The sequence below is a fragment of the Pocillopora verrucosa genome, chromosome 13, assembly GCF_036669915.1.
Source record: "Pocillopora verrucosa isolate sample1 chromosome 13, ASM3666991v2, whole genome shotgun sequence".
In the NCBI taxonomy this organism is placed as follows: Eukaryota; Metazoa; Cnidaria; class Anthozoa; order Scleractinia; family Pocilloporidae; genus Pocillopora; species Pocillopora verrucosa.
Genome location: NC_089324.1, coordinates 897,079 through 1,038,885, shown reverse-complemented (window position 1 = coordinate 1,038,885; position 141,807 = coordinate 897,079). Strand labels below are relative to the sequence as shown.

The 141,807-nt window shown below is 38.2% G+C and overlaps 13 protein-coding genes and 2 long non-coding RNA genes across 19 annotated transcripts in view; 5 read left to right on the top strand and 10 right to left on the bottom strand.

Annotated features, from left to right (window-relative positions):
• The window catches only part of LOC131770900 (uncharacterized), a 1,872-nt gene extending 1,478 nt beyond the window's left edge, over positions 1-394 (bottom strand). Inside the window, exon 1 of the long non-coding RNA XR_010716000.1 lies at positions 110-394. This is a non-coding gene — a long non-coding RNA (uncharacterized lncRNA). The remainder of the gene's footprint in view (positions 1-109) is intronic.
• Positions 1-19,287, bottom strand: part of LOC131789561 (uncharacterized) — a 31,977-nt gene extending 12,690 nt beyond the window's left edge. The window contains exons 1-8 of the mRNA XM_066160273.1: positions 19,087-19,287; positions 9,538-9,706; positions 8,209-8,430; positions 6,881-7,102; positions 5,568-5,774; positions 4,776-4,997; positions 3,944-4,210; positions 2,909-2,960 (exon numbers count right to left, since the gene is read on the bottom strand). Of these exons, the coding sequence (XP_066016370.1) occupies positions 2,909-2,960; positions 3,944-4,210; positions 4,776-4,997; positions 5,568-5,774; positions 6,881-7,102; positions 8,209-8,430; positions 9,538-9,706 (1,361 nt within the window). The 5' untranslated portion in view covers positions 19,087-19,287. The remainder of the gene's footprint in view (positions 1-2,908; positions 2,961-3,943; positions 4,211-4,775; positions 4,998-5,567; positions 5,775-6,880; positions 7,103-8,208; positions 8,431-9,537; positions 9,707-19,086) is intronic.
• Positions 19,288-23,409: 4,122 nt separating this feature from the next.
• LOC131789492 (uncharacterized) lies at positions 23,410-31,025 on the bottom strand. Its single transcript, XM_059106623.2, has 5 exons — positions 30,872-31,025; positions 27,373-27,766; positions 26,134-26,412; positions 25,023-25,074; positions 23,410-24,667 (listed from the first exon to the last, which is right to left on the bottom strand). The coding sequence occupies exons 1-5, from the start codon at positions 30,881-30,883 to the stop codon at positions 24,649-24,651; spliced, it is 756 nt and encodes a 251-aa protein (XP_058962606.2). The 5' UTR covers positions 30,884-31,025; the 3' UTR covers positions 23,410-24,648.
• Positions 31,026-35,285: 4,260 nt separating this feature from the next.
• On the top strand, positions 35,286-43,797 carry LOC131789489 (ectonucleoside triphosphate diphosphohydrolase 5-like). The gene is made up of 13 exons (XM_059106619.2): positions 35,286-35,675; positions 36,173-36,252; positions 36,761-36,904; positions 37,593-37,707; positions 38,661-38,749; positions 39,497-39,576; positions 39,991-40,052; positions 40,147-40,234; positions 40,668-40,747; positions 41,326-41,397; positions 42,357-42,413; positions 42,769-42,875; positions 43,377-43,797. The coding sequence occupies exons 1-13, from the start codon at positions 35,393-35,395 to the stop codon at positions 43,452-43,454; spliced, it is 1,335 nt and encodes a 444-aa protein (XP_058962602.2). The 5' UTR covers positions 35,286-35,392; the 3' UTR covers positions 43,455-43,797.
• A 7,522-nt stretch (positions 43,798-51,319) lies between these two features.
• LOC136277810 (fibrinogen C domain-containing protein 1-like) lies at positions 51,320-53,376 on the bottom strand. Its single transcript, XM_066160514.1, has 3 exons — positions 53,346-53,376; positions 52,346-52,726; positions 51,320-51,579 (listed from the first exon to the last, which is right to left on the bottom strand). The coding sequence occupies exons 1-3, from the start codon at positions 53,374-53,376 to the stop codon at positions 51,320-51,322; spliced, it is 672 nt and encodes a 223-aa protein (XP_066016611.1).
• Positions 53,377-62,638: 9,262 nt separating this feature from the next.
• LOC136277893 (uncharacterized) lies at positions 62,639-65,334 on the top strand. The gene is made up of 3 exons (XR_010716069.1): positions 62,639-62,763; positions 63,284-63,347; positions 64,647-65,334. It is a non-coding gene; the product is annotated as an uncharacterized lncRNA (long non-coding RNA).
• Positions 65,335-70,705: 5,371 nt separating this feature from the next.
• Positions 70,706-74,416, top strand: LOC131789557 (kelch-like protein diablo). Its single transcript, XM_059106712.2, has 5 exons — positions 70,706-71,124; positions 71,474-71,763; positions 72,484-72,896; positions 73,232-73,384; positions 73,804-74,416. The coding sequence occupies exons 1-5, from the start codon at positions 70,735-70,737 to the stop codon at positions 74,244-74,246; spliced, it is 1,689 nt and encodes a 562-aa protein (XP_058962695.2). The 5' UTR covers positions 70,706-70,734; the 3' UTR covers positions 74,247-74,416.
• Positions 74,417-74,711: 295 nt separating this feature from the next.
• Positions 74,712-78,995, bottom strand: LOC131789520 (galanin receptor type 1-like). 2 transcript variants are annotated; one of them, XM_059106668.2, is made up of 2 exons: positions 78,950-78,995; positions 74,712-75,793 (listed from the first exon to the last, which is right to left on the bottom strand). In XM_059106668.2, the coding sequence occupies exon 2, from the start codon at positions 75,751-75,753 to the stop codon at positions 74,752-74,754; it is 1,002 nt and encodes a 333-aa protein (XP_058962651.2). In that variant the 5' UTR covers positions 75,754-75,793; positions 78,950-78,995; the 3' UTR covers positions 74,712-74,751. The 2 variants fall into 2 exon arrangements, with proteins under 2 accessions (XP_058962651.2, XP_058962650.2); XM_059106667.2 differs by lacking the exon at positions 78,950-78,995 and adding an exon at positions 77,015-77,142.
• Positions 78,996-80,519: 1,524 nt separating this feature from the next.
• LOC131789519 (beta-4C adrenergic receptor-like) lies at positions 80,520-81,975 on the bottom strand. Its single transcript, XM_059106666.2, has one exon. The coding sequence runs from the start codon at positions 81,845-81,847 to the stop codon at positions 80,831-80,833; it is 1,017 nt and encodes a 338-aa protein (XP_058962649.1). The 5' UTR covers positions 81,848-81,975; the 3' UTR covers positions 80,520-80,830.
• Positions 81,976-83,027: 1,052 nt separating this feature from the next.
• LOC131789516 (golgin subfamily A member 6-like protein 24) lies at positions 83,028-90,615 on the bottom strand. The gene is made up of 3 exons (XM_066160586.1): positions 90,336-90,615; positions 87,993-88,049; positions 83,028-86,913 (listed from the first exon to the last, which is right to left on the bottom strand). Exon 3 carries the CDS (start codon positions 86,882-86,884, stop codon positions 85,025-85,027), a length of 1,860 nt encoding a protein of 619 aa, XP_066016683.1. The 5' UTR covers positions 86,885-86,913; positions 87,993-88,049; positions 90,336-90,615; the 3' UTR covers positions 83,028-85,024.
• A 595-nt stretch (positions 90,616-91,210) lies between these two features.
• Positions 91,211-98,130, top strand: LOC131789517 (uncharacterized). The gene is made up of 7 exons (XM_059106663.2): positions 91,211-91,371; positions 94,129-94,439; positions 94,747-94,848; positions 95,475-95,603; positions 96,038-96,277; positions 96,629-97,015; positions 97,279-98,130. Exons 1-7 carry the CDS (start codon positions 91,250-91,252, stop codon positions 97,545-97,547), a joined length of 1,560 nt encoding a protein of 519 aa, XP_058962646.2. The 5' UTR covers positions 91,211-91,249; the 3' UTR covers positions 97,548-98,130.
• A 1,692-nt stretch (positions 98,131-99,822) lies between these two features.
• LOC131789556 (gastrula zinc finger protein XlCGF17.1-like) lies at positions 99,823-109,039 on the top strand. The gene is made up of 3 exons (XM_066160513.1): positions 99,823-99,911; positions 100,984-101,524; positions 108,950-109,039. Exons 1-3 carry the CDS (start codon positions 99,823-99,825, stop codon positions 109,037-109,039), a joined length of 720 nt encoding a protein of 239 aa, XP_066016610.1.
• A 1,038-nt stretch (positions 109,040-110,077) lies between these two features.
• On the bottom strand, positions 110,078-126,596 carry LOC131789514 (uncharacterized). Of its 3 annotated transcripts, none has more exons than XM_059106660.2 (11): positions 126,328-126,596; positions 124,032-124,215; positions 122,527-122,647; positions 122,028-122,156; positions 120,200-120,398; positions 116,208-118,352; positions 114,289-114,410; positions 113,372-113,519; positions 112,349-112,525; positions 111,724-111,798; positions 110,078-111,599 (listed from the first exon to the last, which is right to left on the bottom strand). In XM_059106660.2, the coding sequence occupies exons 2-11, from the start codon at positions 124,144-124,146 to the stop codon at positions 111,513-111,515; spliced, it is 3,318 nt and encodes a 1,105-aa protein (XP_058962643.2). In that variant the 5' UTR covers positions 124,147-124,215; positions 126,328-126,596; the 3' UTR covers positions 110,078-111,512. The 3 variants fall into 3 exon arrangements, 2 of the variants coding, with proteins under 2 accessions (XP_058962643.2, XP_058962644.2); XM_059106661.2 differs by having other exon boundaries at positions 122,028-122,135; XR_009340616.2 differs by lacking the exons at positions 110,078-111,599; positions 111,724-111,798; positions 112,349-112,525; positions 113,372-113,519 and having other exon boundaries at positions 114,288-114,410; positions 114,860-118,352.
• Positions 126,597-127,347: 751 nt separating this feature from the next.
• On the bottom strand, positions 127,348-133,647 carry LOC131789518 (uncharacterized). Its single transcript, XM_059106664.2, has 7 exons — positions 133,427-133,647; positions 130,937-131,176; positions 130,129-130,275; positions 129,134-129,364; positions 128,866-129,015; positions 128,158-128,388; positions 127,348-127,514 (listed from the first exon to the last, which is right to left on the bottom strand). Exons 1-7 carry the CDS (start codon positions 133,494-133,496, stop codon positions 127,357-127,359), a joined length of 1,227 nt encoding a protein of 408 aa, XP_058962647.2. The 5' UTR covers positions 133,497-133,647; the 3' UTR covers positions 127,348-127,356.
• Positions 133,648-138,647: 5,000 nt separating this feature from the next.
• Positions 138,648-141,807, bottom strand: part of LOC131789546 (uncharacterized) — a 6,811-nt gene continuing 3,651 nt past the window's right edge. The window contains exon 3 of one of the 2 annotated variants that reach the window (XM_066160643.1): positions 138,648-141,174. In XM_066160643.1, the coding sequence (XP_066016740.1) occupies positions 139,991-141,174 (1,184 nt within the window). In that variant the 3' untranslated portion in view covers positions 138,648-139,990. The remainder of the gene's footprint in view (positions 141,175-141,807) is intronic. The other variant, XM_059106700.2, reaches the window with a different exon arrangement.

Here is a 141,807-nt window from a genome sequence, read left to right as displayed (position 1 = left end):
CCCATTTTAAAAGAGTATTTTTTCTTGTCGGTTTAATTATACCGTAGCATCTCCCAATTGTAAAATGAATGATTTGAAACAATTTTTGTTGGAGTTAAACCAGACTAACCTGAGCCGGAAGTTGGACAAACGTCACCACATTGTTTTACAGATTTCAAGTATTTTTCCTCATAGTACGTGAAATTCTTTTTCACGTCAGCACTTTATCGACCATAGTAACGTAACCACAGCTGGTTTTATTGAACTCGTCCTTGTCACATTTCTTATCGTCGTTAGGTGGCATCTTGATGCTACATGACTTGGTCACTGTGATGGTCCCTCTATTGCTGCAAGATACGCAATCTGATGACGAGTACCCGGTGCTTATGCTGAAAGTCACTGAAAATATATAACTGCCGAGTGAATATACGGAGTATTGTTAATCACGGCGGCTACTTCACAGTTCCAAGTTTGCAATTCGTGTTAATCTTCTCCATAGCTGTTAATTCCTTTCTTTTCCTTTTTGTTTCAGACTTACCTCTTTGGTTTTATTTCTATTTTCGTTTTATTCCTAAAATTTAAATTCGTCCATGTCGACAAATACGACTTAAGAATTCCTCATATTTTACCCTTGGTAACCTGTCATTGCTGTCAGCAAAAATCCCGTGAGAGACTGGGGCCGTCTATTCTCCAAACTGAGCCTGCTCATGCGGTTAATATTTAATTAATTTATGAACAGCTATGGAAGAGTGATTCAGTGAAACGCACGATCACGGTTTTTATTAAAAAGGTACTGATCCCGACAATTTCACACAGAAAAAAAATGAAATCATATAAAATAGAAAACGAGAAAAAAGAAGAAAGCAAGAGAGAGAGAAAAATTGAAAATTAAACAAAGTTTCTTGAGGGACATGTCCCTAGAAACCCAAATTCCAACCTTTCCCCATACTGTTAAATTTTCATTCTGTTGTTCTTAGTTTTTAAGAATACAAAACTGTCTCTTACCATTACTCATGGTAGACACATTGGCACTTGGGGATTTTGCTGAGTTCGAAGTAAGTGCATGTTGCATATAACATATCAAAAATAATACAAACTTGAGGCGGTGAAGGAAAGCCATTTGTCAAAGCGAAAGCAAATAGTATTGTAATTAACTCATGATAACAAACACAGCGAGAGAAATTCAATATGGCAAACAAGAGGCGAATGTTTTCGAACAGATGTGAATAAGATGTTGTGAGTTGTCTCTGGATCAATCCACTCTTTCACTTTAACACCTTAGTTTGACTGAGACCCGACAAGGTTTTGCTTTGCTGGCTTTAGAATACCTCTTTGGCAAAATTTACATGGGAAGGGAAGCAGTAAATTTATTCCCGCTTGGCGGTATCTGTCCATCGCCTCGAGCTACAGACTCAGCGACTCGGTCCTTTGTTTATGAGAAAGAGCAGGAGTATAATTACCCGATAATGGAGCTCGTTATCAAGTAAACAGAGTATTGGGTCTGAACTTACATCAGACAGCCAACTTGAAAGACGTCTTTTATCTTCCAGAATCACAATGCGTGCTAAGAGTGCAATTAATTGCCCTCATCAGTCGCTATTAAAATAGAGTTCGAAAGCGAACGTCTTTATTGAAAATGCGCTCTGTAGAAGGCTGGCTGGCTCTCAACATCAGTTTCGCTGTAATTACTTGACAGAAATTAGAAAATTTCAGTGGAAAAGCATTTTCGTAGATCTTCGCGTTAACCGAAACGAGGCGTTTGACAGTTTCACCGGCAGAGAGTTTCCAAAGCGAGGAAATTTACGTGAGAAATTTAACAAGTTTCTTAGCAAGTTCTGATGTTAGCACCTTGGGGCTGATTATTTTTGGAAAAGGAAAGTATTCAGGGCACATGCAGATACGAGTTTAAACAGTGAGAAAAAAAGGTTAGAGTCCAGAATTTAGCCATCTGAGCCGGGCTTATGTAATTATCTCGTTTTGCAAATGCAAAGTTTGTTAGACTGAATGAAACAGATACAGAGAATTTAGAAAGAAATCGAGAAAAAATTTAAGTAGCGCGCGTAGTTTACACCTGGCTACCGCTTTAGCGCTTCTTGTCATCACCTCCTCAGAATGAAAGCTCCCTGGAGAAGAGGATTGTTGTGTCAGCGGTAGAACCCGCATTAACTTTGTTCGGAGAGGGAGAGCAGTAACATTGAACGCTCAAATGGCGCGAGTTACGGAGCATGGGCACTCATTTTGCCGCTGAATACTTAACTTTCCGTATTAGTATTTCTTACAAAAAAAAAAACTTTGCTTTTATCTACTAAGCCTCGATCGAATACAAGTATACTTTTCCTTCGGCTTTACTCCTGAAAAACTGAAATTGAGTTGGTTTATCGTGTTGGCAACTACAGCTTTTTTCAAGGTCGGTGGATCACAGAATCTGCGATAATCTGCAAAAAAAATTAAAAATTTAGCGCTTATTTGAAATTACATGCCATATTCCAGTCCTACTTAGCTCTGGGACTGGCCACGCTGGGTAACCTGTGGTACGGTGCGGGGAAGGACTAATCTATTATGGGATAGGAGACGAGACGTCATCTAACATGGCCGTTAAGATGTACGGCGTGTTTCAATCTCGTTCCAAGGGTCCTCTCTCTTCCTCTCTCGCACGAATTCTTATGGAAAATTGGATTTTCTTCGAGGTGCTTGAGCTTCATGCACCTCAAAGTTTTAAAATATTAATTGTGACGAATAAAGTTCGTTGATCTTTAACAGAAATGTCTGTTGGAGACAAAAGAGCAGCTGAAGGAATTGAGAGGTCCTGTGGGAGAATTCCTGTTACGAGATCACATTGACTTAATAATGTCGGGTAGTTGCATTGTTACGTTGATTGAATAATTTATGCTGGGTTTAATAAAAGTTTGCGCAAATGATAAGTACTTACAGGCCGACAGCGAGACCAGATGAGAAAATGAACACGAGGTGAGCGGACAACACTAAAGAAGAGAACAAGACAAATTGGATTTAAACTCAAGGATCTCTGTGGTGGAGAGTAACTTTAGATACAGAGTGTATGGAAATTTCTCGAACTAATTCGTCCTTAAGAGATTATCAGTTGATATTCGCTTGTTCGTCCTCAGTGCAATGTGGTTTCTGTCTCATGTTTATGTAACTCTCGCGAACTTTCTAGAACATTCTATCAAACAATACAATCATAACTAACCGGAAACTTCAAAATTACTTTTCTTTTATCGGATACAAGAAAAGGAATTTTGAAGTCACCGGTACCTTTTAGAATGCCTTATAAATGTTAAATAGACCGGTCACCTAGTAAAGAAGTTGTTTTTTTCGGCAAAGAAGGACTTTTTGAAGAAACTATCAGGAGCTATTGTGGTTTGCAGTGGAGGTATGCCTATAGTCGAGAGTTTCAGAAGAGATTTTACGATAGCAGTCGGTTTGATGTGAGTTTGTATCCGTGGTGATTGAAGGTTAATTTAGTAGTGGACTTTAGTTCAGTTAATGGAAGATTGTGTTGTGTAGGAGTTGTTCCCTTGAAATAGCAAAATTGAATAAGTTAGTCCGTTTCATAAGATTGAGCAATTTTCAATTCAATGGCGAAAGTGATCCGAGATAACTTTGGGTTTGCTTTATTTTGTTCTGTGATTGGTCTCTCGCGGCCACTCTTTCAATCAATCACATCCATGTAAAACTAAGCCAATCACGACTTCGTCGCATGCGTTGTCCCGTGCTTTAGGAAGTTTGCTCATTTTTACTTTTAATCTTATTGGCTCTGAAAGGTATTTCTCCTGTCTTCTGATTGGCCTTTGTAATAACTTTGGTTTTGATTTTACAACACTCAATCCAAAATCACCCAATTTTAAAAGGGTATTTTTCCTCTCGGTTTTGTTGTACCGTAACATCTCTCAGTTGTAAAATTAATGTTTTAAAACAATTTTTGTTAGAGTTAAACTAGACCAACCTGAGCCGGAAGCTGGACAAACGTCACCACATTCTTTTACAGGTTTCAAGTGTTTTTCCTCATAGTACGTGAAATTCTTTTTCACGTCAGCACAGCTGTACATTTTATCGACCATAGTAACGTAACCACAGATGATTTTATCGAAATCCTCCTTGACACATTTCTTATCGTTGTTGATGCTACATGACAAGGTCACTGTGATAGTTCCTCCATTTCTGCAAGATGCGCAATCTGGTGACGAGTACTCGGTGCCTATGCTGAAAGACGCTAAAAATATATAACTGCCAAGTGAATATACAGAGTATTGTTAATCACAGCAGCTACTTCACAGTTCCAAGTTTGCAATTCGTGTTAATCTTCTCCATTGCTATTAATCCTCTTCTTTTTTCTTTTTGTTTCAGACTTACCTCTAGTTTTATTTCTATTTTCGTTTTATACCTAAAATTCTAATCCGTCCGCGTCGACAAATACGATTTAAGAATTCATTATCTTTTACCCTTGGTAACCTGTCATTGCTGTCGGCATTAATCCCGTTAGAGACTGGGGCCGTCTATTCTCCAAACTGGGCCTCCTGGTGCAGTTCATTCTTTAATTAATGTATAAACAGCTATGAAATAATGATTCAGTTAAACGCGCGATTACGGTTTTATAAAAAAAAGAGGTAATTATGCCAACAATTTCACACAGAAATAAAAAATTAAATTATATAGAATAGAAAACGTGGAAAAAAGAATGAAAGCAAGAGAGAGAAAAACTGAAAATTAAAACAAAGTTTCTTGAGAAACATGTCCCCAGAAACCCAAATTCTTTAAGACTACAAAATGTCTCTTACCATTACGAATGGTGGACATGGAAGATGATGTAATGACCGAGGGACTTGTAATCTTCACATCAGCACTTGATGACTTGGTTGTATCGTGGGTTGTTGAGTTTGGTTCTACTGTGGCTGTAGCGGACGCTTTTTTTGTCGCCGTCATTGGAGTTCCTGTGGTGGAAGTCCCATCTTTAGACGATGTATTGTTAACTACAGCCTTTGCAGATGTTGTGGCAACATCTAAAAAATATTAAAATTGAATAAATTAGTTTGTATCATAAGATTGAGCAATTTCTAACGCAATGGCGAAAGTAATCCGAGATCGGCTATGGGTTGCTTTACTTCGTTCTATGATTGGTCCTAAACACTCGCAGCTTCTCCCTCAACCAATCACATCGATCGGAAACTAAAGTCAATCACAACTTTGTCGCACGCGATGGCTTGCGCTTTAGGCAGTTTGCTTGTTTTTACTTTGAATCTTATCAGCTCTGACCAGTATTTCTCCTTTCTCCTGATTGGCCCTCTGTGATAACTTTGGTTTTGGGTTTAAAACACTCAATCCAAATGCACTCCATTTGTGTAAGGTATTTTTCCTGTCGGTTTTATTATACTGTAATACCTCCTAGTTGTAGAAATAAATTATATAAAATAGAAAAAAAATAGAAAGAAAGCAAGAGAGAGAAAAATTGAAAATTAAAACAAAGTTTCTTGAGGGGTATGTCCCCAGAAACCCAAATTTTAACCTTTCCCCACACTGTTAAATTTTCATTCTGTTGACTTTAGCTTTTAAGAATACAAAATTTCTCTTACCATTACGAATGATGGACATGGGAGATGATGTTGTAATCTTCACAGAAGCACTTGATGACTTGGTTGTATCGTGAGTTGTCGAGGTTGGTTCTACTGTAGCTGTAGCGGACGCTTTTGTTGTCGCCGTCACTGGTGTTTCTGTGGTGTACGTCTCACCTTTAGACGCCTTATTACTATTTGAAGCCATCGCAGATGTTGTAGCAACAGCTTCGAAATAGTAAAATTGAATAAAATAGTTTTTTATATACGATAGAGCAATTTTTAATTCAATGGTGAAAGTAATCCGAGATAGCATTGGGTTGCTTTTCTTCGTTCTGTGATTGGTCTAAAACACTCGCGGCTACCCTCTGAACCAATCACATCTATCGAAAACTAAAGCCAATCACGACTTTGTCGCACGCGCTGGCCCACGCTTGGGGCAGTTTGCTTGTTTTTACTTCGAATCTTATCAGCTCTGAAGGGTATTTCTTCTTTCATCTGATTAACCCTCTCTGGTAACTTTGGTTTTGGGTTCAAAACACTCAATCCAAAAGCACTCCATTTGTGTAAGGTATTTTTCCTGTCGGTTTTATTATACTGTAATACCTCCTAGTTGTAAAATGAATGATTTGTAACAATTTTTTTAGAATTGAACAAGAACAACCCGAGACGGACGCTGGGAAACGTTATCACATAGATTTACAGGTTTCCAGTTTTTTTTTTTTTCATTGTACGTGAAATTCTGTTTCACTTTAGCAAAGCCATACGTCTTATCGGGCAATTTGACGTTCCAATTATTTAATTCGTGTTAATCTTCTACATTACCATCAATCCTCTTCTTTTCCTTTTTGTTTCAGATTAACCTCTTCGGTTTCATTTTTATTTTCGTTATTTTCCTAAAATTTTTAATTTTTCCGCGTCGACAAATACGATTTAAAAATTCATAATATTTTACTCTTGGTAACCTGTCATTGCCGTCGGCACAAATCCCGTGAGAGACTGGGGCCGTTCATTCTCCAAAATGGGCCTGTTCGTACAGTTAATTCTTAGATTAATGCATGAACAGCTATGAAATAATGATTACGTACAGCGCCCGATTATGGTTTTTATAAAAAAGGTACTGATGCCGAAAAATTTCACGCAGAAATATAAATGAAATTATCTAAAATCGAAAACGAGAAAAAAAATAGAAAGAAAGAAAGAGAGAGAAAAATTGGAAATTAAAACAAAGTTTCTTGGGGGACATGTCCCTAGAAACCCATATTTTTAACCTTTCGCCATATTGTTATTCATTCTGTTGTCCTAAGCTTTTAAGAATACAAAATGTCTCTTACCCTTACTTATGGTGGACACGGACGATGATTTTGTGACAGAGGGACTTGTAATCTTCACAGAAGCACTTGATGACTTGGTTGTATCGTGGGTTGTTGAGGTTGGTTCTACTGTGGCTGTAGCGGACGCTTTTGTTGTCGCCGTCACTGGTGTTTCTGTGGTGTACGTCTCACCTTTAGACGCTTTATTACTATTTGAAGCCATCGCAGATGTTGTAGCAACAGCTTCGAAATAGTAAAATTGAATAAAATAGTTTTTTTTATATACGATAGAGCAATTTTTAATTCAATGGTGAAAGTAATCCGAGATAGCATTGGGTTGCTTTTCTTCGTTCTGTGATTGGTCTAAAACACTCGCGGCTACCCTCTGAACCAATCACATCTATCGAAAACTAAAGCCAATCACGACTTTGTCGCACGCGCTGGCCCACGCTTGGGGCAGTTTGCTTGTTTTTACTTCGAATCTTATCAGCTCTGAAGGGTATTTCTTCTTTCATCTGATTGACCCTCTCTGGTAACTTTGGTTTTGGGTTCAAAACACTCAATCCAAAAGCACTCCATTTGTGTAAGGTATTTTTCCTGTCGGTTTTATTATACTGTAATACCTCCTAGTTGTAAAATGAATGATTTGTAACAATTTTTTTAGAGTTGAACAAGAACAACCCGAGACAGACGCTGGGAAACGTTATCACAAAGATTTTCAGGTTTCCAGTTTTTTTTTTCCATGGTACGTGAAATTCTGTTTCACTTTAGCAAAGCCATACGTCTTATCGGGCAATTTGACGTTCCAATTATTTAATTCGTGTTAATCTTCTACATTGCCATCAATCCTCTTCTTTTCCTTTTTGTTTCAGATTAACCTCTTCGGTTTCATTTTTATTTTCGTTATTTTCCTAAAATTTTTAATTTTTCCGCGTCGGCAAATACGATTTAAAAATTCATAATATTTTACTCTTGGTAACCTGTCATTGCCGTCGGCACAAATCCCGTGAGAGACTGGGGCCGTTCATTCTCCAAAATAGGCCTGTTCGTACAGTTAATTCTTAGATTAATGCATGAACAGCTATGAAATAATGATTAAGCACAGCGCCCGATTATGGTTTTTATAAAAAAGGTACTGATGCCGAAAAATTTCACGCAGAAATATAAATGAAATTATCTAAAATAGAAAACGAGAAAAAAAATAGAAAGAAAGAAAGAGAGAGAAAAATTGGAAATTAAAACAAAGTTTCTTGGGGGACATGTCCCTAGAAACCCATATTTTTAACCTTTCGCCATATTGTTATTCATTCTGTTGTCCTAAGCTTTTAAGAATACAAAATGTCTCTTACCCTTACTTATGGTGGACACGGACGATGATTTTGTGACAGAGGGTCTTGTAATCTTCACAGAAGCACTTGATGACTTGGTTGTATCGTGGGTTGTTGAGGTTGGTTCTACTGTGGCTGTAGCGGACGCTTTTGTTGTCGCCGTCACTGGTGTTTCTGTGGTGTACGTCTCACCTTTAGACGCCTTATTACTATTTGAAGCCATCGCAGATGTTGTAGCAACAGCTTCGAAATAGTGAAATTGAATAAAATAGTTTTTTTTATATACGATAGAGCAATTTTTAATTCAATGGTGAAAGTAATCCGAGATAGCATTGGGTTGCTTTTCTTCGTTCTGTGATTGGTCTAAAACACTCGCGGCTACCCTCTGAACCAATCACATCTATCGAAAACTAAAGCCAATCACGACTTTGTCGCACGCGCTGGCCCACGCTTGGGGCAGTTTGCTTGTTTTTACTTCGAATCTTATCAGCTCTGAAGGGTATTTCTTCTTTCATCTGATTGACCCTCTCTGGTAACTTTGGTTTTGGGTTCAAAACACTCAATCCAAAAGCACTCCATTTGTGTAAGGTATTTTTCCTGTCGGTTTTATTATACTGTAATACCTCCTAGTTGTAAAATGAATGATTTGTAACAATTTTTTTAGAGTTGAACAAGAACAACCCGAGACGGACGCTGGGAAACGTTATCACATAGATTTACAGGTTTCCAGTTTTTTTTTTTTTCATTGTACGTGAAATTCTGTTTCACTTTAGCAAAGCCATACGTCTTATCGGGCAATTTGACGTTCCAATTATTTAATTCGTGTTAATCTTCTACATTGCCATCAATCCTCTTCTTTTCTTTTTTGTTTCAGATTTACTTCTTCGGTTTGGTCTCTATTGTCGTTTCATTCGTAAAATTTTTAATTCGTCCGTGTCGACAATTACGATTTAAAAATTCATAATATTTTATCCTCAGTAATCTGTCATTGCCGTCAGCACAAATCCCGTCAGAGACTGGGGCCGTATATTTGCCATACTGGGCTTCCTCATGTAGTTCATTCTTTTATTAATCACGAGCAGCCATTAAATAGTGATTCAGTACAACGTGCGATCACGGTTTTTATAAAAACGGTGCTGATCCCGACAATTTCACACAGAAATAAAAAATAAACTTACATAAAATAGAAAACGTGGAAAAAAGAAAGAAAGCAAGAGAGAGAAAAATTAAAAATTAAACAAAGTTTCTTGAGGGACATGTCCCTAGAAACCGAACTTCCAACCTTTCCCCATACTGTTAAATTTTCATTCTGTTGTCCTTAGTTTTTAAGAATACAAAAATGTCTCTTACCATAAGCTACGGTGAACACAGATGATGATGGTGTGATAGTGATACTTGTAATCTTTACATAAGTACTTGATGAGTTGGTTGTATCATTAATTGATGACGTTGAAGCAAGTACATCTTGCATACAACATATCAAAAGTAATACAAACTTTAGGCGGTGAGGGAAAGTCATCTGTCAAAGCGAAAGCAAATGGCATTGCAATTAACTCATGATAACAAACATAGAGAGAGAAATTCAATATAGCGAACAAGAGGCGAATGTTTTCTAATAGATTTGAGTAAGAAGTTGTAAGCTATGTCTTTGGATCAATCCACTCTTTCACATTAACAACTTAGTTTGACTGACACCCACCAAGTTTTGTTTTGCTGGCGTAATTTAATAACATGGGAAGGGAAGCGGTAAATTTATTCCCGCGTGGCGGTATCTGTCCACCACCTCGAGCTACAGACATAGCGACTCGGTCTGTTTATGAGAAAGAGCAGACCCTGGTTGTTCGAAGGTTGAACAACGCTATCCACCGGATAAAATTCTATCAGGTGGATAACGCTATACGTTTTGCTATCACTTATCCACCGGATAGCGATTTATCCGTCGGATAGCGATTTATCCGCCGGATAGCCATGTATCCGCCGGATAGCGATTTATCCGTCGGATAGCGTTATCTGCTTTTATACAACTGGGCCCAGGACTATAATTACTCGGAAATAGAGCTCGTTTTCGAGTAAACAGAGTATTGGGTCTAAACTTGCATCAGACAGCCAACTTGAAAGATGTCTTTCATCTTCCAGAATCACAATGCGTGCCAATAGTGCGATGAATTGCCCTTATCAGTCGCCATTAAAATTGAGTTCAAAAGCGAACGTCTTCATTGAAATACGCTCTGTAGGTGGCTGGCTGAGGAACAAATACACTCTCAGTCTACGGTATTTACAAGATTAGAGAGTTTAAGTTATTAATACAGCGACCTGTGGAAAAACGTAACTTATTTCCCTGTAAGATTTTCGCCAATAGCTCGATGCGTTAACCGTTTCTGACGGTACGACATCTTCACTTCTGCATAACATGTGAATGTAGTGTTGAATTCAATGTAAAACTTGAATTAATTGCTATCGAGGTTTCTAGCTAAGAGAGCGTAAAAGTTGGGGATTTCACGTTTTTGCTCCGTATGGGACGGCTAAGAAATGTACAAAGTTTTAAAACGCACGTGTTTTGCTTTTGTTATGCTCATTAGATCATTTGCTTCGCTACGTTCTTGTTGCCATCGCCGTTGTTGCTCTCTTTCATTCCCTATTTACTCTATCTGTTGAATCGTAACAATATGATTCAGAATAGATCTTGATATCTAGTCTGCAACTGATATCGGTATTCGGGGATGAAAATAGGCTTAGGTAAACCTAAAAACAATGATTAATTTTTTCAAATTTACTCTAAAGGAAATTAATCAAATTTCTTAGATTCACGCTTAAGATGTTTCGCTGAAAGTATTTACTTTTGTTAAGAATGTATGATTCAAGATTGGAAAGTTCCTCGTTTTAGCGCGAGAAAATGAGCACCGAATAGGTATTAAAAATTACGAAACCGCAAAATCAAATAAAGAAAACTGGTGAGTCGTTGAGAAATTATTAAAACGGATGGTGATTCATTCTTACTGCTTTCGAAGCGACGAAATTTGACCTTCTGAATGCGAACATCCTTTCACAATAAACACTAAATGAACAATCGAAACAAAGAGTTAAAATGGTGATCCATACCTTGCATCTGATCTCCACTGAAAAACGGTTTTGCGATCAACTAGCTATAGTGAATGTCGCCGAGATCAAGAAAGCCTTCCCTGTTGGGTAAAATAACCTTAAACTGAAACTCGGTCTTATAACTGTTAGCCTTTTTGTCGCTAAGGAAACGGAAAACAGAGATTTCAAACCAATCCAATCCTAGCCCCAGGGCTTGAATATTTACAGAACGATTTCCAGAGAGGAATTACTTGTTCCAGTGAGTTCGTGGGCGAACGATATCCAGGCCTTTTTTTTCGAACTTTTCTGTTTTAGCCGGTGTAGAGAGGATTTCAGATCTTCGTAAACGCATTCTTTGTGGAAGAGAGGGGGTTGGGGCGACCTTCGTTGTATCCCACCTGACCGGCTTGCCACTTCACCTCCAGAACATTTCAATCGATAAAATACCAGGCTTCTGTTTTCATGGGGAGAAAGGCGGAAAAAGCGATAGTACTCTAACTTATTTTTAAGTTGCAGCTTATGAACATTTTTGTGATTTTTCATTGTCTCTATTTTCTTCTGGGTTCTCTGCCAATGTATTCTCTACCAACGTTCTTCTTAAATTCGGAGAAGATGAGTGCTCATAGCACTTGGTAGCTAAAGCAAGGATTCCCAAAACTCTTCCTCTTCACATTAGCTCTTTAAATGATAAATTGACACACTCCGGGTTTTTACAGTCGTGTTTCTTTAGTAAGCAGAACCGTTCTACAAAATTTCTGAGCAACCTTAGTAGAACAAAGGCAGCTGAACAACGCATAAAAGACCCATGATACTCACTCAAGACAGAGCGGCAAAATGAGTGCGCATGCTTGTAACATACGAGAAATTTCATATGCGTAAAAGAATGGCAACGTCAATATTTCCATAGCAACACCGTCGTGGTTCAACAGGGGCAATTTTGAAATTCTCATTGTTTAGTTTCATTTCGCGGGGATAGGCCCAAACCAAAACAGATAAAGTTGCCGCTTTCAGGAAAGTTTCTTTCTGTCACATATCTCACTCAACAAAAGAAATATTGCGGTAACAGCTGCAAATTTAGCAACTGCAGTAGTGCATCTGTAACATGGCGATGAAGTTCGTAGCACCTTTTACTCCTTTAGCGCTTCTTGTCATCGACTCCTCAGAATGAAAACTCGCTGGAGAAAAGGATTGTTGTCTCAGCGGGAGAACCCGCATCAGCTTTGTCTCTGTCCTCACTTTGTAGTCGTAGTTGCCAAGAAGATAACGCGAATCGTAAGTCACGTATCTTAACATCGTCGTTTTCAAGTGAATAAACATCAATAAAATGATTTTATTACACAATCTCTATCAACACGCTGTTTCTATTCATGTCAGTACTGTTTTCTATTCCCTCTACTGAAATACTTAACTTTCTGCATCAGCATTTCTTACAACAAACACTTGGCTTGTATCTACTAAGCCTCTATTGAATACAAGTGTACTTTTTCTACGGCTTTACTCCTGAAAAACTGAAATGGAGTTGATTTATCGTGTTGGCAACTACAGCCTTTTCAAGGTTGGTGGATCACAGAGGCTGCGATAATCTGCGAAAAAAATTAAAAAATTAGCGTTTATTTGAAATTACATGCCATATTCCAGTCTTACTTAGCTCTGGGACTCGACAAGCTGGGCTACCTGTGGTACAGTGCGGGGGGGAATAATCTATTATGAGACAGGAGACGTGACGTCATCTCGCACGAATATTTAGGGAAACTTGGATTTTCTCTGAGGTGTATGGAATTGTGACCAGTAAAGTTTATTGATCTTTATCAGAAATGTCTGTTGAAGACAAAATAACAGCTGAAGCAGTTAATAGGTCTTGTGGTAGAATTCTTGTTACGAGATCACATTGACTTATAATGTCGGATAGTGGCATTGTTTTATTGAAGAACTTAAGCTGGGTTTAATAAAATATTGCGTAAATGATAAGTACTTACAGGCTGACAGCGATACCAGATGAGAAAATGAGCACGAGGTGAGCGGACAACACTAGGGAAAAGAACAAGACAGATTGAATTTAAACTCAAGGATCTTTATGGTGGAAAGTAATCTTAGATACCGAGTGTATGGAAATTTCTTGAACTGCTTCGTCCTCAAGAGAATATCAGTTGATATTTGCTTCTTCGTCCTGCAGTGTGGTTCCTGTCGCATGTTGATGTAGCTCTCGCGAACTTTCTAGAACATTCTATCAAGCAATACAATAATGATGTACTGGAAGCTTCAAATTTACTTTGCTTGTGGTTGCTACAAGAGAGATTCAGAAAAGATTTTACGGTAGCAGTCGGTTGGATGTGAGTTTGTTTCTGTGGTGACTGAAGGTTACGTTAGTAGTGGACTCAAGTTCAATTAATTGTAGACTGTGTTGTTTAGGAGTTGTTCCCTTGAAATAGTAAAATTGAATAAATTGTTTTGTTTCATAAGATAGAGCAATTTTCAATTCAATGTCGATAGTGATCCGAGATTGCCTTGGGTTTGCTTTACTTCGTTCTGTGATTGGTCCAGAAAACTCGCGGCCACTCTCTCAACCAATCACATCAATCCAAAACTAAAGCCAATCACGACTTGGTCGCACGCATTGTCCCACGCTTCAGGCAGTTTGCTTGTTTTTACTTTGAATCTTATTGGCTCTGAAAGGTATTTCTCCTATCTTCTGATTGGCCTTTGTAATAACTTTGGTTTGGTTTTACATCACTCAATCCAAAAGCATCCCATTTTAAAAGGGTTTTTTTCTTGTCGGTTTAATTATACCGTAGCATCTCCCAGTTATAAAATGAATGATTTAAAACAATTGTTGTTAGAGTTAAACTAGACCAACCTGAGCCGGAAGCTGGGCAAACGTCACCACATTTTACAGGTTTCAAGTGTTTATTCCCATAGTCCGTGAAATTCTTTTTCACGTCAGCACAGCTGTACATTTTATCGACCATAGTAACGTAACCACAACTGATTTTATTGAACTCGTCTTTGTCACATTTCTTATCTTCGTTAGGTGGAATCTTGATGCTACATGACAAGGTCACTGTGATGGTTCCTCCAATGCTGCAAGATGCGCAATCTGGTGACGAGTACTCGGTGCCTATGCTGAAAGACGCTAAAAATATATAACTGCCAAGTGAATATACACGGTATTGTTAATCACATCAGCTACTTCACAGTTCCAAGTTTGCAATTCGTGTTAATCTTCTCCATTGCTATTAATCCTCTTCTTTTTTCTTTATGTCTCAGACTTACCTTTGGTTTTATTTCTATTTTCGTTTTATACCTAAAATTCTAATCCGTCCGCGTCGACAAATACGATTTAAGAATTCATTATATTTTACCCTTGGTAACCTGTCATTGCTGTCGGCATTAATCCCGTTAGAGACTGGGGCCGTCTATTCTCCAAACTGGGCCTCCTAATGCAGTTCATTCTTTAATTAGTTATGAACAGCTATGAAATAATGATTCATTTAAACGCGCGATTACGGTTTTATAAAAAAAGAGGTAATTATGCCGACAATTTCACACAGAAATAAAAAATTAAATTATATAGAATAGAAAACGTGGAAAAAAGAATGAAAGCAAGAGAGAGAAAAACTTAAAATTAAAACAGAGGAACATGTCCCTAGAAACCCAAATTCTTTAAGACTACAAAATGTCTCTTACCATTACGAATGGTGGACATGGAAGATGATGTTGTGGCAGAGGGACTTGTAATCTTCACATCGGTACTTGATGAATTGGTTGTATCGTGGGTTGTTGAGGTTGGTTCTACTGTGGCTGTAGGGGACGCTTTTTTTGTCACCGTCATTGAAGTTCCTGTGGTGGACGTCCCATCTTTAGACGCTGTATTGTTAACTACAGCCTTTGCAGATGCTGTGGCAACATCGCCAAAATAGTAAAATTGAATCAATTAGATTGTTTCATAAGAAAGAGCAATTATCATTTCAATGGCGAAAGTAATCCAAGATAGCGATGGGTTGCTTTACCTCGTTCTATGATTGGTCCAAAACACTTGTGGCTACTCTCTCAACCAATCACATCGATCGAAAACTAAAGCCTATCACGACTTTGTCGCACGCGTTGGTTCGAGCTTTAGGCAGTTTGCTTGTTTTTACTTCGAATCTTATCAGCTCTGACCAGTATTTCTCCTTTCTCCTGATTGGCCCTCTCTGATAACTTTGGTTTTGGGTTTAAAACACTCAATCCAAAAGCACTCCATTTGTGTAAGGTATTTTTCCTGTCGGTTTTATTATACTGTAATACCTCCTAGTTGTAAAATGAATGACTTGTAACAATTTTTTTTAGAGTTGAACAAGAACAACCCGAGACGGACGCTGGGAAACGTTATCACATAGATTTACAGGTTTCCAGTTTTTTTTTCTCATGGTACGTGAAATTCTGTGTCACTTTAGCAAAGCCATACGTCTCATCGGGCAATTTGACGTTCCAATTATTTAATTCGTGTTAAGCTTCTCCATTGCCATCAATCCTCTTCTTTTCCTTTTTGTTTCAGATTAACCTCTTCGGTTTCATTTTTATTTTCGTTATTTTCCTAAAATTTTTAATTTTTCCGCGTCGACAAATACGATTTAAAAATTCATAATATTTTACTCTTGGTAACCTGTCATTGCCGTCGGCACAAATCCCGTGAGAGACTGGGGCCGTTCATTCTCCAAAATGGGCCTGTTCGTACAGTTAATTCTTAGATTAATGCATGAACAGCTATGAAATAATGATTAATTACAGCGCCCGATTATGGTTTTTATAAAAAAGGTACTGATGCCAAAAATTTCACGCAGAAATAAAAATGAAATTATCTAAAAAAGAAAACGAGAAAAAAAATAGAAAGAAAGAAAGAGAGAGAAAAATTGGAAATTAAAACAAAGTTTCTTGGGGGGCATGTCCCTAGAAACCCAAATTTTTAACCTTTCGCCATATTGTTATTCATTCTGTTGTCCTAAGCTTTTAAGAATACAAAATGTCTCTTACCCTTACTTATGGTGGACACGGACGATGATTTTGTGACAGAGGGACTTGTAATCTTCACAGAAGTACTTGATGACTTGGTTGTATCGTGGGTTGTTGAGGTTGGTTCTACTGTGGCTGTAGCGGACGCTTTTGTTGACGCCGTCATTGAAGTTCCTGTGGTGGACGTCCCATCTTTAGACTCTGTATTGTTAACTACAGCCATTGTAGATGCTGTGGTAACATCTACAAAATAGTAAAATTGAATCAATTAGATTGTTTCATAAGAAAGAGCAATTATCATTTCAATGGCGAAAGTAATCCAAGATAGCATTGGGTTGCTTACTTCGTTCTATGATTGGTCCAAAACACTCGCAACTACTCTCTCAACCAATCACATTGATCGAAAACTAAAGCCAATCACGACTTTGTCGCACGCGTTGGCTAGCGCAACCCGAGACGAAAGCTGGGAAACGTCATCACATAGATTAACACGTTTCCAGTTTTTTTTTTCTCGTGGTACGTGAAATTCTCTTTCATTTCAACAAAGCCATACGTCTTATCGGGCAATTTGACGTACTAATTATGTAATTCGTGTTAATCTTCTCCATTGCTATAAATCCTCTTCTTTTTTTCCTTTTTGTTTCAGATTTACTTCTTCGGTTTGGTCTCTATTGTCGTTCGAAAAGTGTTTAATTCGTCCGTGTCGACAATTACGATTTATTACAGATATTTCATCCTCAGTAACCTGTCACTGCTGTCAGCACAAATCCCGTCAGAGACTGGGGCCGTCTATTTGCCATACTGGGCCTCCTCATGTAGTTCATTCTTTTATTAATCACGAACAGCCATTAAATAGTGATTCAGTACAACGCGCGATCACGGTTTTTATAAAAACGGTGCTGATCCCGACAATTTCACCCAGAAATAAAAAATAAACTTATATAGAATAGAAAACGTGGAAAAAAGAAAGAAAGCAAGAGAGAGAAAAATGAAAATTAAACAAAGTTTCTTGAGGGACATGTCCCTAGAAACCTAAATTTTAACCTTTCCTCACACTGTTAAATTTTCATTCTGTTGTTCTTAGTTTTTAAGAATACAAAACTGTCTCTTACATGATGATGTTGTGACAGGGGTACTTGTATTCTTCACATAAGCACTTGGTGAGTTTGAAGCAAGTACATGTTGCATACAACACATCAAAAGCAATACAAACTTTAGGCGGTGAGGGAAAGTCATCTGTCAAAGCGAAAGCAAATGGCATTGCAATTAACTCATGATAACAAACATAGAGAGAGAAATTCAATATAGCGAACAAGAGGCGAATGTTTTCTAATAGATTTGGGTAAGAAGTTGTAAGCTATGTCTTTTGATCAATCCACTCTTTCACATTAACACCTTAGTTTGACTGATACCCACCAAGGTTTTGTTTTGCTGGCTTTAGAGTACCTCTTTGGCGTAATTTTAATAACATGGGAAGGGAAGCAGTAAATTTATTCTCGCGTGGCGGTATCTGTCCACCGCCACGAGCTACAGACACAGTGACTCGGTCTGTTTATGAGAAGGTCGAATAATGCTATCCACTGGATAAAACTCTATCCGGTGAATAACGCTATGCATTTTGCTATCACTTATCTGCCGGATAGCGATTTATCCGTCAGATAGCGATTTATCCGCCGGATAGCGATTTATCCGCCGGATAGCGATTTATCCGTCGGATAGCGATTTATCCGCCGGATAGCGATTTATCCGTCGGATAGCGTTATCTGCTTTTACACAACTGGGCCCAGGACTATTATTACTCGGAAATGGAGCTCGTTTTCAAGTAAACAGAGATTGGGTCTAAACTCGCATCAGACAGCCAACTTGAAAGACGTCTCTTATCTTCCAGAATCACAATGCGTGCCAATAGTGCGATGAATTGCCCTTATCAGTCGCCATTAAAATTGAGTTCAAAAGCGAACGTCTTTTTTGAAAATACGCTCTGTAGGAGGCTGGCTGAGGAACAAATACACTCTCAGTCCGCAGTCTGCGGTATTTACAAGATTAGAGAGTTTAAATTGTTACTACTACTTGTTATTTCCCTGTAAGATAGCTCGATGCGTTAACCATTTCTGACTGTACAACATCCTAACTTCCGCATAACATGTGAATGTAGTGTTGAATTCAAAATAAAACTGGGATTAATTGGTGTCGAGGTTTCTTGTTAAGAGAGCGTAAAAGTTGGTGATTTCGTGTTTTTGTTCGGTATGGGACAGCTAAGAAATGTACAAAGTTTTAAAACGCACGTGTTTTGCTTTTGTTTTGCTCATTAGATCATGTGTTTTGCTACGTTCTTGTTGCCATCGCCGTTGTTGCTCTCTTTCACTCCCTATTTACTCTATCTGTTGAATCGTAACAATATGATTCAGAATAGATCTTGATATCTAGTCTGCAACTGATATCAGTATTCGGGGATGAAAATAGGCTTAGGTAAACCTCAAATCAATGATTAATTTTTTCAAATTTACTCTAAAGGAAATTAATCAAATTTCTTAGATTCACGCTTAAGATGTTTCGCTGAAAGTATTTACTTTAGTTAAGATTGAATGATTCAAGATTGGAAGTTCCTCGTTTTAGCGCGAGAAAATGCATACCGAATAGGTGTTAAATATTACTAAGCCGCAAAATCAAATAAAGAAGACTGGTGAGTCGTTGAGAAATTATTAAAACGGATGTTGAGTTCATTCTCACTGCTTTCAAAGCGACGAAATTCGACCTTCTAAATGCGAACATCCTTTCACTATAAACACTAAATGAACAATAGAAACAAAGAGTTAAAACGATGATCGATACCTTGCAACTGATCTCCACTGATATAGACGGTTTTGCGATCAACTTTCTATAGTGAATGTCGCCGAGATCAAGAAAGCCTTCCCTGTTGGATAAAATAACCTGAAACTGTCGCAAAATAAAAGCGCAATCGGGCTTAGAACCGTTAGCCTTTTTGTCGCTAAGGAAACGACAAACAGAAATTTCAAACCAATCCAACCTTAGCCCTAAGGCTGGAATATTTACAGAACGATTTCCAAAGAGGAATTTCTTGCTCCAGTGAGTACGTGTGTGAACGATATCCAGGCCTTTTTTTAACCTTTTTTTTTAGCTGGTGTTGAGAGGATTTCGGAATGATTGCAAGCAGATCAAAAGTTTCAACGCATTCGAATCTGAAATGAAGTGAATGAGCAGCTGATTAAACTCGGCATGAAAAATTTGCAGCAGGAAGTAAAAGGGATTTTATAGTTTAAGTATGTGCATATTTAAGCGTTGCATGCGTTTGAAAATGCCGAGTAAAAGCCGACCTCTTTTAACTCCCAGCGCAAATTTGTGAATAATTCACCTACTTTGCGTGCGTGTGTGTGTGTTTAAAGGGTAACTGACACCAAATTTTTCTCCTTTTTTTTTTTGTCCCAATGCATTCCTCTTAGGTTAAAGAATCCAAAATGAGCAAATTAACGATATATTGTGCAGAATTGAATTTTCTACAAATTTTTTTTGACGCCTAATCGACGGCCATTTTGAAAACGGTTCGATTCAGGTCACGTGATGTGATACGTCACACGTGTGTAAGGCAGTGAAAAGTGTCATGTCAAGACCTGAGACTAACAAATTCGTCTCGGCTGTTCAGCTGCAGCCGAAATTTACGAGCGGAAAAAAAGTAAGATTTGTTCGATTCTGATATAGGTCACCATTTAGAGACTACGAAATACGAAGTGAGAAATAAAATAACGAAGGTTGAATAATCGAAACGCGACGGATCGCATGTCTGTATTCAGAGCCACAGATAATTTGCACGTTATTCCAAACAACTGTAAAAATATATATGTTCCCACAATTTTTCCTCTTAACTATTATCGAGTTCTATTCTTAAAGAAATGTTTTTTAATTCCAAGCCGAAAAGTATTTGTCTGGTGTGTATCACTGTGACCTCAGGCCCATCGGTTCAGGAGTGAGCGTGACTAAACGCAAAGTATTGTCACGTATTATGGGAGGTGGTCATCTGGTTTCGTGAACGAAAGTCTTCTTCCACGGTCCGGAAATGGGCGAGATTTATCCTTTTTTAAAATTTTTAATGAGACTAGTGGGCAACGCAAAAGATGACTTCCTACTTTTGTAACTTTTTTTTTATTTCTTTCGATGCGTTTCGTCTCTAACTGAGAGTTTTTCACGAATGATTACAACTAACATTGAGCAGCATATATAGCACATTCGTGTGCCTAAGTTTAATTAACTTCCAATGGAAGTGTATAACAACAGAACCATGCTGTAAACGGATGTCACAAGAATCGCCTTGTTATGAGCGCCATGCTCAAGCGTTGTTTCTCATTTGCAACCGGAAACATGATGAAATCAATCCTGTCCGAAAGGTTACTCGTTTCAAAATTGTATCAATGTCAGCTGAGTGAACAGTAGATTACTCGCGCTCGTTTATCGTAAATAAAACAAGCCTAAAGCCTAAGAGAGGAAACAATTAAAGCACAAGTCATGGAACTATCTTTTACCCACCGTTTAAAACGCCGCAGTGCTTTGGTAAAAAAAAATGGAGTCGAGTCCGCGACAAACTCGTACTTCGGAAATAACAAGCACGTAATGTTTCTCAAATTACGACCTGAACTTAAAAAAAAAAATTTATATATATATATATATATTTATACATATATATATATATATATTCACGCTCAAGTTATCCAAAACTGTACTACTCTAAACCGCGTTGACATTTATAATGAAGACGGAAAACAACAGGATCTAATGTACAAATGCTATTTTTTGCTGCATCGTGTTTTAAAGTAAAAGTCGAGAAATCTTAAATCGTTCGTAAAATTCAACACAGGAAAACTTAAAACCGATTCAATCGCGTGTGAACGTGTATAATCCAGCCAATTCACCTCCACAAGCGTGTATGTTTATATTTTCAGTCAGTGAAACAGTTTGGAAGGTGCGTGCGTGTAGCATAAAAACACTTCGCTCCCATGGTATTCAAGAGTCTGTACATTTGGTTTTCTTTACTTGATCGCTCCTACGTTTAAGAAGCGACCGATTTTCAGATACTTTATTTATAATCGTAAATGCACTCACCATTCTCGCTTTCTTTATTGAGGCGGCCGCGGCGCACGGGCCATGGATCCTCCTCTGACTCTCGCGCTCTATTTTAGGTTACGTTCGTCCTGGCGGTTCAAATTGCCAGGGCCTGATTTTACCAACAGATTTATAAACTCTATCATTATGTTCGCCTTCCATCGAAGCCTCAAAATCCGAATAATCAGACCCCGTAATAGAACTGCTTTCACTCGAAGCACTATCCGCCTTATTTACTTTGCCTAATGTACACATGTGTGACGTGTCAAGTCGCATGATCAAAATCGAAGCGTTTATGGCGGATGACTCACGAAGCTGCATCTTGGACAGTTTTCCCGGCGAAAAAAGGCACAAAGAGGCATTCAAAGTACCTTGTATCTGTTTCAATGTGTTAGCCGAGGCATTTAGACGGTATTCCGAAAAAGTGACCCGTTAGCCGTCAGTTACCATTTAAGGATAGTCAACTTTTTGACTTCCCCTGACCTCGGAAGGTACCTCCGAAGCTGCAGCCAGGGATACAAGATGGCAACGAGATGACAAACGTATCCAGGTGTGAGTCTCTCACCGGGCTTGAAAAAAGGACCACGTCCACTTGGGGTGTATAGACCGTGGCTCCTCCTCTAAGGCTCCTCCACAGACCCTTAAGCTAATATCGCTTGTAACCGGTCAAGGCTTCTACGGAGGTTTCAAAGGACGTGGTGTCGACAACGGCAGTATCTTGACGCACCTGCTAAACAGCCCCTCCTCGACATCTTCAGGGACATCCTCAGTGGGTAAGGTATTGGTTGACGTACTCATTAAGTTCAATAAGAAGTCCTTTGAAAGTGATCCAAATAGAGCCAAGTCTATTCGCGACTTGGCAAATAACTTTAGTGAGAAAGAGTGTCTGATAGCACCACGCCACCCCTAGTCAAATCACCTACCTCCCCTCCTCAGTAGTACCTGTCACAAGCACCCTACCCCCATCGGGGGTTAAAATGTTGTTGAGCAAGATACTCAGTACCAGTGGCTTATTAGCTGGTTTGACGATACCAGTGCCGATCAGTACGACTGCGAAGAGCAGCGGACTTAATATAAATAAGTTTATTTATATAGCATTATTACGCTAATTGCCCATAACGCTATACAAATCATCATACAAAATCATAATATAAAATCATGTAACAATATCTATCTACAGTTCATACTAATAACAGTTCAATTATATTTACAATTCATCCAATAGCAAAATTTTTTACTATGAATACACTAAATAACCAATTACATATGATAAGAAAATGAAAAATTTTAACAAACTTAAGGTATATTTTCTCGAAGAGATGGGTTTTCAGTTGACGTTTAAAGGAATTGATGTCGGCAGCCTTTCCTAAAGAAACTGATAGTTCATCCCAAAGCCCTAGTCCAGCAATGGAAAACGCCCTAGCTCCATAAGTCACTGCTCTAGATCTCGGAACACTGAGTTAAAAGTTCCTGAGTACAAGATCCAAGTGAGCGCTTATTACGGCGCGGGGCCAAAAGGTTAGATCGATACTGATAGGCGCCAAGCCATTAAGTGTCTTATAAATTAATAGGCAAATCTAAAAAATAATACGTTGAAATACAGGAAACCAGAGCAGCGATTTAATTACAGGATTTATGTGGTCACATATGCGAGTTAGAGTAACCACATGCGCAACAGTGCTTAATGCTAATTTGCAGCCTATTGATCTGATATTTAAGTAATCCAAACTAAAGAGCATTACAATAGTCAATCTTAGACGTAAGAAAGGAATGAGCTAAGGTTTCCACAGAACCCTGATCTAAAAATTTTCTAATGTTACCTATGTTACGAAGATGGTATTAAGGGGTCTTACATATCATACATATATGTTTATCCATCGCTATATCCTGGTCAAGTATCACTCCCAAATTTATTTCAAAGGGCTGGTGTTGAATGGTTTCAGTTCCTACTTGAATGGAAGAGACCATTTGACGTGACCGAAATCTTGAGCTTATAACCAACAGCTTTGTTTTACAATCTAAAACAAGGATTACAAAAACTCGTCCTCTATATGCACTTTTAATGATGAATTGACACACTCTGACTTATACAGACATGTTTCTTTACAAAGTTGAACCATTCTACAAAACTTCAAAATAAGTTTAATGGTTAGCGTCAAAGGCAGCTGAACTGCGCATAAGCAGCTTATCACACTCACCCAATGGTCGCATTGGATCAAGAAGATAATGTTAACCACACATCTTAACATCGTCGTTTTTAAGTATTTATTACACCCTTTAAAAAATCATTGTTGATCCTTGTAATCTGATTGGTTCTCATTGGTGCAATTTATTCACGAAACACACCAATTTTTGCTCCAAATCGCATTTTTTTTCCCAGTCAACGTGGAAGTTTTACTGAAATACAACAACCAAATGCTTGTTTTAAGAAACCAATCAAATTACAGGAAAATGAAACACAACTCTTGAAACTTTCTACAAACCACCTACTACTGGATCAACAAATATGTGATTTCAAACCTAATCAAAACTATAAGAAAATTCTCGAACGTGATTGGCTATCACCAGCCCTATTTGAGTTCTAATAGGACAGTGTATGCGTCACGCTTGCAATTGGACAGTGTAATAGGACAGTTAAAGGGACAGTTAACACGTCATGCTTGTGTGAGACGACAGAACGCGTCATGTGTGTGCGCTGTTGTCTCGCATTTCGCAGAGTTAACTGTGTTTTTCTAGATGAAAACTTATAACCGATGTCTAGTTTCTTTCTCAAATTTTGTCATAGTTTTGATTAATTGGTAGCAAAACTTCGTGTCATCCAATTCAATCTGTAATAATAAGGTTATTAACAAATCAGACTCCCGCTTCGCGGTCGTCCGATTTTGTTAATCACTCGTATGATTACAGACCGAATTGGACTGCGCTCGTTCCTGTTACCATTATAAACTAGCGCTGCGCACTCGTTTGATTTTGAAATCAGGCGCATAATTTCAGACAAAATTTTACTCCACTCAGTTCAATCATATTTGCTTCCATAAAATGTTTTGATTACACCATCTTTATCTACAAGTGACTTCTATCCATGTCAGTAGTAGTGTCTATTTTATTTACAGAAATACTTAACTTTCGCTATAAAGATTTCTTATAAAATCTCTTGGCTTGTACCTATTGAACTTCAATTAAATAACAGTGAAAAACAAATTTCAGTGGCATTACTCCTGAAAAACTGAAATGGAGTTTATTTTTCTTTCTGGTAACTTCAGCTTTTTCAAGGTCGGTGGATCACAGAGTCTGCGATAACCTGCGAAAAAAAAAGGTAAAAAAGTTAGCGCTTATTTGAAATAACGAATCATATCTCACTCCTTCTTTGCTCTGGTACTCAACTAGTTGAGCTACATTTGGTAACAGTCAGAGAAGGATTTATCTATTATGGGGTGTGAGGTGTGACGTCATCTAGCTTGGCCGTCAAGATGAATACCATCTTGAATTCTTAAAGAAATTAGATTTTCTCTTGGGACGATTTGACTAGTAAATAGTTGATGCTAATGAAAGATCCTGTAGTAAATTATTTTGACTTGCTCATGACGAATAATTACATTGATTGAAAAACTCACGCTGGGTTTTAATGAAAGCTTGAATAAATGACAGGTACTTACATTCCCACGACGAGGCCAGTTGCAAAAATGAACACGAGGTGTGGAGACAACACTAGAGACAAAAAAGAAAAGATTTTTGTTTAATTAAGGATTTCTGTTGAGGAGAGTAACAACAAAATGACCAGTTCTCAGTTGGCTTGTTAGCTCGGTTGGTAGAACACTGCAACGGTATCGCAGAGGTCATGGGTTCAAATCCCGTACAGGCCTGAATGGTTTTTTGAAGCCTTATTTTCACTACTGCTGCTGCAAAGATCACTCTTACACTCATTTATTAATCCGCAGTTCACATATGAAATTGATATATTTACAGTTAGAGTAACTTTTTGTAGGGATTTCCTGGACTTTTCTAAAAATCTTCGGTATGCAAGAGGATTCTGAAGCATTCTGATGGAAATTCTTTCCGGCAATCCAATAGTGATATACAGTTACAAGAATAGTAATTTTGAAGTTTCTGGTGCTTTTTAGAATGCCTTGTTACTACTGTGACTGTAGGGGTCAGTCACCAAGGAGATAAGTTTTCGAAGACGCTACACAGAGCTATTGTGATCAGCTGTAAGAGGAAGTATGCCTACAGTCAAGAGTTTCAGAGGAGATTTGGAGATAGCAGTCGGTTTAATGTAAGTTTGTATCAGTGGTGACTGAGGGTTAGGTTATTAGTGGATTCCATAACAGTTTATGGTAAATTGTGATGTTTAGGAGTCGCTCCCTCGGAATAGTTACGTTAAGTTACAAAGTATAATTGATATAATTGATTACATCACAGCACACATCATCACAGAGCAATTTTCAACTGAGTGTCGAAAGTTATCCGTGATTACATTTTTTGCTTTCCTTCGCTCAATGATTGGTCCATAAAACTCGCGCCTCTCTCTAAACCAATCAGAAACAAAACTAAGACCATGCAATCATGACTTGGGCGCACGTGTTTTCCCGCACTTTAGGTGGTTTGGTTGGTTTTGAGTTCCCATTGGCTCTATATATATAGTTTTGGTTTTACAACACTCAATCGAAAAGCGCTCCAGTTCTGTAAGGTTTCTTTTTTTCCCTTAGTGAAATTATACTGTAGCATCTCTAAGTCTTCTTTTTTTTTTTAGAGTTAAACAAAACTAACCTGAACCAGAGGCTGGGCATTCCTTATTACAATTTTTAACGATTTTCAATTTTTTCTCCACATGGTTCGTGTAATTCTGTAACACCTCAGCACAGCGATACATTTTATCGGCCAAAGTAACGTAACTACAGCGGGTTTTATTGAACTTGTCCTTGTCACATTTATTATCGTCTTTAGATGGCATCTTGATGTCACATAACTTGGTCACTGTGATGGTTCCTCCATTGCTACAAGATTTGCAATCTGGTGACGAGTACTCGTCTCTGATACTGATAGTCACTGAAAAAGTCATTGAAAAGTGAATATACAATGCATTAATTATTCATCACTTCACGGGTTATTTGAAATCAACTTAGTGATCAGCTCCTAGTTGATTTGTCGGCTCAGTTGGTAGAGCACATTACCGGTGTTGCAGAGTTCAAATCCCGTACAGGCCTGAATTTTTTTTGTCAGGCCCTATTTTCACTACTGCAAAAGCAGAGTTCATTACTACGAAGATCGCTTTCATATTCACATACAATGTGTTATTAATCGTAGGAGCTTTTTCACAGCTCTAAGTTTCAAAATAAACCTGCGGGAGAACTTTTTAGACATTCTTCAGTATGACGTTACAATAGTTTAACTAACACTAGTGGACGCAAATGTAACACGTTGAAAGTTAATCTTTGTGAAAACATAATTACAAATAGATTGCATCAATGCATCTAGCACAGGTTACAAGCAGTCAATGTATACAATGTAAAACGTGTCCTTTAATTCTAGATAATGAGCAGTTTTAATATGGCTGAGTCTATGCTATCATTTCACAGTTTTCTCTATATTTTCGTTTTATTTGTAGCATTTTTTTGCCATGTAAATACAAATTAAAAATTCACCACACGCTACACTTGGTAACCTGTTTACATGGATACCCGTGTGAGACTGGGACCGGATATCCGTGAGACTGATAATGAATGAAGCGCTATAACATAATGATTCGCTGAGACGCCCGATCATTTTTTAATAATATAAAGTTTTTAACTTACAGTGAAAAAGTTACTGACGCTGACAATTTCACACAAAGACAAAAAAAAAAAGAAAAATGAAATCATGTGAAATAGAAAACGTGAGAAAAGAAAGAAAAAATTGAAAAGTAAAAGAATTATTCTTGAGGGACTTGCCCCTAGATACCCAAATTCTAACCTTCCTAATTTCTACTCTGTCTTCCGTGGTTTCTAAGAAAAGAAAAATGTCTCTTACCATTAGGCGCGGTGAACATGGATGATGATGTTAGGACATGCGCACTTGCATTGTTCACATAAGCACTTGGTGACGTGGTTGTACCGTGAGTTGTTGAGGTTGGTGGTACTATGGTTGTAGCGGACGCTTTTGATGTATAGGACACATTTGTTGTCGCCGCCATTGGTGTTCCTGTGGTGTTCGCCCCACCTGTAGACGCTATATCATAACCTGAAGACATTGCAGATGTTGTGGCAACAACTGTCGTTGATGAGTCTGCCTGTGTCATCATGGATGAATCGGCCACCGCCGACATGGACGAGCTGGACACGGTTACTGATGAATTTAAAGCATATACATGTTGCATGCAACATATAAAAAATAATGCCAACTTCAGGCGGTGAGGGAAAGTCATCTGTAAAAGTGAAAGCAAAAAGTATTAAAATTAACACATGGTTAAAAACACTAAGGCTAAAGTCAATATGGCAACTAAGAGGCAAACAATGTTTCCTAGTAGATGAGAGTGGGAAGTTGTGAATTGTATAAACACTGCAAGAATTGTAAGGGTCAAACTCGACTGATGCAAAAAATTTTGGCGACGTCAGCTTAGAGGAAGAATTTGTCCTGCATAACAAAGCTTTTAGTGCTGCACTCATTTTGTTATTGAAAACTGTACTTGCAAAAAAGAGCAAATCACGCCATCAGGTACTTCAATTTGATAACTGACAAAATATAGAAAAGAGCCTAACGGAATAATGAAATAGCTGGAATTAAATTAAGAACCTCTAAGAGTCCATAGACCCAGCAAACGACTTACAAATCATTTGTTTTGTTTGGATAGCCATGGATGTTCAATTCATAAGTATTTCGGATCATACAATCATACTTACAAGAAATGTGTTAGTGAAGACTAAGGCTTGAAACTTTCAAAACATATTAACTGCACTCGTTTACACACTCTAAAACCGTGACCCGTCTTCGCCGTTTTGCCCCCAGGAAAACATCTTTCTCTAAAGCTGTTTCCTTGCAATATTGTTAGTGTTAAAAATAAGCAGAATCCTTAGGGTGCCGATGAACTTAGCATAGAGACTTCCCCACCGCTCATAAAAATGTTTGAACAGGAACATGAGAAATTAAGTTGTAAACAGGATGTCTGCTTCAGTTAGAGGAATTTATTTGCCACTTAAAAGACTTGCGGCAGTCAATTTTAAACGAGTTCTTCACCGATCACCAAAAAAATTTAAAAGAACAAAATGACAGAGAATCATGACACAAGATTCAAGTGCGAGAAACTCACAAAGAAGGCTTTTATGAGTTACCTCAAACTGATTACTTTGTTGCAACTTTCTGAGAAGCCTTGACTTCGCGATGACAAATAACACTAATGCATGAGTGAAGCTCCTTGCAGATGTTATCTTTAATAAGCTTAATAGGGATGCATTGTGCAGTAATACGCTAATGAGCCCTCAGAAAATTATATGAGGCACCTGTAAAATTTACTTAGCTCTTTGGATATGTCTACTTGATTGCGGTTTTCATTAGACTTTGACGGATTAATAAAAAGAGGGCGTTTTTCGCCCGAAAAAATTTCGAAGAACATACCCTTTTTTAGTTTTCCCTCTTTCACTTTCAGCGTTTTTGTATTCAGTTTTCTGCAATTTATGTCTGAGTTTCATCGTTACGACATAATTTATCTTTAAATAGGACAAATATTATTGACACATGAATAAATTAACATATGTTTTTCAACATTCAAAGCTTGTTTCATTAAATTTAGGACCTAGTACTTTATAAGGATGGATTTTGTATATAAATGAGCCGAATTAGTTTAAATTGTCTTCCCTATTAGCTGAATTGCCACGCAATACGCGAATCGAACTGAACTTTTTTTCTAAGTTAATCATTAATTGGCCCTCTTTGTTACGTTGGCTCTACTGAACTAGAAGAGAAATGTTTGAGGATACTAATCAAAACACTGCAATTGCTGTTCCTGTCTCTAATAATTTACATGCAAAAAATTTCAGCACTCTCATCGGTTGACGTTACGTGGTATATATGCTATGTGCAACGCAGTTCATAGCTTGCTTCGAGACAATTTTCATCGTTATTCACAAGGTACAATTCTAAATGTTTCCTGGCACGAAACGTTCAAAAGAACGCAATTTGTTTACAGCCTGCAGCTGTCACTTTCAAGATACGGTTGTTTCTTTCACAGCCAATGGACTTCGAACTCGTTTTCATTTCGTATTTGCGTAAACAGGAAACCTCGCCAAGCTTAGATTGACGTAATATGTCATAAATACAGAAGTTATTATTTTTTAATGTCGACTACCTTCTGATTGATTTTGCAATATTTGCCATCCTGATCCGCTATTAGAAACAAAGTTTAATTAAAACGAAAAAAATAGATCCTCGAGCAGATTAAGGCGATCAAATTATTTTATTCTACAACTTTTGCATAATCCCTGTCACTGGTTTTTACTCAGCCGTTATTTGCTCTTGCATCTGCAACGAATTTCACAAGATGGAACGTTGGAATTTTAACTAAGTAAATAGCACGACAATCGTGCTTCATACTTGTCTATGCTAATAATAACCAAGTAGAAATTGGAGCAAAAGAAACAAAAAAATGAAATATAAAACCTTTCCACGCTAATGGGGTCAACTAGAGTGATGCAACCAGTTTTGCATACAACGCCGTAGGTGTTACAACTGCCAACGATCCGGATAAAATGAACTTGGCTTTTAACAAGCCGCTTTTGTGATGATAATACCACATAGAGTAAAACTTTGCGAGTGATCAAAGACAAAGTTCTGGTTGACGAGATATCCTTAGCTCAATTTCAACTTATGTCTTCAAATATAGAAACATTTCATGTATCGGATTAATCAAACGTTGATCAAGAGTGAGGCGAAAGCTCGCTTCGCTTAATCACACTGAAAGACTAACACCACTGACCAAAACACGTGATATGAAACATTCTAACGCGAGGATTTTTTTTGCATCAAGTCAGTGGCAGTCTCACAGTTTTGAATGTAATCAATTTTTTTCTGGCGAGAAAATTTCATTTTTTTAGTCTCTCCGAGTGCTCAGTAAGTGATCAAAGTGCTTTATTCATCCTAACAATATTAGGAATAGATCCTAATATCCGCACAGTTTGAAACTGATTTCAGCATTTGGTGATGAAAACTGCCTGAGGTAAAACTAAAATCAATGATTGTTTTTATTAGATTTATGCAAAAGAAAAGTCAATCGCTTAGCCTCTCTCTAAGTGTTAACTTTTGTTAAGACTGTATGATTCAAGATTGGAAAATTCCTTGCCAGGCGTTAGTTTTGCCGGCGTGAGAAAATGGTCATCGAATAGGCGTTAAAAATTTAAAAGCCGCAAACACTGATGAGTCGTTGACAAACTATGAAAACGGATGCGATTCACTATGCTTTCAAACCGATCAAATTCGACCTTCTGAATGCGAACAAAAAATAACAATAGAAAAAACCATTTAACATGATGATCTTTACCTTAATTTCCATGAACTCTTTTTGCGATCAACTGGTAAATGTCGCCGAGAGAAAAAATAAGCCTTCCCAGTCGGGTAAAATGAACTGAAACTGACGCAGAACAAAACAGAAATTGGGCTAATAATAAGTATTAACCTAATTGTCGCTAAGGAAACGAAAAAACAGAAATTTCAAACCAATCAGAGGCTGGATTATCTACAAAATTATTTTCAGAGTACACGCACGACCGAGTATGCTCGAGTATTCGTGTTACCAATTTCCAGGCCTTTTTATCGATTTTTTCTGTTTTTGCCGGTGTTGAAAGGATTTTAGAATGACTACGGAGATATCGAAAGTTTCAATGAAGTCGAAACTGAACTGTGAGTGATGCGATGAGCAGCTGATTACCCTTTGCATAATTAAAGGCTTGACAGAATAAATAAAAGAAGGATTTTACAGTCTAGTAATGCGCGTGTATTAGGGATAAATCCGTTTGAAAATGTGGGGTAGCTGTGAGCTATTTAAACTCTAAGCACAAATGTGCGTACAACTAACCAGCTTGAGTTTGCGTGGTAGGATGGCCAATTTTTGGGTAACTGAATAACCCGAAATTAGTTTCAATATGGTAGCCGAAGCGCGCTTGGCGGATTAAACTCGTCTCTTTCCCTTACCATGGCACCTGACTGATTAACAAATGAAAATATTTTATGCCCGGAAAGTTCAAGGAAATGAAAATTCAAATCCTATTTGCTTTGCTTGAAGATGTGACAAGAAGCTGGTTTGAATAAATTAAAATTGAAGGGATCGCATGAATTTTACATTTAATCTACACCCATTTCAAGATGTCATCTTCTGTCTTCAATCGCCAAAAAAAAACGCCATTTTTTCAAGTGTAATTTAATCTGAAAAACTGGAAACTCTATTCAATTGGAGTTCCCCTCCAATGTCTGAGGCCGAAGGGAAAAAATATCTCCCCACCCCATCCATGATAAGTCTTTTTTAATATCTCCCAGAATGCATATGGTCGCAGGGTTAACCTCGAGGCTTTCTCTTTACTCCAATTTTCAACATGGGTCACTCGAATGTGTGGTTTTCTCATCCAAGAACGTACGGTCCAGGTTCAAGATCCTGGTAAGTTTGTGCGTACGACATATTTAAACCACTTCTTTATATTTTGATCGAATTATTTGAGTATTTGTGTGGTTCATGAGGGTTATTTGGAGGCTTTTCAATTTACGGCTTGTCCGCCTGAATTTCAAGATGGCGGACACGTGGTCGAAATTCTGTAAATTGAATATGGTTTGCCGGTTGTCCACGATTTCACTGTGAATTTCGCTTTTAAAATTTCATATTTGCTGTTGAATTTAAGAATTTTGAAGTTTTTGATGTTGGTAACGTGCTACAGGACGAATTTTTGAGTTAACTGGTTGTATGTTGAAACTCTTTTCTAATAGTTTAGTGATAAACTCGTGGGAATATAACTACTTTGTTTACTGGCGTCTAAAATTGTAAAAAAATTTCAAGTTTCTGTGAAGGAAAACAGTTTCTTTGGATACAGCCATTAAATTTGAGAACTGGTGACATACAGGCGAAAGGTCTCTCCCAATTTTTTTGCGACTTGGCACCAAGTTGCAGTTTCATCTATAAAATGACTGGCTTGTCATTTTGCTGCAGCCACACAATTGCAATGATTGTCTGTAAATAGAAAGATCAACCGTAACTCATCTTACTTTAGGACATGTAACTTCAATGATCATTTATTCACCATATAGAAATCTATGTGACTTAAGAACTGTTATGTGTTTATTTTCGTTACAGCCGTGTTTGCTTCAACCATCATGGCCTTATCAGAAAATATGGACTGAACATTTGCAGACGATGCTTTAGACAGTATGCTAAAGACATTGGCTTTCAAAAGGTTTGCTAAACCCCTTACTTTTTTAAGCAAAGACCTGGCCTCCCTAACTTTGCAGTTCCTGATAACTTAAACTACTGCTAACTAGCACCTTAGGCTAATTTAAACTTAAAGTTATTCTCCCTTAATTTCTAAGCTACCAATAATGTAAAATGGTCTATTTTTTCTGGACCAGCTTCTATTCTGTAGTTAATTTGATTAAAATGCCGCTGTACAAACAGATGTTCTGTACTTGCCCTGTTTTTCCTTTCAGTATTTCCAGTCATTTATTTTCCACCCCCAAGAACCCAAACTTTTTTTGATTTCCCTTGAAGGCTTGAGTGTTCTTTCAATTCACTAAATATTTTTTTCATTTGCAGTTCCACTAGTGTTCACTGAGGTTAAGCAACAATGCAGATTTAAAGAATTTTTGTTTTGAAAATTAACAACTTTGTTAAAAATATTGGCAGAGTTCTGAATGTAACATCTCACTGGAAAGTGCAATAAAGCATTGTTGATATTCTAGGATATCCTAATGTTATTTGTGTCTGAAGTTGATGTGTTTTTTCCTGTACACCCTAACATCAGTATCGTTATTTTTCATGCTCATATCATTTGGTACTGACAAGGAAAATTTGCCCAATAGTCAAAGCATTCTTAGCCAAAAGCAACATAGGGTAAAAAACTGAGGTTCAAAAACTAGAACTACTTGTAACTTGGTCACAGACGAGCCTGCAGTGCAGGTGTCATATTAGTGTTTGCTAACATTGTAAGCTTGTGATTGTTTATGTGACCAGCCATGTTTGAATTGGAGTTAGAGTGGACAGTGGGGTTAGGGGGTGGGGGAAAGGTTTAATCTCTTCCCCACCCCTATCCCTCTCCTTATTTTTGACCATCAACTGCCCCCTTGGTACAAATTTCTCTCTCTCCCCAGCCTTCTGCTGCCATTAAATTCAAAGATGGTGACCATAATTTTCGTTAAGAAAATACTGAGCACTTGCTTGCCAAAATTACACTTACTCTGCAGGCTAGGTCACAGACATTTAATCCAAGTTAATTCCTGTTACATTTGTGTCTGCATCAAGTTTTCATTGGATTCATTTGATGTTGAATTAACTTGTTCTGATTAGTTTCTATGATTTTCTAAACCTTTGGTTTTGGTTTGAAAACACCTCACCCCTTACACCGAAACATAAACATGCTTAGTCTCCATACTGTTTATTATGCATTTCCTAAGGTGCCTACAGGGAGAATTTGTGTAACAGTCAAGGACTTCTTTACCTGCTGATCAATTCCTTTATTCTTGTGACCTAAATATGTGATTCAGAGGTGATATTGTAAGGAGAAATTAGATGCTAGTCACTCTTGGGGGACAGGGTTTATCATTATGCCATTCCTAAAGCATCTATGATTCTTTCTTAACCCTAATAACAGTGTGCATATTCTCCCTACTGTTCTCTTTGCATTTCCTAAGGTGCTGGTGGGGAGAATTAAACAATTCAGAGCTTTTTTAGTTACTAATCCTTTCCTAAATTCCTGTGACCTTAATGTTTGATTCAGGCATGGTAGTGTAAGGACAAATTAGATGCTAGTCAAACTTACAACCAAAGCCGCAAGAGGTAAACCATTTTGCAGCTGAAACTACTTGCATATGTTCCTCTCTCCATTCCAAACAAAATAAATTTTTCTCTTGGTTACCGTTACCATGCAAAAGAAAAATTTGTCATCATTTATAACATCTCTGTCTAAGATGTCAGCATTGTGCAAACACCTTTTTTTAATTTGTAACAAAATGAACTCTCTCAAATTTATTCATGAGTTATTTTTCACCAAGACAAGAATTCTGTTTAGGAAAGGCCTCACAATTATGAGTATGCCATCAGCTACTTCTGATTGTGTTTCTTGATTAAGAACTGAAAGTGTAGATTATTAGAAGAAATAACAAATTTGTTTCAAAATTTCAAATTTTTCCATAGGATAAAAATTTCAAATAATCTAGAAAACCTTCTCAACTTTGTTTGTATTTACCACAATGAATTGGATTTTAATTACCTTCGTGATTCTTTTTTTTTTTTTTATTTTGACTGGTGTGAGACAATGAAGTCTGCAAGAAATTGTCTTATTTTTCTATTTTAGGTACAGGCTCATTGTTTGCTTAGCCTTTCGATAGTTTATTAAATTTAATTGTTCTGTACCTGGCATTCAAGACAACGCGGGAGATCCAGCACGCTTCGCTGAGTTTTTATCTGTTTATAAAAAATATTACAGTAAAAAATTTTGAGGTCAAAATGTATTACTCATTCTCAAGAATAGTTGATTATTTGTTAGAAATAACAAGAATTATCTTAGCATAGAACTGAGTGAAGCTTTAAGAAAATGAAGAAAAAAACTAAATGCTCAGATAAGAAATCTCTTAACAAATATTTCTACATATCGCAAAATTTTCTTTCAGTCGAAGGCGACGCCTTCAACGAGGCACATCCAGCGAAGGAAAGGCACGGAATATTATTTTTTCTTTTCGGAGGCTTGGTTACAAATTACTCCTGTGTTACGTTCATCACTCCGTAATCGTAGAATTTCGACACATCACGCATGGATTATGGGATTCGTGTGTAATTTGTTAGATATTTATTATTCTCATCGATTATATGCCTTCTTCAACCACTTCAGTTGCTAAACTTCCTGGTGAAGCAGATATGGTTGCCCCACCTCATAGAATATATAACATACGAGGTTGTCGTGTTGTGACACTAACCTTCTTTGTCTTGTTCACTGCACTGTTATTTTACGTCAGTTTTGCGGACGTTTCTATTCCAAAACTATTATATTTAACGCCTAAACAAAGCTCCTTGGCCGAGGTCCATGGAATTATGTTTGATGCTGGTAGTACGGGGAGTCGAATTCATGTGTTTACCTTTGTTAGAGGAAAAGGTGAGGAGTACTAATCTTAGGGCCGATTAGTTAAACAAAGGTTAAAGTTTAGCTGTTGTCTAACAAAACCGCGCTCAAAACTATCTTGAGTTAAGCTGAATCTTTTATCTGAACAGTCGTTTTGGTAAAATTTCCGCACAGCCCATCCTAAATTATCCATTCAGTTCTTGGATAGAGAAAACAATGACAAAAACAATACATTGCCTTTGGGAAAACAGATTTGTTTTACAATAGTATGAGGCTGTACGGAAATTTTACCGTCGTTTTTTTAACACTGTTCCTGGTTGTGCAATGCATCTGCCAACTTTTCCAAAGTGGTATAAGTTTGATTGCCCTAACCATTTTACTTGAATACTGCAATAAAATATATTGACTACAGTACACTACAGAAAACAGAAAATGCACTGACAACTGGTGACCAATGTCAAGCACTGTGATGTGAAGTCTTTTTGTAAATTCTTTTTTTTTTCTGACTTTATTGATCTATCTTAATCAAGGAGGACAACTGGAGCTTTCTAATGAATTTTTCCACGAAGTAAAGCCTGGTCTTTCTTCATACGCTGACAATCCAAAACAGGTTAGTACAGAAGTTTGCTCTAAAGAGAAAAAAGAATGTCTCTCCCCCCCCCCCCCCCCTCCAACCAAATTGTGAGTTTTGGTTTGGTCCCTATTACTCTCCCTTCTTCTTGAAATTTAATTTATGATCAGGTATTCTTTTAATTATTTACACCCTAAAACCAGTATGCAAGTTCTCTGTACTGTTGGGAGAAGTTAGATACTAATTGAATAATAATTTTGCTTCACACACTTCTGCTCCTTTGGAATTTTCAGTGATCCTCTATGAAAAACTTTTTTTTTTTCCTGTTATTAAACCATTTTACCAAATTTCTCCTACAGTCCATCGAGTCACATTCCATTTCTGAAAGGATACCTTGAAGTTTTTCTTTTGGATTCAAATTTTAAAAAAAGGTCTTTGTCTCCATCTCAGACATCCTTTGGGAGTTCTGAGTGAAACTCCAAGGAACAGCTGTGCCTTGCAACAGTACTGTAACTTGTGTGATTAATTTGATATTTGTTTTAAACAGGGATCCCAGTCAATTGAGAGACTTCTTCAAAAGTCGGAAGATATCATACCAAAACAAAGATGGAAATACACCCCTGTGGCACTAAAAGCTACAGCTGGTTTAAGACTGCTTCCATCAAATTCTTCTAAACAATTACTAGAGGAGGTATATGACTGTATTAATTGAACTCATTATAATTCCTTGTTCAAGATGCAGTAGGCAAATGGCTAGTGCCTTAAGACTCAGTATTTAAAAGAAATGTCACCATTAATCCAGGTGGGCATTCACTGGCGCACAAACTAAAATACAGGAGTCACTCTGTAGGATATGAAGCATGTTTAGCCCTTTACATGTTAAGATTAACATTCATATATTTTCCACAGTTTTCTTTTCACATTTCCTATGGTGCAGGCAAGGGGAATTATCTTGACAATCAGAAGCTTCATAAAATTGGTGATCATTTTCTATATTCTCCTGACCTTTATATATATTTGAATCATGGCTGATATAGTAAGGAGAAATTAGAGGCCAATCACTCTTAGGGTTAAAGGATTAACCCTTATCACAGTCACCCAAGGTCGTACTTGCACTGAGAAATTATTAAATCGTTATGACCTTTACTTGACACTTTTGTTGAAGGTGCGAAGATTGTTAAAGGATTAACCCTTATCACAGTCACCCAGGGTCATACTTGCACTGAGAAATTATTAAATTGTTATATCCTTTACTTGACACTTTTGTTGAAGGTGTGAAGATTGTTAAAGGATTAACCCTTATCACAGTCACCCAAGGTCGTACTTGCACTGAGAAATTATTAAATTGTTATGTCCTTTACTTGACACTTTTGTTGAAGGTGCGAAGATTGTTTCAAGAATCACCATATCATTTTTCTCAAGAGAGTAATGTTGACATTATGGACGGACCTGATGAAGGGCTGTTTGCTTGGATTACAGTTAATTTTTTGTTAGGTACCAAATATCTTTATACTATTGTGTAATAAATTAATGCAGGATTCTCACAGATTTTGGAATTTTTGAAAAAAATATGACTGTATTCTTTGGAAATTGCAAACTAATTTTTAGAGAGACCAGCAGAAAACTGAAAAGATATTCAATGGTGGATTGTTGTCATTCAATCTACAGATACTGTAGCAAAGTATAACACGTACTTGATTAATTTCAAAAAGTTAAATATGACAAATTCCCAACATGGTGAATTTGAAATTTATTTTACGTATTGTTTTGCTCAAAATGCAACTAGTATTCTGAGAATTTAAACCTAAAAGATGAAACCTTAAAAAAGGCTGCATATGGTAGGTCTACACAGCTGTGTAAATTTAAAAATGAAATTCAGGTCAAAACAAATTCAAACTACCAGTAGTTTGATTTTTCAGGTCCTGTGTTGTTAATGCACAGTATATAACCATAATCCCTTAAACAAAGGAAATACAGATCAAACTAGTTTGAAATCATTCTAACACTACAACAGCTATGTATTTCTCTGTGTTTGGTGTGTGTTTGTACCTTATTGCATTTCAGTGTGTTGAAATCTGGGATTAATTTCAGTATTTGAGCAACTGTTTACTTACTTGATCCAACAACTGTCAACTATCAAGAATTTAGGGTTGTTAACCCCTAGACTTCCACAACTGATTTCCATGTAACTTCTCCTTACAATATCCATACATTATTCAACAAACAGGTGATGAGATTATTCAATCTTATCAGTTGGAGGTTGTTATCATGATATAACACTGAATTCTTGTTACTAAATTACAAGGAAATGTGTAACAGCTGGATGGGAGATCAGATCTTGGGAGTTAAAGGTTAATGGGTTAAGGATTAATCTGAAAATTGTGATTGCAGAAATGTGTATTCCTGAGGCTTGTGTGTAAAATATGTTTCTTATTGTTTGTTATTAGGTGGCCTTAAAAGTGATGATTCAAAACTATTTGGAACCTTGGACCTTGGTGGTGGATCAACACAAATCACACTGTGTCCTGTTCATCAGGTTTGAACTGCTTTTCCAATGCCAAAGATCTCATTTATTTCGTTCTTCTCCCCTTCAGCTGCTATGCATTTTTTTATAGAAATTTGTTATGAAAAATTGGTAGATGTATGTTAATTATATCCATTTGTTAGTTAAAACCATACATTTGGTCAGACGTACTAAGTAAAGCTTTTATTTCCTTGTGCTACCTTATGTAATTTTCTTGGTGTACTGATATTGTTGGAGTTATTTTATCAATCATTTCTGAAATTTAGGATTTGCTACAGTGCTAAATCTTTGCATTGTTGTGAATCTAAAGTTTGCATTGTTTTATCACAAAGTGTCAATTGTTTTAAGAGCTAATGTCAACATGCATCAGACAAACAGCGGCAAGTCATCCAAAATTCATTTTCTCACCAACTTTCATATTTTGCAACATAATCCTTTGTTCTATCATCTGAACTTAATCCCCTGTCATTATTGAAGCTGGCAAAGAAATATTTATTTTTTGGTGAATATTTTTGTCCAACATACTTTCTATATGTCGAAAAGTAGCATCAAAACAAAGACAATTTTAGCAATGACCGATATGACAGAATCTACTGAGCTTCTAGCTTTTAAAAGACAAAAGGATGGTTATAAAGTTACTGTAAAAATTACAAATTTGGGCGACTTACCAAAATATTTCAAATTTGTTAGATGGATGCTGACATCCTCTCTTAAATTGATTGCTTCAATTTCCTCATAACATGTCTGTTTTTCTTGAAGGAAACTCTTCAAGAAGCTCCTGTGGGATTTCGAAGATATCTAACAATAGCCAAGAAAAAGTTTCCTTTGTACACTCACAGGTACATGGAGCTACAAGGGCCGGAGAAAATGAGACAGAGGGGAGGGAGGTGGAGAAAATCAGAGGGAGGGATGGGATAGAGAGGCTGTTTACTGGTCTGGGTCTTGTGATGTGTTAAATCCTTGCAACCTTTTCACTCCACAAATCTAACTATTAATTCTTTACATTGTCTACCTTACATTCCTTATGATTTTAGCTCAAAGTACCTGTTGTAAAATAAAATTATATCCCTTTATTGCTATTTTCTTTTCTTTTCATCATCTTACTGCTTGAAAATGTATTGATATTGTGTAAGGAGAAATTACTTGTCTGTCACCCCTGGGAGTGAAAGGGTTAAGTTATTGTAATTATCGAAAATCATAACATGAAAGACAAAGCAAATCCTCAGGCTTTTTTTCTTTCTTTCAACTTTTAGTTATCTAGGTCTTGGGCTTATGGCAGCAAGAACAGCCATATTAGAGTCAGGAACAGCTGGGAGTAAGGATGTTGCTTTGCTTCACTTGTTACTCTGAAGAGTTTGTCTCAGTAAAAATGGACCTTCCTGAGTATTTCTCTCTTCTACATTGATTAGATGGTGTAGATGTCAAACTCAGTCCGTGTATACATTACAACTTTAGAGGAAGCTGGAAATTTGGCGTTCACAAAAGTATTGAAATTAGGTTAGTAATGAAACCTTCTTTTATCACAATTCCAATTGTAGCATACATATATGAACTTACAATGTATTTTGTTAACAAGTTTTTCAAAGCACCAGACTACATATTAATTGGAAAAAATTTGCTGGGCTTGAATTGTTTCAAGGATCTATATTTTTCCTTGTTTGACGCTAGTGACAAACTGGAAGCATCTCTCTATAAAAACAACCCCATATACCCTAACATCAGTATGCATATTCTCCCTACTGTTCTCTATACATTTCCAAAGGTGCTGACAAGGAGAATTTGTTTAACAACAAAGAGCTACTTTAGTTAGTGGTCCTTTATTCATGTGAACTTATTGTGTGATTCAGGGGTGATATTGTAAGGAAGAATTAGATGCCAGTCACTCTCAGGGGTCAAGTGGTTAACTTTGTTACTTGTTATCATGTTCTAGTGGTGACAGTAGATATGGATATTCTGGATGTTTGGAGGATGCCAAGAAAGTTCTGGCTAAATTCCAAGTTCATAAACCAGGTATGACATTTTCAACATAAACTTGTTCCAAGGAAAACAAGATATGTTCACTGTACAGTCTTCATCCTACAATTTGCGCGGAAACAATATCCTGGCTCTTCCCAACCCAAAAACAACAACTTACGGTCTGCACTCTTTTTCATACTTAGCTAGCAAAATATGGAACTCTCTCCTAGACACTTAAAAAACATTAAATTTTCTAGAATTCAAGCAGGAGATCCTCAGATATGAAGCTTTTCCATGGTAGATCTACAAGTTTTATTTCCCTTTGCATACATAATGTTGTATATAGTTTGTAAATAATATTGGAATTGTAATATAGCATATTTTTATATTTACTGGCAATGAAAAACCTTTAAGATTTTAATGTGTAGAGGATGACAAATAGTAGGACTTATAAGGACTTAGGTCCAACAATGTCCAATGATGTCCAATGATGTCCTATCTCAACCCTATAGCATCTAAGTTGCACATTGATGAAGGCCGATTCTTACAACCTGTTTTGAGTTTTACATGCTGTATGTAATGTGTTTTTCTGATCTGGGGATCGTTTTTCACTTTTATTTCTTTCTTTCCAGTTGGAATTGACTCAATACAGATGTATGCCTTTTCATACTACTATGACAGAGCAGTGGATTTGGGGCTAATTAGTAAGTGAAATTAAAAGCAATGGAACCCGCTCTAACAACTTACTATCGGTAGTCATATTTTGTTGCTATTGATTTTGAACAAGGTCTCAATTTTTTTTTACTGTGCACAACATGTTTCTATTCAAGTGTATCAAATCTTTGTCAGAAATACAGTAACTACACTTTTTGTGCTATTTCAATTTATAACAACCTACCATGAAATCTTGAATAATTTAGCAGGATTACATACATGAATAAATCATGCGTATAGGAAAGAAAAAAGCAAAAACCATGATATGAACATAGATGTTAGCAATGCTTAACCCTTTAACTCCCAAGATTTCATTGGTAATTCTCCCTACTGTCTGTCATACAATTCTTGTGATGTTAGTTTGGAGAATTTGGAATTGGATCAACCAATAATCCCCTAATTGATATTTCTCTTTATTCTCATAACTTGGCTGCTTGATATTGTACTGATAGTGTAAGGAGAAATTCTGTCTTGGTCATTAGTGGGACTTAAAGGGTTAAAGTGTTAGTGTTAGTTTGACATGGTGAACTTGTCTCTTTGTTGAAGTGGATAACTTCCTCGAGTTAAAGCTGGGATTTTGCAGAAGCAGATTTGTCTGTTGTCTTTTTACAAGCAGCTCGGGAATATGCAATGGCTTAAGGGTTACTGGACTGGATTTGTGGCCAGGTTATTGTGTTGTGTTCTTAGGCAAGGCGCTAAACTCTCACCAGGCCTCTCTCCACCCGGGAGTATAAATGCGTACCGGTAAACTGTTTGGAAAACCTGGCTGGGTAGGGTGGGGGAGGAGCTAGTTATACAGTGGACTTATCCCCACCCAGCGAAAGGGGCAGTGTGCCTTTCATGCCATGGGAACCATGTCAAACTCCAGCAACGGTAGACTACTCAATTGACTTACAACCAAGCTCACTACAAGTCTCCATTTTTTTCTTATGCCTCATTTTGATTGTAGACTTAGAGAAGGGTGGAACGATCACTGTTGGTCAATTTAAAGAGGGTGCCGAACAAGGTATTTCTCTCTTAATCAAAACTATAACACAACTATCGAACGTGAGTGGTTATCACCAGCCCGATTTGAGCACTTATAGGACGGTGTACGAGTCATGCTCGTCCAATTCTGTCTGTGATCATACTCGTAATTAACAAATCCGACTCCACTCGGTGCTATTACCATTATTAATACTTCGGCAACATGGTATAATGTAAATAGTTCGTGCTGGGACCGAGTGTAGTCTGGCCCTTTGTCAGATTCTTCATTTACACTCAACAGTACTTACATGCGTTACAGTAACCACACTCAAATACTTTTTTTAATTAATTTCTCATGCGAACGATGGTCAGCGTTTGTGGGTTTTGTTTGGCAGCTTGTTCCAATGAATCAAAGACGTCGCCATACCTCTGCTTGGATTCCACTTACATAGTAGCTCTTTTAATGGAAGGATTTGGTTTCACAGAAGAAAAAAATCTTACTGTAAGTTCTACTTTTCGTTGTTGTTTTTGTTGTTGTTATTGTCTTTAATTGATTAGAAGGCATGGTGTCCGTTTCAAAGAGCAAATTTTTTCTTACTTGGGGTGATTAGTGATAAATGAATCCTTTCAGTCAAACTGTAATTTGATGCAGGCTTCAATGGGGCGTGGACCTCTCTACATGTACTTTCCCTCCCCTCCCTCACTTAGGCGTCCCTAGTACCATTACAAACTGAGATACGAAGCCACATGACGAGAGCCAGGAAAATTATAATTTGTTCTTTGTTCCCCGATGAAAAAGAATGTGACCCCAGTCAATACTTGAATATACATCTCGCAGTCATTTTTTCGTTTTCGAATTTCTGATGTAGCAAAAGTCGCTTTTAAAAAGGTATCAACAACTTAATAGAGTATTCAATGAAATTTACTCCTTTAAACCTTGCTTTCTTGAGCGCGTTTTGTACTTGATCTATTTCTAATGCGCGCGTTTCTTGTCTTTTGATAGCTTAAAAAGAAAATCGATGGTGTTGAAGTAAGCTGGGCCCTAGGTGCTACTCTTGATCTTTTTGACAAAATGACGTAACGTCAAGTCGAGTCAGGAAACTTTTCCTCATCGAGTGGTTGAGCCGAGTTCGTCTTGCTGTTCCGCAAATAATAGTTGCTTTCAATTGAATTGAACGATATTTAATGGTAAAGAACAGCCACAAGGTGTATTTGTATTTCAAATGTTACCAATGGGGACTTAATCGTTCAGGCAAGGAATTGTTTGCACAATAGGAATAACGAACACTTCAAATCCACTGTCGCAATTTCGTCATCGTTTTAAAAACTTATTTACAATTTAACATGGGTAACTGCCAGTGTGCACGTCGTATTCAAGCATACTCAATAAAGGGGTTAGTTTCTAAACAAACTGTGGTGCTACGTCAGTGGGGTAGTTGTTTTATCAACTGAGTTCATAATGTAAATTAGCCACCGTGAAGAGTTTCAAAGCGAACGCTTGAAACGTCAGCTTTGAAACCCTGATGCGTGTGAGCTATATCATCTGCATGGACAGGGGTAGAAAGAGTTTGGTGGATACCCTATATACGGTCGTCATTACGAGATATGTGAAAACGTATCTGCTTGGCGAGAAGATCGGGTTAACTTCATACATGCACGTGCTCTAGAAGTTAAACTCGCACTATTTTCCATTATTTCTGGACAGAGGTCTACAGAGTTAAGGTGATACTTTTGTACGCTTGTTGAGAAAACGAGGCGAACCTCACACACGTGCTCAAATGGTAGAACTCGCCTTAGGGTTCGCTTTATTCTGGTCAGCGGTTTACAGTCAAGTAGATAATTCATATACGGTCGTCGAGAAAACCGAGATTTCCATGTTCGTTCACATTTTGTCAAACTGGGCGTACTTTCATCTCTATTTTGGAAAGAGTTTCATTGGATCCTTTCCAAGAATCCCACCGAATGCCGTTTTTGTATTTTCCTGTTAAGCAAGCCTTTCGCTGACAGTCATTGAACCACCATCCACCTTTGGTGTCCTGTGCACAGTTTGTGCTGGTATTCTGCATATTATTTTTGTCAAAAGTCGAGAACTTCGTACCATTCTGGAATGAAAGAGAGTCACCTGCACCGCCACCTAAAATGCAGCGACAAAACATCAGTAACCCTTCTAGATTAATGATTTAATATCGCGGCTGAAGTGCCGTGAATTTAGCGGTAATAAAGATAAATCTGCGTAGATTAATCGTTGACGGAAGTGTAGAAGAAGGAAAAGATTGGTAAATACTATCCGTTCATTTTTGAAACTGTATCATCAAGATGATTCGGCAAAGCATCTCGCCCACCCTGAGAGCCATATCGGATTGCAGGATACGTTGCCTTGCCCCCTTGGAGAAAGAGTAATCAAGCTCTTCTGCCCCATCGTCGGGGAAGAGCGAGCTACAGAAGAGGCCTGGAGACGAAACCGTTCGTTAGGTAATGAGTAACGATGCGAGATTCTAAGGGAACGATCGTAATTTATCCCGGAGAGGGTGAGAGGGGGGTCTATGGATTGTAGATGTTTCACGACAAAATTACCTGATCCTCCACGAGGCTCTGGAGTTTTCTTTTGACCCCCCCCCTCTCCCCTCCCCCCCCCTCCCTCATCCCCTATCAATTGGCAATCAATTTCCTATAGTTCCCCTTTTTTTATACTCCTTTGGTGATGTCTAATTACCTCTCCGCACTGCCTGGAAACCCAGGGATCCCCCCTAAATCTTTCGAATCTCCCCCCCGTCCAGTCGGTAAATATTGACTGGTCCGTAAGGATATTTTTTTCCCGTCAAATGAGACCTCCACTTACCCACAAACGATCCCACTGTTAGCGTGTACATAGTTTGCCAGTCTCCCAATTCACAATTCGTGTATTCAGCGTAGTCCTTGCTGCCGTCAGAGGTTTCCATGTCTAACCTTATGGAGAACTTACTGTCAGCATGAATTTTCTCCATAGATCTTAAACCCAGCCAAAATTCGCCGGAGGTATCTCCAAATCCTTCCTCATAAGAATCCCAGTCTCTGTTGAAGCCGATGTATCCGTCAAAGCGACGCATCCAAAGGGTCCAACCACCGCCAGCAGTTTCTTGGTCACAGTAAACTCGAAAACGATCATTTGTTTGCCAAGTCTTCCAATTTATCAACAGACGGTAGCTTCCGCTTTCTGTGTAGTTCTTTTTCAGCCAATTTTTACAATGTCGCTGAGCTTAAGGGACAATTGAAAAAACACACGTTACAACTAATACTTTATGAAAACGAAAAATCAGTACTCAGGGGCTGGTGACTTCTGCGTATAACCTGGGCTGACACAAGCTCACCTCGTACCCAAGTTTGCGTGGTATTAATTTCGATCATTTGCTTTATATGAGCCGACCTGAGCTGCTAGCGATTGGTTGACAGAAAAATCCAAGGCTCATGTTGTAAGCTTACCAGGTTTAGCCGTGATGACCTTTAACGAACTTCCGTCGGTTTCTGTCGTCTGCCCTGTTGAAAGGTTCAGTTTCTGCTGTAGCATGAGACTTAAATCCGGTATCATGAGTGTGTAGTTGTAAATGTCGTACAATAGTTCTGACTGGTTTATAAGACTCCTAATTAACATTTCGTTAATGGTTGCTGCAGAAGCAAAAGGGGAGAAAGAAAAGAATAAGATAAATTTGCATCCCTGTGACTCGCACATGTTTGGTGGGTACCCTGTGGAGACTCTCGAACAGCAGTCAATGTATCTGCAAACGTACCTTGACATTGGACAGCAATCGATGACTGAAGTGCAAGTGCAGTGCTGGCGGAACTCACTGCCGAAACTGAAGGAAACATGTAACTCCAGGAATTAGTAACTAGAGCGCTGGAAGTCGTAATACGAGCTGTTGGAGTCGAGACAGAGAATACTGAAGACTGGGACGAGTGTGAGGGCGTGGGCGAAAGTGAACTCTGTTGAACTTCATCGCAAGTTGGATCTGAAAAAATAAAAATAATGGAATAACACTCAACAAACAGTGACATATTTTTCATCATAAATATGGCACGAGAAATGAGAAGGCTTCCAATGAGAGGACATTTTAGGGTTAATTTTTGGCAAAGACAATGATAGATTTGATTAAATAAAAAAAACATGTTAGATTTATCGAAAGGAGAGTTCCGAACTGATTTATCACGAGACAGAGCTATCCGCACGCCTGCGGCGAACGAGAACATGCTTATCCATAGTTTTTTATTTTTCCGCAGTTTAATGTTTCAGAACCATGTTTAACTTCATCCAACAACATGTTTTTCTGGGGCCCTATCCAATCTAATGTTGACTAATCTTTGATCTTTTAACCTGAATTACGCAGTCTTGACTACTGCGCAGGCACAATAAATTAGAACAGTTTTCAAGTACCTAAACTTCCATTACAGACGTAGATTGACATCTTCATGTTAGACGACAGGCAGTGTCCCCCTTCGTGATTAGCCAGTGAGTGGTTGGTACCGTCGGACGTACCTAAAACGTATTAAAGTCGATTTTATTTGAAATGATGATTCTCCAGCTGGAAAAACGATATAAACATCAGACAGCCCGGATATAACACGAACTTAAAGGTTAAGGAACTGTGAACAACTCTATTTGTCTCTGCTGGTCTCTTTCTACGCACTCGAGCCCGCGTGGAGAGGCACCGTGCGAGTGTTGAGTGTCTTATCGAAGGACACAACACAACATAGTTACCCGGTCAGGACACGAGCGCGAACCATTAGCTCCTTAATATTGCGCGACAACCGTAGTACAAACTAAAATTTACAAAACTATCGTAAATCCAACATCTTGATTTAGATTTGTGAGATAGTGAAGGACGATACAGTAAGAGTTAACTTTCCAGCACAAACGTGAAACACATTGATCCGAACAGAGCTACAACGCACGTCTTTCCATCCAGTGTCTAACTTGCGCACTGTCTCGGCAGTCTGGTCTGATCTCTCACAAAAGGGTCTTACAAAGGGAAATTGCATAACATTTCTTAAATACTTCGTTATCCAGCTCTTTCAATGAAGACAAGTGGTCGACTGCCTTACCTATAAAGTAGTAACTATTGCCGGGCTCATATGCAATGCTGCCTGGCACGGTGTAAGCTCTAAACACCATCTCATAATACTTCAACTGCAAAGGGTTATTACAGCTCATCAGTAATCTCTTCTCGTTAGAAAAGCTTTGATCACTTGCGTTTATTTTACAAATGTCAAACTCTTGTTTAGTCACTATCCATAGGTTTGAGTACATTTGCTCCAGTGGTATGCTAGATTCCGTTTCTTGTAATACACTCGCTGGATTTGGGCAGACGATTTTCATTTTAGAATGGGCAGGAACTTTCATCGTCAAGTTTTTCTGAAAGCTAAAAAATATGGTTAACGCAATGCTGTAAATATCTCTCTCCATTTCGTGGTACAAAAGCGGTTGCATGTGGGCTCACTCCATTAAGAGAAAAATTAACTTCGTATAGTTATCTTTCTAGGCGTAATCCTTTGCGCTCATCGATCGAAAATATAGCGTAAAGATATCTCAGACTACTTACTTGCAAAAAACCTCAAAAGGATTACGCAAGCAAAGAGAGATTGCTCGCATTCTATCAGAAACTGTAGATTCGTGAAGTATTGATACGCCTAAAATTCGCAAATGCAGTTTTATTTCAGTTTCAAAGATTTATGAAAAACTTTGTACTGAGTAACTAATATTTGATTTCAATGTGTGAAGCGCTTTTGACTTAGCGTTGGTCTAGGAAAATGACTGTAAAAAATAGAATGATCATAGCTAATCCGTTTTCTATGGTAATTTTTGTTTTTTATCGTGTGTGCTTTTTTGATCACTGAAAACTGGTATTGAAGTAAAAACTAACTGACTGGACTTAAACAAGCTAAAAACAAACAGACAAACAACAACAGATAAACAAAAAGAACATCCCAGAACAAGTATTGATCATGCAGCAGCGATTTCAAATTAATAGAGCAGGCAGTGTTTCTTTGTATTGTCACCTCCAGCCGAGTTTTTGAGCCGGACCAACTCAGCGCTATACTTCTTTTGTGTCTTGTCGCCAGTCTGACCACTGCTTTTGTGCCTTAAACCCTTGCAATGCCAACCTTAAGATATTGCAAAACATTTTATACTCTTCTCGTATCCGTAATAATGGCCAGCCATGACGCTCTATGGAACCAGTCTTAGCCTTTTGTAGCCTCAAAAGTTCTTTTACACTGACATGACTGTCATTACTGGCTGTGCCCAACCAATTTCCTTCGCCATAAAGCATTTAGTAAAGTTCTATAGCAGCCACATAAGTTCAGGCGTTTTTGTTTATTTAAAGGCAATCTTCTTCCATTAAACCTGTTCTATTTTACTTTATTTCATTAGTTTTTTTCAAGTTTGCCGGCCCGTTTCTGTTATCCGCAATATTCATTTCCAAGAAAAGAAACTCCAACGGCAAACGTTTGACAAACGTTTTCATGTCTGAATTGCTCCAAAAAGGCAACTTTTGTCGCACATACCCAAAATGGAGTAATTTTTGAGCCCCTTTCTCTCAGCTACTTCACACTTTTCATTATAGCAGGATCTTTGTCACAAATGGGTCGTTACTCAAGTGTCAAGAACAAGTACACCAAAACGTTTTACACAAAGTGACCCCTTAGTATCGATGCAAAAAGGGAAAAAAAAAGGTCAACTTTTATCGGATGCAAAATAACACATCAGGTATGTTCTCTTGTAGGATAAGAGTTTGTCTTCGATACCGAATATTTTTCGTTTTTCATACATGTATCAATAGGGAATTATTTGATTTGAATGTTATCATACTTGTACGATAAAACAGCTGCATAATCTTATCCTTTCAGGGAACTGAGAAGAAAATTCCGCTCTCCATCATTAATGCCACTTTTCAATTGTTACACACGTTACTTCAGTATAACACTGAGTCGTTTTAGAAGGCAATGTGATGAATCAAAGTGTTTGTGTTTTATATTACAGTTACCTCGACTGATTGTGCATGTTCGTCAATTTTAGCAATATTCTAGTCATAAATGAGACAGTACAGTATTGAATCAAGATTAAATTCAGTCAATAATCGCTTAAACAAACTTATCGACGGAGAACATCAAGTTCCTTACAATATTTAACGACCGACTCTAGGTGTTTACAAACAAAATACTTACATTGGATTGCGAGGATCCCAGTAGATCGATGGTAGGAGAGTGGAATAACATAAACCTACACATAACACCAACAACAATCGAAGGGTAAGGTTGCAAGAAATCATTTTCTCTACGTAAACTAACTTTAATTAGTTGCGCTTACGAATCAAGGTCATTAAAGAACAAACTGTTGTACAAAAATACTTTAATAAAATATTGAGACAATGGCGCCTCCAGTTCGGCAGCTTTTGTCACGTTATTAGGCAGTCTAATTTCTTTTATCAATTCGTCTCATGGGAAATAAATTCAAATTCCATTCCCGAAAATAAGCATGGATAGAACACTTTTCGCCACATTTCCAACTTCTCCAACTGCATGTTCCGTTAAATACTTTTTCACTCGATAGAGGGAATCTAAAACGACAGTTGACTCAAACTTCTGTCAAGTAAACGAAGTTATAATTATCTTGCGCTGGTCAAGAGAGAGTGCTAATTAACTGAGACTTTTCCATCATTCTGTACATTTGTGTTCTATTCAACGATTCAATGAAGTGAAAACAAGTTCAAGATCCAATTTCATTATTCTGGAGAACTCAGAGGTAGGTTCTAATCCAGCATGGCGCCTACATGCCCTGACAAACTTAAAAGGTCTTTGTGTTTGTCGTCACAACCTCTGAACATCGTCCATCATTTTAATCTCATGCATAAAACTGGCGTCATGCACAAACGGTTCACCACCTCATTAGAAATATATAATTGCAAACTCTTGATTGTTCTTCTCCCGGCCTGTTTACCTTTGGGCTCTTTTTTAAAACGAGGCCTAGTGCTCAACTATGAAAACATGACTAGTGGAATCATTTATTTTCTAGCAATATTACCAATGAGACAAAGTTTGATTTGATAAGTGATCAGGAACAAGTTTGATGTTATGCTCGTCACATGTTAACTAATGAAAAGTAGGAAGTTCGAGTTGTGTTCGTTAAAAGTAACGGATACAAATTATATGTTCGCCACTGATTGTGGAAGATGAACAAAACGCCACCTCTTCCAATGAATGAGTAGCCTCAATTGCATGTACTCGATCCAGTTCTCCTGGCTGACGTGCGAAAAAATTGACTATAATTCAGAGTTCATGAAAGAAACGCTTATACAACTCAATGTTTGTAAGTCACTCAGACAATACCCTATTTTGGTAGAAGTGTGCTACAATTCGCGATAACCACACGTGGAATGTCAAAAGGGTTTCATTCATTTTTGAGTTCATTAATGAGCTTTCTGAAAAGTTCTCCATTCTAATCAATACATTCAAATATTTCTCTTTGAAAAGCTGATGGGAGGGAAATTGATTCCTCGAGTTCTTTACACTGCTTTTCCAACAATAGGTTTCCTAAAATTAAAGTAAATTCTCCTTCTCTGAATAGTCAATCTCTTATTCCTTGATGGAGTGGGAGCAATTTTGGTTGAGTATCCAAAGTAATCTCAGGAAACTCACGACATATTCTTAACCAATCAGAGGCAAAATTTAAACGTTTTCCCGCGTTTTAGGCAGTTTGGTTGGTTGTTGAGTTCTCATTGGCTCTCATTGGCCAATCTTCTGATTGACTATTACGACAACTTTGGTTTTCAATTTCCGACGCTGAAGCGAAGAGCGCTCTCATGGTCATCTTTCCATACTGAGTCTAAAAGTCAGCGGGAAGCGTGCGAGCCGCAACTCCTCTCTGGGACAGAAAATTGCTCCTTTTATTTTGGTCTTCAAGTCGACTGTAGTCACAAGTTAAGCTGGTTTTATTTTCATCTCAACTTTGGACAAAGAGTAGTTAGCCCCAGTCCACGCCTGCCATTGAATGCCCACAATTCCTTGAGAACTGTGCGTGCCATTCTCGTAACTTCCTGTGAGGCATGCGCGTTGACAGTTATTAAACCACCATCCGCCACCGGCAACTTGAGCGCACTTCAAGCTGGATTGATCATAGTCTTTATTTTTAGTGGAGAATTTCATCCCACTGTGATACGAAAACGAGTCTCCCGCATTGCCTGCAAAAGGAAAAAGCAAATCTATTATGGCCATTCCCATAAATTGTTACGACTCCGTCGCTTTCCCTTTCGTGGATGTGGCTGGGTCAGTCGTTCAAAAGGTGGAAAAAAAGACCAAAATCAACCAAGGAGGTGGGGGTGGGGATGGGGTAATTTGGTTGGATCAATATCAGTGTCTGAGCAACTGCCCACCTACCCCTCCCCTGACTCAATAACAGTCAAGTGACAACAAGTTAAGGTTAATGTTGGGTTAGGAGAGGGGTAGGTGGGCAGTTGCCCAGATACTGATATTGATCTATTTTGTTTGGGTAAAAAATTTTTCTAAGCCGACTGCTTTGATCAATTTTTCCTTAGTTATTTGCATGTCACTTTTGACCTCCTGCAGGAGTCTTCTTATATCCCAGGTCTACATTAAGGTTTTTTCTGTAAACATCCAGGTTTAATTATACTCTAGGTAGTGAATCACACTTGTCTTCCCTTTTTTTAAATTTTTATAAACAAAAAAGGAAAAAAAAAAAAAAAAGGTTCGGTCGGGCAATGAGAAATGAATATTTTCAAACGAGATTCTTTACAGTCAAATGTTAGAAAACTATGACTAAATTGATGCCAGAAACTCTCTACTATAAAGAAAAAAATCTGCTAGATGTATGCTGAACACAACAATGATGGTGTCAAAAAAGTTAAAAGCTTAGCCTCAGTTTAAATATCTCGTATTTCTCGCGTTTTGGCAGCCGCCATAAATTTCATCCCTTGTGTCATTTCTCACCTGAATAACTTCCAACAGTTATCTTATATTTTCGGTCCTTGTCCAGTAGACATCCTTCGTACTCTGCGTACTTCTTGATTCCATTCGAGGATTCGAGATCGAATCTCAAGTTGAAGTACGAGCCACCAGTGAGTCTATACATTTTCTCCAAGCCTAACCAAAACTCTCCTGTTAGATCTCCTAAGCCTTCCACGTAGGCAGACCACCCGCGATCGAAATCTAAGGAACCATCATATCGTCTTAGAATTATCGACCAACCTCCTCCGCCGTTCTCGTTGTCGCAGTTCACTCCAAATCCTCCATTTCCATCCAAGGGATCGATACGGTAAATACCACTAAGTGTGTAGCCAGATAACAAAAGTGCATCACAGCTGGGAAGAACTTCAGAAGAAAAGCATGCAGTTAAAGTAGTCAATAAGGCTGCAAGGTTATGTTTAACGCTGCGTAATTCCGCGCCGAAGTTGTGGTAATGCGCTCAGATATCTATCAGCTCATATTATCTGTTAGCACAAATGCAGTTTTATTTCAGTTTCAAAGATTTATGAAAAACTTTGTACTGAGTAACTAATATTTGATTTCAATGTGTGAAGCGCTTTTGACTTAGCGTTGGTCTAGGAAAATGACTGTAAAAAATAGAATGATCATAGCTAATCCGTTTTCTATGGTAATTTTTGTTTTTTATCGTGTGTGCTTTTTTGATCACTGAAAACTGGTATTGAAGTAAAAACTAACTGACTGGACTTAAACAAGCTAAAAACAAACAGACAAACAACAACAGATAAACAAAAAGAACATCCCAGAACAAGTATTGATCATGCAGCAGCGATTTCAAATTAATAGAGCAGGCAGTGTTTCTTTGTATTGTCACCTCCAGCCGAGTTTTTGAGCCGGACCAACTCAGCGCTATACTTCTTTTGTGTCTTGTCGCCAGTCTGACCACTGCTTTTGTGCCTTAAACCCTTGCAATGCCAACCTTAAGATATTGCAAAACATTTTATACTCTTCTCGTATCCGTAATAATGGCCAGCCATGACGCTCTATGGAACCAGTCTTAGCCTTTTGTAGCCTCAAAAGTTCTTTTACACTGACATGACTGTCATTACTGGCTGTGCCCAACCAATTTCCTTCGCCATAAAGCATTTAGTAAAGTTCTATAGCAGCCACATAAGTTCAGGCGTTTTTGTTTATTTAAAGGCAATCTTCTTCCATTAAACCTGTTCTATTTTACTTTATTTCATTAGTTTTTTTCAAGTTTGCCGGCCCGTTTCTGTTATCCGCAATATTCATTTCCAAGAAAAGAAACTCCAACGGCAAACGTTTGACAAACGTTTTCATGTCTGAATTGCTCCAAAAAAGGCAACTTTTGTCGCACATACCCAAAATGGAGTAATTTTTGAGCCCCTTTCTCTCAGCTACTTCACACTTTTCATTATAGCAGGATCTTTGTCACAAATGGGTCGTTACTCAAGTGTCAAGAACAAGTACACCAAAACGTTTTACACAAAGTGACCCCTTAGTATCGATGCAAAAAAGGGAAAAAAAAAGGTCAACTTTTATCGGATGCAAAATAACACATCAGGTATGTTCTCTTGTAGGATAAGAGTTTGTCTTCGATACCGAATATTTTTCGTTTTTCATACATGTATCAATAGGGAATTATTTGATTTGAATGTTATCATACTTGTACGATAAAACAGCTGCATAATCTTATCCTTTCAGGGAACTGAGAAGAAAATTCCGCTCTCCATCATTAATGCCACTTTTCAATTGTTACACACGTTACTTCAGTATAACACTGAGTCGTTTTAGAAGGCAATGTGATGAATCAAAGTGTTTGTGTTTTATATTACAGTTACCTCGACTGATTGTGCATGTTCGTCAATTTTAGCAATATTCTAGTCATAAATGAGACAGTACAGTATTGAATCAAGATTAAATTCAGTCAATAATCGCTTAAACAAACTTATCGACGGAGAACATCAAGTTCCTTACAATATTTAACGACCGACTCTAGGTGTTTACAAACAAAATACTTACATTGGATTGCGAGGATCCCAGTAGATCGATGGTAGGAGAGTGGAATAACATAAACCTACACATAACACCAACAACAATCGAAGGGTAAGGTTGCAAGAAATCATTTTCTCTACGTAAACTAACTTTAATTAGTTGCGCTTACGAATCAAGGTCATTAAAGAACAAACTGTTGTACAAAAATACTTTAATAAAATATTGAGACAATGGCGCCTCCAGTTCGGCAGCTTTTGTCACGTTATTAGGCAGTCTAATTTCTTTTATCAATTCGTCTCATGGGAAATAAATTCAAATTCCATTCCCGAAAATAAGCATGGATAGAACACTTTTCGCCACATTTCCAACTTCTCCAACTGCATGTTCCGTTAAATACTTTTTCACTCGATAGAGGGAATCTAAAACGACAGTTGACTCAAACTTCTGTCAAGTAAACGAAGTTATAATTATCTTGCGCTGGTCAAGAGAGAGTGCTAATTAACTGAGACTTTTCCATCATTCTGTACATTTGTGTTCTATTCAACGATTCAATGAAGTGAAAACAAGTTCAAGATCCAATTTCATTATTCTGGAGAACTCAGAGGTAGGTTCTAATCCAGCATGGCGCCTACATGCCCTGACAAACTTAAAAGGTCTTTGTGTTTGTCGTCACAACCTCTGAACATCGTCCATCATTTTAATCTCATGCATAAAACTGGCGTCATGCACAAACGGTTCACCACCTCATTAGAAATATATAATTGCAAACTCTTGATTGTTCTTCTCCCGGCCTGTTTACCTTTGGGCTCTTTTTTAAAACGAGGCCTAGTGCTCAACTATGAAAACATGACTAGTGGAATCATTTATTTTCTAGCAATATTACCAATGAGACAAAGTTTGATTTGATAAGTGATCAGGAACAAGTTTGATGTTATGCTCGTCACATGTTAACTAATGAAAAGTAGGAAGTTCGAGTTGTGTTCGTTAAAAGTAACGGATACAAATTATATGTTCGCCACTGATTGTGGAAGATGAACAAAACGCCACCTCTTCCAATGAATGAGTAGCCTCAATTGCATGTACTCGATCCAGTTCTCCTGGCTGACGTGCGAAAAAATTGACTATAATTCAGAGTTCATGAAAGAAACGCTTATACAACTCAATGTTTGTAAGTCACTCAGACAATACCCTATTTTGGTAGAAGTGTGCTACAATTCGCGATAACCACACGTGGAATGTCAAAAGGGTTTCATTCATTTTTGAGTTCATTAATGAGCTTTCTGAAAAGTTCTCCATTCTAATCAATACATTCAAATATTTCTCTTTGAAAAGCTGATGGGAGGGAAATTGATTCCTCGAGTTCTTTACACTGCTTTTCCAACAATAGGTTTCCTAAAATTAAAGTAAATTCTCCTTCTCTGAATAGTCAATCTCTTATTCCTTGATGGAGTGGGAGCAATTTTGGTTGAGTATCCAAAGTAATCTCAGGAAACTCACGACATATTCTTAACCAATCAGAGGCAAAATTTAAACGTTTTCCCGCGTTTTAGGCAGTTTGGTTGGTTGTTGAGTTCTCATTGGCTCTCATTGGCCAATCTTCTGATTGACTATTACGACAACTTTGGTTTTCAATTTCCGACGCTGAAGCGAAGAGCGCTCTCATGGTCATCTTTCCATACTGAGTCTAAAAGTCAGCGGGAAGCGTGCGAGCCGCAACTCCTCTCTGGGACAGAAAATTGCTCCTTTTATTTTGGTCTTCAAGTCGACTGTAGTCACAAGTTAAGCTGGTTTTATTTTCATCTCAACTTTGGACAAAGAGTAGTTAGCCCCAGTCCACGCCTGCCATTGAATGCCCACAATTCCTTGAGAACTGTGCGTGCCATTCTCGTAACTTCCTGTGAGGCATGCGCGTTGACAGTTATTAAACCACCATCCGCCACCGGCAACTTGAGCGCACTTCAAGCTGGATTGATCATAGTCTTTATTTTTAGTGGAGAATTTCATCCCACTGTGATACGAAAACGAGTCTCCCGCATTGCCTGCAAAAGGAAAAAGCAAATCTATTATGGCCATTCCCATAAATTGTTACGACTCCGTCGCTTTCCCTTTCGTGGATGTGGCTGGGTCAGTCGTTCAAAAGGTGGAAAAAAAGACCAAAATCAACCAAGGAGGTGGGGGTGGGGATGGGGTAATTTGGTTGGATCAATATCAGTGTCTGAGCAACTGCCCACCTACCCCTCCCCTGACTCAATAACAGTCAAGTGACAACAAGTTAAGGTTAATGTTGGGTTAGGAGAGGGGTAGGTGGGCAGTTGCCCAGATACTGATATTGATCTATTTTGTTTGGGTAAAAAATTTTTCTAAGCCGACTGCTTTGATCAATTTTTCCTTAGTTATTTGCATGTCACTTTTGACCTCCTGCAGGAGTCTTCTTATATCCCAGGTCTACATTAAGGTTTTTTCTGTAAACATCCAGGTTTAATTATACTCTAGGTAGTGAATCACACTTGTCTTCCCTTTTTTTAAATTTTTATAAACAAAAAAGGAAAAAAAAAAAAAAAAGGTTCGGTCGGGCAATGAGAAATGAATATTTTCAAACGAGATTCTTTACAGTCAAATGTTAGAAAACTATGACTAAATTGATGCCAGAAACTCTCTACTATAAAGAAAAAAATCTGCTAGATGTATGCTGAACACAACAATGATGGTGTCAAAAAAGTTAAAAGCTTAGCCTCAGTTTAAATATCTCGTATTTCTCGCGTTTTGGCAGCCGCCATAAATTTCATCCCTTGTGTCATTTCTCACCTGAATAACTTCCAACAGTTATCTTATATTTTCGGTCCTTGTCCAGTAGACATCCTTCGTACTCTGCGTACTTCTTGATTCCATTCGAGGATTCGAGATCGAATCTCAAGTTGAAGTACGAGCCACCAGTGAGTCTATACATTTTCTCCAAGCCTAACCAAAACTCTCCTGTTAGATCTCCTAAGCCTTCCACGTAGGCAGACCACCCGCGATCGAAATCTAAGGAACCATCATATCGTCTTAGAATTATCGACCAACCTCCTCCGCCGTTCTCGTTGTCGCAGTTCACTCCAAATCCTCCATTTCCATCCAAGGGATCGATACGGTAAATACCACTAAGTGTGTAGCCAGATAACAAAAGTGCATCACAGCTGGGAAGAACTTCAGAAGAAAAGCATGCAGTTAAAGTAGTCAATAAGGCTGCAAGGTTATGTTTAACGCTGCGTAATTCCGCGCCGAAGTTGTGGTAATGCGCTCAGATATCTATCAGCTCATATTATCTGTTAGCACAATATAGTTTGTCGAGATTATAGCTCGAGAAGAGCTGCATGTGGGCTTCGAGAAATAAACAACTTCACAAGATGAATCTATTAGCATATTTTCAACCCAAACGGAGGCTACTGTATTACTAAAATAGTTTTTGCAACGCACGGAAGGAAAAGTTTGCCAATGACTTGTCGACGAAAACTGACATTGACTATTCAGATAGACTTTAAGAAAAAAACAAGTGTCTTTAGAACTTGCAGAGCCTTGCATAAGTACTATGCTTTTGGTATTCTATCCTATACATGTTTTGTTTCCTGTAGTCGCGAGAGAAAACTTAAGACGCGTTTTCCTACGCTTCCGGCAGTTTTCTTCTTTTTACATTTCATTTTCCTTGGCTCCTTGTGACATAGCAGGTAATTTAGTGTTAACAACTGGGTTGAAAACGTAAATTAGCCACCGTAAAGGGTAAAAAAGCTAAAAAGCCTTTACGGTGGCTAATTTACGTTTTCAACCCAGTTGTTAACACTAAATTACCTGCTATACTCTCCCATCGACGCAGCACCACAGTTTCTTTAGAAACTTACCCCTTTATCCTTGTGACATAATCCTATTATCTGATTAGCTGTTTGTGATTTGTATGATCTTGGTTTCACGGCACTCGATAGAAACCCGCTCCTTGTGGGTCAGGTTAGAGTGTAGAATTCACATTTGGAGCGCTTTTCGATTGAGTGTCGTATGACGAAAACCAAATTAATCGCAGTGGCCAATCAGAAGAAAGAAACACATCTGTAAGAGCCAGAGAGAACTCAAAGGAAAAAACAGCCAAACTGCCTAAAGTGCGGGAAAACGCTGGCGACCGAGTCATGATTGGCGTTAGTTTTGCTTTTAATTGGTTGAGAGAGTGGCGCGAGTTTTCTTAACCAATTAGAGAGCGAATTAAGGCAAAACCAATGCAATCACGGATAACTTTCGAACCTCAATTGAAAACTGCCCTAACATTGAAATTTTAACACCTTACCTGGAGCACGATGTCCAAGGGAACAAGCTGGTGCGATGAGTGCATTTTGAGCTACGACAGCGCTATTTTGTTCCTTGGTACAGTTCTGTGTTACATTTGTTTCATGTCCAGTCTGGGCTTCCTGTGTCACCGTTTGTGAAGAATTAATCCCTTGCAGTATAAGCTCCAGATCTGGTATGATGGAAGTGTAGTTACAGATTTCTGCTAACTGACGAGATTGGTTTGCGAATAATGAGAGGAATCCTTCTGAGCTGGAAGCTTTAAATTCTGTTGAATAAAAGAAAAAGAATGATTGGTAAAGTATCCGCCTTTTTCAAATTTATTTTATAGAGAAGAGAAAGGGTAGTTGAGTGGCTAACGTGCAATGTTTTGAACCCTAGTCACAAGAAGGCCTGGAACGAAACTTCTAAGCATATCGTTTATTTGCGTCTTCACCAGAGCGAAAAATGTCGCTATTTATTCACTTTTCAGGCCCTTTTGCGTTTTGCTTTAGTTTTGTCAGCCGCAAAAGTTCGCGAAACGTGGAGCGATTCGTACGGTAAATGAATGCGATCATACAACAGACTCATAAAGTCCTACCCTGACACTGGACAGTGGCTGACGATTTTAGAGCAAGCGTAGTATTTGTCAGACCAGCGAAAGTCGTTGTTGAGAAATATTGAGTTGGACTAGACTGATGAACCAGAACAGAAGAAGATCCTCTACTGCTCAGACTTGGTGTTGAAGAGTGATGCACTCTCTCTGTGACAGGAGCACACGAAGAGACTGAACTAGAAGGAGAAATTTTAGGAGCGTCGATGCACTTGGGATCTATGAGAAACAAAACAAAAACAAGTGTTTTTACAATTACGACTATCATAACGAAGGAGGGGAAGGAAGGCACCATAACCTACCCCTCCTAAGGAGAAAAACGAGTATAACAATTTAATACGTCTCTCACCAGAGCTTCCATTACAGACATGAATCACCATCTTCATATTAGACGTCAAACAATGTCCTCCATCGTAATTTGACAGTGAATTTTTCATTCCGTTTGAAGTTGCTGAGGAATTAAAAGGATAAATATTAGATCAGTATTAGATGAATATTAGATAATTTCAATACAGTATGACTTTCAATACAGTATGATTTTTGGGTGCATTTAGAAAACTCAATGTGTTTACATTACTGTATAGAAAAAACAAATTCGTCAAAAACTTACAAAATGTTTCTTATAGCAGTAATAAATAAAATAAATCAAATAACTAATTAAGAACCAGGTGACATGAAAGCTAGGTACAGTTCCTCGCAAAATAAATCAAAAATAAAATTTCCGAAACAAGAATGTTTTGACGGCAGATTTAAAAGATAAAAGAGATGTTGTATTTTTAAAAGAATCCGGTAGACCATAATATAGGTGCGGAGAAAGAAAAGGCACGTTCACCGTATGTCACAGAGTTCACAGTAGGGACAGTATAAAGTAGTTTAGAGGATGAGCGTAGGCTTCGTTGCGGATGGTATTGTTGTAAGAGGGACGATAAGTAGGCTAGACAAAGTCTATGAATAATCTACTCAAGGCCCTACCTATAAAGTAATATTTTGTTCCCGGTGCAAACTCTAAACGGATATCCACTGACTCATCTAGGCGTGGAGGACTGTATGCTCTAAAGACCATTTGGTAATATTTCAACTTCAAAGGACTATCACAACTTAAGATCCTTCTGCCAGCTGATATGTTTACTTTGCACATATCATATTCTTCTTTAGTGACAATCCACATGTTTTCGTACATGAGTTCTTGTGGGATACCGGATTCTTGATCCTGCAGGACGCTTCCCGGGTTTGGACACAACACGTTGAGTTTAGAATTTTGAAGAACATTAATCTCCACGTTTTGTTTAAATCTGTAAAGTAATCAAGTACGTATACAAATAAATAAAAAGAAGGCAAATAATCAGTCAAAAGACAGGTTGATAAGTAAGATCGATTTACAAGCATACATGTACCTTGCAAAATAAGTGTCAATAAATAAGCAACAATCGTAGTGCAACTATTAGCTAGAAAAGTAATCGAACCAGCGTAAGTGCATAATGTAAAAAAGCTGTTAGCATGCATGCAACCAAAACAGGTAGTGGATGTTCGGGAAAGCTCTCAAGGCGATCATATTTTCAATCAAACAAGTCAATTTAAAACAAATTATAGTGCCAAACTATAACAGTGAACAAAAGCACAATTTATGGTGGAAAGAGAGAAGTTGGAACAATGCATTACAGTTAGTTAAGTGGAAAAAAAAACTGGCACTTTCCTTCCAATATGTTTAGTTACCATAACTAATGGCTTTCAACAGCTTGCCTCGATATACCATAAAGAAGAAATTTAATATTTCTGAAAGATTCTTCGAACGAACTTTCAGTTACGTAATAAGAGTTGGCTTCCTCAGTAACATGTACGCGTGGAGATAACAATAGATCTTTTTTGTAATCAATACTCACAGTGGATTCCGCGGGTCCCAATGTAAAGATGGATGATAACCAGCAGAAGCAAAGGAGACAGATACCAAGAACAGGAATTTCACGAATTGCTGTGGTTTTAACATACTTATTCACCCATCAACTAGGCGACGTCTGTTTTTCAGTCTCCAACGGTTGAACTATGGTGTAGTATCAGTGTCTATATACAATTGCCATAAAATTAAACGTTTAGCTGACGTAATTAAAACCCGCGGTAATTGCTCTACGTAAAACGGGTGCTATTGTTTCTCTTTTGAAATGACAATTGCCTACAAACGTCATTTTCTCTTCTGAGCAAAAACAACCACGTGTTTAAGACCTAGATTCACGAAACTAACCGTGCAATATAGTAAATGAGCGCAACAGTTCATCAGCTAGAAGGCTCAATATTTCATGTAAGATATGTAACTTTATACTTCGTGAAGCATTACTATAATACCTAGCTAATGAAGTTTGAAGCGTATTTAATATGTCTTTCAAAGACATTTGTTTTGCATTGATTTCGTAGAGTCAGTACAAAGAGTTTCCCGAACAGGCAATCACATTTAACAAAGACAATCCCATTTATTCATTCCACGCTAAATTGCATTCGTACCAACTTCATTCACTAACTTTTTGCGGAAGAGAAAAACGCGAAATCAGAGCCGTCTTCTTTTCAGAAGACTCTGGCTTTAAAAGTGCTACGTATTCGTTTAATCTGACTTACTTCACATTGCGTGGAAAACATTCTTTCTGGCTAATAAGACCATTTTAATTATACGGCAGGATAATGCTCCAATAGCTGATGAATCCCTCTCTTGGGATCACAGGTTAAGCCATAAGTCGATTAAGCGAGCGATGCTTTGCACGAAATTTTACTGAAAGACTAAACTAAAGATAACTGTCGCCACGACAATCTGTTTATGACTGCAGAGGTACACAATATGCGAGATTTAAAGGGAAGATTTGGGATCATCATTAGCAAGAGACTCTGGAATCGAGCTACCAATTATTAGTTTCCATAGCAACGTGCTGAACGAATTTTGTTTCTTGATACTAGTCAGGGAAACTGGGTTTACTAAATAAACGAGGAGAGATCTTTTTCTCTATGAAGGTGACCTTTTTCAAAGGTGTATCTGTAAGCATCTATTTCATGTACTTGACTCAGCTTTCAGAGAAACAAACAATTTGCCCAACTCCTAGCCTGCAAATAAAACAGTTCAGCGATATAAAACACCTTTTCCTACAAAGGTTTTCTCTGTTTCAACGAAAAATATCGTTTTTTGAATGCGTTTCTTTTCTTCCACTCTTTCTAATAAAAATACAACAAAGAGTTATAAGAAATTAAAAGCCTGAAAGAAGCCTAGCTTTGCAAATGAACACCAGCCTCGCTCGCAGGTCTTTATAGTGAAGCCGAATTCGCATGTGCAAATCTTTCAACTCATTTACATTTCAGTGTTCCTCGTGGTCTGAACTGTTTCACTTCACGGAAACAAACCGGAGAAACCCGTCTTCATAGTCATGTCTAACTTTCAAACGTGGCCAGAAGCATCGGGAAATTGCTTGCTCTTGAAGACCTATTTGACGTGATGTGCCTGTTTACGACAAGGTCTTCCACAACCGAACACACGGTAAGGGCGAGTTAGTTCAATTCATAAGTTGTTGTATACACCGCGTTGAATGAACTTTATAGATTTCCAATTTAAATTTTTAGTTTTTCGACGTGGTTCTCGCTAACTAATGCTCAATTCATATCTACGTTCAAAAAAACGATGAAAAAAATAGAGCTATTTCGAGGGAGAACTCAAAAATTTGTTGAGTCAGTCCATCCAAGCCCAGTAGTGAATATATTCAGTCAGAGTTTGTTCTCTTGGTGTTTAAATACCACACTAAGGAAAAATATACTAAATTTACCTTTACTAAAGTAAATTTACCTTCTGCTTTATTGATATACGTTTAAGATATCTGACTGGACCGAAAGGAAATTTTCGAAAGAGAAAACATAGAAAACATTAGGACTATTTTTGTGTGGAGTCTCTTCTGATTTAACAGTGATTCATTAGGAAAAATAATTTAACAATTTCAAGACAGTCTATGGAAACACAGGAAGTAATTCTGATTATATTTTCTGTACTTGTATATGAAATGAAGTGATAGAAATGCTTGACAAAACCACACGAGTTGATAAAGAGGAATCAGAGGCAAATAATTACAGGTAAGCCACAGTTTCTAATTTGCGAAATAGGTATCAAATGTGCATATGTGCTGCTTTTCACATGGGATCTAATTGATATAAACACATGGTCCTTGTTGATAACTTCGGCTAAAATATCTAACCTTGAAACGTTTTGGCTTTAGGAGATTATTTTTAAGTCTCAAACACAATTTCACTTGAAAAGAAAAGACCAGCAAAATTTTTAACGAACAATTCGAAATTTATGAGAAATGTGAGGCAAGATCAATTTCAAATCTTCAAGCTCAAGCCTCATCGCTTTTACAAAGAGTATTTGTGTTATCGAGGCTCTTGTTCAAGCCACTTGATAAAAAGAAATTTGGATATGAACATATACCCGATCATTAACGAGATTTATGAAATTTATTTTAAAAATTAACATTGTGTAAGCTAATACCTGCCGTTAACAAAAAAAAAGAATACGGCATATGATCTGAAAAAATGTCTCGGCCAATTCTGTCTATGGCAATGGGCTTTAAATAAACATATGTTTTGGCACTTTTCAAACTAATAATGGGGGTAAATAATTCTCTTTGGAATTAAACATCGTGCAAATGATTTTTCGCTGGAAGTGACGCGTTATGTCTAGTTACGTCACCAACAAAGAATGATCGGAATGTTTAGGAACTCTCCGCCGGGCTTTGAGAAAAAGTTTTAATTTTTAAAAACGTCAAGTTTTCTCACCGATAAAGGGCAAAAAATGGGATTACATCTTCACCGTGTTTTGGAAAACGTAGAATATTTTTAGGAAAAATTCGGAAACCATTTGAAAACCTAGTATCCAAAGAGATGCCTCTAACCCATTTGTATTTGTTTTCAAACCCCGCGTATTTGCATTAAACGTGCACGCTTTCGACATTGGCAAAATAGTTAGGTGCTGCGGCCTAGTCGCGTTATATATGGGTGACGTTATTAACCGCCTTTCAAGTTTTTAGCTGTCATGTTTGCTAAAAAACAAATTGCAGCCCTTGCTCGAAATAATTATGAATTGGCAAGAAATGGTCCATAATAGCAGGGCTTTTTCAGTTCCAAATTTATTTCAAAGTGTTCTCTATAAACTTTACCAAAGTAATGAAATGAATAAGTAGTTTTTCTGTGCAATTATAAAACGCATCGCCTCAACGTTTTTTTAACATATTGACAAAGTTTTACCAAGCATCAATCATTCTCTTTGCAATCGTATTACGTCTAGTCATGGATTTATGAGTGTTTCCATTTGTATTTTATAAGCAAGGTTAGCGTCATCCTTTATTCTGACACATCTGTCGTATTGTCTTGCAGTTCCTTTGACACCATCTTGCTGTTGGAAGATCCAAAGCACGAGAAAGGCAAAGAGAGGCTGAAATCAAAGACTAGTGAAAACTTAGTTGGTCAAGAAATACAGTTAGAAACTTATCACTTAAAAGGTATTAAATGTTACCAATAACTGCAAGAATTAACAAATTCAGACTTCTCATTATCAAAAATGGACACTTTCAATCCTAGGTTTGATATCGAGAAAATATTTAGGCAAGGCAAGAGGAAAAGTTCGAATTATCCAAATTTAAGAATCTAAGCAAGGTGAATTTTTCACATCCGCAGTTCAAAATAGTTTAAAATTGATCGACTTAGATTGTAGGACACAGTTGGTACTGAAGTGAACGCCACTGGTACGAGATGCTTTGTAATAGCAGTGATTCTCTCCGTAACAATCATAAATACGGCGAGTTTATTTCGGTTTTTTTCTAAACATAGTCATTAGAACTGAGAGCTTGTCGTTTCGCTCAGAAGTTTTATATTTAGTCAGCACTTAATTCTACCAATTACTAGTTTTAGCACAATTTTCAGACTTGTCAAATCTTTCCCAGTTTATTTCGTGAATCTGTTTCTGTCTTAGTTTATTTGTTGAAATGTTTTCGCTTCAAATTTATCAAAAACAAGGCAATAGCACTTTGCGGTAGAACAAATGTAAATCCACAAATTTCCTTAGAGCTGTTTTATTCAAAAGATTATCTTGTCTTTAGACTTGATTATTAACAATGTTTGTAGAGTGCTTATTCATATTAATTATTAAACCTTTTCAAACCTTAATAAAAAAAAAAGTAGACTTAGAAAAACTTGTATTGTATGTTTATCCCTCCTCTGCCTCTTATTAACAGTACAAGCAAATAAAAAAAATCCGCGCTATTTAAAGGGCCTGGTAACAAGTCAAAATATAGGCTATCTCTTTTCCTTTTTTTCGCGTATGGAGGGTTGCCGAAAGGAAAAAAATTTTTGCGAATTTGAACAGAGTCTAGTATTAAAACAAAATATATCCATGGCTTTCGATGAGAAAAAAAATCTTGTTGACGAAGCAAGATTTTTCCCGCCAAAAGACTTAGAATATTTTTTGATTAACACAAGACACAATTCAAAATAGCAAACCTTTTTTTCCACCGTAAAATTTCCAGCCAAAAGACTTAGATTAAAAAAAAAAGTTTTTTGATAAAAACTTTTCCTGGTCAGTGTTTATTTTCACAAATGTATTTTATTTAAGGTTATTAATAGTCCTGGTTATAATTTCCCGCCAAAAGACTCAGTTTTTTTTCGGAAAAATAGATTTTAGGTCATTTTGTTGCCAGTGATATTTTCGCGTAAAAATACGGAATAACGTTGGCCCTTTGAAAAGCGCTCCGGTGTGCATACACTCCTTTAACTACGCATGTGTCAAAGGGAGAAAAACTTTATTCAAGCCCATAAATTCCTCTTGTCTAGTGCCATCGTCTTTCAAACCTATAGGAAAAAAATTCATCGTAAAGTTTTTGAGGATATTTTGAATTGAGTAATGGTGAAGGTAATGCTACTTGAATTGTACATTGGATTCGTCGAAACCTTCCTCTGAATTAACTTCAAAGTTTCCAGTCGAAAAGAAGAAAATGTTACGCTTTCCAAGATTGGTTTGATATTAAGGCAAAATAATCATAAAGAGATGAAAATACTCAAGATAATTTTTTTTCATACATCCTCTACCATAGTCCTTAGATTAAACATTGGACATGTAAAGACAAATTTATTGCAACGCCAGATATTATCCCAATTTGCGATAAATACATTTATTTCTGATCAACACAACCCACAATTCCTCCAATCGCTCTGACGAAGGGCTAACGCTCGAAACGTCAGCTTTTTTACCCTTTACGGTGGCTAATTTACGTTTTCAACTCAGTTGTTAACACTAAATTACCTGCTATACTCTCCCACCGACGCAGCACCACAGTTTCTTTAGAAACTTACCCCTTTATTTTTGATCAATCTACTTTTTAATTTATTTCCCATCTTTTTTTTTTTGAATGCATAAATCGGTATATCTATGTCTAAGACATCACTATATGTCTAGTACCCTTTTCGATGCATCAGGCTGGGTTAACTCTTAACAGGTAATTTAGTGTTAACAACTGGGTTGAAAACGTAAATTAGCCACCGTAAAGGGTAAAAAAGCTGACGTTTCGAGCGTTAGCCCTTCGTCAGAGCGATTAGCGATGCAGCACCACAGTTTCTTTAGAAACTTACCCCTTAACTCTTAACACCCTACGATCAGTGTTCCTATTCTCCATTCCGTTCTCTATACATTTCCTTAGGTGCTGACAAGGAGAATGTGTTTAGCAATCAAAAGCTTTTTTAGTTGATGATCATTTCCTTTATTCTCCTGACCTTTTTGTTTGATTCAGGGCTGATATTGTAAGGAGAAATTAGATGTTAGTCTCTCTTAGGTGTCAAAGGGTTAAAAGTCACGATTTAAACCGCTTAATTCTCGGCCAGAATCTGCTTCTCATGGCATACTCATTACACCTCCTTATATCGTTTTTGTAAAATTTAGATTAAATAGTTTTAAATTCAGATATTGAATCGTTCTGATTTTTTCCTCCGTTGCTTGGAAGGGATGCGTTTTTTTTTTTTTTTCGTTTTTTTTTTAGCTCACGTTTCCTTGTTATGTTAAAATAAAACCGAAAATTCCTTTTTTTATTCATTCTTTGTACACTGGCATAATATCAAAGTGGTTTGTAAAAGATTATACCTCACAGATTGTCTTAGCATGTAACGGTATAGCACAATGGTATACACTTTTGTATTTCCTTATATATTTTAGTATCACAGAAAGTCAAGACGGCCGAAATTCGTAATTTACACTCGTGTTAAAACTTTGCACTCGTGTTACAATTTTGCACTCGAGTTACATTAAAATTCACTCGTTTTCAGCCAATCAGACGTGCGGAATTTTTTCATGTATATTATTAGTTAGCAAAACCAAATTATCTTTCACAGAGTATAAATGTATACATGAAAACCATTCTACTGAAACAATCTTTCAACTCAGAAATGATTTAAAACTTAAGTGTGGAGATCTCGTGCACAGGAAAAATTAGAGCCACTCTTGCGTTAGAGTCAAACGGATAAACTTAGAATTTCTCCTTCCAATATCAATGCAATATCAAGCAGACAAGTGATGAAAATAAAGAAAAATATCAGAAGGGAATTATTAGTTGATCCAACTCCAAATTAACATCGTAAGAATTGTATGGCAGACAGTAAGCAGAGTTATTGGGGAGATCTTAGGTTAAAGAAAAATTAGACTAGAAAAGGTTATCAACTGACCTGTGGTAATGGCAACTGTTTATAGAATGTTGTTCTTGATAGCGATCGATCCATTACTATCCCCAGCTTTCTGTTTCATTATCACCTAGTAAAAGATGTACAAAAATGGCAACAAAAATAAATTCAGAGTTCAGGATGGTGGGAATAAAACATTCAAAATCTTCTTTAGGAACCAGTCATCGTCATCTCCTTACGAGGGAGGTAAGGGGTAGGGGGTGGGGTATGAAGAGGGGTAGGGGAAGGGGGTAGGGGTAGGGGGGATTTGGGGGGTCACGTGGTGTTTAAGGGAACGGTGTGGGACTAGCCGCTTGAAACACAAGATTTGCTGACTCAGTTCTCCCAAGGCTAAAAAAATATCCGTAAGCTAAAGTGGATTGCAGCATGACGAGAAAAAAACGAGATAACTAACATGAACTCCGACTTCGGTCATCTCACAAATTGACAAAGAAGCTCGTTGTTGTCGACGGTGAGGGCCACGTGGGAAGATCCTTACGCACCAAAAACTGATCTGCGAGGCTACTTATCATTTCAGCTTCGATGCTCAGACGTTAGAACTCGCTGGAACATGCTGAGCAGCAATTCGCACGGCCAAAAACAAAAAGCTTCATATCAAATAGCCTGGATTAGCTCTGAACTCCGCCTGTGAAGCTTCTAGCGCAACTGACATGAATACTAATTGGTGAAAATATATTTGCAATGCAAAAAATTTTCGCAAACACCCTTAGGACTCACAATCAGTATGCAAATAACACCGCGGGTAATAAAAAGAGAAATTGTGACATCTTTCTAGATTGCTATAGGCTGAGAAGCTGATAGTCGTTCTAGAGGTTATGATTTTCTAAATTTCACTCTATGAAAATATTTTTTTCGTGAAAAGGCTGTGGATTGATCTTTGAACACGACCGGAGGGATGATTTTAACGCAAACTAATAAAAGAGAAATAAAAAGCAAAGCATCCTGTCTGATAATGTTCCCATCTGGATCCATTACACCTGTTCAATAATTCAGGCTCTGATGAGGACTAAATTGTGCCCCAAGCTACAAGTTGAACGCCGCTACCCATCGAGCTACAAGGTCAAAAGAGAGGGGAGGGGAAGGTTAGCGATAGAGGAAATTTCAGCTAAGATCAATTCGTAACTTGTAATTTTACCTACAGGTTGAAATGTGATCTGAATCACATAGAGTACCAATGACGACATTGTATGCCGTGTTCATTAAGGCTTAATGACAGGGTTAGAGAAAGATAAGGACTCGCATTTTGGCTCCCAATGAGTCATACGCCAACTACCCCCCGCTCTAAAAGTCGACAGGCCTAAAGGCAAGTTTTAACAACGTCTACGGTCTGCGATAGCCTCGTTCCATGATTGATCAGTATTAGCACAGAGCTGTTATCACTTACGTTTGCATACTGATTCCAAGCACTTCACTGAAAAAAACTGCATTTATGTGAAGCACATAAACCTTTTATGAAGGTGTCACCATCTTTTCTCGATACATTCTAGAATGCAGATGTCCACGATGTTTTGCAATTAGATAGCTGTTAATATAATGGCCGTGAGTTAGTAGGCTATTCATCTGTCATTTCTTTGAACTTCAATGGATAATTCCTATCTGTGCCCTATACTGTTAATATTTTAAAATCAGCTTTGCACTCGGCCGTTAACTCGCTTCTATTGAGTCCTAAATCGTTTTTCTCTTAAGCCAATTATTACCACTGAAAATTTTTTTCTTTTCTTCGCACAGTGAGAAGTGGCCGAGTATCATAATGGATAATATAAAAGTGTCAGCACTTCTACAGTTAACACGTTTTTTTACTCTCAGTTAATAGCACTTCGCAGTACATCAACAAAGGCGATAATTAATAAACATTTGCAGTGTTTTTATTAGATGCATTGTCCAAGTGCACCTGCGTGGGGCGTTAAATTATGTTCGAAGGCGTTGATTAGGATCAATAGATAAAAGTTGAAATTCTCCTTGCCGATCACCATGCCGTGTATTCCTGTTTAGCAAACGGTTTCACTGTGACACGCAAATGATTATTAACTGAATATCCATCTTTCACAGAAGAGAACTACCTCGTCTAACTAACACAAATGCAATGAATCCGTTGCAAACCCTTTTTGCAGATTAAAATTTGCATGCGCGTCAGACGAGCCGTATCTACGAGCTGAAACATTTAAATTTCTCAGCAGGGGATAAATTTCTCTTTTTAACAGAACGATTGATTAAAATTAAACCTGCGCCTTGAATTGAAAGTTCTGCCAAATTTCAAATGTTACCTGCACGAGCAAGTAGTGTAATGAGTTCAATTTATGTGTGACAGACAGATACCAGTTTTGATACCAGATACGATTGTTACAAGTCCAAACTAAAAATAATTCTTAAAAGTTTTCCTTTGAGAGATTTTTCTTGTTAAAGACTTTCTAGTTGCATCGTGTAATGGTCAGGCTAGGTCTTAATCAATTTTATGTTATTTTTTTATCGGAATTAAAAAAGATAAATAAATAAAACATCACTTACATCAACATATAAATGGACGTTCTTTACATCTCTCCCACCAGGAGCTGGTTATCTGACCGGTTTTTGTATTTAATGTTGTAGTAAGAAAATTGATAGTGATCATCCTTTAAATATTTAATAAACTAATTATGTAGATGAATCCAGTGTGTTACAAGTCCAGCGTAGTTGTGAAGTTAAAAACAAACAGATCGCTGTGTCGAAGAGTCGTTTTGAACATTCGCTCACACTGAACAACGAGATGTCCTTAAGACAAATTAATTCTCCTCCCTCACAAGCAGTTGTGGCGAATGAAATTGTTTTCCAGTGGGAAACTCACAGCCACAAAGCCTTCCGTATTTTTCAAGAGATGCGTGCGAAGGAAGAATTATGCGACGTATATATTTGCTGCGACAGACGGCGTTTTCCTGCGCATCGTGTAGTTTTGGCGGCAACTTGTCCTTTCTTCCGTGAAAAGCTAGCGGCTGAACATGACGAAAGTGAATGCGAAGAGTCATTCGTGGAACTAGAAATACCATGGAATTTTGACAACTTGCTAATGCTAAATGCTTTGGATTTTTTGTATGAAGGAAAACTGATTTTGCAACTGGATCATATTAAGGACTTATTACAGCTGTTGCACTACTTAAAGGTTATTTGAACGATATTTGTTTTACCTTACTGTTATTTGTTTTCAGTCCATATGAGTTTGGTAACCAGCCGCTTACGGTGATTATATTCTTAACCAGGTAGAAACAAAAAAAAACAAACAAACAAATACTGGCAGATTTTTTGACCTTCGACTAACACAGATCAGTTATGATCTGTTATGATCAGTTATGATAACAATCTGTAACTGTTTCGTAACAAAAGCGTAAAATTATGTATCACACAGTGTTCAGGAAATTGTTGCGTTTGGAATTGAAACTTGTTCCCTTTTTAAATTCATGTAGTTATTTGTTCACTCACATATTCCTTTACCTATTCATGGACTCCTTCAGATCGAAGAGGCTGTCATTGCTTGCGAACGATTTGCTATCGATCATTTGAGAAACCAAAATTGTGTGGGGTATCACAAACTAGCGGAGACTCTTGGCCTCGAGCAATTAAAACTCAAAACAATGGAATACATGGAATGGAACTTCTTACAAATCGTGAACGAAGATGATTTTGTCAAGCTGTCAGCGCATCAGATAACTTCCTTACTCGGAAGTAACAGTCTAAAGGTCAGAAAAGAGGAAAAAGTGTATGAAGCGGTGTGGAAATGGTACAAACACGATCCTGAAAAAAGGTTAGAAGAGGAGCTGATAATTAATTTTAATGAATGATCTATACAGTTAGAAGCAGAAACGGGAAAAAGGCTTTAATATTTCCTGCGCTGTCTTCCCAATCAGTCAAGCGGTACATAGTGTAAGATGTAGATTTTTGGTTATCTTTCATTAAGTTATTTTAGTGGCAAAATTCATTTGGTTTCTTTTTGTCAGTGTTTGATTTTAAGTATTATTTTTCACTACCTCGTTAGCGTTTGTTTGTAATTTGTTCTTCATTAGCGCCTTTTTCGGTTTCTTTAGTTCCCTTAATTTTTCTCACGCCTTTTTCAGCGCCCTTGTGCAGTTTCAAGTTTTTTCGATGCTACTTTCTTACAAAACATGACATTCAGGCGACAATTTTTTTTAACAATTTGTTCTCTACGCACAACACAGTTTTGTTAGTGTACACTCACAGGTTTGGCAGCTAGTTAAAACGTTTTACGGAGCTTCTCTCTTAAAATGTTTCGTCTTTCGTGGCCGTAACAATTTTCATCGACGACCACGTTTAGACTATCCACGTCTTCGTTTGTTTAAATAAATCTCCAGATTTTTAGGGAGTTTGGACTCTAGCCTCTTTTTTTCGTAAATGGATTTTTTTTTTTTAGACAAAGGGCAGCGAAATCATCAAATCGATCTCAATTGGTGACAATACCTAGAGCTAATAATAAACTGGTCAGGCCTGTCTCCATATCATCCTTTAGGAACAAAGAGCTGGACACAGTTTTGAAAACCATCCGCTTCCGTCAAATCACTACAAAATTCCTTCAAACACGGATACTTCCCGAACTCGTGAAAGGCGAAGGGAAATGCCGCAAGGACGTGGAAGATGCTCTGGCTGCTAGGAAGTTGTCACAAGAAAATAACGATTCAGGAAAACCTCGAAACTCTCGGAAGATCGTTTACCTGTTCAGTATGAAGACAAACCGGGTTGACACCTTTGATGAGGAGCAACGTGCATGCGTTCCCTGCCCCAAGCTGACGTCATTTAGCGATGCAAGTAAAGAAGATAATTACCACTGTGCATTTCTTGTGCAGGGTGAGCTTTATATCGTGTCCAGGAGGGCAGTGAACAGATTCAACCCTGTGACAAAGAAATGGACTTGGGTTGGCGATGGTAAGTTTTTCTCTTCTCTTGGTTTTTTCTATCGGTACCGCGAACGTTCAACGATTAGCCGTGTCTGTTGGATCATGTTTTTAAGCTAAAGATGTCTAGAGACGGACTTTAGCACTTTGGGACATTTTGGTTGGGGGAAGGATCAAAGTGTTACTAAAAGGAAAATTTTGACAATGATAAAATTAGTTTTCTGAGAAAAGTCTATGAAATAAATTATGAATTGACCCTTTAAGCTTTCCCGCCCTCCCCCCTCCCCAGGACTAATTATGTCAGCCTAAGATTTCTATTTTAAAATGGATGTGAACTATCACGTGACAGTATGTTTGTCATTTAAGGGCGTGCCGTACGGGAGTCAGGAGTGTGTTCTGATAGAAACAACATCTACGTGTTTGGTGGGAAGCCAGACGACATGTCTGCCCACAAATTTGATGTTTGTCATGGAGTATGGAGCTCACTACCTGAAATGAATCGACGTAGGAGATGCACTGGTAATCTTCTCTTCCTGGTTTCTCTGTTTTTCGTTGTATTTTTTCTTTCTGTCGTCTTCTTGTCCTGCATTACGTTCTGGTGATTCCTTTTTGAGTTGTTGGTGTTGTTGTTGTTTTTCCGGTTTAAAACTAGGCGCCCATTAAGTACTAATTGTCACTTCGTATTTTACTCTGGATCCCTCTTTCTCAAACGCTGTTCACTCGTCCTTTCTTTTCTAAAACGACAAATGCCGATCGAATAAGTTGTTTTTGACAATTTTTATTGGTGTAAGCAAAGAGTGAGAAAAATTTCCCAGTCTGGAGGTTTTTTCTTAGGTATAAGTGTACCTACACGCTTAACCGATTTTCCTTCACCATAGTGGAGCCCCTCATTTAAAAAGATATGGTAGGCCTTTGAAGTTTTAAATTTTCTCTCATAGGTGTGGCTATTTTGGGTCGAAAGATTTACGTCATTGGGGGACTTAATGACGATGGACCGCTGAACTCGATGGAAAGCTTTCACATACGATCTCAAAAATGGAAATTGCTGCCAGGCCTTCTAGAACCTCGTTTCAGTATGGGCGTGGTAACCTGGGCAGGTAGTATCTTTGTCTTCGGTGGACGCAGTGATCGACAAAGTTTAGGGAGCATGGAGGTTTATCACCCTAAGGAAGACAAATGGGTATTTGCTCCTGCGCAGTTAAACGACAACAGAAGTGAGTTCGGTCACGTGGTCTATGAAAATAAGATATATTGTTTTGGTGGGCGTGGAGTAACTTCAATCGAATATTATGATTATTTGAATGAACAATGGCGCATCGTGGGACGAGTAAGCGACAACACTTATTCAGTGAATTGTTTAGTGTATCCTCCACTGAACTAAATGAATTGCACGGAATTACATTTTATTTTAGCCCTGATACATCCACAGAATGGTACTTCGTTCCCTGATCCAGGTCGAATAAAAATTTGGCTCGTGAAGAAAGAGAAACCGACCAAACCGGAAACAAAATTCCTGGCAGGAAAGACGACATCTAAGACAAAATGAATTCTTATTTTACATTTATTAGTTCGGAAATCGAACCAAAGCAATGACGGTGGAAGGGGAATGCCACAACTTTAAACGGAGCGTAAACACGCTTGGAAAGAAGTTCTTTACGGTTGTTAAATGATTTACTTTTTTCAGGTACGCGCTGATACTTCACTGGGTAATATAAATAACAATAGATTTAATAGTGATAATGATAAAGATAATATTGATGATAATTTTTATAATAATGACGGTGATAATAACTGTACGTTATTTTAAAAGGTTTTCGTTCATAACTGATTGCTCAGTAAACCATATAATAGTGCTGCCTTGATCCGACGTTCTGTTGTCCACACATTCATGTGGTTCGTGGGCGCGCTTGTTCTGGGGTTCTTAGAAGGAAGGCAGATCCTCTGACGGGCGGAGTACTCACGTGGGAGGGCTCAAGCTCAGGCTCAGTAAATATCCTATTGGCTTGGCAACAACAAAACAACACAAACAGGGGTCTTCTAAAGCCCTGCATGTTCCAACACAATAAGAACGGGTGCACAGCGGAGTTCAGCAGAATCAACAGAACTGTAAAGTTGTATGTGTTGGAACCATAGTTGACTGAGGGAGCGTAGTAGGTTAATAGATAAGTCATATAGTTAGGCAAACGACAAATTGTGTGAATAAAAGTCACCAAAACTAGCAATTTGGTGATGTTTTTGCGTGCGCGTAATCTGGCCGCCTGTGAGATTTCCGTTGCCCTGCGTTGTCTGCACCATAGCGTGTAAATGATTCGAAAATACAAAGGGAACATCACAAGAACTGAGCTTATGCCCAGGAAGAAGATACATATCACATAAGCCTTGGGCGAAACCCAGTTTGGCCAGTTTTCCACGCAGAAATCAATCGTTTCGTCGTAGGCAAAAACGATAAGCGTTGGCAAGTTCGCCGCGAAAGCTGAGAGCCAACAAAACGCCACAACGGCATTGATGCGCGAGGTTGTAAGCGGCGCCCTTCGGCTACGAACCATTATGGACGTATAGCGTTCGACGGCGATGGCAATGAGTAAAAACCCAGACGCCGTGGAACTAGTCCATAGGGTACCACTCCCTGTTACGAACTTGCAAAAGTAGTTACCTGTGGTGTCTACTGGATGACGTAATGCAATGACACTGAAAAGCACGTGACGAGGGAAGATGAATAAACCAATCACAAAATCTGTTATCGCTAAGTTGAAGATCAAGTTGTTCATGGGAATTCGCAATGATTTGCTCCGATAAATAACAGCGAAAACCAAAGCATTAAATACGAGACATACTGGAATCAGGATTGTGAATAAGCACAGGAGTAACAAGTCAATACCGTCGCTCATACTGTCTCAAACAGAGCCAATGATCTCCGAAGCCTTAGCTCTAGGATAAAGGGAAAATTAAATTAAGACGCACACTCGTATTAGTCTGTGTTCTGTATCGTTAAGTTGCACAACGAGGTCATTATCTTTTCTTACCATTAGAAAAGAGACATGTCGTTAGGGTAAGACCTAGGAGGTCAAGTTTGGTATCAGGCAGCCTACGATAGGTCCCATTGAGACTACAAACCAGAATTTCCTCACCCCCAAAATCCCGTTAGGTGCCACCCGATTCTAGTAGCTCAATTGAAATGCAACCCAACAATAGTCAATCCAGTTTTGAAAATACGACCCTATCAATGGCACATCCCCATTAGAAAGTACACCCTGCCCCGAGCATAAAAGATATCAACTTGTACAGTAAATGGTTTGAACCCGGGGGTAACATGTAATAGTGTAGTTTGATCGTCTGGGTGAGTGTAGTCCTGAGAAGGACTGTTGTCGGTAGTGGTGACTGACGTTTCGACAACCTGACCGGACTAAGTACATTCGACTGACAACAACCTTTCACTTGCCTCTGATGATGACTTCCGCTCAGGTTGTCGAAACGTCAGTCACCACTACCGACAACAGTCCTTCTCAGGACTACACTCACCCGAACGATCAAACTACACTATTACATATCAACTTGTGTTCGTTTTAGTGAGTAAATAAATTTGCATATCCCATTTTCTGCACGGTACTCGTTCTACGCATCTTGGCCTATCCACGAGTAAAAATTGCAGAAACGAGATAAACAGTTGCAATTGAAACAAAGCAAGCAATTGCAATGAAACCGAAAAAAAAACCAAAAAAACCCGATAAGAGCAGTCTTACGAAAAGGAGCGAAATAAGATCGATATATATTCAGCTGTAGTAAGACAAATTCAATACACGCTTTTAGTGGTACACTGATTATTGATCTGAAATTTAAGAGTGCCCGAGAAGCACTTACAATCGACCCGAAGGCTCTTTAGAACGACCTTAGACACTCTTATAATCTGTTGGAAATGTCCCAAAGCATAATAATCCACAACTAAACATCCCCAGCAAAAATGATTAATGCGACATGAATCGAAACTCTCTCGAAGTTTGGCATTCAGCCTCAAGATTGGTTCGCATGCTATCGAAAGGCACAGTACCTTTGACTTAAGGCACAAAGAGCGGTTATAACTGTTAACAAACAAACTGATCTAGGTCACTGATACCTGGAAAATTTTTAAATATAATGAATGTTGATGTTTACCTTTAGCTGAAGCTCTTTGAGGTTCAGATTAAGCGACGCGCAGCCATTTCGTATTTACATAAATTTGAGGGATTGAAAGCTACAGACATAACATCTGTGAACAACGAAGCTAAGTTTAACAAACGAAGCGGTTTTCCTTGTAGATAATATATAATCAAAGTTTTGATCCACATTGCGTTGTAAATTAAAACATTCTTTGATGGCTTCAGGGCATAAAATGAAAGATAGCTATCAATCTTTAAAAACAATCATGTATTTTGCAAAAAACTCCAGCCGGCGGAAATCGCAGTTGACACAGGTGAATTATAAGCCAATCATATTCTTCGTTTACTAAATTGTGATATTTCCTGGATTTCCACCTACATGTAATTAATTCATTTGTTCGCTGATGCAAAGAAAAAATAAATAATACGAAAAAAATTGTGTCCTTTTTTAATTAAATTCCCAATGAAGCCCTTTTTCAGCGCCAATAGTAATCCTCTTTTGCTCTTGTTTTCGTACCGGCGGAAAAAAAAAAAGAGAGATATGAACCTTAATGACGTGTCCACGAAAAAAAAAAAGTATATTGCCACTTTTAACAATATCAAAGCAAACCAAATGTTAGACAGGATAGAAAGGTCGCCCTAAAATGACCGAAAGTTTTCTATTTTTTTTTCAACAGACATGTACAGTTACAAGTTCAGTTTCTGTTTAGACCTAAGACGATTTGTCTGTCTCAGTTTCGTTTCATACAGTCTGTTAATAGGCTTTTTAGAATTGCAATTTAAAAATTTGCTCAGAAGATTTTGCAAATCGTGTCATTTACTTAATTGACTTGCAAACAGAAAAAAAGCAAAAACCATTATCTCATGTCTTATTTTAACTGGCAAGGTCAAATCATTGTTTTTTATACCCATAGAGGGTTTAACTTCTTTTAACGTCCGTGTAAAATTCCAAACTGACCCGGTGTTCGTGAATAGAGTGATATGGAAGATATATTTCAATCCCAAGGAGTTATGAGTTATATGCTTTTAATTTAAAGACTAAAGCCGCTAAATTAACTTCAAAAGTCAAGTTAATTTTCTAATTTCCTATTCCTGTGGATTAACGGGCGAAAAACTAGCTAACGACCATTTCAAGGATGAGATGTTGTTCTTGCTATTTTTTCCAGCTAACAAATGAAAAAAATAACATCCAAAAAGCTGAATTTCACGCTTCTAACTGAGACGCGAATTTGCCTGATACCATAACGAAGTCTACTGGGTTTTGGTTTCAGTAAGCGTCTGCGATTGTCAACGTTTACCTTTAGAACAAACACCAAGCTGCAAACTGGAAAAACGTTAAACAAAAACCTTGCTCCGAATACTTGCTCAAAAACCCACATTTCAGTGAGCGTAAACCTTTTAAATCTGCTCTAAGATCGCGTGAACAAAATCAACGCAGAAAGAAAAGCGCGTGCATCAATTAAGCCGTTTTATAACACACTTACCCAACAAATGAGCTTAGCCCAAATTCTAAAAGCTCGAGGAAGACGCTAAAAAATGTGTGACACAAGACAATGTGATGGTGAAAAGTGAAATGTGCTCACAGGAAGCAAGGCTATATGAACAGGTGGGGCGGTTGATTGATTACAAAATGGATATATCATATATATCTACGCGAGATAAAATTTTTTTCATTCATTCACGAAAGAGAAAATTTTAGTAAGGCTTTCTAAGGGTTAACAATAGTTCGCAAACCGAGATGTAACTGAATTTGCTTAAATCATTGTGTTTTCCGATCAAAATCATTTAAAATCCTCATAAATACAATACAGAGGTGCAAATGAAATCGCTATGCTCGCATGAGCTAAAGATCACATTGTATCGCATACATTAGTGCTGTATAGGTCAAGTAACTCTCACTTTAAAAGCAGAAATACCGAAAATAATTATGGAAAAACGTCATTTTTCTTACCTTGGAGACGACTAAACAACAGACCGATCGAAGCAGGTGTGAAATTTGACGTTATCTTGAACGCGCTTTGAGAGACGTTTGGTCAGATTTTGACAGACAGTCTGTCAACCCTAATATCAGATTTGGTGCCTAAAATTGTGAATATTCATCCAGGCTAAGAATAAAATCAATCGCCTTATTTTTTTTCTCTCCTTAAAACATCATTAGCTATACATTTTGAGTCAAATTTTTCACTGGGTAAAAACCATTTCTACCTCGAAAGAGACGAAAAAATATATCTTCTGCATCATAGAAATACAGAAAGGAGGCAAAAATCACTAAGCAACAAGGACGGCAGAAAATATAGATGACTAATAAATAAAAATATTTTCATCTCGACGAGGACAGTAATAGTCGAAGGTGAAACAAGTCATCAAATTAGGTTCCAGTATTTCTCTATTTTTTTGTTCATTCTTTCTTGTGTTCATCCGATTATGTTGGAACAATGCTGAGAAATTTTGTTGAAGGAATGTGTTAATTGCTGCATTCTGACTCATTAAAACTCACAATGATTTAGTTGAGGGAAATGGCAATATTTATGTTAATTATTCCTCACAAATCAAAAGCTGTCTTCAAGCACTACTCATACTTTGTCTGAAATGTAGATGAAAAAAATGATATACAAATATATCAGAGTGGATTCACCAAAATACACTCAAGATTACAGCAAACTAATAGTCCCTACCATGCATCCACCTTTGGAAACTACACATTCCCCTCCCCCCCCTACCCCAGCCACAGTGGTCTACCTCACCGGTGGAGCTGCCACAAGGCGTGAGCCTGACTGTGAATCATAAGGGACAGTCCAAGATAACATCAGGCTAAAAAGATCTCTCCTAAGTTGCCGACAAAAAGTAGACCCCCCTATTCCGATAAGTCAAAATCCAACTTTCTCTCCCTTGAGCTTTTGACACAGAGCCACTTGCAGCCCTCCCTTGAAGAGGCAAGTGGCTAGGCCGTATGAAGTTGTTAGTCTTAACGTTAACCCTCTGCATATTCATTGGCCAGGATGGCTTGAAGGCAGGTGATGCCCGCCTTCAAGCGAAAAATTCGAAGTCAGTTTTTCCATCAATTGTCTATCGAGCCCTCTTCCCATACCCATGCTTTTGACCTCCAGATACTGAAAAAATGACAGTTTGGGTAGTTTAGGCACAAAATAATTTGTTTCAAAGAGATTCCTCTTTCTTCAGCGTATGCTGTGCCCAATAATCTCTAGTGCGAATGCCGAACTACGAAGATACTCCAAAATAAACAATAAGTGACATCAGGTCGAAATTTGGTGAAGTTGGGTATTCAAATGTTACTATCACTCACTCATTCCGATAGCATATGTGGCTTCGGCTTGTATAGAAGGCAATAGCCGCAAAGACTCTTTTTGTCAAACAAAATACGTTTTGATGAATTTATTTGAATATTTCATTGACGTGGGGTTTGTTCTGAATTTATTTGAATATTTCATTGACGTGGGGTTTGTTCTGCGTCGAAATTTTCTGAATCGAGAAAAACAGGTTTGATTTGAAACTTATTGATAAAGATAAGTAGAAAACAGTGGTTACCGTTTACTGTTAACAGTGGTTACTCTAAGGCAACGAGTGCGGCAAATGCAACTAGTAACGATAGCAAAGGACACATTTTACAGCTGCGAACATCTGTAAAGTTTTGTTTCTCTGTGTGGCATTTCCTCTTGAGAATCGTCTGTTAGACGCCTTGTTTGGTTGTGTTAACTAGTTTTCTCTACACTACATTGAATGTTGAGCCATATGACAGCAATATCATGATCAGCAGATTTCATCTCTAGTTTTCATCGTTTGAATGTGTTTCTGGGAATATCATTTTTAAGCTCTAAGTAGATACAACGACAGCAAGGCTCTTTGTGTAAGACTGCGGTGAAGTGTCCTTCGAATGAACGTGCGGAACAACTTGGTTTTCGTTCCTTTTACAAGGGATAAGCTTCCAAAGCTCGACTCGAAACGAACGATTCATGTAGCCGTATATAAAGGGGTTACAAGCGGAGTTCAGACCCACAAGAAATGTAACAGCAAGGGCACCTTGAGGCGAGATGTAAACCAAATTGCCACGGCTTAAAAACCCGATTACATAGGCTGGAATCCAGCAAAGAGTAAACGTTGAAACTAGTAAGAAAAGTGTTTTCGTGACGCGAATTTCCTCGACGCCCGCTCGGTTTATAAGTTGGGAGTTCGACTTTAAGGTTCCCTGGAGAGATGATACGACCTGATCGTTATGTTCACGTACTGCTCGTGATACTTTGAAGTAGCAACCGGCGATTGTAAGAGTGCATGGAAGTAAAATAAGGCCGGCGTCCAAAGTTAAAAATATCACAGTGAGACTTGGTTTATGGAAATGCAAAACGCAAGCTGCGTAACCACCGTGAAAAGCAAATTCTGCCCATCCAACCAGCACAGGAAATGACACTGTCAAAGCCATTAGTGTCCACAGGAATATCAGAGCTGTGACGCATCGCTTTCTAGTGAAAATCTTCAAATAGAGAGACGGTTTAACCACTCTGCAGTACCTGTTGACGGCCATGAACGCCATTGTAAGGAGGGAGACTAGGGTTAGATAGTACGTGAAAAATCCTTGAATGATACAACCACCGGATCCATAATTCCAGCGACCACAAATTAAAGTTGCCACTGTCAGAGGTGCAGCGACACAAGAACGGATCAAGTCCGCAATAGCCAATGCGGTCACCCACAAGTTTGTGCTCGTGCGAAGGCTGGGATTTCGTGCAGTTGCCATGCAAATAAAAGCGTTTCCTCCGACGGCAATGATATCGATTAACAAAAGTGAGGTGGATTGGAAGGCAGTTAGGCCAGAGTTGCGAAAAGGGAGTTCCATAGTACAGGTATTGTATAAAACCTCAACAAAAAACGCGAAAGCTAACCAAAACCAAAGGCGCACCAAACCTAAGAAAGTGCGGAACTCGACAGAGCAAAACCCGCCAAATACGATGTTTACAAGCGGTGTTTCCTCCCTCGCACGCTGGCAGCTGGCCAGCAAGTGAATGCGGCGATAGTTGACTGAAGTAACAATCTAGTCAAAGATACCGACTTTAAGATTTTTGATCCAGAAAAATAAAATTGGCCGAAAAGTCTTTGCGCTGATGTAGTGATAGTCTCATTTGTCAGTCTATTGCTAAAAACGGTACTTATCGGCTCAAAAAAGAAAAATCCAGCTGGCTTAATTAACTTGTGTATTTTGCAAAATGAGAGGTCAGAAAGAGAGTTGGTTTACCATCAACATGTCCACTAAAGAAGAAACTGAAGCGCTGGCAAAAATCTTTTACCCTGATTTTAATTTTTAACTTATAATCAACTTATTTACCTAAACTTATCTCACAGATTCCCGAAGAGTGATTCGAAATATCTCTCAATTTCTCATGAACGGCTTTTTCAACTGTATAAATATTTAATCTAAACAAAATAATTTGAGGAGCTTTTTGTCAATAATGAAGCTCGAATATCCATCGCACTCGACAGGATATCCTGCTAAAACTGACATGAACTAGTAAACCATTGTTTGAGAGCTAATCTGCAACTTTAATCAATCGCTGGGAAAAAAATTAGGTTTGCTGGTAGCTTCGGGGAATTAACCATTCCGGCTGAGTATAACATTCATCACAAAGCTACACAACCTTTCTCCATTTTATAAATTTTGGTTCTATTTTCTCTCCCTTTTTTGGCATGTCTGAAGTGAAAAGAAAAATGAATTTTTAAGGATGTCTCTAAATGTTTTCACATCTTGAAAGATTTTACGTAAAATGCAGAGTACATTCTTTGGCCAAACAGATTCGGAGCGCATACAAAAAAGAAGAAAAACGCAAACTTCTACGCGTGAATGACCGCGTTTCCAGTTTTACATTTACGTACATTAGCTCACGCATTCAGTCCCCAAAAGAAAAACTCCAATATTATTGAAAACAAAGTAAACAGTAAGGATCGTTTATAAATTTTACAACAACTCAGCACCAAGGCAAATAAAACGAAATTGTCAAATGTCAAATCATTATGTTGAGAGCCTTGGATACAGAAGCAATTTAACCAGACCAAATTTGGTAGGCTTTCTGCCTTCCACATCTGTTTACATTTGTCACATTTACAAAGCACCCAGTTGTCATTGAATTACATCAAATATGATATGCAGCTCCGGGGCCTGTTATCATTTTTGTTCCCGCACATGTCGCCGATAAAATTAGTATTTCCAACCAGAAATCGAGTGTAAATGACCAAGCGGCTTAAGAATCCTTGCCACAAATAAACTATTTCTCATGGAGAACCAGTTGCTTGTCGTGTGACATGTCTCAACTACTTTTGCAACTGAATAAAGAGGGTAAGTTTCTTAATAAACTGTAGTGCTACGTCGGTGGGAGAGTATAACAAGGTAATTTAGTATTATCAACTGAGTTGATAACGTAAATTGGCCACCGTTAAGAGTTTCAGAGCTGACGTTTCAGGCGTTAGCCCTTCGTCAGAGCAAACGGAGGAATAGTGGGTTATGTGTGTGTTTATATTCAGAAAATGGAGCCACGCTATAGGTGGGAATATGGTGACGAGAAAACAAGAACAAATTAGTGAAATAAAAAGCGTTCGTTGATATCGTGGGGATTAAGAGCGCCGATTTGAAAAATGAATCTTTGATCTAGAGTTTGGCGGCTTTCCGAACTGCCTAGATGTAGGGAAAGGTCTGAAACTGCCATATACTGCTTAAAATGATTGGTCTCATTTTCATTATAACTCCATAACAAAATGTAATTTTGAACACTGACACCAGTGGTTTTATATTCAGTTCGTAACTCTTTAAACTAATTGATTTTTTTTTGGTATATACTATTACAAAACTTACCATAAGGAAGACACAGACAAATACATTATGCTCATAATATAAGTTGTGTTTATATTACTAAGAGAACAGTCATTATTTCTCGCCTTAGCGGGGGGGGGAAGGGGGGGCGAAGGAGGATTTTGGGTATCTCATGGTTTTCTCAGGGAATGGAGGGGAAATATCTCACTGCCAACAAAGTAAAAAGAGGGATGGTAGAAAAATGACTGCCAATTAACTGGAAATAAGGGGGGGGAGGGGAACAAGAATATTACAGCACATTTTCGCGACATAACCAAAATCTTCCAACCTCCACCCCCCCCCTCCCCCGCGATAAAAAAACGACTGGTCCCTGAAATATAACCTTTATATATTTTAACATGTCAGCAGTATTCAAAGCAGACAAATTAATTTGATTTTTCCTCATCATGAGGCATAGATAATTTACGTGCAAGAAAACCATTAGAAGAAGATCCCAAGACATTCCGCGTTATCTTAGGAATAGCGCTGCGACTTATGCAAAGTTCGCTTGGAGGAAACAGTCTGTAACAGTTTCTCTCAAAGAAACAAGTTGTCCTCATCACAAGCTGTTCACGCGACGTTCTCTGAGTATTCTTGAACACCTCAGCAATATTTTATTCGATAGTAGAAATCGTCTTCCTAAATTTTAATGAAAATTCATCAAGAAAAAATTTTCACTTAGTGATATAAACTCCGGAAATTTTATAGGGCGTATAATTCAAATATTTTTAAGTTTCGCTCAATGACATACAGTGTGTTATTTACTATACCTCGAGCAACTTCTTCTTTGAGAAAATCTCATAACAAAACGTTTTTCCTATTCGACGCTGACATTGATAAAACAGTTTTACAAAATTGACCATGACGATTCTAGGTTGAAAATTCTTATATGTAAAATTTTTTGCCAGAACATTGCGTAAACTCGTTTGATTTAGCCACTTAATTAAATGCTTGGCGCTTTTTACTGCGCCACAAAAAATGAAGGAAATGAACACCAACCTAAGCCAAGCTTTGATTGATAAACAAATTCTCCTTGTCAGTACCAAAGAAAATGTATGAAGAGGATTATGGAGAATATCGGTACTGATATTAAGGTATAAAAGGTTTAGCGCATTCAAATTTGGAACTTGTCTGTCGTGTTTGACCCACGATCTTGTCACGCAAAACGATTAACTATTATTTACACCCAAAAAGTGACGCAAAAAATCCTTTCTTACGTTCTCCTCGTGATCTATCTCCTCCGTTGTCTGTACCAGCTGAAGAAGAAGCTTGCTGATCATTGCGGAACGAACTTTGCTTTTTCAGAGCTTGCGCTCGTCTCATCAGCTCATTTTCAGCCTCTTTCATGGCCAGTAACTCCTTCTTCTGCATTTCCACGTGTTCTCGTTTCTTCCTCTCCGCCTCTTCCCGAAACTTCTCTTCTAACCTGCGAGTCTCCTCCAACAGCATCTTCCCACTGTCAATTGCCCCTTTGGACCTTTCATCCTTCCTGCTCTTCTGCTCAAGAAGCTCCGCCTCGTTCACAGCAGCTTGTGTCTCGCTTTGTTCAAGCCTCTTTCGCTGAACTTCTAAAAGCTTTCGTGCTTCTTGTTCTTGCTTTTCTTTGTTAGCTTCTTTCAACCGTTCCTCCTGCTCTTGTTTACGCATCGCTAATTCTTGCTTGGCTCTTTCTTGTTCTCTTTTCTCCTGATCTTGAAGTAACACTCTTTTCTTTGATTCTTCGCGTTCTTGTTCGAGTTCTTTGCGTTTCTGCTCTTGTTCGAGCCGTCGTCTTTCCGCAGTCTTCATAGCTTCGTGCTCTTCTTTACGACGTTGTTCCCTGGCACGTCGTTGTGTTTCGGCCATCTCAGCAGCTTTCTGCTCGTCCTCTTTTCTCTGTTCTGCCATACGCTTTTGTTGTTCAGTATCCCTCTGAACTTTTTCATCTTCTTTCTGTTTCAATTGATCAAGATATTTTTTCCATTCCTCCTCTTTCGTCCTTTGCTCCTTTTCCCTCTTTTCCTTCTCCACAGCCATTAGCTGCTTTTCAAGCTCTAGCTTTCTCCTATCATCTTCTTGCCTTCTCTCTTCGCACTCTTTTCTCTTTATCTCCGCTTCCTCTCGCTTTCTGACCTCATCCTTCACAGGATCATTTTGTAACAATTCCGTGATGACCTTTTCCTGCTTCGCCAAAAACTGTTGTCGTACACCCGACTCCAACAAGCGGGCCTCCTCGGATGTCTTGCCCCTTTCCTCATCAAACATTTTCCTTCTCTGTGATTCCAAAGCTTTCCGTCTTTCCACAAACTGACTAATCTCTTCATTTTCTTTATGTTTATCCCTCTGCCATTGTCGCTGTTTCTCAGCTTCTTCTCTGGTCTTTTCATCTTGTTTCTGTTTCATCTCTTGTGCAAACTGAACCCAATCTTCTTCCTGTTTCTTCTGCTCTTCCAGTTTACGCTTCTGCTCGTGTTCCGCGCGTTCCATTTCCTGTTCCAAATGTTTCAATTTTTCCCTCTCCACCTCTTTTTGCTTTTCCAGCCGTTTCTGTTCTTCAGCTGCCTGCTTCGCTTCCTCCTGTAATCTACGTTCTTGTTCTTTAGCAAAAACATCTTTTGTTTCTTGTTGCTTAGCCATTTCGGTCTCTATCCGTTTTTGCATTTCCAGAGAAATCAGTTTATCTGCTTCTTCTTTCGCCTTGTTTTTCTCAACCTGGCGAAGTTCTTCCAGCTGCCGTTTCTTTTCTGTTTCTTCTCGCATCCAATCGTCCTTCAATCTCTTCTGTTCCTGTTGTAACTTGTTCCTTTTACTTTCACTGTTCTCTGTTCCTTCTTTCTCCTTGGCTCTCTGAAAAGCGATCATTTTTGCCGCATCGTCCCATTTCTGTTTCGCCAACTCCTCGCCGCCAAAAGCTTTGCACTCGTTTTGCACCTGCGATCTCACCTCATTGGATATCGCTTTATCTCTCTCCCGCTTTACATTCAATAAACTGTTCACAAAATCTGCATTTACCGAAGCTAAAGCATCGTGCTCAGTTGAATCCGTGTGTTCAGTCATTTCTTTATCGAAGTCTTCCGTAAATGAAGCTAAAAAAGCCAAAAATGTCTAATGAACTCATGAATTCACGTTGCATTACACCACGTTGCGTTACACCACGTTGCGTTACACCACATTGCGTTACACCACGTTGCATGAGGTAGCGTTAAGTTACATGCACATTACGTCAAGTAACGTGACATGATAGTGCCCGAGTCCGTTGCGTTACCAGAACTATATTCCTCTCCTTGACCAAAGAGGTGGGAAGGGAGGGGAGGTGGGGGGTTATTTGTACTGCCAAACAAAGTGTGGTTTTCAAGGTCTTTATAGGGTCAGAGTTTGAGGGTCTTGGCTGAATTTCTCCCCAACCAAAATGCTGTTCTCCGCCAATAGGGAGGGGGAAGGAATTAGTCAAAAACAAGAATGATTGGAAGAGCACACGATTTAATTTCAGATTATGATCATTAGACTAATGATTATTTTAAAAAAATTCAGAAAAAGCCAACCACCAAAAAAACATGCAAAGAATGATCTTCACAGGTAACCTTCCTTTGAAAATCTTTGATGAGGGAGAGGCAAATTTCATTGCGATTGAGTTCTTTGTTGACCATAAAGGAATCAGGTCACAAACTGAATATCAATTACATCATGGGTGATTGCACTACAGATGAAGAGTGATGATTGACCCTGAGGCTTCACTTGTAGATAAAATGCTGTTATAGCTTTGATCGCTTCTCCTGATTTGAAAATTTTTCTATGGTAGCCCAAAAGGACCAAACACAAAACCAGTTTCATGTACCAAAACACAAAGAAGTTTTCCCAAGACACAAGTGAATTTACCAATTGAAAACACAAATCAATTAAATATTAAAGACAAACCAATTTCTTAAAACACCAATCAAAAGACTGAGCACTAGTGCCATGAACATCAGATAGCATGGCAACTGACACTCAACTGATAGTTACTTTCTGCATGTCTAAAGTAATAAATAAGAACAAAAGCCATATGTAACATGACCCAAGCAAAAAGTATTCCTCATTCATTTTACTATTGTATATGGCTATATTTTCCTCAAATCTATAAACATTAAGCAATCAGTATACAAAAGCCAACATTGAAATCACTTACCCAGTAAACTGATGCCACAATAAACTGAAAGTTGCCAGGTATGTTTGTAAACTTGATCTAAAATAAAATAAGAAACTTTCATCAGTATGGATTGCATATTCTCCATAATGATCTCTGCACATTCATCCATAAGGTGCTGACATTAGGAGAATTTGTTTCACAATCAAGAGGTTCTTCAGTTGGAGATCATTTCTTTTATTCTCATGACCTTAATGTGTGATTCAGAGGTGATATTGTAAGGAGAAATTAGATGCTAGTCACTCTAGGGGTGTAAGGGTCAATCAGCTGAATTAAGCCATAATAATGAAATAATTATCTGAAACAAATCTAAGCAATGGTAGAATTTCCCTTTTTTTTTGGTGTTCATTTCTGGAGATGAATGCTTTAATATTGCACATCAAGTTTTATTAGCCTTTAACTTTCAGAAGTTATTAAAATGTAACTTCTCCCCATAATATCCAAACATTGAGGTAATAAGAAAATTCAAACTTATCAGGCAGAAGTTGTTATCTTGATCTAACACCATGGAAATGTGTCACAGCTATAGTGGAGAATTAACAGTAAGATCTTGGGAGTTGAAGGGTTAGCAATCATTTATAATAACAAGGTTTTAAAAAATCTCATGCAGTTCAATTAGTTGCAGATTCCAAAGGCTGTGGGAAATAGTCATATTCATGGAGACACTGACAAATTATAATATTTTGCCACAGCCAAGTTCAATTATAATAATTGTTTTGACATTTTGATCATTGAATTTACTTTTTAGAATTATTTTTTAAGGAACTGCTCATTAACATTTTCAGGCAACCTGCTATTTTCCACAAACAAGCATGGACACAGCTACCCATGAGCAGAAATCAGAAACAAAATTCAGTTAAATGACATTTTGCAGGAACAGATCATTATTTGTAAGCAGCTATTGGCAGGTCATGTGATAGATTCTAATGCCAATGAAAAGAAAAAAATTAAATGCTTTGAAACTAAGATAAATTCTAGTTCATTTTCCTGAGAACTGCTACAATTAAATTCACATTTCACTCAATTTTTCTAACTCTAGGAAACAGTTTATATAAAATGGGGAACTCACAGCTCAATGAAAAATTTTCAGAATTATTTTTAGGAACTGTTCTGTAACATCTTGAGGCAATCTGCTATTTTCCATGGACAAGAATGGAAACAGTTTATATATGTGAAGAAAGTCACTGCTCGATTCAAAAAAAGAGAAAAAGGATATTTCATCAAATTTGTTTATAAAAATATAATTGTTAGCCTGTCTAGTGAGCTCCAGCTATGATCAAAAATGCACCTTTTGATGAACCTGCCAACTATGTAGTAGGAACTTAACACACAGTTCTACTCAATGAGTGCAAAATAATAATTAGCATGTCATTTTCAAACATGAGATCTTAAACCAGTGCTCCCAGCTGCTACAGTTTTGGTAGGACATATTTTTGGGCAGTAAATTTACCGAGAAAGTTGTCAATTTAGCAATCTAAATTGAACATAGTGTTTGTGGTCAAATTTTAAATACATGAACATTTACCTACAACATTACTGCAGATACCCTTAAATTTTCTTTATAAAGAATTTGCCACAATTTGTCTTCAGTTGTATTAGCTATTGCTGGAATTTCAATAAACAATTTCCAGACATGTCATGCAACATAGCACCTTTTTTCTTTGGTGATTACTGTTTTCTTTTCACTCCCTCTTTTTCTAATTGCTTCCATTTTATAACTCTACATTGCCAAGATACTACTTTAAAAGGCACATGGTTTGGAGCCTTGTAAGCTTTCCCTAATAATTTCACCTGGGACACGTCAACAATTTCACAAAGAATGGTTCCAAGCTAGCTGATCAATCCTAAAAGATCTTTACTATAGGACATTTAATCCCCTTGAGAAAATAACAGAACAACTTATTTTGTTTTTAGCTGGCAAGGACCAGAGCTAGCTTCAAGAATTACCTAGCATTATACTTATAATATCAAATAAGAGTCTCTTCGATCAAGTCTTATCATTAAAATTAAAGACTTTTAAATAAAAAAAATAACATTATTCGTTCTCCAAAAATACACTGAGGATAAACCGCAATTTCTTCTTGAATGTGGGCAACAAGAAGGCAAGCCCGGCTTGATAAAAAAGTGAGAAAAAAGGCTTCACATTCTTTGACCTTGGAGAGGTACAGCACGCATACAGTAACAGTAAGATCGTGATGTAAACAAAATCTTTTTAACAATGGTGTATGCAATCACATGTTTACATCAGAACTTCTCTGCTCAAACATTAAAAAAAAAGTTCATCTACGAAGCGGAATACAAGTTAAGAGTTTTCCTTACGCTCACCTGTTTTGCCTCTCAAAGGTTATCGTCCTCGCCCAAAAGTAAGATTCTGCTATCAGTGCTTGCTGCACAGGTGTTGACGGTCATGAAATAAGAATGTTATCGCAGCCAGCAGGTGTGGCAGAGGTCCTCCAGAGTAATTCGCTCGTTGTTGTCAACTCTGTCTGTAATTCCTGATGCTTGAAGATCGCCTTGGCATGGTAGCTTTAGTAGTGGAACTTAGGAGATCTTTTCTGAGATCTTTTGCGGAAACAGGACCAGATTAAAACCCCAAATACAAAGAATTTCCGCCTGAATCAACCAGGCTTCTCGCGAATAAACGCGAGAGACTGGTACTCGAGAAGGACCTATCCCGATACCCGCGGGAATCCATCGGCCGCAAGTTAGAATTTCTCCTTTCTTTCTCTTTTGTTCCTCAACGTCCAAAGATTTTGATTAAAAGGTTTCTCAATTTGCGAAGAGATTTTATAAGGGGAAGAAAGAGACCCGACTATCCTAACGCGATCTTCGGTGTTTTCTTTTCTATTTGCCACCCTCACAAAACGAATTTTTCCCAGAATGCACAAGTTAGACTGATAGTATGTGTGTCTAGTTGACACACCCCTGAAAACCATATGATCCCCCCAAAATCCTCCGATCTCACAGGCGATAAGCAATGACTGCCCTCTTAAATAACAACAGAAAGGTTGTCTGTTTGCAAATCTGTCTGTTTATGTATAGCGCACAAGAAAATAATGAATTCATCAAAGTAACTTGTTTGCACTAATCCGATGATCAGTGTTTACATTGCGCATAACATATTGATATAAGACCGTCGTTAATTTCTTTGTTATTAAAATTAAATCTCGTGAAATTGAAAGACGTTTTCTGAGCACACTGATCAGAGAGGAACACGGCATCTTAATAGGCAAGTGGAAATGGAAAATTTCCCCAAACTAAAACTCTTTCAGATCATATGCATTTTATTTGGATGTGGCCTGATTCTTGTCCAAGCCTTTTGGAACAATCCTTCGATCTTGTGGGACTCACACAGCCCAGCGTAAGTTGCATCATGCAGTTTATTTGATCTTAATTACGTGGTTTAAGCTTTGTTAGGGTAGGCCATATATTCGACTTAAATGTTCTCAGGAACTTCAACTTGTTGGCAATAATCTAAAGAACTTTTCGATGAAGAAATGTCTTCTAACTTTAGAACTGAGTAGTGCTTGTCAAAGTGTGGAAACATTTGCAAAGATTCACTAGAATTCATAACGGATTTTGTGGTACTCAATAATTTGCTGGAGGTATGTTTGTTCATAACAAAGTTTATATAAAAAAACGTGCGGTTGTCACGATTTCTGATTTTTTGGTTACCCTTTCAGTTCTTGTGCATTTTTTCACATAAGGAAGATTTAGTAGGTTATCTGAAATAATTTAATCTTGCTCTAAAGGACACCAACCCAATTGAGAACACTTTGAAGGTAGCACTGCCACAACGAGGTGCATCCATTCAGAATTAAAAAAGCCGTTACACGCAGATTTGAGTCGAGATTTAAACGAATTTATAGTTCTGGGCGATAGCTGACAAAATGCCAAAGACAATAGCAAAGCGGATATCATGATAATTATTATAACCATTCGAACGTTAGCCCATTGTCAGAGTTCTGACGGAGGACCAACGATCGGAAGGTCAGCCATGGAAACTATCCTGTGGTGGCCAAATTACATTATCAACTCAGTTGATAGAACCAAACTATCAAGCGTTACCCCCACCGTCGCAATATACCGCAGTTCCTTTAAAAAGTTACCTCACGCCTTGGTGTAAACGATGAACAGATATTTGGTTGACGCCATTTGAATTTGATCTAAGCAGAAATTAACACAATAAACTCTGCAAACGAACCGAATCAGTACGCCTTAAAAATGGTCTAAGTTATAAACCATCGGAGGTAATATTTGCCCGCCTTTAACCACCATACGAGCCTTAAACTTGTGGTACGTTTTCACAATCAGTCGTAAAGCATAGAGGAAAAGAAAAAATTAAGCTATGCTCAGTCAAACCTAAGGATTTCTGCAGCATGGTTTTTCATGACTCGTATCAAATGATGTGATTATCACTGCATGTTACTTTCTTGATTTAAAATTAGCTTCAAAAAAGATGATTTGTTTTTATCAACTGGTCGCTTTTTCGACGGGCTAACGGTGTCTCAAAACGTCAGCCTTAGCAGCTCTCTACGGAGGCCAAATAATATTATCAACTCATTTGATAGAACCAAAAAAATCTCTTAACACCCCCACCGACGCAGCACCACAGTTTCTTTAGAAACTTCCCCCCTCTCTATGTAAAAAAGATGATCTGTGATGATTCATATTGAAACGAATATATTAGACAAATTTATTTTATCGCAGTTTCTTCTATTGCTTTGTATAACCTCTCGCGCAAAATTTCTTTGAAGATTTTCCTTGTCCATAAAGAGAGGGAAAAGATATTTCAATTCCAATAATTTATACCGAAATGAAAATAAACGGTAATATTCATTTTCATCTTGAACACAATTGCTCTAATTGCTGATTCACAACACAAATATATATGAAAGAGTATCCTGCGCATGAGATGCACGATTTTTCCAAAGGAAACCATAAAACACTAGAGAATTAACTTTGAAAATTTCCGAATCGATACTTGTTGTTACCAGCCACTTAAAACCACTTCGATAAGAACGCGGCTTCGTAGGTCGCACCTCCGTGTAAAACACGTCACACAAATTAACCCGAACAAAACGTCTGCTTAATAATCATTTAGTTCTTTTTATCGGAGTATCATGAGTATTCTTCGCCGTGTTTTAATTTTGCATTTACATTTACTGTTTGCTGAATCGCAGCTGCACAAAATTTATCCATCGGTAGAATGGACGGATCTTAACCCAATGTAAGTGGTTATTAGACAAATCTGACAAAATAAAAGTTTTATGCTTACCCTTTTGCTTAAAGGGTTATTGCCTGCAGGGTCGCTATAAAAAGTCCATATTGCCGTTTTACAATAGGACTTCTATGAGTATTTTATCTTACACCGCAAAAAAAAAATTAACTTGAAAATGAGCATGAATGTTACACTCGCTCCAAGAAACTATAATCTGATTCGTACCTATTGTAACCTTTAACAGAACAGTTCATCCCCTGAAGCAGAATTATTCAAAACACATTTATAAACTGAAAAGATAAGTTTTTACTGTTCTTATCTCGTATTCAAGTTACTACCTCCTACAGCTGTTACGTTTGTTCTAACTCAAAGTGAATGCACATGATGGCTGGCAATTCAAACAGAGTTTTCTCTTACCACGTTGGTGCAATAAGCCGAAGGAAATTCAATACCGCGCAAATACAGCTCCTTTCAAGAAGAAGAGCTTGAATAACGCAATTTATCAATTTCTTCAGTGTATTTTTTTTCAGCCCGCAATTAACGAAGAACACTTTCTTCAGGAATCACGATCAATCGCCTTGCGGAGGGGATAAGAGGATATTGGTTATGCCACAATGTAATTTACCTGATCGTCCATTAAGCTCTGCTGAATTCAAATTATCCCCCTTATTGGCAGTTGCCCCCTCCGAAATCCCCCGATTCCCCCTCCGCTTCCCGCTCCCCCCTTCCCCCTCCCCCCTCTCCCCTCCCCCTAGGAGATCGATAATGGCTAGTCTCTTCTACCTTGATCGGTGGAAGCAATTGACAGGAAACCAAACTTTAAAGATAGAATTGATTTTCTGGATTGTTCTGTTTTATTCTTATTTTCATTAATTTCTGCTGTTTGTTTTTCCACAGATTTCAAAACAACTTTTCTTTCGCAGTTCTACCAATGAGTAAAGTGAAGATTGTGTGCCCGAATCCCGCAATGATCCCGATAGCGGTCGAGGGAAGCATTCCTCTGGAAAAAATGTATGAAAATCTATGGATAGTTGATGAACAGGCATACGAGACATGCGTAATAGAAACTACTAAACCTCAAAACAGAATTTTAATGAAGTGTGACTCTCCGCTGCAACTGCGTTACTTCACGGTAGTATTTCAGCGGTATAGCGCAGTAGGCGCAGATGGGTTGGAGTTTGAGCCTGGGAAGGAGTACTATTTCATCGGTAAGCAAAGCTATTTTGCTCTTCTTTTTTTCAAAAAAAAAATAAATAACGCTCCATTCCGCGCAACTCATTTGATTCCAACCCCACAGGGGTTTGAAGTAGACAGAGTGGAACGAATTAATGATGGGAAGAGTCAATAAAGGGCAAATAATTTGCATGATGCATTTCCAACGATTTGCCATGGTTCAGGAGAACTGCACATATGCACAATATTTACTCTTAATATCATTTCACCATTAAACTACTGCTTTTGGTTGAAGCAAAGTGTTGCTTCAAGTGACTGAACGGTTTTTGTTTATATTTTCAGCCACCTCTAATGGCCGTGGATGGTCTCTGGAGCAGACCTCAGGGGGGAGGTGTGCGACGCATAACATGAGAATGAAAGTCTATGTTTGTACTGATGAAAACGGTGAATAACAGTTCTCTCTTCTCCCTTTAGGAGTCTTTCGTTAGGGGAAGGAAGGGGGGACTCAGAGGATTTTGGTATTGTCACGATGAAATTTACCTAATTTCCCCCCCCCCCCCGTAGTATTCAAATGATCCTCCCTTATTGATCTTATAAGTAGTCAATTTTCTATGTCCCTCGCTGTATACTTTGTTAGCGAAGACTGATCTCCATTTCCCCTGGAAACCATGATATCCCCTCAAAATACACCGACCCTCACCCCCAGGCGATAAATAATAATACGTCCTTTGGTTGAATAGAAGATAAGTTCCATTCCTGGATAGACAACTTAATGCTCTTGTGTTTCGGTTTTTGTTTTGCTTTTTAATTTTTTTTGCAACTTCCATTTGAAAATTTGAGAGAAAGTTTCCCCGCGTGCAGAATCATACTACTTAATAAACGTAGTCTGACGTTTGTTAGCCTGAATATCAGAACGACTAAACAAAGATGAGAAACCGAAAAAACATACCTACGATAGTGTCCATCGAGTGTAATTACGGTCTCAGCTTTATACACGGAATACCTGAATCTATGCAGCGCCGAAGTTTCTTTCACTTAGTGTGTTTCTTTCCTTTGATTTTATTTGCTAGATCCCAAGTGTCAGACAAGTCCTGTTTCAACAGCTCAACCAACAAAGACCATTACTGTGTGTCCATCGCCGACTCAATTTGTCCAGGTGTCATCTACAATTTCACATCTGCCACCTCATCAATGCACTGGTAAATCGCGGACGTAATGAGTGTTTTTAAAGACCAAATTAAATTCCTATCAGCATTAGAGGCATAAAATTATATTCGAGACGACTAACTGACCCTCACTATTACTGGTCAGATGTGGGAGAAGCGATACGACGGCGGGTAGCCTGGCGCGCTGAACTCTGCTTTGAGTGATCTGGATTCGAGCACTGATTAGGGTTAATGCACAGCCACTCTTTAGTTAAGTTCCTCCCTCTCACAGTGCCTCTCACCTTCCAGGATTTTCAAAAGTGTCATGGGTATCAGTGAGCTGTCCAATGAAACCAGATAAAAAGCTCGGGGGGAGGTGAAGAGGGTAAAATGCAACAGACTACGTTATAGATAATTATAGACTACTCTGTAATTGCAGTTAGACTGACGGTAGCTCATGATTTACTTCCGATGCTTTTTTTCACCAGATAACAACCAACTGAACAAGATACTCAATAACACGCGCTTTGTCCCAGCCATTTTCGACCAAACCAATCACCTCGCCAAACTGTGGGCTCAAGTTATGAACATGAGTGAACAACTAACCGCTGTGCAGAACAGACTTGAAAACTGTAGCTTCGGAGGAGGATACGGCCACGTGATCATCCCAAGTGCATCCTCGACCTCGGCTCCGATTCAAACTTCGTCTCCAACTCCAACGCAACCAGGTTAGCAAAAGAAATATCGAAATATACACCCTGTACTTCCCGCTAAAAAAGGCAATCAAATGACGCCAATAACAAATTTCAGGTCATACCAGCATTAACACGCGCGTGATGCACGTGCAATACCACGCATTGCGTGTGCAATTGAAACACGCATCAGACCTGTGGGATTCTTTTTTCACTTTTTGTCAGGCACAAAAAGATTTACAATCGCAGGATCGCGAAAGTGGATAAAAATTTTAATCCCCAATCAGCTTGATCGTATTTTGAGCAAAGCTTACTTTGGTTGGGTCCATTTCTGAGCTTAATCATCCTCTCTTCTGAAAATAACATAATTACTCATTCTCATTTCAGTAACATACTCCAATTGCACGGCGCTGTACAATGCAGGTTTTAAGGTCAGTGGTATTTATACCATAAACCCTGAAGACGGCATGGGCTCGTTTCCGGTCTACTGCGACCAAACAACAGCGGAAGGGGGCTGGACCGTGCTCCAAAAGCGTTTTGACGGCTCGGTTTGGTTTAGCAACCGGACGTGGGTGGAATACAAGAATGGATTCGGTAACGTATCGGGAGAGTTCTGGCTGGGATTGGACAGAATTCACCGACTGGCGAAAAATCTCGTCACGTTAAGATTCGACTTGGGAGCCCCGGATGGAACGAACAGATTTGCTGTTTATAAAGGATTTACGGTGGCAGGCGCTGACCAGAAGTTTTTGATGACCAGTGGAACATACACAGGTGAAAAAGCGTTTGTGTGTTAGAACAGAGCGTACGTACGTGACATATGCGTAACGCATTCCCACAACCATTTCGTAAAAGTTTTGCGTGAGTTTAGAGTGATATGTTATGAAGGCTTTTGCGTGATATGAGTGTTTTAAAAATTACTCAATACTTGTCGCCATGGGCACGAAGAACGCATGCGTAAGCTTGACAAAATGATCAATCTGTATTTATTAAATATTCTAAGTCCTTCCTTGCTTTAAATTGTTTTCCTCTCACAGACGGCGATGCTGGTGATTCGTTCTCTTTTGAAAGTGGCAACAAATTCTCAACACAAGATCAAGACAACGATAAATATGGTGCTGGCCACTGCGCCAAACTTTTCAAGAGCGGTTGGTGGCACGGAGTGTGTCATAAGGCAAGTCTTAATGGACTCTATCTCAACGGAAGTGATAAGAACTCAGAACATTTTGCAGCTGGAATAACCTGGCATACTTGGAAAGGCTACGACTATTTCTTAACAAAATCGGAGATGAAGATCCGTCCCTGAAAGCACGAAGTGACTCCTTTGCCATCGTTATCGAAGAGAAAATAAGGGCGCAGAGACGAACAATTAGTATGTTAGCTGCGATATGCAGATTCTATAGTAATTAATGTTTTTCTTAGAGGGAAACGGAAGTCTGTTTCCTCGGAAGTCGGCACTGTGAATCAACGCTCAAGGAATCATGCTTCCCCTTTTTCTGAAGTCTTTGTCATCAAAAATTCTTGATTCTTCTCATTGTCTGCTATTACGTTACTTCTGCTCAGAATATCAGAGCGAGGGTAACATTTATGTGCGCGTTTCGAAGACTGACTTTCGTTCACGAGATTACTAATTATCTTCTTTTCGTGTTACTTGCCGGCGACATGGCTTATATAGGATACCTCGCTTTGCTTTATATCCAACTGGTGTTTAGTTGAGTGATAGCTTTTTAGACCAATCAAAGAGGAGCGAAGCTAGGTAAACCTTATACAATCTTGTTTTGCTTCGACACTTCATTGAAATAACAGTAGCAATATACCATCATGTACGTTAAATTATTGAACATTATGATAAAATACTGTTCCTATGGTTACGCATATGACCTGATAAATACTAGCCTTTTCTTTCGCCGTTAACTTTTATCCTGTGAATTTCAACGAAATAACCCATATTTGCTCTTTTCCCACTGAGAATATGACATCGCGGTAACGAAAAATATTTTTTAAAAAAATTATCCGTCTCGCCGTTTAGTTCAGAAATGAAGTGAAATATGACCTTACCTAAATCATATGGGTAAGCTCGAGTACAACCTTAAATATCGAAAGTCCAATACTTGAGTAGGAGGATCTTTTGCATCCCTCAAACCTGTCATATATACTTACCGCAAGTATGTGCTCTGCAGGGACTTTTCGTCAGAGAAACAGTACAAAAAGTTGAAGATTTTATATTTCAGATGCAAAAATAACTTTGGTATGAGTTCCACACTCAATTTACGATGCCTTTCTGGGTTCAAGGGTCAAAAATCACTTTATTTGAGAAGTACGTTGAGGGAAAAAGGTGGTTTTTGAACGAAAGTTGGGTAGAAATTTCGAGATTGGGGAAAAAAGTAGATTTTCTCCTTCAATCCCTTGTTATCATGGTTTCGCAGTTTGTCGTTTTGGTTACGAGAATGAGAATATCAACTGCAGTTTATATCCTCTTGGTTATAGTGAAATATTCACGTTCGTAAGAACGAGCGTTTGGAAGCGAGAGGTAGTTTTCATTTCGTTTCAAAACGTTTAGAAAATAATTAAAATCGCTTTTTGAGTGAGATACATGACAAAACGTCGATGCCTGGAAATTAATATTCCAGCGGCATTCTTTGAAGTCACCCCGCCTATAACTCGACATTGTACTGATCTCTCGATCCCTTCAATCGCTCTGACGAAGGGCTAACGCTCGAAACGTCAGCTTTTTTACCCTTTACGGTGGCTAATTTACGTTTTCAACCCAGTTGTTAACACTAAATTACCTCTCAATCCCTCTACTGTCACATAAACCCCATTGGTTTAATATAGCTGAGAATTGGTGATTGGTTCGTGATTTGGAAACTTATTGCACAATTTAGTAACAGAAAGTTCCAATTTGTACTGGGCGTGGTAGGGCGTGTACTGGAATCGTCACCCATTAAAGGCTTCCAATTCTTGTTTAACGTTTATAAAGAAACCGCAACTTTCTCCATGGGAATATCATTCCCTCTGAAGTCGACGAAATGTGAGTAACTTTTATTGACAGTTTTTAGCTAAAACGATCATGATAGACGTTCAAAACTATTCTATCTGAAGAGATTACTTACCTCCCCGTTATTCTTTACCTTAAAGCAAGTTAAAGGAATATTCAACAATGATGATCGATACATTAAAACAGTAAAGATTAACAGTTTCACGAGATATATGCAGCAAACAAAATTGATGGCTAGTGGAAGAGAAATATGACAAAACTTTGTAAAATAATAGCTGCAAACGCTAACTTAACAGTGAAAAACAACGAAGTCTGTTTTAGCTAAACCAACCGAACAAGCAAACAAACAAACATTGATTGAAATAACAATGATCGCAATTGGTACGGAAAGTTTTAAAATTCAAAAGGAACAGATAACTATCTATCACAACTTTAAACAACGTAAATCGATTTAGATCAGACAACAGTCAACTTGAAATGAAGGCAAATTAAAAAGAACGGTTTGAAAAATACTGTCACGTCCTATTCCATTATATTGTTTATATTTTTGTTATCTTTATTAGTGCACTCCTCTTAGAGAATAATGGAAACTTTCGATGAGAGATCAATGGACACATCGACGTTTTATTATAAGAGTGGATTCAGTGGTTCTAACAGGAACAGACGAGAAAGGTAAGCCGAATACTGGTGTTTAATTGTTTTCAGTGAGCCACTGCTTACATTACACTAGAGACGTGTGAAAACTCAAATACGGAGGAGTTTTCCTCCGATTTTGACAACAAGGCTACTGTATTTCTGTGTTTAGGTCAACCGATCACAAAAATCCGCTTCAGAACCGGAGCTTTTCGAAAACGCTGACGTCACTGTTGACATGACTGCATATCAATGTCAGATGTTGGCAGTCGAGCGTCATATGGACAGTAAAAATTTTCATGCGTTTTTAGAATAAAAACACTTTTTATGAAATTAACCTTGTGAGGTCTGCGCTGACCTTGAGCATTGCTAAGTAAATTCCTTAGTGAAAAGTTGAAATATATACAAATTACAGACCACTTTTCATTCTAACATAAAGCAACGTATATTCAACAAATATTCGATAAACTCGTGAAGAAAATGAGGTGGGTAACAGAAAAATTAAATCCCATTTTTTTGTTGGCCACAGGTATTTCAAAACGTTTACGTGCTTATAGCCAACCGCGAGAGAAATGCAATGATGATTGATTCAATGAAAACAACCAAGATCACAATTTCTGCTTTAAACAGAAAAAATGTTTTGTTTGTACTGCTGTGAGAAAGTTAACACAACAAAGGGATATGAGCTCCGATAATATTGCCTGTGAACCAATAAAAACACAGAAATAGCGATAAACCAAGGCTAACGTGCGGAGTCCCACGATTTTGACTAATCACCTAGACATCGCCAGCCATAGCCGCGCCGGTCTGGGCCTTCAATTTTTGCCGCCCGCTTGACTTTTGAGTTATCAACTCTTGCAAAGGTTGAAACAAAAATTGGACTTTCTTTCCGATATTTCTTCGAGTTACTAAATAACAAAGAAGCAGTAAGAATAAATCTCGCAATGTTAAAACATTAGGCTACCAAGCTTCCAGATCTCTCAAGAAGGCCAACAAGTCCAAAAGGTAGATAAGCCCCTGAATGAATGTTTGATTTTGGGGTGAAAGATTAGATGCTAATCACTCTTAGAAGTTACAGGGTTAAAACTTGAAACATACTTTTTGTCAATAGCACACCGGTACTCGATCAATGGCCAGTATTCTCAGAAATTCCCAACGTAAGTCAGAGAGAGATTCCCATTTTTGGGATGCATCATCAGCACTATGATCACCATCCAGCGTATTCCCCTTGCGTAAACCCGTTCCACTACAGTTACGAACCTGGGTTCTCTCCATATATCCCTGGAGTATCTTCCGTGGTAAAAAAACAACCGCTGGCTAAGAAGGCTAAGGGTGAAAATACCAAAAGAGATAAGAGACTAACGTGCCGAGAATGCCAAAGAATGTTTCTGCGTCCGTCCGCACTGAAAGTCCACATGCGTATTCACAGTGGAGAAAAACCATACAAGTGTCTCTTCTGCCCGCGAGCCTTCAATCAATCTGGTAATCTGACTGTCCATTTGCGCACGCACACGGGGGAACGACCTTTCAAATGCACCGTATGTAAGAAGGGTTTTTCTCAGTCCAATTCCCTGCAGACCCATATGAGGACACACACTGGTGAAAGACCGTTTAAATGCGAAAGATGCAGCAAACGCTTTACAGACAGGTATGTAATGACTGCTATTTCCTAGTTATTAAATAATGAGACACATTTTCTGGTTTTCTTTCTAATTAGATCGGCTGCTTTTTCTTGCGGTTTCATTTGATCAATAGTTAGAATAATTTTTCTGAGGGAGGAACTTGTTTCATTGGAAATGTTTTGCAATACGGTTAAAATAGTGGGAAGCGGTTTTAAAATTATTTGGTGTGTGTGATATAGAATTCGTGGTGCGTGAAACACACATATGGATGGGGAGACGCGATTGGCACGGTGTGAAGCGTGTGACACAATCGTGAAAAGAGTAATGTGTGATCGAAATGTGAGTGATATGCGTGATAGGTAAACGTGAAACCTTAAACAGTGCATGGTGCGTGAAACACGAGACAGGATGCGCGAAACGCGATGCCCCCAGCGTGAAGCTTGTGACATGGAGCCCAATTGTGAGAGAGTGATGTGTGATCGAATGTGATATGAGTGAACGTGAAGCCTTCGACAGAGAACTCAGTAAACATCTTCATCGTTTCAATCTTTATCTCTCATACAGGTCAACACTTGCAAAACACCACCGTGTCCACACAGAAGGAAAATCCAAAACCACTCATGCGCTTGTTTAGGGAGAATCCACCGGAATTTTAGCTTTACTGTTTTTGATAACATATGAATGGGATTGGCAAGCTCTAACGTAGCTTTTAGCTCGCTCTGTACCACACCAGTTACCCGCTTTTTAATTGAAAGTTATATTCTTAACTGCGTTTCAGTGAATACTACTTTGACCGAATTGTCATCCTCTGTACAACAAATGTGATAATTTGTTTTGACGATTTTGAGAATAAGGCGACAAATTTTTATTTGAGGATAGTCGGAGGGTGGTGGCAGGGGTGGAGGGAAATTTAGAGGACTGGTCATTATCCATCGCGGGGTGGGGGTGGGTTTCTGGTTGTGTCACAAAATTAAATTGACCCGACAGTCACTTTTCTATGTCCCCCCCCCTTCCCTTTATTCTGTATGTTAACGATAACTGACCCCTTTCCCCTTCCCCTCCCCTCTGAAAACCATGTGATCCCCCCACAGAAGGTCTAAATGGGACTAACTGATAGCCATAAAATTAAAATGAACAAATTTTAATCGTTTGTCGTTAAAAAAAGTTATCCGTCAAAAAAATTCTGGTGACCACAATGGACAGTTATCAAGCGTTAGCCTTAAACTGGCCAAAATTTTAACCGTTACCCGTAAAAGCCGTCACCCCATTGAGACCCTCACCAAATCCTCCGAGCTCTGCAGCCGATAGATAATGAATTATCCCTTGCGAAATGTTAAATCAAGCCTCCTTTTCTTACTAACACTTTTGTAATCTAATGGGTTATTCTTCATATTAAGCAGACATAAAGATTATAAAATCAATTAACAAATTTTATTGACTAGTTTGCGAGAGAACTCTCTCCTTAAAAAGAAACTATGAAATTCAATATATTACAATAAACTTCTTTGTAAATATCGTATCTCTTGTCCCTTCAAATTCTAAAAGTCTAAGTTAATAAAGAAATTTGTTTCGTTAGGTTTTTCAATTTTTAGGCAATAGATTTTACTGATATAGAAAAGCAATTACTACAAATGTGTCGACTTATTTTTCAAGAAGTTAGGAAAAAAATAAGGAATTTAAGAATCTGTGACACCGAACCATTAAAAGAAAAGGAAACTTGTGTTTTTGTATTCTATTTTTCTATTCAACAGACCTTAAAAAATACAATCGAATCTGTATTGAGCGGCAGCGGTAACCCAGTATTAAACAGTCTTTTGTCAAAGTCCCGAAATTTTTTCCCCATAGTAGTTGTAATTTTCACTTTCATTAAGCGCTCGTGATCACCCTTTACCAAGTCCTAACGGCCTGTTTGTATCGTTCCACCTGTATAACGGTCATTGAAATTGGAACTACTCAAACAAAACCAGGAAAAATCTTTCAAAAACTTTTAATCCATATTTCTCTCCCAAAATCAATGTTGGTAGCATTTCTGACCGAGTTTTTGTACATTGAGTGATCAATTATGGCATGATACCTTCATAGTATACCTTCATGGTATCGTATGTGAAGAAATTTCACTTAGCTACGCAACCGTGCCCAATAAGCATCGCTACGCAACCGCGCTCGTTAAGTCCCATTCTACACAACCGAGTTCCATACAATTGCTGGAAAACAAATACATTGGTCGGTAGATGTGGCTGTTCTCGATGGAACCTTGTTTCATCCTCTTTAATACGCGACTTTGCTAATACTACGTCCAAATGAATGCTGGGATTGGCCAACCCTGCACTAGGGCAGGGAGCTTGTTGTTTCGCGCGGCTTAGATCTTTGTCGTTGTCGTGTGAGATGCAGAGCCGAAAAAGCCTCGCAAATTCCCTGAATATTGTACGTCAGCAAACCTTTTTTCTTTCCCTAGTAGGGCCGCGGAGATCATTGATCCGTGTGGGAATGTGAAAATGACCGTAGACATCTCGAAAGGTACAAAATTTTAACGAAAACCTTTTATTTTCAATTCGTGGGTTTAGAAGATTCGTGCAGAAGTCTGTAAGAAGTTATTACACTTTCCGTTCCATCCCGTTTCGCACGGCCTTATATTTTTTGTTGTAGGGTCTCGAAAGCATCTAAAATTTTTTGAGAGGTGTATATTTGAAGACCTTTTTTCACTCCATGATGGGCCGAGGAGAACATGTAACAAAAAAGATATCTTGAAAGTTACGTAAATTTAAAGAAAATGTTCATTTACATTTCACGGCAAAACGTTTTGTTCATGACATAATTTAAGCTTCAATCATAGCTGTATCAGCGTTTGGTTAATGCAAAATCCCGCCTGCTTTTCCTTACTTTTCCTGATTTTTAATGACTGCTTTACTCCTTTGGTTTTCCTCAGAAATAAACATTCAAGACACAAATCGCAAAACATGCTCAAAGTCAAAATGCAAATTTGTCGGGGTTACCAGATAAACGGTTACCAGAAGCTAATAATAACATGCAAAGAAAAATGACCTAGATATATCTCTTTATTGAAAAGAGTGCTATAAATGACCGTTCAGAAGCAAAAAACCAACGAATTGCTTGCATTTACGACACCCGGCGATAGATTCACCTTGCTGAATGATAGGTTTTATTAAAATTCTGTACCTTGTACTGATGTTTACGGTCATTTTTACATTTTCACACGGATCAATGATCTACACCGCCCATCATCGAAAAAAAGATGATTGCTAAAATTCACCTTTAAAAGAATTTGCGAAGCTTTTTGACTCTGCATTTCACACAACAACAACAAAGATCGAGGCCGCGCGGAACAACATGCCCCTCGAGTGACCTGATACAGGGCTGACCAATCCCAGCGTTCATTCTGGTCTCAGCAATGGCAAAAGTCGCGTGTTGGTTAAGTGATTTTTCCTTGAGGGTCTCGTGGTTTTTTAGTGATTTTCGTAGTTTTTCTGTTTTTTAAGGGGCTTTATTGATCCTTTTGGTGACATTTTGTCATTTTCGCCTCTTATGTTAGCCATGTTCGAAAGATATTTTCGCCATCTGGAGATTTTCGAAACTTTCTTTCATATTCTTGTTTTCTATGTAGCATTACCCAACCCTTTCAAATCGATTTAGAGATTCCCTTTGAAGATCTTACTACTTTGTGTTACATTTTTGCTGTCGAGTGATCGTTTCGTAATTCTGAGCGAAAAGGCAAAATTTGTCATTTTCGTTGCCGCGTTCAATCTTGAGCGTAATTAGCTAGGAATACATATGAACCACAGAGTTTTCACTAATCGTTTGACGACTTTTGAGGAAAATAGTTAAAGTAGTTATTGAATTGTTACCAAGGAGACAAAGGATGTTGACAAAATATTTGCAACAACCTATCCAGTTACCGAGACAACGGAAAAAAGTTTCGACTAGCATAAAGTTCAGGAACGTTTTTGATAGCACTAAGATATGTCAAATAAACACGTTAATTCACATTTGGAATGATCACCTAAGTAATCATTAGTTATTACTTTGCTTGACACGAATAAAAAAAGTTGTTTTGAGGAAAACTCCAAGGAAACACCCAAAACAGAAAAGAAATGAAACCTGTGAAGAGTGATTAAAAGGCGCCGCACTCCAAAGACCTTCTTATCAATTCACTGCACCATCTGCTATAAATTTCTAGGAATTTCAAGCCTGTAATTTGGTCTCTAATCAAGCAATATCCCTTCCATCGTATGTTCTTTCTCCTCGTTACTTGCACGCTCGTAAAAGTACAAATTCTGTAGGACGACTATTAAGTCGCGTAGAAGTACAAATTCTGTAAGGAGAAATTCCTTTATGATAAAACTTGGGAGTGTAAGGATTAACTCCCCTTTATCCAGGACGTGAGGAACTGATTTTCCAAAGAAATTTCTTGGCCTTCGGCACGCACTCAGTTACTCAAGGTAAGTGAAAGTGTTTCTGGAAAGAGACCATCACGAAAAAGGAGTAAAGTTTTTTTAACGCATACATCCTTTTTGCGCTCAAAATGTACTCCATTGGGTTTGAAAAAGAAACAACTTTCCACCAGAGACTTTCTGTGCTCAACTTCCCATGAAATTCGTCAGAAGTTCTCGCAATACTGGCGAAGATATATTTTTCAAAGGTTTGTGTGCGTGTAATTGCTCAACAACCTCATTTTCTGCAAAAAGTATAAATAGGCGGTTTAAAACTACATGTGTCTACTGATATTGCACAATTTTTACAGTATTGAAAAGAACTAGAGGTTTTGTAATAACGCTAGAAGGAAGCGTTGCTGTAAATGTCTCACATGTAAAAGAGAAAACCTGTCGCATCCCACAAATTTTTGAGAACCCTGTTCCACAAGAGAGAAGTGGTTCAAGAATATAGTGAATCATTGACACTCAACCAATAATAAATAAATGGTAATAAATAATTGTATTTACAATGATAACATTGGCATGGTAATGATAGTTTACAGGGGCTAGCTTCTCGGACGAGAAAACTTCGAATCCTCCATCCTTGGTGACCCTGTGCTATACACACCCTCCACTCTTACGTAAGGCTGTTCTGATATCTCAAGGAAGTATACTCTGGGGTTTTTCAAATAGCTACGATTTTATCAAATAAACAAATCATACGCAAAGTTTGACAGAAATCTCGGCACAGGTTCTTTTTTGAATCAATATTCTTAAAAACTCAGGTGCTATTAGATTGCAACAGTCTCTTAATCACCCCTAATGCTAACATTTTCAGTTACAGTTTCGTCGAAAGAAAATGATAAGATTTCCCCTGAAGAATTGTTCCACTTTCAAGTCAAACACTGCAGTGTTACCCGGAGTGTTCAAGATACCAGCGAATAGAGTTCTATCAAGCAATAGGTATGTATGCGTGTTTATTAACTCTTTTGGGGGATCCTGTGTCGAGCACAAAGGTAACAGAGGAAGTTGGAAAGTTTCCTCTTGGGTGAGGAGAGGGGGCTGAAAGGAGACGGAAATCAAGGCTTGCAACCTAATAATGATTACGCGAATCCGAAGCACGGTGGGAACTCTTTCAAGGGACCGGTAACTGCTGGAATAAGAGACTGCTTAACTGATGCAATGGTCGCTTAGATTAATTGAAGGAAAAAAACACACTTCATAAAGAATTAAACAAGAATACCAGCTAATAATGCTTAAGTTTACTTGTATGTGACAACCGAAAAGCGGTTGCAGCAATTTTTTTTAATCAAACATTAATCCTTTGCATCTCAAAAATTTCTGAAAGGCAACCAGGAAAAGCCGAAAATTCAAAATGGCTGAACTAATAAAGTGCACATTAACGATAAACTTTCCGTCAACTTTAAGATAAAAAGATTACAATCCATTCCAACAGTGGAGGTTCTCGGATCAATGTCAGTATCTGAACAACTGCGCAACTACCCCTCCCCTAACCCAACGATAGTCGACTGATAACAACGTAAGATTAATTTTGGGTTGGGGGAGGGGTAGGTGAGCATTTTCTCAGATTATGTCATTGTTCGAGTTTCAAGTATGTACATTTTACCTCCCAAACCACCAGGCATCATCCAAAGATACGATTCATTCAGGCTCTTCCATCATACTTGGGCTTCCCCAATCAATCAAGACGCTATATGGACGAAGGGGACGTGTCAGGAAAAACTTCACCTCCTCTGATAAGTGCATGCGCAACTGGTGTATTTCAATACCCGCTGTATCTACAGTATCCTCATGAGTCATGTCCAGCAGCTGCATCGCTTATCAATTCTCAGGTGATAAAATTAGTAGACCACCTCTCAACGTATATCCAGTGCGTGCTTTGCTACTCTTCATGGTTATTCTTGTGTTTCTTCAACATAGTGTGTTAGGAAACGTAACATTGCACAACACATAGCGGGGCCGTTAGCCTTTTCATGAAAGTGAATTTTTTAAAGTGGACATATGAAAAATAAAACTGCTTCTTAGATTGCTGATGGAGAAATAGGTCCTGAAAGTCTTGCAAAATAATTGCAATGGACATTGGTTGAGAGGGACGTGCCAAGGGAACGGAAGGGGGGGGGGAAGGTGGGAGTGAGACATTGTACGTTTTCAGGAGCCCTGTAAACTGTGGGACACTTGCTATAAAACAATGTTTTGGGACCAGTCCTTATCTGACGCTGGGGGATGGGGTGGGGGGCAAGGATTTTTGTGGAGATCAGATGGTTTTCACAAAGGGATAATCAGTTGTTGTCAACAGAGTTTAGCGGGTGAACTGTAGAAAATCGGTATAGGTAATAACATGATTTCGAGTGAGATTTGGTTTAAGTAAGCACGCATAAATTTTTCAGAGTCAGTAAAATTTCACGAGCCCGTGGGGCAGGTGCAATTTTTACTCTTTGAAAAGTTACAAGTGCTTATTACACCAAATTGTAAAATATATCATTTTATTAATCATTAATAATGTACAAGAAAAAACATCACACATAGTTAAGAGGCGGAATTTTGAAAGCGCGCGCCCTATTTGTAATTTGCACTCGTGTTACATGAGAATGCACTCGTTTTCAGCCAATCAGAAACGCAAATTTTTTTATGTACATTATTAACCACTGTTACCAGATTACAAGAAAGTGAATGAGCAGTAATAATACGATGCACTGGTACAAAAAATTACGAAACATAATGCATGTTTTCCTTTAAAAAAATTTGGAATTCAAAGGTAACTATCAACTCCAAAGAACAACGCGAGACGAGACGAGAGAAGCCGCGATGCAATATCTGCAAAAGAGATTTCTCTCGCAAATCATCATTGATTGTCCACATGAGGAAACACAATGGTGAAAAACCGTACAAGTGTACACACTGTCCAAAAGCTTTCACCCAATCAGCAAACTTAATAACACACGTGCGAACTCACACAGGAGAGAAACCATACGCATGCTCTGTGTGCGGAAAGTGCTTCTCCCAGTCCTCTTCTGTCACCACGCACATGCGCACTCACACCGGGGAGCGACCTTTCAGGTGTGCAGACTGTGGGATGGCATTTGCTGAAAGGTAAACTGGCACAGTCTATCATGCAGAAGATTCACTTTGATGTCCTTGGCTTTTGTTACGTGATGATAATGGTCATGTATATTGACTTTTCAGATCAACCCTTTCAAAGCATTTTCGTGTTCACAACAGAAAACGTAATTTGAAGGCCATTTCAAAGCAAGGTAACTAATCAGCTGTGAGACACGTGACTAGTCATATGACTCGTCACTTTCTTCTTCTCAGCGAGCGGGGTGAGAATGTAAACCACGGGGAAAAAAAGTGATGTTGAGGAGAAAGACGTGAGAACGAATATCAATCTTGACTTAGAATGCTTCTAAAAAGGTAATTTGGTATTTTATTAACTGAGTTGATAACGTAAATTGGCCACCGTTAAGAGGTTTAAAGCTAACTTTTCCAGCTTAGCCCTTTGTCAGAGCGAATGGAGGAATTGTGGGTTGAGCATGTGTTTATATGCAGAAAATGGAGCTTCGCTACTGGTGCGGACAAGGTAACAAGAAAAACAAGAATAAATTAACTGAATGAAAAGTGTTCGTTGATTCCGTGGGAATTAAGAGTGCCGATTTGCCAGAAAAATTTACGTTTTAGAACGGCTTTTCGAACTGCCTATATGTAGGGAAAAGCCGCAAACTGCCATATGCTGATTAGAATGATTAGGGAGATTGAAGTGTTTAGCAACTGGTTGGGATGCGTCCTTGTTATTTCTTTCCACGTGATTTCTTTCTACGAGAACACCTTCGCGACGTAGAAAGACACTTATATGAGGTAATACCAAATCGCTCTGACGAAGGACTAACGCTCGAAACGTCAGCTATTTTACCCTTTGCGGTGGCCAATTTACGTTTTCAACTCAGTTGTTAACACTAAATTACCTGCTATACTCTCCCACCGACGCAACACCACAGTTTCTTTAGTAACTTGCCCCCTTAATACCAAATTACCTTGTTATACTCTGCCAGCCACGCAACACCACAGTTTCTTTAGTAACTTACCCCCTTAATACCAAATTACCTTGTTATACTCTCCCAGGCACGCAACACCATAGTTTCTTTTAAAACTTATAGCCTTTATTCACATCTCCATGTTTTACAATCCTCAGGTTGGGTCTGACATGTCAGCACTATTGAGGACAAGGCTGGTCTCACTGTGCAAATTCATTTGTTTTTTTCTTTGTTTTGTTTTGTTTTTTTGTTTTTAACGACATATTGGTCATGCAAGGAAGATGGTTCTAGTCCAGTAAACGCAATCTTCTTTAAATATTTGACTATGCTGGGTACCGATTGGTGTTGATTTCATTTAACATTACAAGTACATATAACTATGAAAACTATGTGGAAATCAACCTAATGTATTTTCACAGTTTTTTTTCAATATAAAGATTTCATGGCTGAAAAAAGGCAATCTTTTTCATCTTATTACCCTGTTTCGTCGCTGGAAGAATATAATTCTTCTATACAGCTATATGATTCATGGAAGATCGAATCGTTCACGTTATTGACTATGCTTCTGTTTTCACTACAGAAGTATAACTTTTTGCACCTTAAATTATAAAAGAAAATTGTTTTAAATTTCAACTCAATAAACGAAAAACAATTAAAGAAAAATGAGCTATATTCTCACGAGGCTCTCTTCTGTTTCAAGGTTTACCTCTTCCAAAGGACTCTCACTCACTTGTAGCTGATTATTTGATAAGAGCACTATTAAAATTATACCATGAATGGGAATAAGTTGTGTGGAATTGCTGAGACAGTATTGTAGTCATTCCCTGTTTTCCCCGTCCACTTTCAGTTGGGAAGACGTGGGAATTAGACTACCGCTGTTTTGTTTTATAAATGAAAGAAGGTTGAGGATGGATCCAATAAAACTCGCAATAACTGATCTTAATGAACTCATACTTAGAAGGAAAAGAAGACAAAGCTCCAAAAAAAGAAGACTACTATCGCAAACAGATAAGCAGCTCCATGGACCTCTTGAATGTGTATTAAAGCATTTATAATTGATTTAGGCAATACGCGCCTTTTCAAAATATTACACTCACATTTACAATTAGTTTACAACCAGTTGTTGATATATGTCACATATCCTTAACTGGAATGTAAACTTACAGCTTAGGATGAATGCATGTGATGGATAATTTCATTCGTGATTATTGTGGCCTGCCACAAGTAAAATTCCACCACAAAATATAATCGGAAAACAATTCCTAAGAAAACGCACTGTCGCGAAGGACTGTCCATTACAAAACACTAAAACAACAAATCTGAGTGTATTGATGGGAAGAAACACGGAACTCAACAATGCTCAAGATCGTGAAACCATCAAAAAATGAATTTACCAAACACATCGCCGCGAGATCTTTCCCATAAGCGACTTCACGGTTTCCCGGTGTCAGCGATACTGCCGATACTGCACATGAAACAAGATGTCTGAAAAAGGAAACTGCTTACAAAACTTCCCTCAATCTACCCTCCCTCTAGACTTCAACTCTGCTCCAGATGATCAAGATTTTGATTTAGATCTGCTTGTTCATGATTCTTCATCAACTGCTTGATCACAGCGTCTTTGGACTAACAACAAAGCAGAACAGATAAAACGATTTGTAATGAGTTGATAAAACATCGCTGCAGCCACCTTAAGAAAACAGCATTATCTTAAATTTGTCATTGAATTCTCATTGGGAACAATGCTTACCCGAACTTCTTGACGAAGCAACTCAACCTCCGTTGAAAACTTTTCACTCAACTCGCGGACGAGGCCTTCCTTTATCTATCAAAAATACAAAGGTCAGCTTTCATCGATTCATCTCTTCTTTCCTTGCGGGCTTTTACACTGTTTGTATTGACGCACATCATATTCACAAAACCGAATACAGTGGTATGAATTGTAATGCAGTGATAAGAATAAATAGAGAAGTTTGGCGATGGCTTAAACGAAAGTAGCTTTTAAGAGAGCAATTTCCAACTGAGAGTCGGAAGTAAAACCGGATACCATTGGTTCGAAGCTTGTTTTCAATTTGAGTTCTTATTGGCTCCAAGTAATGATTTACTTCGCTCTGAATGGCCGTAGTTATTACTCTGGTTTTGGTCTTACGAAAGTCAATCGAAGACCGTCCTGTACAGAAAATTGAGTCTGAAATTTTGTTCAGAATCCTCTGAATATTTTCAGGTAACAATGCGCAAATTCTTGAGCTAGACACACGGTAATCGATCTTCTTCTTCTTCGATGTCTCAACAACAAAGAAATCACATATATTCCCGTTGCTGTGTCAGGCTATAAAAGTTAAACACGCAGGGAGTAAAAACACAAGAGCACTTACCTCTTCACGAAACTCCTTCATACACTTTTCCCTGTCCTCTTTCAATTCTTTCTTAATGCTTTCAATCTGCGTGTATATCCTGGCCCGTCGAGAAGCCTTCTCTCGAATCGATAATTCATCGTTAATGTTCGAAAGTCCAATATTTAACGACGACTGTTCCCGAAGAAGGTCTGCCATCTTAAAAACGAAAAAGCATAAAATGCTGTCACTGATAGGATCCTAAGTTCTATTTCAATAATCATAAGGTTTTTATTCATAGACCGAACAGTTGAGTGTCCTCCCCAGGATGGTATACCACGTGTCACGTGACAATACTGTGCAATCAATTTCTTTTAGACATTACACACAAGGATTTGCAGAATCGAGACCAATTGTTTTGTACAATATCCTAAAAAGCACCATGTAAAAGTACTGTTCAGAAGCTTTCAATAAAATGGTCATAAGCTCTGAGGGGTTTCCTCCACAGACTTAAAAGTTAGAACCACCGCATAATAAACAATACCATACGTAAGACCTGGCCGGTGGCCTTTTATTCAAATTGCCACACACCAGGGTTTCATTACCAGACGTGAAGGTAAAAAAACACTCCTTTTTTAATTCGCAATGGACTCCTGTGTCAAAGTGACGGAGAATTCGTCAAGAATTTCAGAGGAAGTCTTCCTCCGTTAAAACCCTAAATAAATCCTGTATAGCTCGGTGCTAAATTCGGGATCAAATATCCACTCACTCCGATTATGATTGCACCTATCGATTTCAATCAGGTTCCCTCAGGAGAGTATATTTTCTTAATCCTTCACACCCTAACATCAGTATCCGTATTCTCCATAATGTTCTCTAAACATTTTCTCTGGTGCTGACAAGGAGAATTCGTTTATCAATCAGAGCTTCTTAGGTTGGTGGTCATTTCTCTTTTTCTCATGACCGTGATAAATGATTCAGCAGCATGACTGTCTGAAAAAATTAGATGCTGGCCACTCTCAGGGTTCAAAGGTTAATAAAATAGCTGTCAATACACAACCTTACCCTTTGAGAAACACCGAAACAAACTGGGCTCTTCGCAACTCCTGCAAGCAACAGCCTTCTGCGTTCCGAAAGAAGAAACTTCATTCTTTCGAGTTCTGAACCAATCATCACACGCAATTCTTGAATAGCATTCGTTTCTTCTTTGATCCTACAACATCAGAAAGAAATGAAAGCACATTTGAAAATGCTTTAAATACTTGAAAATGAGGTTATACAAATATTTGTCTATCTCTAATCGTGTTATGTAGAAAGCCCTTATGCATGATGACCCTATTTACTGAAAATCGTCTCGTCTCGTTTGCACTAAAATGTTCGTCATTCTTAGGCACTTTCTGCTTGTTTCCAAGTACACATTCTTTTAATCTCAGTGTTTTGAGAATATTACGTATTCCATCGTAAACATTCATAGAGCATTTAACGATTGAGTGTCGTAAAATCAAAATAAAAGTAAACCCAACAGCCAATCACAGCAAGGATAATATCAACAGGAGCCAATAAGAACTCACCAATCTGCACCTTGAGGAGAAGACTTAGGGTGAAATTGCGTATTCCGTCGTAAACATGCATCGAGCGCTTTTCAACTGAGTGTCGTGAAACCAAATCATAGCAATCACAACAGCCAATCATGAAATGGATAATATCACCAGGAGCCAATGAAAACTCGTAGAACAAACAAGCACACTACCGGAAGTGCGGGAAAACGCTAGTGAACAAGTCGCGATTTGTTTTAGCTTTGAATCTGATTTGTTACGAAAGTGGTGCGAGTTTTCTGGACCAAACACAAAACGAAAGAAAGCAAAACCAAATCAATCCCGGATCACTTTCGAAATAATAGGAAATTGCTCTGAGACCAATTGAAAGAAACTCTGGACGAGACCCTATGCGAAGGGCAACGAGTAATGAACAGACAAACCTACCTCACTAGTACACTCTCAGTATCACCAACAGCTTTGGCTCTATCCAGTGGTCCCTCGGAAGATAAGTTTGACTCATACCTTTTAATGCTCTGCTCTAGAATGTTAATCTCATGAAGGTAATGCTACAATGTAAAACAGACGAACAAAACACATAAATTCAAAGAAGCTTTAAAATTGCTCCAAACTAAAATATCGATACCCAAGGAAGAAACTTGAGAGAAGAGTGAAAACATATTTATAATTGGAACAAAGGCAAAAATCCAGTTCCAGCTCAGAGCACATCAGCAGAGTATGGAAGAATAGGTAAGCAGCGTTAAACGCTGGGAATAAAGGAAGGAACAGAAAAGACTAGAAAAAGTATGCACTTGGTGTAAAACGAGGGAAAACCTACAATTACCTGTGACAAAAGTAGGTAAAGGTGCAATCAAACGCGGGAGAAAACACAACTGCCTTGCAGCTGAAAGATCCTTGCAACGCACACACGAACATCACTACAGTCCAAATCAGTAACATTACTTTTAAGATCTTTATCGTGATTATAAATATCTTAGTTAATGGTATTAGTTCTCACCTGGAAGGATTATAATCATTCTTGTCCAACATAAAGTTATTGTCAAAATCACCGCTTGTGTGCTAATTAACAAGTAACATATTAGTATGTTAGGACTGTCAAGAAATGCTTTATCAATCAGAAACGCAACATGGTTGTCGTCCTCATCGCTGTTGGCAACCTCGTCGTGGTTTACCTCAGTTTCATCGTCGTCCTCGATCCATTAGAGTTGCACCAGTCTTCCTCGCCATTTAAATCTCCAACGTAAACCTCTTCGTTATCACAACTGTTATTGTCTCGTTAATGTCTTCTTCATCGTCGTCATCTTCGTCGTCGTCGTCGTCGTCTTCGTTTTCGTCGTCGTCGTCTTCGTCGTTGTCATCGTCTTCGTCATCGTCATCAATAACACATCATCACCACCACAATTACTGTTATCCTCGTTGTCACTTCCGTCGCTAAAATCACTACCATTATCTACACCGTTGCCAATAACAACCTCATCGTCACCATCATAATCAAAAAAGGAAAAAAAACACACTCAGCCGTAACATCATCACCACTAACTGCACGATTTTTTCGACGAAACCCATCATCAACAGCACTACCGCCGGTCTTTGTGGTGATCACTCCAACTGCAATTGCAACCTTCTTCAGAACCCTCACCACCAGTGCTCACGAGTGACGCCAATTATATCACTGCTAAACAAACCTCTGAATACCACTGTCTCCCCGATAAATACTCTAAAATTCGGAGCCACTTTTCAGACTCTCCTCTCTAAACTACGTAACAAGCTTTCAAACAAAACAAAGCGCAGGTGTCGAAAAATATTTATTAAAGGGAATCAAACAATATTAAACTTAAAAAATTAAATAAAACTTACATCGCACTGCATTTAAATAGATATGACTATGTTCTGTTGTAAAAAAAATTAAATTTACTTCTCAATTTCCTCTTCATACAGATTTTTCGACATGTGATGTAATCCTTAAACGAACGTCTGCCAAGGTTTACATTAATTTTCTTAAAAGAAAAATGTCTCTTTTTCTTTCACTGACTGTCTTCACCTTTAAAAACCATTTACCATCAAGTCCCACTTACATATTAAATCATGAAACTTATTAAAACTGATCTATAAAATGATTTCATGGGTTCTACATTATACCGATCTATGCAAAGTACTAAAACGCTCATAAAAAAATGAGAAACTTCCCCCCTCCTTAATAATTCAGTTTCCATGTTTACATTTGAATCTTCTGATCACAAAATGTTGCTCTTCATGGCTCTAGAACAACTTATCAACCCGGTTTACACTTCGACTTTCCAAGTGGCTTAACATTAAATACATTCATACAATCATCTTAGACTAACCTTTTGACATTCAGAATCAACCTTTTTCAAAGCCTTTCGAGATTCCTTCCTCTGTTGTTGTTCTACGCATGCACTAACGTCTTCGTTGTCCACAAGGGAAGACGTTGAAAGGTTACCACAAGCAGCGACACTAACACAAGTTTCTGCTTCGTTTTCGATATCTGAGTTAGTCTGGAGTAACTTGGCATGAAAATAACCATCATCTGCAAGTTCACGTAAACTTTGCGGCGAAACTAACTCTTCTGTAATTAAGCTTGAGTCAGATATGTTTCTCTGGCATCCACCTGTTACATTATTTCGAATAATCGGGCCAACCTTAGATTTATTCATCGCAGTGTCAGTCTTAATCGGAACATTGGAGAAACACTCTACATTTACTTGATCTCCCATGCCAAAGCTGTTAGCTGGCACTTTGTCATCCTGTTCTTCCCAAGTATCGTCTACTTCTGATGTACCTGATACAACAGGACTTATCGTAGTTTGTCTCATAGCAATATCAGGTTCATTCTTACTAATCGCACACAATTCCCCATTAAAATGCTTTTGGTTTTGAAAGCTTTCAGGAGAAACTTTGTTGTCCTTTACAAAACTGCCACTGCCCTCGTCTGGCGTTCCTAACACAAAAAGGCCCACCTCAGATTGTCCAATCCCAATGTGAGGGTCATTCTCAAAACTTGATTTAGATTTTGCATGATTTGTATTTTCGTTTTCTTTGCTTTCAGCAGCCACATTGTTATCCTTATCGAGAGTATCACCATCTTTATCGAACGCGGATGAAACCGCAGATAATGGCCGTTGTTCCAAATCAAATTTTGATTTTCTGTTACAGTTTTCGTCCACTTTACCATCACACCCTTCTACCTTAGATTTCCTAGCAGGATCCACAAGTTCTTCGGTGCTTCGCGAAGGAACACCTGACCCTTTCTGAACCAATGTATTCGCGTAATTTTGACCCACACTGCTCCCTAAACTCCCTGCGACATATTTTAACAGGGGTGAACTGGAACTAGAGACCCATGATCCAAAACTATCCTCGTCAACTGGTCGCTGTTTTGTCAAAGATTTAGTTCTCCTCTGTACAAATGTCGCTCTGGGCGATTTTTCTTCCACTGCTCTGCAAATCATTTCAGGATCCAAAAGAGCTTTCAGTGGCCTTACCTGGCTAACAAAAGTACATTCGATAGTGGAAAATTCCTTCGCATTCAAAACAGGCGAACAAGAATTTGAACTTGTTGCGTCTTTGTCGGGAAACATTTCTTCAAAGCCACTACTTTCCCCGCTATTTTCTCTTGTCAAGCGTTTGTCTGATGCCTTGGAATTATACCCGCTTTCTTCATCTACAAACGATGACGATTCTTTTTCGTTAAAATCCTCATTTCCGATTTCTTCGAGTTCAAAAGAATCTTGTACAGCAATATTTGCAACTTTCAAGTGCCATGGGACTGCTACGTGAGGAGAAACATCTGTTACCCCTGGATCAAAATCCACGACTGCGTTCCCTGGTAATTCATCCATATCACTGTAATCACTCGTAATTGACGCGAGTTTATCGCTGTCTGTGTTGTGATGGCTCGAATTCACTGCCTCTACACTGCTTGACGAACTCGTTGCATGATAGAACAATGTACCCTCTCTAGCGGGAATGCTTTTGCTTTCTTCAACGTTTAAATTTGCAATGATAACCGCCTCTTCTCGATTGTTTTCAGTATAATTGGTATCGGTGGGCTCGTTCGAATCAAAGCTTGTTTTCTCGCTTACAATAACCGAAGGAACATTCAAGACTAGTTCCGAATCCTGATTCGGTTGTTCTAACGACTCCTCTCGTACAATGATCGTGCCTTCTTCGTTAGAGAGTTTTCTAGAAATTCTCGTCCTAATTGTTCCACTTCCAACCGAAGACACTTCAAGTTCTTCTGTAACTGGTTCAAGGTACATACCCTTTGTCACGTGTTGTGGTTTGTTGAGTCTAAGGTGCCTCATTAGATCAAACGACTCCTCAGACGTTTCTTCAGGCTCAGAGATAAGGGGCACAGAGCTAAAGGGCCCCATGCACAACGTGTTTGTTGGCTCCGTGTGACACGTGATAAACCTGGAGGGGATCCTTCTGGAGCCTGGGTCCGACCATACCGAAGACTCTTGGGACTGCTAAAAAACGATAGGAAACAAAAGCTGATGAGAGATTGGTTTCTCTTAATCTGAGTGACGTAACAATAAGATCCGTTACTTCTTGTGGCTCAAAGGAGATGTAGTCTTTTGGTAAATTGAATACCGTTAAGGTATCAACTTTTGAGCATTAGACGCTCACAAATTTAACGTTCGATGATACGCCACCTGCGCACAAGCATCCGATCCAATTTTTTCACGCGTTAAACTGAATCCACTGTGATAAATACGTGTAGACGCCGTCACGCACAAGCACTACCAAGGCATTTCCAAGAGACCTGAATTAACATGTTGATGAGGTTAAACCAAGGCATAAAAATTTAGTTCGGGAATATTCTGTTTGCTCAAAATGTCTACAAGCGAATTTCCGTAGGTACCAAACTCATCTACGCATGGAAATGTGCACTTTTGTTCATCTCGAGAATTTTACATTAAGCGAACGTTGCAAATTGGGTGAATTCCTTCCTTTGTCCTTGCTATTACAAATCAAAATTGTTTTGTGTCTTTTTTTATTTCATCAAACTGAATTATCTAACGCAGAATAGCTTCAGTTGCCTGGTTACTCTTCTGTACTTTCAAACTATGGTCAAACACTGGTCAAATTATAAACGAGCACGTTTTTAAAAAGCAAAAAGGAAAATGGCCGAAACATTTCGTAATTTAAAATGTCAGAATACTGTTTACATATTTAGTAAGTTAAACAAGAAATGTTTAGGACCAGATTAAGCCTGCATGAGTTTTGAGAATAAAAAAAATCGATATGCCTGACAATGCAAGTTAGAATAATTATAAACTACACTAAAAACTACGTCAAAACCTGAATGTTAGTATCTACTTGGGCAATTCCTTTTGCAGAAATTTATTCACACTTGTAAAAACAAGCGCAATCTTACGTCGAAACCTGAAAATCAGCAGCTACGTAGGAAATTTCTCCTGCACAAATTTATTCACTTTTTCTCGGTGTTTACCTTATTACCAGCAATATTTCTATTCCCTTTAACAGTAAATCGATAAAAAAAAAAACAATAATAAAATAAATAACGACAGAAAAATGGAAAATCAGTGAGACTACTGCTTTTCCTGCGGTCAAAATATCCTCAACCGCTTCTCGACAGACGAAGTACTGACAAACTAGACCAGCTTAAAATCTATATGTCAACGGACAAGATCCTAACTAGAAGAGCACACTGCACGATACTAGCAGTGTATATCGCCACAATTTTAGAATTTACGCTGTTCAACAGCATTAAGGAACTCTTCAATAATACTACCTTGATTAAGGACAAAACTTCTAGTTTCGATCTCTTATATATTTTGGATTCACCTTTCTACTTTTTTTTTTTTTAACCCGTCCCGGATCAACTTCTAAAATACTGATTCACAGGTGTAACACATACCCATACGAAACTGGTAAATATCCTACGAATTTCCTGCGGCGACTCTAAAGAACCTTGTTGGCTTTGGAAGTTGATTTGCGAAAAAATAAAAACGGCGATTGACTGCCGTGCACCTGAATATTAGTCATTAACCCAATTCAATAGAGCGCATTTTGATTAAGTGTTGCTCGGTCAAAGTGATCACAACAGCCAATCAGAACCAAGGAAACATTACAAGCAGCCAATGAGAACTCAATGTGGAATGACGCAACTTTCCTGCGTGGGAAAAGCGAATGAACAGGTCGCAATTGGTTTTTTACTTCTGATTTGACGCGAGGATGGTTCTTATTTTGAGGACCAATCATAGACCGAAGTAAAGCAAAAGCAACGCATTCCTGGGATACTTTCGACATTCGATTGGAAATTGATCTGAATGAAATTCTCTTCACTTACCGATGATCCATACAAATCGTCCGTGTCAAGACTTCTTCGAAATGAATCCACATCGATTCCTTGCGCACTGGAGGCCGACTGAAAAAATCTTTCGGGAATACGCATACGCAGTTCTGTGTCGGCAAATCCCAGATCACTGAGAAATTCTTCCGGATCAACGGTCATTGCGTTCAGCAGTGAGCTTACATCGTGGGAGGTCCTTCATATAAAGAAAAACAAAATTAACGAGTCAAGAATTTTCCTGGTTTGAATATTAGTCCCGTATCGCCACAGCTAAAGAAAATTTTGCATCTCTGAAACTATAGTGCTGAAAAACCCAATTTCCTTTTGTATGATTTCATAAATTATAACTTTTCACTGTGAAATTCCCAGAACTGTCAATAGATTACTAGCTTTAGAACTGTTTTCTCTCGGATCTCATCAGAGAGAAACATACAAAGGTTGCCCATTCAATTCAAATCAGTCTCAGAGGCGTACTGCATATTGTGCAGTAACCGTACCTCACCTTTTTAACGCTCTGAGGCCTTCTTGCTCGCTTAGTGCGACTACCTAAAGGCACACAGTTGATCACCCGGGGTAACCAAAAATACGGTTACCAATTTCCATTAATTTCCATTGTGTGAATAATCTTTCGTATAAACATAATACATTAAACATCTCAAGACAGCCAGCAAATTGCGATGTTAACGAAGTAATTCGCCCCGTAACATAACAAAGAATACCTACAAAATTTCCCAAAATGCCATTTACGCCGCAGAAGTCAGCGTTTGTGTCGCTTAGATAACGCGCCGCAGAGGACACACAATCTCTCAAAGGGAACTTTCAAAGTTGAATGCTTTAGTATTTCCACACGAAAACAATTTGAAATGAATGCCACAAAATAAACAAAACGGTGAACAAATTTTTGACAATAAACCACCTGTAATATTCTGACATGGAAATTTATAAAACTTTGTCTTGTGGTTAACTCGATTTCAAGAGTATAACATGTCACTGTGCAATTCTAAATATAGTCAACTTAACCGCTACAAGGCCACTTAAGTGAAAACTCGCTTAAAACGAAGCATTTTGCTTAGTCGGAAATCCGATGAAGTTCAATCTTTATTTGTCGGTTTTTTAATCTGCGTACATACCAGATACAAACGTCCTTGCATTCAATTAAGCTGACTTGTCTTTGAGAGATGAAGTTACACTTTGGATGCCTAAAAAATAATTTGCTGCGAACAGGAAGCTTCCACCCTAATCTCAAATACCTGCATTTGAAATTAATTTTGTTGGGGTGGGTTGAATGGGAGGTGATGTGGTAACTACACAACAACTCTCTTGTTGTGTCTTCAAGAGAGGGAAAGAAATAAAGAATCAAAGACGCAATAAATTTGACCACGAAAAAGGGGCAATACACCAGTTAGCTTTAGTGGATCAATATCAGTATCTAGGTAACTGCCCACCCACCCCTCCCTTTGATAACAATTTAGGGTTAATGTTGGGTTAAGGGAGGGGTAGGTGGGCAGTTGCCCAGATACTGATATTGATTTGCTTTAGTTACTGCTTCTTAATCCTTTTCCCCAAAGAATGACAAGCATCTAATTTCTGTTTACCCCTCATCCCTTACCACCTCCTCACCCCTAAATCAAACCCAAAGGTCAGGAGAATAAAGGAAATGATCACCAACTGAAGAAGCTCTTGATCATTAGACAAATTCTCCTTCTAGGCTCCTCAGGAAAAGTATAGAGGGTGGTACAGAGAATATGAATTCTGATGTCAAGGTGTAAAGGGCTAATTTCAGTGTAGTAATGAAGATTATTAAAGATTAGATGGCAACACTTACCGACTGAAATCAGAAACATTTGACAAAATGCTGTCTGAACTGTTGGCTCTTCCAATGTTACAAAGTTTTCTACACTCTCTGTTTCTTCCTGGGGGCCCTGTGCTATCACTAGATGATTCAAAAAAGCACCTTGTGAAAAAAGCAAAAACAACACATCCATGGTTACAACCAATTACAAAAAAACTATCCACTGATGGTTTTTAAAGTGCTTTTTATTCAAATTCACATAGCCACAAAACTTAACCGGCTTCAACTCCCAAGATCTCCTTATTATTTCTCCCCTCTACCTGCTACACATCTCTTTGAAAAGAACTTATGAGAATTTGGTGTTAGATCAAGATAACAACTTCTACCTGATAAGTTTCAGTATTCTCATTACCTGTTTGCTGGATAATGTATGGATATTATTGGGAGAAGTTACCTGTTAATCACTTCTGGGAGTTAAAGGGTTAATGACCCCACCCCAACTCCACAGAAGGGTTATGACACATTCACTTACCCAGCAGATTTGCTTGAGCCTCCAGGTGAGGTTTGTGGTATTTTGTCCTTGGAAAAGATCTGTGCATCAGTGCCAAGGGATAAGTCATCCTCTGGATCAGACACCATTAATTCAACCATTCCTACAAAGTGAAAACAAAACTAAAATTGGAAGAATTGTATTTTTGTCAAGTTCCTGAATTTTTCATGAAGCATTCAATTTGATCATAAAGCTTGGCTTGGTGCCATCAATGTCTCTATTTTTATCAAAACTAATTTCTCTCTTTTTTTTTGGGCAGAAATAACAGCTGGTTTATTAAGAAACTTTTGTTGGATTTTGGAATAAAGGCTGTCTATTTGGTTGCTGAAACTCTTTCTCTTCCCAGATCCACATATCAATTCTCTATACTGTTTACCACTCATTTCTTATAATTTCAGCCCTGAGAATTTAGTATTAAATCAAATATCCTTCAATTGATGTTTTCATCAATGTATAGCAAGGTAGTCTTGATATAAATTTACGCATTCTGATGAGTACTAACCATTTCCATGGAAATGGTCATGGGCAGTGTATTTTAGTTCACAAAAGCAAACAAATTCAAAATAAACAAGTTTGCTCTGATTGCCATATAATAAGGAACTTACTAAGTTCGCTTGCTTGAGCCATAGTGGGGAATATCAACCCTCTGTTGTTTTCATATGGACCTCGCTGAGCTTGCCCCATACTACAACAACCTCAGGCCAACATAAAATATACTATATCGCTGAGTATTTAAATGAGTTGTGCTGTATTTTTACAAGCCCCTAGCGCGAGTCCAAATACAAACAATAAGTAAAAATACTCAGCGATACTACACACCAAAAAGTCTCAGAAGTTGTTTATTATCCAACTCCTTTTTTTTCTGCTAAGTCTTTTTGTTCATTTCTCATAAGGTGGGAAAAGCAAAGCAGATGGAGAAGCATAGTGTATGCAGCCAACTGGTTAACCCTTTAAATCCTAACAGTGACCAGCATCTAATTTCTCCCTACAGTATCACTCCTGAATCATACATTAAGGTAATGAGAATAAACAAAATGGTCATCAGGGAAGGAATCTTTAGATTTGCGAATAAATTCTGTATAAAAATGTAAAATGTATAAATGTATATATAATGGAAATGTACAAAGAAAAGTATGGAGAAAATGCATACTGATGTTAGAGTGTAACAGATTAAACAGGTTTTTTACAGCACAAAATAACCAACTGTTCAAATAACCATACAATATTGCAGGATATTTGTACACTATTTGCAAAAATTGTACTCTACTTTCTGCAGTTGGGTAATAGTCTCCAGTACAGCCCTCACCCTGGGTTAATAAGAAGTTATTGTTCTCATTGCCTTTCTGCTTGGAAAATTTATCAATACTGTAGGCAGAAATTCCTTTTACACACTCCAGGTTGTAAAGGGGTTAATTTTCAGCCCCTGTATTAAAGGTTAAAATCTAGTGTCCGAAAACATGACACAAGCAGATGATCCAAATCCTCACCATGTTCAGTTGGCAGGTGCAGTTGTTCATCAGCTCCATCTATCAGACCCTGCACTGGAATATCCTTCACATCACTACTACCAATGTGCATGTCTGGACTTCTACTTGAGTCCATCAGCTTCAAATTTCTATTTGGAGATCAGCAAAGACCACCATCATGAATCTTTTGCCTAATGGTCATTACCTGAAGAACAGAAAAGTACCCCAACATTTCAAGAGTTTTAAACATAATTTTAACCTTACAGTTTGGTCCTAATTTTAACAACAATCATTTATTTATTTAAATAAATGCAATATTATAGAAAGTCTGGCCTTATCCAGCTCTAAAGCAAGTTTAAATGGAGGCCTGTTTAAACATCAACAAGGCCAGACCACAACACCAAGAGCAATGTTCCCTATTCTTTGTGAGAAGTGAATGGGTTCTTCAATGTCCTGACCGCTAACCACTAGAGAGAAGATACCATTTGCGGACGTCATAAAGCATATTCTTCTCAGTTATTTCAAGACCTTAAATGTTGGTCTGGTCTGAGTCTTGGACCCTCAAGATGAAAATTAATGGGAAGGTTATAAAATATATAAACCCCTTTCTGGCTTTCTGGTATGTTGGCTGATAATGTCCTTGGAAGAGACATTGTTCTCAATATTTGACATTTTTCCCTGTTTTTTGGACAATCTCTCAGCTGTGGACAAGTTATCAGCTGACATATCAGTTGCCTGTTGGGGTTTAGTTACTATAAAGATGCACAGCAACATGGAATCTATTCTTTCTATTTGGGATGGTTTTCTTTGATAGCACATGCTACTAATAAAGATTCATGACGCAAACATTTGGGTTGAGGCTATAACAATAAGTTAAGGTGAAAAAAAGCTTATTTTAAAAATTCAACAAAAACCCAGCAGTTACATCTACAAAAGCCACTAAATAACTGACAACCCCAAAGGTGCATATTATTATTAATAGATCTTTAGTTCTGTGCTCATCAGGATTAGTTCATGAGCACGTGCATATATTTACTGCTTACATAGATGGCCCAGTAATTTATACCAGTATACTCCCTACAGTATTTTGTCATACAAGAAAGCTATAGAAAGCACAGCCTATGTTGATCATCTGGACTTTCATAAAGATTTTATCTTGATAAAAGGTGACATCATTGTTGCCTTGGTAATACATATGTAGGTGATATTCAAAACTCCTTACTCTGGCCATTTTGATCACAAAGACAAGAAGGAAAAGTTTTAAATAAGCTTCCATTTGGTTACCTGCATACAGTGGTTATGTAACAAGCTTCAAAGTTGTTAATATATCGTGTTAGAGCTTAAAGTTGAAGGTAAATCAATATTTGCATAAAACAATAATAATGCACATGAAATATTGCACATAGTTTCTCTTCCAGTTTATTCTATTAGCAACGAGATTTAACTCTTTTTGGAGGCATGTTATAATTAGAGATTTTTCAAAAAGGCAACTTTACAAAACAAAATTCAGTTCAGATCGCAGACATGGCTTGCACCTGTAAATTGAGATATATCCTAGAGGCCAATATGACAATTGCTAAAAAACAAAAAAAACACAAATTATAGTTCCTATCAAGCTGTCGCGAGCTTATATATTTTTCATTCATCGTTTTAAATCAAAAAGCTAGTATTCTAGCCAATTTGCGTCCTTTTAAACAGCACGAAAGTCTTACTAATGTTCCGCATTGTCTTTACGAGTCATGGCAAGAATGTTTGTAATCTCATGTAAATTTCCTCAACATATGAATTCCTCGTATAAAATTAGTTACTGTTAACAATAAAAACATGAAATATTATTATTGACCCAAGAATGACTTCAACACGAATTTCGCACCGTGAAATTACTGAACAGAACAGCGCAAAATAACGAGGAATTAATTTTTCCTGTTTAAAAGTTTCGGGAACAAGATCTCGGACTAATCTTTATATCGTAATTGATAAATTTAGATCAAGTAAACAACATGGCTTTCCTGATGATTCACCCGTATAACTAAAAGTAGCTTAGAAATAAAAGAACAAAATTACACGGAGTGAATATCAGATTTATCAAATACATAATTGGATTCCGAGACGACAAAAAAAAATAATAACTTATCTGAATTATTAAAGGAAAGACAAGTTAGGCGACTTATCATTAATGTTTTCGATTTTCGGTTTGACGTCGCCTTGACAAAACAAAAACACAATGTGTATCTTTATCGAAAACATGTCAATGTTTTCAAATCCAAAAGCACAAATTAATTGCACTGTATTCTACATCCAGACAGACAATACTCACCAAAGCTTTAAGATAACAACGCTGTTCATTCCGAAGTCGCCGGGCAGAAATTATGCGAAACAAAGACAGCAATCGACGCTTTCCACCGAGATGTTCATTTTACTTTTTTCCATGTTAGCGTCAAACTATCACGAGACGAACAGGCGGTTAAAAAAACAAATTTTCTTCATTTCCTGTGTGAGAATGGTCACTGATAGTCTGCTGTGCTCCTGCCTTATCCACTCGCTCTTGTATATATTTACAAATACCTGTAATGACTCCACATGTCCGCCTACAGTTTAACGAGACAAAACATGTTTGTCAAGGAGTCTGGAACGACTCCTGATAGGCTCGCCTCTATCTCCCCTCCCACGCCATTTTACACCCCCCCTACCCCGCCTCCGCTACCGACGCATTATTTAGGACGACAGAGCGGCAATGAGTTAGGAAGTTCGTAACACAACTCTAACAAGATTTAATCTATTTTTATAAGATTTTCAACAATTCCTTACTCTTTCAAGGACGTAGCGGAGGCTAGCGTAGTTTTTTGTGTTTCTGTTTTTCACTCGAACTAGAGAAAAAAAACGTCTTTTGAATATCTCGCCCTAGCTTTGGGGAGCATCGCTACGTGATATTCGATAGAAAGGCTGTCGAATGCAAGCGTTCGGCGCAAAGCGGTTCCCGTAACAACGGTTTATCGCAATCATTGTAAGTACATTAGTCCTGACTTGTTATCAGTTGAGTGTTGTTATTAAGGGAAGGAGTAGGTGTGCAGTTGCTCAGATACTTGCATCGTTTATAACTACACTTAAACAGCTTATTACATAGGAGCTAGATACGTCGCAAGCAGCTGGTTTGCGTCTCTATACGACATCACATTCTCGTTCCCAGAGTCCTAGTTGGTCGGAGAAACAGCAGGTGAAAACGTCTGGCTCTGGCGCAAAAAAAAGGTTATCGAAAACTAACATTACATTGATAAGAATAATAACATCAATATACAAGAAAATAGCTGTTATTCAACACTTTATTGATATTACAGCATATCACGCTTTATGACAAGACAATCCTGTACACAAAATTGGCATTTGTGCCCCCGGCGCAGGAGCTGGAGCCCTCGGTACAAGTTTGGTTGAGGTTCTGGAAACACTGGTCGGATGCGCCATACTTGTCGTAGTTTTTATCAGCATCGCTGGAACTCCAACATTCTCCTACAAAGATTAAAAAAAAAAGTGGCAAATTAATTGCTTAAATCAGTGTGTGATTCCTTTCCTTGTCCTTTTTTGACTAAATGGTGAAAGTGACAATATGGTTGTTTGTGTTTCACAGTGAACCCGCCATTTTGAGAAAAACTAAACCACGTTTATTTGATTGACAGAATATACAAACCGGAAACTATGGCGAACACCGGAAGTTCGCGTATCGTGAAACAATGGTTTTGCAGGTTACCACAGTTAATGGCTAAAAAGAAGCTTGTCAAATAACACGACTCGATTTTGCGGAATCTTTCCGCGTTTGGTACAGCTGGCTAATTTTTTCCGTGTCCTGTCGTTCTTATGGATTTTCCCGCCTTTAAGGCGCGACGCCGAATGCCAATTTTTTTAATGTCTTGTCAACGTTCCGACGATTTTCCCGCCTTTTCAGTGATTGTAGAATTAGAAATTTCCAGAATCTTCTCCGACGGAAAACATTTTTGCTTTCCACGCTAACACTTTTCACCTGCGAAATGCTTTCCCGCGCTTGATATCAAATACCTTATTTTACACGTTTTGAGATGGTAGATCGTTTGAGTTTCGTCTATACTATACATTATTTAACGTACTTTTCTGTAACTTGCTTAATAACTAAACTCACCATGTTCGTGAACACCAAACATGGTGTACTGTTTAAGCTGAGCTGCCCTCGCACATCTGCATAGGAATTTCTTGAAACCCTCCTCCCAGGTGTTCCCAAATTCCATGATTACTCCGTTAAATGCCCGACTAAAGGGCTTCACCTCATTCACAAGTTCTTTAGTGAAAGCACGATTGGACGAGACTTCACCATAACAACCAACAGCTTCATATGATATCTCGCACCCGGCATCTGGAAAAAAAATAACCCGGATGTGTAAGAGATGAACATCCCCGGGTGTAGGTTTTGCCTCGTCATTCCAAGAGCTCTCTACTTAACGACCTGACATTTTTCTTATTTGACTTTTCGTCACAACGTCTGATTGTTTTCTTTGTGGAGGTAATTGTGACTGGCTATGAATAAAGAGCGCTTTTCGACTGAGTTTCGTAAAACCAAAAGCAAAGTTATCACAACGACTAATCAGCGCGATAGCAAATACTTCGAAAAGACCATAGGACCTTAAAAAATACAAGATAACTGCCTAAAACACGGGGAAATGTGGGTGACCAAGTCGCGTGCATCTGTTTGGTTGAAAGCGTGACGCGATCTTTTTCGACCAATCACAGAGCGAAGTAAAGCAAAACAATCGTTATCGTGGATTACTTTGACACTCCATGAAGAGTGGCTATAAAGAGATATCACATTAATAGAATCATTACCCTGACTAACCTGAAAGGCGATAGACTGCATTGGCAAAGTTTTTCCCTGCGCAATACTTTTCGAAGGGCTTGCATTTCTCAAAGCACTTGTCTTGACAATTTTTCGACACGCCCAGCTTACTATATGTTTTTTCTGAGTCGCGACCACTCCAGCATTCTCCTAAAAGAAGCAAATTTTACGACATGAATCAATGTTCACAGACTGAACCTTCAGAGTAACCATTAACTTCAATTTTTTTTAGCTGCCCTATGAACACAAGCTTGTTAGTCTTACGTACCATAATACTGTACTCCAAACGTATTGTGGTTGTTCTCTTTAGCTAACTTTGCGCAGCGACAGACAAATTTTGGCATATAAACATCCCAGTTCCTCCAATCTATAGACTGTCCACTGTAAATCTTTAGTCTGCGCTCTCTGTCTGTCATTAGATACTCAGGCAGAGGGCGCGGAGTCTGCTTTTTGTCTTTGAAGCAGCCGATCCTCTCAAAATCTAAGTCACAGTCGGATTCTAAACATATGGAAACAAAAAGTTACAGAATGCAGAAATTCATTTTGATGACGTCGGTAGGCGCGTCTTCCATCTATATAGGATGCATGCTTGCGGAGACTTCCTTGAGAGCCTGGACGCACAGGCAAATCTTTGTTTACTTTGCGTAAAAAACCTGTCATTAATGGCTTGAGACAAGTGCACCCGGGGATTTTTTTCCTATTAAATTTTTTTCAAGCCTTACCAATGTTCTAAGGTGCCATCGTCCTGCCTCGGAGCAAGAAAAATTTTAGTCAGGCGTAAAATCTGATAGATTTCCCAGTTTACGCGCCATGATTTAGAAAATAACGTCAATCAAAAAAATTTGATTCGCATTTTAAATGAAAGTCTTTCAGTACTGTTCAATTTGTGCGTCTTTGTGATTGAAATTGTGGTTAACAAGTATTTCGCTCTTTTTTGGTGCACCTACGATTAACAAATAGAAAATTTTGAGGAGACAAATTCTGTCGAGATTTTTGGTGGAGTCAAACACATTTTGCCAGCTCAGTGCGCACCGGTCCTTTAAATATCAATAAATCGCGCTTTGTTTCTTGTTAAAGGATTTGGTAAAAACATAGTAGAAAACTTCCTTGTTAGAAAACGCCTCAATTTGTTTTGGAGACAAACAAACGAAATTTATACGTGCTCTACTTTGAGGCGGTAATTAGTCCTAAAATGTAAACACGCTTTTAATGCCTTGATGAATAAAGAAAGCTTTTCATTTTAGTCTAACAGAAGTTCCTCACCAAGTTCAAACACAAAGTTAGTCCATTGTTCTCCAACACAGTGTCTGTCTAACTTGCCACACTCGTTATAGTCATTTGAGATACAGGTCGAATTCGGCGTCATACTCTCCAGGTCATAAGAACCTTCAGGTCCACTCCAGCATTCCCCTAAATATTGACATATTGATTATTAATTACTTATCATTAATTCATTAATCTGATACTACTATGTAATATATAGCACCCCATAAAATGGCGCTTTTTACGGGGAGTTGTAATGAAAGGTTACCCAACTTGGACTGAAAATCTCGACTTTGAATCGAAATATGATGTCCAGGTTCACGCTTCGGTTGACACAGTTTTGAGTTCTAGTGTACATTTCCAGCCATTGTTAGACTAGGCAAGATGTCGATCGAAAGCTAATAAATTAGAAAAACTCATTATTTAGAATTGTACTCGGACAGTTCAAGTCTTATTTCCACACAGGAGTAGACATAGGAATCAGTTAACTGTTGGGAACACTTTCTAGGGGTAAATGTTAACTTGCGATGGACTTACATTTGCCCTCTGGGAGAGGGGGGTGTGGGTAGCAGTACTCTCAGTCAATGGGGGAGGGGGAAGGGTAATGGATAGCATGCTCTTGGATTTTTTTAAGCAGCTGAAACCATGGTGACCTCTGAGTGAGTTAATTTGCCGTGTATGTAGTCTTTACCAGCAATGATAAATCGTGAAGCAGTCTGAAAGCCGTACACAATATCATTCTTGATAACAATGTAGTGTTAGTATATGAAATGACATATTTTGTAATTTAAATCTGAAATGCTCTTACCATAAAACTGCAAACCAAACACAGTCCATCCTCTTGCCTTGACAAGTTTAGCGCATCTACAAGCAAAACCCTCTATGTAACTATTCCAGTTTCTCCAATCAATCCTACGGCCTCCATAGACTTTACTTGAGGGGTCTCGCTCGTTAACGACTTGTACTTTAAATACGCGTGATGGGCTGTCTCCATAGCAACCACGAGCCTTATATGGAACTTCACAGTTACTGCACTTCCATGCTTCGCCTACACGTTGAAAACAAAAGACTAAGTTATATTCCTTTGGGTTTTCATACTGTGGTTTCAGCATTTTAGATCTCCTTCACGAAGATGCACGCAAAGAACAAATTATATCAACCGCATTGGTCCAATCACAGTCAAAGTTTTTAAGCGCGCATCTTTGAAACGTTTCACGCAACGTTGATTTGCACACCCTTATCTTATAAGCAAATGCTCTGTTGTGATTTGTATAACACCGCCTCCACTTGGGTGATTAATGGAACAAGAAAAGCCAAAATCACTACGAAATAAGAAAAACGCGCATCCTTTTTTCTAAATATGCTAATCTAACAGTATCTCAGAGGCTCCTCCTTTAATAAGAGCGGTCTTGTAACATATTAGTTACACTATACTGTGCACAAAAGATACAATTAGTTTAAAAGAAAGATTTTTTTCCGTTGGAATAATCCCCTACATAGTTTTTCAATAACTTGTTTTATCACCTCGAAATTAAAATTGGCTCAGTTCTCGACCTGTGATATCTATATCTTTGCAATTCTGAATGCAAGCTTCCGGAGATAATTATGTGCGAATAGGATTCAATAAAAGGCGCTGTGTCAACAAATTCAATCATGAAATGAAATTATAATCAAATATGAAACTGATCCCGATGAAAGGTTTAACCATTAAATTACGCGCAAGCACGAAAATACATATCAGTAAATCACACGAAATGTCATGCTGAAGAAAACTCAAATAATTAAATGCCAGAGAAGGCAAAGCAAATGCTAATCTTGTTGCACCTGTGGGCATTTGAAACAAATAGACAGTGTAAATACTTTCGATTGCACACTAAAATTAACGCATTGATCATCGACCGACAGGCAAAATCGATCGATATTTTGAAAATTTTTTCCTAGTGGTCGTAATATAATATAAATTTATTTCATTCTATTTTTTTCAAATAATCTCCTTTAATTGGGTAAAATTCGCCGATCAGGTATTTTCTTCTAAACATATTAACACTTCTACAAAAGGACTGTTTAAGTGGCTTGAGGATAATCAGTTGGTTCCGAAAAAAAATGAAACTTGAAATTTAATCATTGTTCCTGATAATAATGCTGTGTTACATCGTTAAATGATCAAAGTATGACGAATAATATCCCTAAGCGCTTTTTAAAGATAAGTCTTTCTTTTTTCCTCCAAAATCTTTCCATCTTTAATTAAAACTGTAACTTTGTCAAACATCTTTAAATCAAACCTGAAATATGTATGAGTGAGTTATATGAAATACTAAGAACTGTGTCTGATAAGGAAACCGTTGTTATAGTAATATCTTTGTTTCACGCAAAGAGTTATGATTACAATTTTTTTTAAGAGGCATGCTGTCGATTCCACGTTTGGAATGTTCCAACACTGCAAAGCTGTTGAAATGAAATAACTCTGCAAGAAGCTAGGCTGTTCCCAGGGGAAATTTTAATTTAAAGAAAGATATTTGGGTTTATTGGAAATTCATGATGTAATCAAAAAGCAATATATTTGACGCTTCTCTTTTTTAGCTTTTCTTCTTTCTTTCTTTTTTTCTTTCTTTCTTTATGTTTAGTTTTGTTGCCAGGTGACATTGGTATTCGACAAAGAACACCGAACAATTCAATTTGACGAATGCAGCGATTATCGTGAAGTTGAATCGTCCCCTTCCTCGCCACGCGAAGAATTTGTCATGAAAGATGAAGCTTTCTCATTTATGAAATAATGAAAATTCTTAACTCTTGTTGTTTTATTACAAAGTATCAATAAAAAAAAAAGCTGAAAACTGATTTTACTGTGTAACTACTCATCGATAAGTTAGAATGCGACGCGTATACGTCGAACGTTTTGAGAAATGTCAAACAGTCAATTTGGTTTCCTATCTAGAATACACAACGAAACATGTTTTGATTAATTCAATATCAGATATTTTATTGGGGTTTCGAGCTCAAGAATTTATCTTCTAAATGCTGTTTTGGAGGATGGCTTAAAATATTCTGTCCCTTTAATATCTAAGAAGATTTCGTCGAGATAGAGGTTTTAATTTGTTTAAACAAGCTACTCCTTTCACTCAATAAAAACAGCTGATCTATCGGTTGAACTGTTTTGGCTGTTACCAAGAAGCAAGGCTAAGAATCTTCAACAGCTTTCGATCTGGGTGAAAGATGATAAAACTTTCAATGGTAGAGACGCCTATGTTAATCACTAATTTAAAAAAAACATACAACATATAACAAAAATATACAATACCTTTACGACATAACTGGATCAGAGCCAAAAGCGACAACAGAAAACGAGCTGCCGTTATGATCCGAAACATAATGCACCACTAAATTGAAATTCAACCTGTAGATACGACAGCCTTCCTGATACTGGTTCGGGAGAAGGTAAGCCTAGCATTTAATACGCCCAGGAAGAAAAATTCATTAACATCACCGCACCGTGTCAATAATAATTCCAAATTGGCGACAGATTATTCCCTAGAGGAGGGATAACTTAGAGCAAAGGACTTATCGACAGATGTAAACACAAATTTGTCACGCGCAAGCTCTATTAACATAACTATAATTGAAAAAGCTCGGCGGAAAGGTATTTACGAGAGTGGGAGGGCGGTGTTATTAAAATGCGTGTTTTTAACTGCAACTTGTACTCCTATCTCTTCAAAATGACCGCGTATTTATATTGGCTAAAAATAAATACGTAAAGAGGGTAAGATTCTAAAGAAACTGCAGTGCTGTGTCGGTGAGAGATATTACACGATAATTTGGTTCAATCAATTGTGTTGATTACGTGATATGCTGAGGTTTCGAGCGTCAGCTCTTCGTCTGATCGAATAAAGGAATTGTGGGCTGCGTATATTCTTCGTGCAGAAAAAAAAGCTGCGCTAATGGTAATTTACGTCTTAAAGTCCCAGAGTCCGAAAGTTTGAGAATAAACATATTAAAGAAGGTTTCTGCATGAAAACTTTCCCTTAAGTCAAGAATGCATCGATAGCCTTCTCATGGTTGGATTCAACTTTTTCGTCAAAAAAGAATTTGTCTTCTAAGTCAAATCGATTCATAGAAATTTCCTTTTTGCCCTTGATTGCCAAGTTTTGTTTTGCACGCAACGCATCCAAATAATTTTCCACATATTATCCAGCCGAGAGTCATGAGATTAGACCAACATGTCAGCCTGAGAGTGTTGTCCTGATAGACCACTAAATTCTCTCAAATGATGCATAAGTAATATATGGCAGGCGAAAGGGAGAATTACTTTTGAGCCCAAACAGTTTAAAGGTTAAAGAATTAAATTGTTTTAATGATTGTCCTCCGCGCATATTGGGCTAAGCAAGTGTCAATTTATTTTTCCTGTTATGACACGAGTTGTTTAAACTATCTGCGTCATTTTTAATCTTTATTGATTTTAAAAGGAATTCAGGATTACTGTTTTTCTATTAGGATGTATACAGTAAAACACTAGATGAGACTGGCATGTACTGCAACCGCAAACAGTAGTCATGCAAGAATCAGGCCTTGCTTTTACACGAAGCTGAGCCTGCACTCAAACGGCGCAGTATTTGTAGCATTCCCGGTTAAGTTAAAACTACTTACAGTCGATCACAACCCTTTCAAATTCAACCCACAACTAACTTACCACCATTAAGTTAAGAAAATTTACATAACATACCATGACATCGTTCCCTCAATTCCAGACAAATCCATTAGCTGCAACACAATGCGTTTTAATATTACAATACACACCTAAATCTTCTAATTAACACTTTAGAGGCCATGGCGCTATAGATGTTAAGCTGAATGTTACACGCAAGCACTGGCTGATAAGCTGAATATTGCACGCAAGTTCTTGTTATGATCTATTGTAGGACAGACGCATGAGGACGTGGCATTATTGTTTTTGATCATATTAAACAAATAAATTCCATGTTGTCATAGGTCTGTACGATAACGTCCCCCAGGAATAGATTCCAGAGGACTTCAAAATGTGGTAGGAACATTGGTGACACTGAGTGCCTCGTTAATATGAAAGCGATCTTCGCAGTAATGAACACTATTTGACCGGTAGTGAAAATAAGGTCTGAAAAAATTCAGGCCTGTACGGGATTTGAACCCATGACCCTTGCGATACCGGTGCAGTGCTCTAACAACCGAGCTAACAAGCCAACTTATTAGTAGCCTTATTTCCACTAATGCTCAAGTAGTGTTCATTACTGCGAAGATCGCTTTCATATTCACGTCTTTATCTGCAGTTCAAATATATGACTTTCAAATATCCACAGTCGTTTACTCTGTGCCTCGTGTGCCACTTTTTTTTATTCTGATTATGACGTCATAATATGACGTAATAAATACATGTTGACGTCACATATGATCCTTAATCCTTTAACTCCCAGGAGAGATGAACATGTAACTTCTCCCTATAATAACCCTACAGTATCCAGCAAACAGGTGATGAGAATACTGAAACTTATCAGCTAGATTTTTGTTATCCTCATCTAACATCAAATTCTCGTAACTCATTTACAAGGAAATCTGTAACAGCTAGAGAGGAGAATTGACAATAAGATCTTGGTCGTCGAAGGGTTGACTAAACAGACGCACGGCAACACGGAATCTGTTTGTCAACTATACACCACACAATTGGTGTGTATTCTTCAAAGGAGGGATTAACATCTTCTTTCGATCACCGACCGAAGCAGAATTGACAGTATGTGACCTTTCCTTAATCCTTCAACTCCCAAGATCTCATTAGTAATTCTCCTTACTGTCTGCCATCTAGTTCTTGTGATGTTAGTTTGAAGAATTTGATATTGGATCCACTAGTAAACCCCTAATGAATATTTTTCTTTATTCTCATCACTTGTCTGCTCGACATTGTATTAATATTATAAGGAGAAATTCTGTCTTGGTCACTTAGGGAGTTAAAGGGTGAAAACTGAAAGGGCTGAGTAGCCTCCCCTTAAGTGCAAAGGCGGAAAGTGCTCAGCTAACCTCGTTGTTTTTGTCATCTTTCTTAGACCTGCGTCTCCTCTCTCACCATCCCATCGTTGTTTTTGTCATCTTTCTTAGACGTGCGTCTCCTCTCTCACCATCCCATCGTTGTTTTTGTCATCTTTCTTAGACGTGCGTCTCCTCTCTCACCATCCCATCGTTGTTTTTGTCATCTTTCTTAGACATGCGTCTCCTCTCTCACCATCCCATCGTTGTTTTTGTCATCTTTCTTAGACGTGCGTCTCCTCTCTCACCATCCCATCGTTGTTTTTGTCATCTTTCTTAGACATGCGTCTCCTCTCTCACCATCCCATCGTTGTTTTTGTCATCTTTCTTAGACGTGCGTCTCCTCTCTCACCATCCCATCGTTGTTTTTGTCATCTTTCTTAGACATGCGTCTCCTCTCTCACCATCCCATCGTTGTTTTTGTCATCTTTCTTAGACGTGCGTCTCCTCTCTCACCATCCCATCGTTGTTTTTGTCATCTTTCTTAGACATGCGTCTCCTCTCTCACCATCCCATCGTTGTTTTTGTCATCTTTCTTAGACATGCGTCTCCTCTCTCACCATCCCATCGTTGTTTTTGTCATCTTTCTTAGACCTGCGTCTCCTCTCTCACCATCCCATCGTTGTTTTTGTCATCTTTCTTAGACCTGCGTCTCCTCTCTCACCATCCCACAACCCACATCCCCCAACCCCCCTCCCCATCCCCCTCTCCACCCCTATGACCTAAAAAAAGGGATGTAGCCTCTGTGACGTATAGTGTAAAAAATCCATTTACGAAAAAAGAGACTAGAGTCCAAACTCCGTAGAAAATATATATTAAACTTATCAAATGAACCACAACATTTGGCTAAAATTAAAAACTCCGAAACTTCTTTAAATTCCAAATAAAGGGGTAACAAATTTACGCTGACGAAAGCTCAAAAGCAACTGACTAAAACTCCGCGAAAACTAAACTAGAAGTACGCGAAAAGTGTCCACGTCAGTTTTCCAATGTCAAGGTTAAAGTTCCTTGACAAGATTGGCTAATTTGTGAAATCACGCGCGCCGCGCGTGAATACCAAAAGATTACGAAGGGGAGAGAGGGAGAGAAAAATTGTTACTTGAAATTTAGAAAAACGAAAGAGATTTTCTACATATAGTTTGTAATTAATAAATTTAGAAATTCCACTCCTTGTGACGTGGTTTGCATTTTAACTAAAGCTTCTATTCTTACGGATCGATTTTCGAGGTAAATCTTGTTACGGGCACATCGCAATTCACTTTGTTGCGGTGGAAATCCGGATTTCATCTTTGGAGTGCGTTATCGAAGATCCGGGTATAGGAAAATGAGTTCCTGCTGAGAAAACCATTCTGATACCTTTACTGCATTGTATATCCAAGGTATTTAGCATAATTTTTAATTAAATAAATGTCATTCGACCTGAGGTCAAATGCGCTGGTCAAATGAACTTTATTTCAGTAAGAATTGTGATCAGATCACTCCACGGGAAAAAAAAACCTTCTAAAATTTGCCTCTCTCCAAACGTGTGGTTCATAACTCAATTAGTCGTAGTGTTCAACTTGTGTCCGAGAGGCATGGGTTGGACTCTTATTGAGCCTGATGTTTTTTCGGGCTTCTTTTTTGCTTGGATTGCAGCTCGCCTGCGAGGATTATCTCTTTAGTTCAAGGTATATATGGCACAGAAAAACAGATCAACGAAGATTGATGAGGAATACCTGTGCTTTTTTTAATTTTGAAGTAGCTTGCTTGGAAGCATGACGGTTATCACATTAAATGTAATGAGATTTTGTTCTAGTACCTTCAATTCGAACTGGAGTCGACTCATGCAGAGAAATAATAACTTAGCCTTATCTCTATGAGCAAGGTATGGATTTCCGCCCTTCACAACCTTGAAATTAAAGCTAAAGATGCTAATTCTCAAATATCTTGAATTTGAACTGAAGTCCGCTCCTGCAGAGAAATGTTATTAAGCCTTATTTCTATGAGTAAAGTAGAGCACGGATTTCCGCCCTTCTCAACCCTGAATGAATTTTAAAAAAACGTTAATTCTTAAATATCTTCAATTCTTTAATTTGAACTGAAGTCCTGTCCTGCAGACCAATGGTATGTAGCCTAATTCTAAAAGTAATGTAAAGCACGGATTTCCGCCCTTCACACCCTTGAAATTAAAGCTTTTAAAGATTAATTGAAAAAAGTGATAATTCAAAGATATTTCGAACAAATAAATCTAGATCAGTATGTCACAATTGCTTTGCTTTCAAACCGTTGGAAAGTGTCTCGAGTTGGTTGTACCGCCGGAGGACGAACAAGTTAAAGAAACGTCGGTAAGAACTGTTGGTAAGTATATCATGAAAAAAGAAACGTACTAACTACTCGTGCATGCATTTCACGTAGTCTTGATGATTCGAAAAGGTGCGAACATATAAACAATCTGAACATCGCTAGTTCCCTGAAATCACAATAAATATTCGCTCTGTACTGGTGAATCTTTAATGCGTGGGAGTAGCGTGGTCGCGGGAAAATATTTGCTTTAAATAGCCTCTCGATATGAGGTTTGAGTGGCCTTTCTTCGCTTGTCATAACTCTGAAGTGGTCTGTACACAAACAAAGCTATGGCGATGGAAACAAAAACTCTTGGTTTTAATAATGACTGTCACAATTTGTTACAAGCATCAAGTATTTGTTTTAGTCATAACTATAATTTTCATTATAATTGATGTTTCTAAAGTTCTTCCGATGTTACACTCGCTTTTCACAACATACAGAAATGACAGGGTCTCAATGGGATGATTTCTTTTACGGCTAACGGTCAAACGGTTGATGCATTTCTGTTGCGATCAAAAGAAAATTTTTACAGTTATTTTTTTTTACGACTAAAGGTTAAAATTTGTACCTTTTTTTCGCCTGACCACTAAATTCTTTTGCCGGTTTACGGCTAACGGTTTACCCCATTTTTACTCTCAAACGAGAGTCGGCGAGCAAGGTGGGCGTGCAAGAGCTCTTCGAGAAGTCTGGTTCTTATTTTTGAACCACAATACTCGCGGACTCCTGCTTACACCGCCAGCGAGCTCGAAACAAGTGGACCTCGCCGCTAGTGTCGCCGACCAATTGAGAGCCTGTTCGCAGGCTCAGCTGAAGCCATCAGCTGAACCAGACGAAAGGTTGCTCTAGCCTGTTCCAGGTTCTCCGTCAAAAAAGACGCACAAAAGAGTGGGAGCGCGAAAGATTTGGTTTTCATTCTTGACAACCGCAGCTGCCGTGTCCATCTGCCAGCCATTTTTCGTGCGCCCACTCTATTGCTTGTTTTCTTTGACTGAAAGCCTGACACAATCTCTGATTTTTCAGGTGTTATAACTTCAGTCTTTGCCACCTAATTACAGCGGGTATTGTAAAACTGCTCTCGCCTGGAAGATATCTTTGACAGAAAACAAAACAAAAAGGTAAAGAGATATCACAACCCCATAACTGTTGCCAGCAACCGTGAAATTCAGCAGTATGTCAAAATGAGGCATTTCCATAGTTAGTGGTACTACTGTAAAGCCAAAATCTAAATAAGTATTTTATATTATGCTGTGAAAAAAATCCGCCAATCAGGATACAAAGAGGGTGTTGTATATTTGACGGTGTTACACTCTGAATTGATTGTGTTGATATAGGACAGGCTGTAAACTAATTATGCAACGCTGTGTTATTATATACTATGAAGTATCCTTCCTTTATCCTGCATTTTCTTGATATACCGAAAATTGAAAAACGACTCGTGGGATTCTTAATGATATGACACAAAAAAAGTTTTGCATCGTTACTGTGCACTCCACTAAACGTAAAATTCGATACAACCTTTGTCTTCACAACACTGTGCTGCGCCAGAGGGCTGGTAACTAACTTCATTAGGGTCAGGTGTATGGACACCTTCAAAGCATATCCCACAGTTCTTTTCACTCGCAGTGCCTGGCTTATAGTCACAGGCTCCTTGCAAAGTGAATAGACTCGAACACAGGCCGCACTTGAAGGTAGCTCCTTGAGAATTTTGAGAAATTTTCCAAACGTCTTTCTCAGGGTGGTAGAGAGTGCATCTTTTTCTGCCAAAGTGAGGGTCATACTCTTTGTGACAGCGAACACAGTGAACAGTGTCAGCGGTAAACTTGTTCTTGGGAAGTAAAGTTCCCAAGGCGTTGATGGTTTCCAAGTCTTTAGTTTTCAAGCTGTGTTTTAGGACACCAAGAAGTTTTGAGGGATCGATCGTTTTTAAAACACTTTTTAAACGATGGTATTCTCTGTCCAAATCGCCTTCGGAGAGGTCATTACTATGTTCCTTTACTGGATCGCTTGAAATTGTTTTGTGATCAAAGTTATCGCCATTTTGGAGATGTTGGTTAAAATCTGCGCAACAACCACTTGTACTGCTGTCAGAGAGACTAGAGATAGAAAAGGCTTCGGCTTGTACATCCGATGATGACGAGGAATCAAAAAACGTGACTCTCTTCTTCCTCTGTTTCCCTCCAAGAAGAAGTTCCTGAGTTTTACCTTTCCCAGTGATATAACCTCCATTTTGAAACTGAGATGCGTCCGCTTTCAAGACCACAACATTCGCAACCTTCTCGATGATATATTGTTCATCGGTCTTGTAACCGTTTTTGGTTGTTCGTTGTAACTCGTTGTTCAGCGCATGGATTTGTTTTTCCGTATTATCACTGTCGCTGTTACAAAATTGAAGATTAGGTTCACATCTGGGAACATTGTGTCTCATTTCCTCGTCAGAACTGTCCCCAAACTCCTCCTCCGCTAGCTCCTCCTCGCATAGTTCACATGTGGAACATGTGCTACACGTGGAACAACTGCATTCGGATCCAAAATCATCGTCTGAATATTGCTCATCGTTTTCGCTGTAAAACGATGAGCTTTCGTCGTTGTTGACATAACTCAGTTCTTCTGCGTTGTCGGTCTCCATCTTGATTTTGCGTCGACGAGCTGGAAGTAGACTCAAAATCTCGATTTTTCCTGTAATAATAAACATTGTAGCAATTATAAATGATTCTGTAAATTAATCTTTCTTTCCTGAGTGCGCTGCACGTTGCTCTTGTTTCCCTCAAAGAATAAACTGAGACATCTTGCACCAGTCGCGCATTTGTATATATGTTCCATGCCCACCTCAGGCCAGTCTAAGATATTTGCGTCAGCTAGTTCCTTAGAAAATAGTAACAATTTTTCCACAGATGCTCGGTCGGCCAGTGTGATGATAGTGACCCGCAGCGGTTTTCCGACACGTTGGCCATATGACACTGTTTAGTTTACTTTGCCAACATTCCACAGGACAACCTGTTCGGCGTGTCCTTTGTTCTGCGCCGCCAAAAAATGGCAAAATATGTACGCTTGTATGGGGAATAGAGATCACTATACGGAAAACCTCTGAAAAGTCTTTGTTTCGTTAATCACTAACTTGGACCGACCCAACACACCTTGACTTAAATGCGCACAGTTAAAGGTTGTTCTACATTTTAGTTAACGAGGAGCGAAAAGACTATACACTGCTATTTTAGATCGACCAACTTTTCAACGACTGGCAGTAAGATTAAGTCCTATCCGTATATTACCTACCTTTAAATGCTTAATTTGCTTTGATTGACGCAGCGA

Bases quoted from the DNA above. Each gene is read 5' to 3' on its own strand.
- LOC131789492 (XM_059106623.2), bottom strand. The intron at 26,413-27,372 runs GTAAGAGACATT...TGACTTTTTCAG, and splicing joins CATGTTCACCGCGCCTAATG to TGACTATCAGTATCAGAGAC. The intron at 25,075-26,133 runs GTTAGTTTTGTT...TTTTGTCTCTAG, and splicing joins ATGCCCAGCCTCTGGTTCAG to TGTTGTCTCCACACCTCGTG.
- LOC131789489 (XM_059106619.2), top strand. From the start codon at position 35,393: ATGCCTTCTTCAACCACTTCAGTTGCTAAACTTCCTGGTGAAGCAGAT. The intron at 41,398-42,356 runs GTAAGTGAAATT...TTTTGATTGTAG, and splicing joins AGTGGATTTGGGGCTAATTA to ACTTAGAGAAGGGTGGAACG. The intron at 42,876-43,376 runs GTAAGTTCTACT...GTCTTTTGATAG, and splicing joins CAGAAGAAAAAAATCTTACT to CTTAAAAAGAAAATCGATGG.
- LOC136277810 (XM_066160514.1), bottom strand. From the start codon at position 53,376: ATGGCTGGCCATTATTACGGATACGAGAAGA. The intron at 52,727-53,345 runs GTATAAAATGTT...TTTCTTCTGAAG, and splicing joins TTATTACGGATACGAGAAGA to TTCTTCCCAGCTGTGATGCA. The intron at 51,580-52,345 runs GTGAGAAATGAC...TTCCTTTTGCAG, and splicing joins AACTGTTGGAAGTTATTCAG to GCAATGCGGGAGACTCGTTT.
- LOC131789557 (XM_059106712.2), top strand. From the start codon at position 70,735: ATGTCCTTAAGACAAATTAATTCTCCTCCCTCACAAGCAGTTGTGGCG. The intron at 71,764-72,483 runs GTTAGAAGAGGA...ATCATCCTTTAG, and splicing joins AAACACGATCCTGAAAAAAG to GAACAAAGAGCTGGACACAG. The intron at 73,385-73,803 runs GTAATCTTCTCT...TTTCTCTCATAG, and splicing joins TCGACGTAGGAGATGCACTG to GTGTGGCTATTTTGGGTCGA.
- LOC131789520 (XM_059106668.2), bottom strand. From the start codon at position 75,753: ATGAGCGACGGTATTGACTTGTTACTCCTGTGCTTATTCACAATCCTG.
- LOC131789519 (XM_059106666.2), bottom strand. From the start codon at position 81,847: ATGGAACTCCCTTTTCGCAACTCTGGCCTAACTGCCTTCCAATCCACC.
- LOC131789516 (XM_066160586.1), bottom strand. From the start codon at position 86,884: ATGACTGAACACACGGATTCAACTGAGCACGATGCTTTAGCTTCGGTA.
- LOC131789517 (XM_059106663.2), top strand. From the start codon at position 91,250: ATGGAAAATTTCCCCAAACTAAAACTCTTTCAGATCATATGCATTTTA. The intron at 94,440-94,746 runs GTAAGCAAAGCT...TTATATTTTCAG, and splicing joins GAAGGAGTACTATTTCATCG to CCACCTCTAATGGCCGTGGA. The intron at 94,849-95,474 runs GTGAATAACAGT...TTTATTTGCTAG, and splicing joins TGTTTGTACTGATGAAAACG to ATCCCAAGTGTCAGACAAGT.
- LOC131789556 (XM_066160513.1), top strand. From the start codon at position 99,823: ATGGAAACTTTCGATGAGAGATCAATGGACACATCGACGTTTTATTAT. The intron at 99,912-100,983 runs GTAAGCCGAATA...TTTTGTCAATAG, and splicing joins AACAGGAACAGACGAGAAAG to CACACCGGTACTCGATCAAT. The intron at 101,525-108,949 runs GTAATGACTGCT...TGCTTCTCCCAG, and splicing joins AACGCTTTACAGACAGGTAT to TCCTCTTCTGTCACCACGCA.
- LOC131789514 (XM_059106660.2), bottom strand. From the start codon at position 124,146: ATGGACTCAAGTAGAAGTCCAGACATGCACATTGGTAGTAGTGATGTG. The intron at 122,648-124,031 runs GTGAGGATTTGG...TTCACTTTGTAG, and splicing joins GCACCTGCCAACTGAACATG to GAATGGTTGAATTAATGGTG. The intron at 114,411-116,207 runs GTTAGTCTAAGA...TTTACATTGTAG, and splicing joins TTGATTCTGAATGTCAAAAG to CATTACCTTCATGAGATTAA.
- LOC131789518 (XM_059106664.2), bottom strand. From the start codon at position 133,496: ATGTTTCGGATCATAACGGCAGCTCGTTTTCTGTTGTCGCTTTTGGCT. The intron at 130,276-130,936 runs GTAAGAGCATTT...GTCAATATTTAG, and splicing joins GTTTGGTTTGCAGTTTTATG to GGGAATGCTGGAGTGGACCT. The intron at 129,016-129,133 runs GTACGTAAGACT...TGCTTCTTTTAG, and splicing joins GTTTGGAGTACAGTATTATG to GAGAATGCTGGAGTGGTCGC.